Below are 114,008 nucleotides of genomic sequence, written 5' to 3' on the forward strand. Positions count from 1 at the left end.
GTTTGCCGAATCAAGCCAAAAAGCGTGCACCTCGTTCTTCCAAACTTCTGAAAGAATACATTAACCGTCATAGTATTTTCCCGGGAACAAAGCAATAGAAATCCTGTGTGCTTGTGCATGGCCGTAATAAGTTTCGCGTCCTAACGATATAGAAGAAAAAACGCGCGTCGTTGTGAACGGTTTGTGACCGTTGTGTGGCTACGTTTTCCCCGGGGACCAATACCTCGGGCAGAAAAGAAGTGAAAACAGAAGATAAATACATTACCGTGCACGATCACAGGGCAGTTTATCTGCAGTGAAAAGTTGTGCCAGGTTTCCGTGTACGTGCGTACCAAAGTGTTACCAAGCCGCCAGTGATAATACCGCAAAAACGCAGTAGAAAGCTATCACTTCACAGAACAACTCGGACAACACCATCAGCATTGTTCCGCAGGAATCTCTAACAAGAACAAGGTATGCACCGCAATGGTTCTAGGGTCGTCAAAAGGGAATTACATTTTCAACAATTCATTGCAAAAAGCAAACGATCATTCCGCTAGCAGCCCAGTTAAAAACTGCCATAGCAACCGTGCAGTGGGAAAGGGATGGCAATATCGCGTTTTAAATGAAAATGGCGCTTGTGTGGTGCTTATGCGGAGGAGCAACTCGACGCATCGGTTATTTGTAGGAAATCAATTCGTATTTTCAGAATTGAACAACCTTGATCGTAGAGAAGAATCAGACAAAGAAGCATATTTAACCATAACCTTGCCTCCGTTCCATCTCCTGGAAAACGTTAAAAATAAGTCCCGGGAAGCCATAGCATAGAAAAAAGCAATAAAGCAGCATATTTTCTTTGATGGATGGTATACATGTGTGTATGAACGGCACGAGCTGCTCCTTTTCGTGCTGCTGGTTTGTCGGGTAGAATAAGGATGCTTTTATGCTCCCGTCCTTCTCTTTTATGCTGTTTTCTGTTCTCGTCGCGGGTAGAAGATGCGAGTGGACAAAAAACCATGAAAAACAATTAACCATTCGCCCGCCATCAATAATTGGGCTTGCTAGACGAATCTAGGCCTGCTTTGATGCATTTGTTCCAACGGTTGTGTTGTTTCCAAAAGCACCTTTACTCGCAGATATTTTCCTTCCGGTTGTGAAGGGAACTGGAAAGCTAGGCGAAACCGCTTTTGCCACTTGTCGCTGTCGTTGGTGTTTTCGTTTCCCCCGGGGCAATGGACCAACTAACTGGTATCTCTACATCCCGGCGTGGAAACACTGGACCAGATGCCCTTTCCTTTCATGCTCATTCTGGTACATGTTCCCGTTTGAAATGGCCACTTGAAGACGGTACGCTTTTGTCCAAAGCTTCTCCCCGCATGGAGCGGCGTGTATTGGAACAGGTTGTATTTTTATTCCCTTTCTGCTATCCGACTTTCGCATGGTGGGGAGAGTTTATTGCAGTGACCGTTTTGTTTGTAAACAGTTCGCTGGCTGATGCAGCACATAGTTGGCGTTGGATTACTTCCTTTTTGCCATTCCGGTCGTTTGATTACAAATTATGTGCATGAAAAATGTTTCCATTTTTAATGATTTATTTTATCATTTCTTCATAAAATTGTATTTCAGTAGTTAATAAAAAAAATTTGATTATTTGGCCAATCAGTGCGTTTAAATGCAATTTAAACACAAATTATATTTAACATCATAATGTTCGTCTCAAAACCCCCCTGCAAGACGGGGAAAGAAGATAATTTGAAGAGCCCGCCAAAAATGTGTCTCCGTAGCTTCCATGCGACCACGTGATGGCGCTTTAATTCGCACAAAAACTACTACCACCCATCAGAACGGCCAACGCAAATCCAAATTCGGGAATCTCTCGCATACGACAGCGTTTGATTTTATTTATAGTTTTTCCCAAACGACGCGCGACAGTCTCGAATACTAGAAGGGCCTCTCAAGAAAGCCAAAACCCTTACTCGTCGCTTGCCATCGGAGTCCTTTTGGATAGATCTATCGGCACAGGAAGACATACGCACAGCATGTGATGGATGACAAATTTAGAAATGTGAGTTTACTGATCATGCCACTCACGGCGATGCCGTTGTGTTGGGCAACAGTCACAAACGAAACAAAATAAAAAAAATACAAAAAACACCTTCCCGCGGGGGGAGGACAACACCACTATCTCGCCCCCTTTCATCCCCTGGGGCGCGATTGCGGTATTTCTTCTGTGTTGGTGACGATCGCCACACACAACGGCGCGAGGCTTTGGTTGCCTCTTTAAAAATAGTACAGCCGTTTGGGTCAGCGGCCAGCATCCCTAGACCGTAGGCAGGCACCCCACGATCGACATGATAATGCTCTCGAGCGAAACAAAACCCACCGAAGTGCGTCCGACGGAACGTCTCGCGAGGAAATCCAACGGTCGCCGGTTGACGCGAAAAGATGGGGAAGGTTTCTGCAGGGACGGAAGAGACCCGACAGCACAATTGTTTGCACTGCAACGCCGTTTGTATTGACCACCTTCGGCTTGTGTACGGTCATGGTCGACTATTTTGATTGATTCTAGCTTATTTTATTTCTTCTCCTGCACTGAACGAGAAAGAAGAAGCAAAGGAGATACCTCCGTCAACCGGCTTAGCGAACGCCATCAAACGCAACATTAAACAAGCTGCTTAGCACCTTTGCGTAAACATTTACATAAGAATTGCTCCTCTTCTTCTGGGTTTCTCATTGCTTGTCTTGCGCTGTCTGGCGTTGGACATGGTGGGTGTGTTTAAAAAAAAGGTCGTTTTTTTTTCTAAGCATCTGTTAATGATCGAAAACATAATGCGCCAACAAACACCCGGTCGCGTGACTAAAGGTAGGCTGTTTTCATATTTCCGGCAAAGCAAAACGATAACAGAGATGGAGTTTCGATGCCTACAATCACATACCATGGATGGCGGATCTGATAAGAAAGTAATAGAATCTATATTACACAAACTATACATAGCTTTAGCATAGATAAAACAATCTATAATTCCTTACGATTGGATGAAAAATATTAACAAAAATGTGTCTCTTATACTTTTAGCGCCCTACCACTTTAAAAGGTAACCCGAGATTGTTTTGATCCGGCTTTTCTATTGCAACAGGGTGCACATTCCGATGATCCCATGTAGCTCTCTTGTCCCTGCTGCACCGGTCGCATACCAGTTCCGTATGCAAATCAAGCCACATTCGATGAGAAAATCAAGCAAACCAAAGGACGGAAACTGGCACGGGCTAGTAGTTGGCTCCTCCGTGCTGCTGCTCCATTGTAATCTTGTCCGATTTCAATATTTTAGCTCTTAGGCATCGTGCGATGGTGTTGGTCTGAATCTAGGGATGTCCGTCCGTCTTTTCAAGTGTGCGTTGTTTTAATCACTGTTCCGAATTCCACCCGAGAGACCGATGTGGCAAAAGGGTGTATGGGGCGATACAACATGCACAGGGAAAGCCACCCAGCCGGGAGGCCAGATTAAAACGCAACGGTTGATCGCGCTTCGTCGTGGAAGAGGAGGTACTCAGGTCCCCCAAAACCTTCGAAGCATCAATCAATCCCTCCCCCCCCCCGCGCGATGAGGTTGGCGGGAACCGGAGGGTTCGATGACAAAACGAAAAACACCTCACCCACCACCCCCAAAAGCAAGCTCCCTTCCGGAGGGAGGAGAGAGGAAAGCGAATGCCTGACCTGATAATGATCCACTCAAGAGGGTGCGGGGAGGTTGTAATGGGGTGTGGTTATTTTGTCCCTTCGCTTGCTTTTGATTCCAATCGAACAGAGTGCGCATCATCGAGTGCGTTACGATTGTATGCTTTCTGTTGGCAGCGAAACGGAACAACACCAAGCAAGCCGCCACCAGCAGTCGGGGAAGGAATCGCGTTGGTCGTAATTATTATTCTAACGAGGCATTATTCTATCCATCACATAAAATCGCACACAGACACACCTATGTTTCAGCTTGTGCCTGGTGCGACCTTCTACATATGTTTCGCGTTTGTTTTTGGCACGTTGCTCAAGCTTGAAACAAAAACGTCGGCCGCGATATGTATGTAGGAAGAAGGCGCGTATGTTATATATTTTTCGCCAAGTCCGCGATATACATTATATGCGGGTAGGAGATCTCGTTGCCGGTGAGTCGCGACCAAACCACACCACACACACATTTGTTTCCTTTGTGGTGGTAACAAAAATGCTTGGTGTCGAGATCAAAATCCGCGCGATCGACAGAGAGCAGGCGGTGAGATTTTGCTTTCCGCGTGGAATGAAAATAAAAATATGCCCGGGCGATAAGAGTCGCGAAGCGTTACCATCGGTAGGTGCTTCTCGCCGGGTGAAGGGGAGGACCACTCGCTGATTAACGGACACACGGACACTGACCAACAGCATACACACTTTGTCGCGCAAGTGCCTTTCCTTCCCTCGCTGATGCTACCGTACGTTTGTAGATGATTGCTGCTGATGCTCGCATGATGCTACAATTTGATGATTCGAAATAAAGTCCTTTGGGGTAGTATGGACCTGCGGGGCAAAACAAACGAACTGCCGGATAAACATATAAAACAGACAAGACCGTTTACCGTAGAAGCACCATACTTGGCGCGGGTTCAAACTTGGCGCACTTTCTAATATTTTCTTCGATATTAGACTATTTCCAAAACATTTCAGCCTAAAATATGTAGTCAAATATTTGTTTATGTTTGTACAATACTTCCGCATCAAAACATGTGATTGATTTTTGGTTATTGAATGTAAATTTAATTAAATGAAAAATTCCATCCTACAAGTGCGCCACTTTTTACCCGCGTTAGCAACGATGCTAAGGAGTGGGTTCAACTGTTTCCAATAATTTAAAGGCAAAATAAATATTATCAATGTTTTTTTTAACCGAAACTGTTAAAATGTAAGTATTTCCACGTGGTTAGATTCGGTGCTTTTTGAGATATTTATGCTAATTTGAAGCGACAACATTTTGCGCCAAGTTTGGCACACAATGTTCCTAATTATTCTCCGTGGAGAATATGAATGTTTGCGCTGCTAGATATTTTTGAATCATAGAAGGCTTTGATGAATGAAGATAATAAAAGCTAGGGAAGAGATAGTTTCATTTGCGCGAGATAAGCCAAAGTCCGCGGCAAAATAAGCCAATTTGATTTTTTAATTGCTGTTCAAATGTGTTTCTATTGTTTTAAGTTGACTTTTGAATAAAATTGTTGAACGTCATGAACCTACATCCAATTTGTTTTGAGTGCGCCAAGTTAGGAACACATCGCGCCAAATAAGGAACATTGAAAAAATCGTGCACCAAGTTAGGAACATAATGTAGCACACAAAGAGTTTCTGAAACATGAAGAAATATTAATTTAAGAGTTTCTCACTTATTTTTCTTATATTCTATGGTAGTTAGGCCAGCACTGTGCAAAAAATGGTATGATTTGACCGAACATTGCTTTTGTTATTAATTTTTTTATGCAGAATTTCCTTAACTGCGCCAAATATGGTACATCTACGGTACTTCTGTTTTTTTAGTTTATAATAGGGAGTTTGGTGATAGATAAATAATTTCGTTGGAAATCGATTTTATTATATAGGAGCCATATTTATAAGCGATCATCAGACAAAATTAGAAAAATATTTGAAAATAATGTCACTTGTGGAATTGGGTAATATCAATTGGACCCTGACACAAGCTTTAAATTGTGTTAAGATGCCCCAGACCCGGGCGATATGGGCGTGTCTGAGGCAAATGACTTGTGGTGACAAATATTCCAGAAGTCAAATAATGCAAAATAATTTCTCAACATACTTATGTTATCCAAACCATCCTCCTTGGGTTATTCGATTTCATAAAGGACCTTACGAAAAGTATACTAAAAGTACATTTTTTCCCCTTTTCTTGTAGATGTCACTGCAGGTGTCAAACCAAACATCCACCGGGCGTCGAACGCCACAGGTTTACCAAGGCTTCGGTGGTAATGTCCCAACTGGAGCGGCCGCTCCCGGTGGTGGTGGTGGTGGACCCGCTGCAAACGGAGCCGGCGGGAATGTTGCAGGAAGTCAGACTCGCACCACAAAGGGAGGCGCCGGTGGGAAGCAGTCGCAGATTCCGGTAGCCATCGGTGGCACGGCGGGAGGCATCGAAGTGGGCTCACCCTCAGTCCCACCGACGGCCGTGGTACATCCCGGCAGTGGAGGAAACAACGCCCCGGTGGTGGCGGATGTCCCACCGCTGGCATTTGTCGGCAAAAAGCAGCAACAGTTCTCGTCCCAGCAACAGGCACAGCAACGGATGCTCGAACAGTACATGCAACAGCAGCAAGCGGAAGCGGCGGCCAAAGATAATGCCACTGGTGGTCAGAAAGCGACAAACGGAAGCAACGCTAATGGAGGTGGAGTGCAGCAGCAGCAGCCTGCGGTTGTTGAAAAGAATGGTACTGGCACGAAGAAAACCGATTCGGAATCAGCAAAATCTTCGGCAACAACAACAAACACCGAGGGTGCCAAGGTTCGTGATAGTCCACGTTCGAGTGGCCGAACACAGAAGGCTTCGGATGAGTTGCCGAAAGCATCGGACCAGCCAGCACCGAAGGAGAAACAACAGTCCTCCGGGGGCAACAAAACGCCACAGAAGGGAACTCCTGGCGATAGCTCGCTGGTAGCAGAGAAGCCATTGAAGGGTTTCGACGCCGATGGGGAGGAGATGGAATCTCTACTGTTGGAGGATTGGGATCTTGAGGAACTGTCGAAGTCGTCACAGCAGCAGGGAAGCGCCAAATCTAAGCTCCCCAAACCAAGCCCGACTGCGATGGCTCGCGTTGCTCCGAATAAGTCGACCGGTAAACAGACGGGTGATGTCAAGCTTGAAACCGTCGTAGAACAGAAGCCACAACCGACGGTCCAGGAAAAATCCTCACCGAAAGCCACCGAAGCGGCAGCCCCCGGTACGCCGCAGAGTGTCGGTTCGGAGCTGAACATCGGACGCCCGCTCCGTTCCATCTCGGGTCGCCGCTCGACTCGCCCGATCAGCGATATCAAGTTCACCCACCATCGCAAATCGAGTGAGCTGAACGATTCCATTTCCAGCCTGAACGTAACCGTCGGCTCGGACGTGTACATGGACAGTCTGCGCACACCCGGATCGGCCACCCGCAAGCGCAAGGACATGACACCCGAGTCCACCACCGAGGCGGTTGAGAGCCCGAAACGTGCCCGGCTCGATTTCAGCGGCTTCTTAGGCATGGTGGCCACTCCGGTGACGATGCTCAAGAACCGTTTGTCGCGCGTCAAGCTGCAGTCGTCGACACCACGCGCACTCGCCGTCGAGGAGGAGGACGCCTCGAAGGTGGTCACGGCGGAAGCAACCACAACGACTACTACCACCGTCGTGGCAGGGGACGATGCGGCGAAGGCTACGAGCAGCAGTAGTAACACCATGGAGGTCGACGAGAAGGATGTCACCGTTGCCACGACGGAGGCTAAGGAAAACAAACAGGAGGGCGAGGGATCGGGGGGAGAACCTGCGAAGGAGGAGGACGATAGCAACCGGCAGCAATCCACTTCCGCCGTCGCCGACGCCAACGACGAGGTCGAGGTGAAGATCGTCACAGACCAACCGCAGAAGCAGTGGTGCAGCGTGATGTAAACGGAAGAATGTCCAACACTGCACAGCTTGGGCAACATATCATCACCCACCTTCTAATTTGTCCTCCACAAATGTGCTCCCTCGTCCCGGCGCCCAAATTCAGTTCCAACAGTTTTAAACACTTTTTCCCCCCCCCCAAGTGCTGCAATCAACATGATCGAACGATCATCTTACTCTGTTCGGTTAGTGAAAACGCCCGTCGTGTTGGCGTTGATGTGGCTCATTTTTATTTACATGTAGTATGTATGTTCCGTTCCGTAACGCACGCGGATCACTAGACGGTAGATAAGCACACAAACACCCACCGCCGCGTACCTTTGAACGTTTCGAAGGGAGGCGGTATTAGAATGTTTGTTTGTTCTTTTTTTTTTAGTTGCAACCACCATCGTTCAGTAACGATGGTATGGAGGAGGAAGATATGCGCTACTCCTATCTGGCCGGGGAACCCTTCCCTGGCGATAGGAAGGAGCATTTGTTCATACACAGGTGTAGCTCGTTCTGTTTTGGATTAAAGTTTTAGTATCAAAAAATTGAAATAAAATGAATAGAAAAAAAAACATTACACGAGAGAAAAACGCGAAACCGCAAAAAAGAATGAGCATTGAAATTAGAAAAAAAACTGTAGGAAGATGAACCAAACAGAACAAAGAAGAAACCACTGCTCAAACGAAACAAGATTTACAGGGGTTGAGAATTTTTTTAGAATTTTAGAAATGTATCACCCACATTAGTTCATTTGTCGTACCCAGCAACTTGAGGAAGAGATAGAAATAGTAGAAGCACGTACACTGAAAACTGCAATAAAAATCCTGAACAACCGATAGAACATATTTGTCGTCCTAATTGAAACTCGGAAGCTCGAGAAAGGCGAAAGAATCGAAGAAAAATGTCTTGCTGTATTTGTTTTAAGAATGTGAAACGATTGTTCATGGCAGGCAAGGGCAAGGGAAAGCAGAAACGGTTGCATTCTCCACTTCCTCTGAGATGGAGGCAGGAAGGGCAACCGCCTAGAATAGGTTTTTTTAACCGACACAATACTCCCTCATTAGTGTTCGTCGTTTGATTTGGAAGAGAAAAGAAAAAAACAACACACGTGATAGTTATTCACATGCAAAAGGATAAAAATGATGCGCCAAAGGGCTCAAGGGAAACGAACCTTGTTCAAGGCAGGATAAATCTTACAAATTCAAATTAATAATTCCGTCATAAACCTGAAAGTCGAACAAATGCTACGTTAGACAGGTGGAAGCATTTTTTTAAATTCAAACACGAAGGGAAAGATTGGTTGTACTCAAGAACTTGCATGTTTGTCAACGATATGTAATCCTCTGTTTCCCAACACACAAATCAAATGCAAATAAAAACGACGAATAGTCTTTTTTATACCCAAAACGAACGATGACTTTTCATTCTTTTTTTAACTATTGCATCACAAATGTGATAAGTTCTGCACTGAAAATCAGCTGTTGCTTGCGCGAAAGTGTTTATTGGTACCACATTGCGTTATCTAATCGGAAGAGGCCAATAGCGGATTGAGGTTTACGCCGGTTTTACGAACCGCTGAATCAGTCCATCAGCGTGTGTACTTCGCACCCACCACTGGTCGAAAAAGACGTGGTATCGGTAGCACGTTTAGTTGCGAACCAGTGGCAGCGGCGTACGGCGGTTGTGAAATCATCTCCTCATCGCTCAATACGTTACATTCAACCGGTGCTCATAGGTAGAACACGGATAAGTTTTTTAAGTAATTTGATCAAAGGGGGAGTAAACAATTTGCCGGCCGGGTTTTGGTGCGCTTGAATCTGGAATCGAGAATTCAAGGTCAATCGTGCACGTGCTGCTGCGGCTGCGCGGTTCGCGGTTTTACGTCAAGCTGACAGTCTGACAGACGGCCCTTTGAGGAAGATTCTAAACATAAATTAATGCTATCATAGTGACCTGAGCGTTTTCTGAACAAACCAGTTTCTAGGGAGTTTGTATTTTTAACAGGTTTCGAAGGCGGGAATAACCATGTGGTTTTTGGCAGTTTTCGTAGCAATTCTCTACTCGCTGTGCGATGTGAACTATTTCATTAGAACGCTGTTCACCGTGCTCCATGTGACGCTGGTTCCCGGAAAGCCTAAAGTAACAGCCAAGCATACGATCTACGGTGAGTTTTATCGGATTCCCTGTTCCGTACGTTGACTAACTAGATCCACCGTTTTTCGATTCGCACAGGATTCTGCACCACACAGGATGTCGATTTTCTGCTCAACCACATGAACAACGGTCGGTATCTGCGCGAGCTGGACTTCTGCCGGTTCTACTGGTACGGCCGGACTCGCTTCTGGCCGCTCGGTAACGCCAAGAACCTCCTGCAGGGCGGGTGCATGGTGCGGTACCGGCGTATGCTGCCCATCTTCAAGGCGTACAAGGTGGAGACGCAGCTCATCTGGTGGGACGAGCAGTCGATCTACTTCGAGCACAAATTTATTACGCTGCACGACGGTTTCGTCCGAACAGTGGCCTACACGCGCCAGCGCGCCATCGACACCAATATGCTCGAGTACGTCCAGCAGTTCCCTGAGTGTCGCGAGCGACCGGAACAACCGGCGGTGCTGAAGGGCTGGATCGAATCGAACGACGTGAGCAGTCGGGAGCTGCGGAAGTGAGCATGAAAAACTCCCCGATCACACCTTCCGTGATCGCGGACCGGCGGCGATCGTAGGGTTTTTGTTTTGTGTGCTTTCCCTTCTCTTCGAAGTTCGCTTGCGCGTGTGTGTTGTGCACCCCGCGAAACACACACACCACAGACCAATGGAAAGCGACTCGCGATCAAGTTTTCGTGGCAGAAGAGTTTGTGCAGTCGCATAACAAACGATCGCTGGATCTTGCAAGACGTACAACGTATCGCCAGATACAGAAAACAATAGTGTAAAGTGTCGTGATTTCACCTCGCCAAGCATTTCCAGACGTAGATTTAGATCTAGTTCATACGAGGAGCATTTTATTTCCGTAAGTTACTTTTTTTATTTACAACTTTTGTGCTTTACGATGGGGATAAAGTCCATCAGTACAACATGAGACAGCATTAAGCAGCGGAACTAAAATTGAATTTAATTTACAGTTTTTTTTTTGTTTGCGAAGCATTTCCTAGTCAGCTAAACCGTTCTACGTGTTCAAGTGAATTATAAATAAGAAATAGAGCCATGAAATGCAGTTCGAATGTGTAATAACGACCTACCTGCCATCCGTGTTGCTTTCTTTTGCTACCTAAACCCCAAAATTGGGACCGAAAACCGGTACAAAGTTTCTCTTCTTCCCATTTCCATGACGTAAGCGATTGAACCATGACCAAACACTTCAAATTGTAACGTGGAAACACATCTAGTAGGCCTAACAGAAGTTATGTTGTTCGGGATGAGAAATATAACCACGTGCAACTAAACTATAAATAATTTATTCAATCACATTTAATCAGCCTACTTTCTAGTGTTCAAGTACCGCGAAAGTTTCGTACTCATTTCTCACAGTTCATCCCTTGGTTGTCCGTAAAGTTCCCGGACGAAGTCGTCGATGTTTTTCTGAATGTCCCTCCGGTACTCTACCAAGTCACTGTCTTCGTCCAACCGATGGTCCAGGTTGTTTCTCAGCACGAGCAACGTATGCCGGAACAGTGGACACTGGGACCACGCATCGTGGCAAAGTTTGGTGCATGATCTAAGTGCCTGGACGGTTTCATCGGAAAGATTTTCCTCCGGAACCAGCATCGTCCGATGCTGGTGGAAAAATTCTCCGGCATGTTTGCAGAATTCCGTTTTCTCTAAACCCTCTATGAGCTTCGTCGAGCGGTACTGTTCAACCGTCGTTTGATCGAACCCGGCTGCCCCGCCTTCCGTCGCTGCCACATAATCCTCCAGTACGTCCGCGAGTAGCTGTAGCACTTTCACCTTCACCTTTAGTTCGACCTTTTTCGTCCACACACCGTACAGCAGGCTATAGCCGTGCGGGGTCAGAAGCTGCCGCTGGGCAAAGGGAAACTTTCGTACAAGGCTGCCGAACGCGTACAGCGCGGCCGAAATTTCCTCCGTTGTCGATGCTCGCCCAAGCGCTGTGAGCAGGTTCGTGCCGGCGTTCCGCTCGACTAGTGCCACCTTCGCTTTGGGGTTGTTCTGCACGATGACGCCGAGAAGTTTGAGGGCCTGCACTCGTGTCGGTGTGTCGTCGGTGCGGTTCAGGCTGGGCCAGAGTATTTTCTCCACTCCTCCACGGTCGATAAAGTTCAGCGCATTGTCGATCTGGTGTGCTAGATACTGTAAATCTTCGAACAGAGCATCCAGCTCTGGCCGCTGCTCGGCTGTAGTCTTTAGGAGTGTTTCGCTAAACCGATCAAACAGCGCGGACATAATTTCACTATCACTCTTCAGTTCTACGTTAGCATCTTTAAGCTCTTGTTTAATCTGCTCGTAGCTTTTGAACTTGCCACGGATGGTATCGTCCCGGTTCTGGTCTTCTTCTTCGTACACATCGGCCGGTATATCGCGCAAGGCGTCTCTCAGCGCATCCAGTTTCATACCGGCCACCGTATCCGGGGCGGCTCGATCGATGCCATGATCTTTCAGCTCTTCTCCCGGCACCATCGAAAGGGACGAGTCGGAACCGTCGTCGGGGTCTAGTAATTTCGCCTCTTTTTTACCGGTGGAAAGGTTGATTCTCACGTGCAGTCCTTGTGGAATCGATTGGCCTTCTTTGATCTCCTGCCATTCGTTGGTCGCGACAAAGGCGGATTCGTTCGAGCCGGTTCCGTTTCCGCCTACTATGAACGCCACGTGCAGACAAACTACCACGAACTTAAACTTCATCGTTGAGAATATTAAAGCTGTGATTTAACTCATTCGATTTGTTGGAAACTTTTGATTTAACTAACTAGTGGTCTGATGAAACAAACGGTATTTATGTCGCTGAACTATGTCGTGTTGTTTTTAATTCACATAAATAACACGTCAGAAATAGCGTTGAGTGCAGGGTAACTAGAATGAAGCAACACTTGATCGGAGTCAAGTATAGCTTCGCTCTAGTAACCTTGTTTACAGTTGAATGAGAATGTGAAAATTTCAAAAATTTTTTTTTTTTAAATTAATCAGTTTGCCTTCTTTTTCAGAAAATGTTCTCCTGCGCGTTATTGGTCGGCCTTCTGGTGCTCTACATTATTTGGGATGTCAACTACTTTCTCCGGTGTGTGGTGACGCTCGGCTACGGCATGCTGTTCCAGCGCAAGCGGAAAGTAACGGACCAAACGACCATCTACAGCTTCTGCACCACGCAGGACGTGGACATCTTCATCCGCCACATGAACAACGCCCGGTACCTGCGTGAGCTGGACTTTGCGCGGTTCCACTTCTACGGCCTGACCGGCATCTACGGTAAAATCAAAGCCAAACGGGGCGGCGCGGTCCAGGGTGCGTCCAGTGTGCGCTATCGGCGCACGATTCCGATCTTCAACGCGTACAAGATCACCACCAAGCTGGTCTGGTGGGACGAGAAGGCCATCTACCTGGAGCAGCAGTTTGTGACGCTCGGTGATGGGTTCGTGCGTGCCGTGGCCATGTCGAAGCAATGCATTACCAATGTGGACGTTGTGGAGCTGATGAAGGAGTTCCCGGGCGCGGAGCAGAGACCACCGATGCCGGAGGAGCTGAAGCTGTGGCTCGATTCGATCGAAATATCTAGCCAAAAGCTGCGCAAGGATAAATAGGGATCAGCCAAAGTACGAAAGGGTATTAATTAAGCACAATGAGTTAATTTAAACACAGGAAGAGGCATTGGGTTGGGATTACAACTAACTAACAGAAAATGATTTCTAGATGATGTGGTATTTGTCGGGTTATTTACTTTAAGATAACTTAAATGAAAAGTCTCAAGCTCAATAATTCTCAATACTGAATGTATGAAGAATAATTATTTGAAAGATAAAAACTTCTCATAAAATCGCAAAACCTTAGTTTACTTACTTCTTGCGTAACAAAAAAAAATATACGTTTTAACTGTTTATACCACGTTTATTCAGGTAAATTTGGTTTACCATACGGATACGGATTTCTACAAACTAACTATAATTTATATCGCTCAACCTAAGAAACCAATTTTCGAATTTTATTCTACCGACTTAGCTAAATCGATTGCACAAGAAAGGAAAAAAAACGCGGTATCAGTTATACCGAAACAAAGGAACTTCCGTTCAAACTTCGAACGGAGGAAAGGCAATGCTTTCCTCTCCGGTCCGCCCGTCACCTGCCACCGCGATCGGTTGGCTTTCGGACGTGCGCTTTAGCAGGTTCACGTACGTCACGAGGTGGGGAGCTAGGTTTTCGTCCATGAAGATGACCAACTTCCGCTCGCTGTCACCATCTTTCGATGATCGATCATCCATCGAAAACCTCCCGTCGCCATCCTCATCGTCGACCCCTTCGTCGTCATCGTGTTCGTCCGCCTCGTGATGGCCCCCGGTGGAACCGGTATCGTCGTGTGGACTCACCACTGCCATCTCCTCGCCTTCCCCGTTGCTCGATTCGATGTCCAACACCACCGAGCGGTGCGCGTCAATGAGCGGTTCTACACCGCCGGCCATCAGCGACGACGGTACACCGGTTTCATCCTGCTCCGAGTTGAGGGCAGCACGTACCCGGCTTGGCTGTGCGTTCGATGGACTGATTGTTTCATTCATCGGGTGCCGCAGTGAAGCGTTGTTATTGGTCTTGCCGGGTGTTTTCCCACCGTAGTACGGCTGCAGGGAAGCGGCACCAGTGAGGCGAGGAAGTTGCATCGTCGAATCGCGCACAAAATCGTACGTCCGGCTGGAGATCGGATACTGATCGTACCCGATCGGTGGTGGTGGCAGTTTCGGACGGATACGGATGACCAAGCGCGTCGCATCGGCACCATCGTCGGTGTCGAAAAATACCGTTTTTAGGTCGAGTACCTCCAGCAGGGCGCACTCGTGTACGTCGTAGAGGACAAGCGCCTTGCTGTAGATCGCCACCAGAACGAGCCGGTATTCACCATGGAGGGCGTGGGTTGCTTGCACGGTGAAGAGCAGCGATCCCTCGCAAACGGCCTGCGGTTCCCAAAGTGCTTTGTGCGGGATCGGTTCGAGTCGTTGCAAAGGCTTACGGGAGAGTTTCGGCGTGGGGAGTGTATTGTAGCCGACACTCTGGAGCATTCCTTGCCCGGTTAGGGCGACCAGTTCCGCGGCACCACTGATTGGTTTGGTGAATGCTCCCACGATGCCCTTTCCCATGCCGGTTACCACACCGATGGGGTTTGTCGCTTGTAGTGGATGGTGCGCCAGACCACCGACGGCTCCAAGCAAACTGATGCCCAATCCCGTCAGTCCTTGCGTGAAACCATCCGTCATTCCCTGTGGACGGCGGCGTCGTAGTGCGTCCGTTCTTTGCACATGCTCCGAGTCCAGTGTCAACCGGTCCAGATTGCGCGACACCGATTGGGCTAACTTCGTCACCGAGTTGACCGTTCCGGCAGTAATGTTCCGTATCAACGAGGCTGACCCTTGCGTAACGCCCACCAGGAATCCCCATGGACCGCGGAAAAGCCCCTGCACCGGGAGGGACACGAAGTCACGCAAACCACTCGTTACCGACCGTGCCAACCCACTCGGACTGCCGAGAATTTCCAGCGACCCGATGACCCACCCTCCACCGAAGATTGCCCCGGAAAGGTAGTGCATACCGACGGCATTACCGAACTTAATCGGAAGGGAACGAACCGAGCGCCGTTCGAAGGCTGCAAACTCGAGCGGACTGTGATCGAGCGCGATGTAAAGGCGCATGCAGGCATGCACCGACAGCAGCACAGCCAGTGGTTCGATACGGATACACCGATACTTGAGTGGTTCCGCAAGGTAGGACGCTTGCTGCACCACCATCCGGGGAATTAAAGCTTCACCTGGTTCACAGCGCACCCGAACCGGTGCCCTCTGTTCGTCCGCCTCGTTGTACAGCATGCCCGTTGGCAGACACTCCATCAGGTAGTCGAGCAGCACGTTAATGTACGTGTCCTCGATGTACGCACGGATGGGATTGATGCGCACTCGAACCGCATCGACGCTCGTCCACTGCTCGTCGGACAGATCGCACTCGAACGTACACAAGGCGCTACGGGCCAGCTGATCGAGATGATCCTCCAACCGGTAGTGGTTCGGTAGGGTTGCGAAAAGTTTCCGTTGCTTCGCCTCGTGATCTTCGCTGCAAAGAACGACCGGAAAGTCGTACTCTCCGCTCGAGTGCAACTCGTTATCGACCTGCACGTTGACGCAGTGCAGCGTTGTCTTGCTGGCGTGCTCAGGGTTCCGCTCCAACCGCACGCCGATGCGTTCGAAATTGAACGAAATTATGTCCCGCTTGAGACAACCTTGCTTTGGCTGGTCGTTGAATAGTGTCACCATGAGCGACCGGAAGAAGCTTTGCACGTGGAGTCTTTTCACCGGTTCCGACGGGTGAGCTCCGGACCATCCCGATGGTACGGTCTGTCCATCGGAAACGTTCCCGCCGTGCTGCCCTCTGGTACCGGTCGTTTCCGGATCCGCACGAACCGGATTTGATAGACGCGTACGTATGTCTTTTGCGGAAAACTCCTGATCCTGACTAATGTAATCGATGACCAGTTCGGTCGTGCGGTTTCGTACTCGCACCGCCAGCTTCAAATCACCATACAGTGGAATGTTCAAGAAAATGCTCTTATTCTCATCCACCTTCACCGGATGCGACCATCGGATGGCACTTCCGCTGACGCACGCAAATATAAGCGCCAGTTCCGTTTCCTGCGGTTCGGGAAACTGTTCGTCCAGCCCGGGTGGTGTGTAGAGCACGGTTTGACGCGACCCGACCGTCTGATACCAGACAAAGTTTGCCTCCACCGTTTCCGGAACGGCCGTAGCTGCCTTGTGCGGCTGCACCGTGTCCGATTGGGCAACGTACATACTGAAATCGGTCCGGTTCTCGATGGCATACGATGGGCAGGGGTCGTCGAAGAGGGACACGTGCAGCTGACTCTGGTGCGCTACGATCGAGAGCGACAGTGGCACGTGCCGGTCGCCGTACGGGACGCTGAACGATTTCCGCGAGATCGGCCGGTTCAGGTAGATGGGGGCGGAAAAATCGCTGCCCTGTTCGCGCCGCCGATACACGGTGAGGTAGTGGTTGAAGTTGGCGCTCGGTTTCAGCTTCCCCTTTCGCTGCGACACATTGTTCAGCATAGTTATCACGCTTCCCTTCGGGCTATAATGTAAAAAAACCGAAAAAGAAGGATTCCTGTCAGACAAAGACGATCTTTTGGGACGACAAAAACGATGATACCTACTTTTCACACTTTACATCATTCTTTGGAAGACTGTAGCAGCAGCTGTGAGGGCCGGAGTTGCTTAGCTTGAACTGGTCGAGGCGCTCGTTGGCCGGCAGCGCGAAGGACCAACAGTGCAGATCGATACACGAGTAATTGGTGACGACAAATTGCGATGCCAGGATGAACACCCGAACCTTATTCTCCGTTAGGGACGTTAGGGTCAGATTCATGATCTACAAAATTAAATTAAAACAAACGAAGGGTGAACACTTGTATAAATGAATTTGACAATTTTCAATAGTTGATTTTAATTTTTAAATGGTGTTTTTTAAATCCGATCCAAGCATAAATTCTAGTGGTGGGAATAATAATTGATGGCCAAAAACATTGTAGGTTTAAATAAGAATTTCAAGAAGGGATTCGAATTCATGTTTGGAATGCAATACACATTAGAGTGTTGTTGTTGATTCGTTCAAGTCATTAGTAAGATTCTATTCACCAAATTTTAAACTTTGGTGATTAGTATTTAAAAAAAATATATTAGAAAAACTGAAATTGAAACAGCACGCCTAGAGAACGTTCAACTTCAGGTCACGCAGGACAGAACAGTCAACATGGTCATTATATTGTGGACATTTGAGGCTCTTGAGAAATAGGGAACCAAGATAACAACAACGGGCCCATTTCAACTTTTTCTTTTTGCAGTCACGCAGTTCCAATTTCTTACACCACAAACGGGGTCGATGGATGGATGGAAACCGCAGAAACCACCATCTCGATCTACTCTGCAGATTCAATGACCTTTTTCTTGACCTGACCTAATGCGCCCACGGCATGGGGATTCAAATCGTGAAAAGTGCTTCATTCCTTCACGAAAAACGGGAAATTATATATTTTATGTTAGAGCGCCGGGGTTGTGCTTGGCACAGTTGTAACGGTACACCCGGCGAACAACTTGTTGTCGTGTACGCATCGTAAAATCCATGATGTTGCTTTCAAATAGTTTGTTTCCTTTGCATCCAACCATATGGAACTGCGCCACGCGACTTGTAGCGTTTGAAACAAAACAAACACCGCGAATAACTTCACCGTTTTAATCCTCCCATCTGTTTTTTAGGCTGCAAGCTTCTCTTCCTCTCTCTCTCTCTGTTGTATTTTTTTTACTCCCTGGTCCATCATCTGTGACAACAAGTGCCTCATCATTCACGAGAGATACGCCAACGACGATATACTATGGCTGTATCAGCTGATAACGAAGCCACACTAACACAATCGACGCTGTCTGCGGTTTGCGTTCCGGCGATCCATCGCGACGCAGCACGAGTGTGTCCACGAATGCCAGTCTCATAAAACCGGTCCACGAGGCATCGAATAGGTTTAGTCGTTCGTTTGATACCGTAACAGCCATTACTCGATCGAGGGGGGGCTCGAAAATTGTGGAAAAGTTTTACCTTTCAAAAGTGAAAGTGATTAAGTTCCCGTCACGCCATGGAGTACAGGGTGCAAGCTCCGGCTTCCCTCCGGGAGCCACTGCAGGTGCCGGACAAGCTGCTGATGGGACCGGGCCCTTCGAATGCACACCCGCGCGTCCTGGAGGCAATGAGCCGCCCGATTCTGGGCCATCTGCATCCCGAGACGCTGAAGATTATGGACGACATTAAGGACGGCGTGCGGTACCTGTTCCAGACGAACAACGCGGCCACCTTCTGCCTGAGCGCGTCCGGGCACGGCGGAATGGAGGCTACCCTGTGCAATCTGCTGGAGGACGGTGACGTGGTGCTGATCGGGCACACGGGTCACTGGGGTGACCGGGCGGCCGATATGGCCTCGAGGTACGGTGCCGACGTGCACATGGTTCGGGCGGCGGCAGGTGCCTCGCTAACGCTGACCGAACTGCGCAAGGCCATCGAATCGTACCGGCCGTCGGTGCTGTTCTTAACGCAGGGTGATTCGTCCACGGGCGTGCTGCAGGGTTTGGAAGGCGTTGGAGCCCTCTGCCGGGCCAACGATTGTCTGCTCATCGTGGACACCGTGGCCTCGCTCGGGGGGGTACCGTTCTTCATGGACCGCTGGGAAATCGATGCCGTGTACACCGGTTCGCAGAAGGTGCTCGGAGCGCCACCGGGAATTACGCCGATTAGCTTCAACCATCGGGCCGTGTAGGTGACGTCGCGTAGCGCCTCCGATGCTTATCAAGCGCGCACCAAGGAAAACATAGCTTTCTAATGATGAGATTTTTGTTTGTTTTTCATTGGCCCTTATTACGTTCCCTCCGGTGCGGTGCTACGCATTATTTTGCCAACACTTCCGCGGGGCCTTACAGAGAGCGGTACAAGCGTCGCCAATCGAAGGTGAAGGTGTACTACTGGGATATGTTCCTCGTTGGTGACTACTGGGGATGCTTCGGTCGTCCGCGCATGTAAGTAGAGTATCTTATCTCTTTTATTGTCCTGGTATCGGCAGAATTCACAGGGAACACTAGACGACCTAAAAGAAGCAATTGAACGTTCCTAGTAAGAGCTAGATTCATTCATATGAATCTTTCATCCGAGAATCGGCAACACAATCGGATTGATGGATCTCGAAACATGAATCAAAGCTTCACGCATCTTCGCACTATCAACATCAACCAGACACCGACCCAATTTTATCTATGTCGCATCTTAGAGATGCATGAAATTCCCTTTCCGAGTCATTTTGATCTTCTAAGCAAACAGTTTAAATGATACCTTTAATTCAATTCCTCATTTTCGACAACTAATCCTGAACTTTGCTGCTAACATATGCATCTAGGTACGTAAAGAAAAATGTTTCATCAAAATTCCTCTTTTAAAGCTACCACCATACCATTTCCTCCACCCTACTGTACGGTCTCCGGGAAGCCGTGGCCCTCGCATGTGAGGAATCCATCCCATCGCTCATCGCACGCCATCAGGACTGTGCCCGCCGGCTGCACGATGGACTGACCACGATGGGCTTCGAGCTGTACGCCCAAGAACGTGACCGATTGCCAACCGTAACCACGATACGCGTGCCGAAGGATGTCGACTGGCTGAAGGTGGCTCAGTACGCGATGAAAACGTACCTGGTGGAAATCAGTGGCGGACTGGGCCCGACGGCCGGTCAGGTGTTCCGCATTGGGCTGATGGGACAGAATGCCACCAGCGAGCGGGTCGACCGGGTGCTGCAAGTGTTCCGTGATTCGATAAAGGCGGTTAAACCGGACTTTGCCTTCCGGAAGAACGCATCGAAAATGTGAATAATCTGTGTTGTTTCTAGACGTTCCAAAACATTCTCAAGAAGATGATTTAAAATGGCTTCAATGGCGACGCATCGTGAGAATTAAACAAACAAAACTAATCTTTCGGAAATAAGTGATGAGGTAAAAATAAACTAAAAAGATTTTACGAAGACAAATATTTGACAAGTACAAATTGAATAGAAGAAAGAACCACTTACCCCACTTTCCGTCCTTATACTGATATCGATCGAGCCTTCCAGTGGCAGTACGGCACCACCACCCGGCGACTGCCTTCTCGTGTCCGCCCCATTGATGTAGATCATCTCCGTCTGCATCGACTGCCCAAGTCCAACGTTCATTTCCAGTGTGAAACCCACCTCGACGTGGAACGGCATTACGATACTGTTCGGTGCGATAATGTTGCTGTCGTTGGTGGAACCATTTTTCAACCGCACCTCACAGCCTAACTGGTTGATGAAAAGCGCCCACGGGGCAATGTTTAGCATCAGGCAGCAGGACATTTCGTATGCCGCCGAACAGTGGTACAACGGGAAGGTGGCCTCTTGGATGGAGTTTTCCCGTCGGCAGCGTAGCTCTTCTTCACGCGCGCACGGCCAGCTCGTGGGCCGCTGGCTGGCTCGAAGCGCCGCGAGGACGTTTTCGATGCTTCGGAAGCGGGCCGGAACCTGGAAAAACGTTTTCCCATCGATCAACCGATAGGAGAGGAGCGCTTTCCGTTTGTCCTCGCCGTGCGGGGAGTTAAAGTCCATGCGGAAAGAAAGTTCGTGATCGTCCGAGTAGGTGCCGGCGACGTTCAGCTGCCGCCGTTGGCCTTGCCCGAAGATGGAGAACGATTGGTCAATCTTTTCTTCGTACGCCTGGGAAACAAAATTGGTGATCAATGACAAAATAGATGGAACTAAAACTTCCTTTCAACTCACCGTTGTGTTAACGGTCAACAACGATTCGACCATAAACAATGGCCACACGATGACTAGCACACGTTCCAACACTTCCCCACCGGCTCCTCCGACCGCATTCGACCGACTGTCGGCCAGCTTCTCGCGCACGATCCTCACCCAATAGCTGAGGTAGCCCTCGCGATTGATCGATGTGGTTGGAATCTTCACCAGATACGGCATGCTACCACCGTTCATGATTTCCCGCAGTGGCACATCACCGGACCAACCGGCCCGGCCACCTTCCTCCCCCTCGATAGCGATGTTTATGCTCTGCTGGGATTTGTTGTTCGCCGGCGAGAACAGGTTCGCACTTTCTCCGGCCGGAACTAGAAAGCCGGTGGTCGTGTAGTTCCGCTCTCCGGACGGGGCAGGTTTGTAGTGGCGATACTGAAACTTTAGCCGCTGCAAGGTCATGTTGAAGAAGCTGATCTGTCCCTCGATCGTGATGGCACGCTGTGTGTTGCTGCCGGCCGTGGACAAGCATTCCACACGCACTAGCAGGAGTTTTTCTTCCTCCATGTCTTCCTCGTAGATCGATTGCACGAGCACCTGCTGTAGGCCTTCGGTCGACACGTCGAATGGTTCCGTTGCCACTTGTGCCCTTCCCTCGGTGAGATACAACTGCAGCTGTTGCCGTTGCCGACAACTCCGGAAAGCGTAGAGACAAAGTTCGTTCGGTCCGAGGAAGATCATCTCGGACGTGTCCGTTTGGCCAAACTTCAGTCCAACCTGCGTGCGATTGCATACAATATACTTGCTGTAAAGCACGACGGTCGCATCCTCCTCCTGGCTTTGGTTCCATATTCTCTCCGCCACCGAAAGATTGTACCCTATCGAGGGACCATACCGCACGGCAATGTCGTCCGAGATGGTTTTCAACTCGAGCGATCGTTCCCCGATCCAGCCGTACGCCTTTATGTTGCTCACATCCAGCGCCGTTTCGAACGTGAAGTGATTGTAATCGAGCAACTCACACTGCAGGTTCAACTCAGCACCCACGAACATGTCCAAGCTGTCGAAGATTGAACACTGCGCCCGCAACCGGTGAGCGTTCAGCGTGAGGAACTTGTGCGTCCCAAAGTCGGCCGTCTCCCGGCAAAGTCGATAGCGCTCGAAGGGTTTCGGAAGCTGCAGCGCCATCGCTTTCTTCTGCCTGGCACTCGTATTGAAGAGGTTCACCTGGACCGGCTTGAGTTCGATGGTAGCATCGATATTCGGTACAAGGGCAGCGCTAAACATCGAATCGACGCGCATGCAGGCAACGAAAATCTTCGGATGCAACCGGTACGGTAAACTCACGACACGTTGCCCGGGCAGGTAGGAACTGTCCGTTAGCACATCGGCGATGCTGGTCAGCAACGTTCGACCACGTCTTCCTGCTCCTCCGCGTGCATCGTCATCGTAATCGGATCCTTCCCTGCTATCATGGTCGTCCTCGTCGGGCTCGTTGTCACCGTTGTTCGGGCGAGATCGGGCCGTACCCTCCTCGTACACAACATTCTGCGTCATTACTATCCGCCAGATGGGCGAAGCGATCCGACGCTGCGGTAAACGGAGGAACGTTTTCTCGTTCTCGGAAAGCGTAAACTGACACACCTCCACGAACGAACCATTGATTTCCGAATAGTGTTCTAGCTTGCACTGAATGTTGACCGATTTGGTTGTCTACGGCAGGAGGAAGGGAAAGGGTACAATTATGTTTTAATTATTGCTTTCGTAAACTGGTACAATGTTCTTACGTTCATTGGGACCGGATAAACGATCACTTGGTGCAGTGCCCTCGGTTGTGGGTATCGCCAGCAGATCACACCAACTTCGCGGTTAATTATTTTGATCTGATACGGCAGTGGAAGCTCGTTGATTTTCATGGATTCGATGAACTGGAATGCGCCCGCCCTACAAATCATAAAAATACGACAGTAAGAAACATGCCCTCATTATTATTGTGGCGGATCGCTTTGCGGATAGAAGCAATCCAATCTAGTAGCCATAGATCAAATAAAGAGTTCTGTTTTCAGTCAGCTTATCATCTTTTCATACGCTCCCACATTGATGAACCCGAATCGAATTTCGCAAAAAATGGACAAAACGTTTCTACCGATTCCTGACTTTCGAAAGACGATTCCTGACAAATGACGATGATGGGCTGGCTGAAAACTTAACTTTCAGCTATGGCAACTAGATTGGATCCCTTCTATGCAAAGCAATCCTCCATACAATTTACCTCAAATCATCCTGATAGTATTCTTCCTGCATTTCCTTCGTTCGCTTTCGTTCGAAACGGGGCGGTACGATCGGTATTAAAAGTTCCCGGCTCGGTGTCATATGGTGCTCACCGCTGCGTAGCGTTTCCAGGGAGTTCCGGCTGCGCCGACCACCGTCCCCTTCCAACGCCACCAACATCTCCTTCCGTACGAGCGCCAGTTGTGCGAATAGATGTGGACTTAAATCGAGCTGGAGATAAGACGATTGCAGTTTTATCTGCACCAGAGGATCCCGCTTCCAGTACTCCTGGGCAAGGGTTAGCTGTAGCTTGCAGGAGAACGGATGCAGTATGACAAACGTTCCACTGCTGAGCACCAGCTCGGCCAGATCCAGCCCGAACAAGATCCGCTCCGGACGCTCCTGTATCCGTATCGAGGACTGGACGGAGGCAAGTGATAGTTTCAAAGAGTACCGAGGTGCGCCATTCACGCTGTCCTCGTCCAGCAGGTGTACCATCACCTGAGAAAGTCCAATCTGTATCTTTTCCACATCAAACAGGTGTGACTTGATCAGCTTGAACTTATTCCTACTGAGAACGGGCTTCGGGGGAGGGTTTGGAGGAACTTTGGGCAGGGCGGAACCACCCGGAGAGGGTGTGAAAACATCTCCCAGCACTCCCATCAGTTCGATCAGTTGGCGCGTTTTCGCAGGAGAGATGGTAAACTTGATCGGTCGTTTAAAGTCAACGCGAAGATCTCGGCTTTTCTTCGTGAGACTGTTGACGAAGCGTGTCTTTACGATCGGTTGAGGGATGCCTAGTTCGTCCGGTTCGCCGGTGAGTGTTTTAACAAGCGGAAGACCGCTCACCTCCACGGTGAGGTCGAAAAGGGACACCTGGAGTACGCGCTCAAGCAAATTCAACGATACGAGCGCATTCGGTTGTGCAAGAACAACCCTCACCGATGGACCGCTGTGACGATTCCGTTGGTAGAGGTTCAGCTTGAAGTAGCCTCCGAGGAAGCACACTTCGTACGGGACGATTGGGTTCGGTTGTCCCAGGGATGAGGATGCCGTGCCCCTTCCCTGCAGCCGGATGTTGCTCTCTGACGATCGGGAAGATATTTTCCTCTGTCGGGTGCCACTCCGACGGCTACTGCTCGACACGGGTCGTCTCCCATCGGACGTGCGGAATGATTCGAGGCCAGAGTCTTCTTCAAACTTGGACAACTTGGAATTACTTCGTCGGATGCGGGTTGAGGGTACGGATTCGCGGTACGAAGACTTTACCGATTCGCGTCCCGTGTCTTCGGCGATCGGCGGAGGATTGGAGGATATTAGTTGCGAACTGTTCGCTTCGACCATGCTGTTGCTTCTCGTCATGGTTAGGACACTCGTTGTGCGGGATGCGACAGGAGCGGGGAACAAAAATTCCCCAATTTCGTTACCTTTCCGTAAAAGACGTTCCGCCAGCCGTAGCTGCCCTAGATCCACGTCTATCAGCAAGTCCGACATGCAGTTCAGTTCCGCCGCCCGACTACAGATCAGCACGTTCTTGTAGATGATGCAAGGTGCGTAAATTACGGAGAAGTTGAACTCCTTAAAGATCGTTTCGACCTCAAAGTGTGACGATCGCTGCGCACCCTGTTGGAGGTTGTTCCACTCGAACGCTGGATTGTCGTGGTGCGTGTTGGATGTTTGCTGCTCCCGCAAGAAACTGGCCACATCAGGCCAGCTGGCCGTGCACAGGGAGACCTCTTTAAGCAGCAACTCATACTGACGATCCTCAACCTTCGAACCGGGAACGTTCAGGATGCGCATCTGAGCCGCCTTGGTGTACACGTCCGGCCGGAGGGGCACCCGGCAAATCGGATTCTCCACGTTATGGTGCACAGTGATCGAGTTCACCTTGAGGATGTAAACCGAACAAATGTCATCGTTCGATCCTTCCGAGCCGTTCGATCGGAGTGGCAAGAACACGGTAATGCCCTTGCAGGCGAACAGGATCAACGGTAGGTCTTTCACACCCAACACCGGTTCGCTGGGGTTTGCCAATTCTGACGATTCTGGAACATCCATCGGTTCGACGCGAGGAGTTTGGAAAGCGTGCAACATTTTCAAACATTCTCCAAGCAGATCGAGATCCGCCCGTAGATCGACCTGTTCCATCTTGATCAGCACCTCCACCAGGGTGTCGTTGTGTTCGCGCGACTTCCTCACCGTGTCCCACTTCGAGTGAACATTCTGCGTTTCCGCCCGGGTGATGGTCATGCTGAAGAACGTATCCGTTCCCGTCGCTTTACTCGATTCACTCGCTTCCCCCGTCTGTACGGCGATCGCAAGGGCTTCATTACGTGTCCAACCACCCGTCGCCGGCTTCCATTCGTAACAGGTCCCACTCATGCCGCCCACCTTAGCCTTCACCTGCGAATACACCTCCTGTTGATCGAGCGAATAAATTATGTCCTCGAACTCAACCGTCAGCTTGGTGCGCTCCTGGCGGCTCTCGTCCCGCGTGATACAGCTAACGGTTAACTTCGAAAACGTCCACTGCAACCAGAGGGAAGGCAATGCACGCTTCGTTCCACCACCACCCGCCCGCACCGTACTACCCTTAAGCGTTTCCTCCGAGCCACCGCTAGAGTTGTGCCCCAGGTCAAGGAACTCTTTCAAGTCCGTCGCGGCCAGCGAGCTCCCACCGGACAGTTGCGATATTTCCAAGAATTGATTGCCAGCGGAATCGGATTTGCCACTCGCCGCGCTCCTCTGGCGCGACTGGAAGGCCGGTAGTTGCGCGAGCCGTTCCAGTGTGGCCCGCATCAGCACGAGCTGCTCCTTTACCATCGTCACCCGGAACGGGGACGTGTCGACGTGGAAGCACACCGACGAGGGCACGGTCGTCGAGGGAGTGGAATCCGGATTGAAGTTTAGCACCATCGAAATGTTGGTCGTCGTTTCGTCGAGCAGTTTGTTCATCTCGCCGTGCTGGTACGTCCAGCTGGACGCGTTGGCAAGGGAGATGGTCCACGGGAAGCTTTCTTTCTCCGCCGGCCAGATGGATTTGGCGATGCTGATCGGAAAGCGACTGATCGCACCGGTCAGTGTTTGGCATTTGAAGGAGGAATTCACCGTTATCAAAGGAAGTCTATCGAAAGGAACAAGAAAAATAGAAATTTATTCCCTGTTGATCCGTTTACCAGCCAGACTTTACTTACTTGAGCATAAATATTTCATTTTCACCAAATTCATCCTCCAACGAATCGCTCGAGTGAAAAATGATGTTCCGGACCGGCAAACACACAGTAAAATGGCTCACCTCCAGGTGGAATATGATCCGCTTGGCAAGCGTTTCCCAAAACTGCGTGTCGATCGGTCGCGTACTCCGATGGACTCCCGGTGTCAACAGCGAATTTTCCTTTGCGTCCGCTTCATCCACACCGAGCGTAGATGGAGGCCCTCGTACAACCTGCCCGCCTAATTTTCCCGCCGCCTTATCCGAACTCGAGTGGACGGATGTTGCGACGAGGGAATGCTTCTTGCCGGCACTTCGTGACGAAGCCAGCAAACTCGCCTGCATCGCTCGATCGGAATATTTCGTGGAAAAGCCACCCGCAGGATGATGGCGGGATGCGTTTCGTTCCCTAGCTTCCGCGGCCAGCTGCGCGAGATGCAGAAATGCGAGGAAGTTCGGGTCAACGTTGAGGCTGAGATCGAGCAGTTTGGCGTAGAGCAGTGGAGGGTGTTCGATGGTGGCGTTAAAATCTTTTGGCAGCTGGAATATCACCGTCAGAAAGTCTTCCTCGGTCGAATGGTCGGGCCAGAGGGCGGTGAGTGATTTCTCGTCGGCCGCCGCTTCATGGTAGGTGAGCAGTTTGAAGCTGCGAGCGATCAGTTTGTAACATTCCGTTCGCTCCGCTTCGACCTTCCGAAGGTGGACGTAGGAGAGTAGCATGTCGATCGTCGGAGGAGACGACTGTGGCAATGAATCGAAGTCATTGGAAGGCACATCCTGTTGCGTAACCAACGACTGCACAACCGAACCGAAGGCGAACCCTTGAAGAGGATTGGAAACAACTTTCAGATCCGTTACGGTTACATTCTGTTCCATCTTGTTCAGCTCCGGGTTGGGCCACAGTTCGGGATGTATTAGAAGCCGTTGCTGGAAGTTCATACTAACTGCGGTGGCGAAGGGAACGGCATCCGTATCGCTCCGGGAGCGATGCAGTTTTACCTGAAGTCTTTCCAAGTTTCCCGATATCGATTGGTAGCAGGCATCGAAAAGTTTCGCCGGTGGTTCCGGGAGCTGGCAGGTCGTATACACAAGTCTATTTGGGTACAGTGGAGCAAGAATGTTGCACTCCGCTCTGTTTAGCTGGACGGTAAGTGACGGCTTCGGAGGACCGATGCTCCCGGTGCTATGCTTTCGGTGGAAAAGATCGACCGGAGCATGATCGAAGGAATGTAACTCAATGGTAGGATTTTGCAGCGTGATATGGATCTGACGAAGCGGTATTTCGTGCATGAGCGCCTCATAGTCCTCGGCCGATGGCGGCGGAAGTTGGGCAAGCGTTGGCAACGGTTTCTCCTCATAGTACGATGGATACTCGTACACGTCCTTGTACGACGCGAGCGTTCTGAAACGATGGATGGTATCCGCGCACAGCTTCGCACGAAACTTGCCTACAAACATTCGTATCATATACTTTTCCGCCAGGTTGCTAAACTCCAAATCACTTCCGAACTCCGACGTTCTCCGGTCGTCCGGTAGCTGCACCTCGTGTATGATATCGATCGCGACGGCGGGTGACTTTTGGAGTAAATACTCCTGGCTGTAGCTGCTCAGATGGTGGTTCCAGTTGACGTTATACTTTCGGTTCCCGCCGGCATTTTCGCTGAAGAACGATGTTTCTAGATGAGTACATTCGCTCTGTGGTTCGTTTTCGGTTGAGTCGAATATTTCCTTCACAGTTACGCGCTGTCCACAGGGACAGTCATCCAGCGATTGTATCTGTACCCGCGAGATGCCGAGCGTAACGTTGAACCACTTCAAACCACATGCGACCATTTCGCCGTAAAAGTTGTGAAAATCAAAGCGCAATATTGGACGGTACTTGATTTTCTTTGTCGAACCCACAATGGCATCGCCGATCAGTTCCTGCGTTTTGAAGATCACCCGAAGCTGATCGATGTAAACACCTGCATGCAGCACCCGGAAGTCGTGTTCCTCAGAATGGTCGCTTTCGTTTTCCTCCGGAAAGAAGGACGGTAGAAGATTCCAGGCCCAGGATAGGAGCGATTCCTGCCCGCTCTCATCCTCCATATCCTGCCCACCGTCGGCGGTGGGTTGTGCTGGGCCTGTTGTTATTTTCCCTTGCTTCAACGCTAGCGCCAAATCGAACAAACGCATCAGCATGGGGAACTGCTGTGAAGATACGTTGAAGTCGAGGAACTTGGAATGTACGTCAATGCGCGTCAGGGATGATCGGTCCTGCGACGATACGCTGTACTTTACAAGCATTCGAATCTGTAGCGTACTACGATACAAGACCGGTTCTTGGCATACTTCGATTTTTCCCGCCGAGTTACGCTTGTCTAGGCAGATCGTCAGATCCACTACGTTGATAAGCTTCCGCAGCGACACCTTCGTTGGGGACAAATCGATGAACGCCGGATTCCAGCTTCCATCGGCCGACTCCATCGAAAGCTGCTGAATGTTCATCGACACCACGATATCCTCCTCGACGTACTTCAGTATTACATTGTGGCACCGGATCGAGATATTGTTGGCAATTTTGCTTATCAACGATGCCATGTAGCCGGGCGGCGGAGCTTCATCCGCACTTTTCCCCCGCCGGGGCGGCTCTCTCTTTGGCACGTTCCGATCATTGCTGTCACGTAGCTTCAGAACGAACTCTATCGTATTGATCGTGATCACTATGGGTTCCGATGCAATCTTCGTCCATGGAACCCGGATCGACAGCTCGTGGATATGACCGGACAGGAAGTTGAACGGCAACTGCAGTTCCTCCTCCAGCACGTCCAGCTTGAGGTCCAGATTTTGAAACACCACCTCGCCGCCCCATAGCGACACCTGGGAATCCTCGGGACGGATGTTTTTCACATACTTCTCGACGTAACTGAGGATGATGGGTGTGATGTACGATTCAATTTTAAACATTCTGCTCCGCCGCGTAAGCAGGATTTCGTCAATTTAGCGCTACTTCTTTGCTCCTACTGCTTCTTTGGTTTCGAACTGCAAATCATCTCTCTAGCGGTATCATAAAATGAACGTAGACTTATCGGTATATCGTTGAACGCACAAAAAGGAAACGATATCACTTCACGAGGATTTACCAACAAGCGATAAGCGGAACCGGGACTACACGTATGCGGGTGTGAGAAATGTAAATCTACGTGAATTTTGCAATAAAATGAAGAAAAAACAACCACAACAAGATACAAGTTGTCAGTTTTGGCATCAAAACAAATCCAAGGTACAGAATACGAAAGAATGTTACACGCTCCATGAACCTTGTTCGTCAAGGTGGAGAGAACAATTTTACAATATTTGAAAGTATGAACACGTGTATCGCAACAAACCGTTAGAATGCGATGTTTATTTATAAAATATTGTTGTGAATGTTAAATTTAGTTTATCTTGATTTGCTCTTTGTTTCATCAGTATCAAATTCCTTTTATTTCCAAAACTTAAAAAAAATGTAATTTATCGTAATTTCTTTCCTTGATTAGACGATATGGAAACATTGAATCTTGTCAATAAAATATGTCTCAAAAAACCATGTGGCCAAAAGTCAAAAAGACAAATTTTTGGCAAAGTATTGAATGATTTTTACAATTAAAATTGCGGTAATTACAACAGGGTTGTTTAAGCTTAACTATTTTGATAAAAGGCTTTTAAAAGCAACGTTTTTTATAGGATCAAGTGGGTATTTTTACGACTATTGTGTTTTGATTTGTAAGTATTATGTATTTCTGGGCAAACGATATCACACAACTCACAACGATATCACACAACTCCAACAATACTAAAATTTTTGCCAGTTCTAGTACAACTACGTTTTATTTAGGTGGCTTAATCTTTTCATTATTCACTCAATCGCCCACATACCGCGTTCGTACTCCGGTTTGTTAAACAAGTCTAACTAGTTACCGGCCAAGTAGATAAGCATGCTGAAGAACACGAATAAAATGAGAGAATACCACGGAACCGCGAGAAGGGCCAAGAATCATGATCAAGATCGCCGACACAGCTGAGCGTGTGATGTGAATTTATTTCAGTTATTTTTTACACTCTTCCACAGCCAACGAGTGGGAAGGTAGCACGGTTCGTATTTATTCACATGTTGGTATGCATTTGTCTACACGTTGGCATCCCGGCTTCACTTCGTGTCGATCCCGGCCGTAGTGTTCTTTTTCTTTAATCTTTCTTGGGGGCTCGTTTCGACCAACACCAACAACAGCCGTTTTTCTGAGCGACAACATCGTAACGGACTTGGTCGTCTTGTGCCACGAACGTTTGTTTTATTTATACAGCCAGACGGAGTAAGTGGTCTGGTTCATGGAATAGCGAATTAGAAGGAGGCAGAAACAAGGAAGGAAGTGCCTGGCGACGTGGTTCTGGCCATCCCGTACATTAGTCGCTTCCTTTCATTTACGTTACGTTGGTGCGCTGAAGAATTTCAACCCCTTTCTCAAGTGCCGGCGACTGGCGGCGCGTTTTCGTGCTTCGGAAAATGGAACAAAACCTCCCGGTATTGCGCCTTTGTTGATTCGGATGTCGTCATTCTTTGCTAACCTCCAGGCCTGTTATTTTATGTATGTACAACTAACAACACTCGCACACAAATGGCGTCTATGAAGGGCCCACGGAGGGGAAATTTATACCCATCTCACCCCGCATTTTCCCGTTGCCATAGGGGTCATTTTCCGGCTGGTTTCTCTCCATCAAAACGTCGACAATTTCGTCAGATGTGTTTCAGGTGGCTTGGCGTTGGGAAGTACCTATCAGGAAGGACATTTGGAGGTTACAGTGTCTTGCAGGGATAGAGCCATTGCGTCATCCGATGATAGGCGGGAAAATCCTAGAAGTTCAGCTACATGAAATTACTCGAAGGTCAAAAGGAGAACTTCAACCAAACTAAATGAAATACGTCACAGCAGAAAATACATAGAGAACATGAGGGAAGAATTGTTTAAATTATCGTGAGTTGGATATCACCCAATGTTTACTCTTGAATATGCGTACTCACAGAAAGCCATATGGAGAAACTTCGCTGTACAAATGATCGAATTAGTCACAAACCGAATTCGAAATCCATCACCACACGCAGATGTGTACACTCCAAGGTTATTTGGTTATTTCTTTAAATAGCTTCAAGTTACTATGGAGTACTAGAATGAGAATTCATTTAACGGATCACGTAGGTGCATTCAAGCAACTCCATCGGCTCGCGGATTGATTTTAACACATCCCCAATGAATGCAGATATCTCTCATTTAGCAATTTAAGCTTAAATTGGATGTTATTATTCAGTTAACGGATGTTGTTATTCAGTAAGCGATTAAATTGTCCCACCATGAATCATTTCGCTAGTGAACGATTAAATATACCGCTGTTATAAGGGGATGTCGTTATAATTCGATTTCCGGATTGCAAACCCGCTCCCCTTGCAAAGTATGGATGACGAAACAACCTTTCATTCAAACGAAATGGTACAATTATACTCGAATAGCCGTTATTGTCATTTGCATTATTTCCGTTTTTCCCGCCTTCGTCTGTACCAAATTCGGTACACCGTCAAGCCTTTAAAGGCCCCCCGGTAGCATATAGAACCGGAAACATGCGTACATTATGTTGGATAGCGTTAAAAAACGGCATGCGGGACGGCAACACGAACGTCCCTTAATTTCAATGCCTACTTTACTGGAACCGATTCTTTCCCATTTTCTAAAGCTTACTCAAAACCACAATAATAAAAAAAATAAACGAAACACGTGACCACGTGAGATTCATTCTAAACAAATCTCAAACGCATGCTTCCCGGTCTTTACATACGCTTTTCTGCGCTTCCCCTTTTGTGGGGAACTGATGTTTGCAGCGAAAACGCCGGGGAAATCGTACGCAAACGCGATGCCAAAGAGAGCGGCCGCCTGACGTCACGCGATGTGCGAGCATAAAACGCGAGGGTTCGAGGGGAAACGTCTTTCTATGTAAGAGATGGACGCCGGTTCGCGCGTGGGAGCACCACGGCCAGGACTATGTCAACTACGGACAGAAGCGAAGGGCATATCGTAGTGCAGTCTTATGTAAAACCTGTCATTCTACAGGGCGTGAAAATCGATCAAAGGCGGCGCAAGGGAGTGGGAGCGACTCCGATTCCGAATTCACCGTGGTATCTATTTCCGAGCGGCAGATCACCGTGTTAGTCCTTGGCTAGTAGCAGTCCCGAACGGACGCTTTGCACGTGGTGTCCTCAGGCAGAGATCGTTCAGATCGATATAGATCGTTCTCAAGTTTTGCGTCGTGTTGAGTGAACTCGAAAATAACTAACTGTGTTTTAAATACCCCAACTCGTGAAGAATACCTGTATTCGAACGAAATCGATCGGTTCGTTGTGAGAATTAGGTTGGTATTATGCAACTCCGCCGCGATAGATTGTTGATGTGCTTGTTGTGCTCCATGTCTTAGTTTTGCTATGAACTCGAACAACCGTTCCAAAAGTTACCGGAGACACCGGTACAAAACACAATTTGTGCAGCCAAGTGATAGGGCAGCTGACCGTGTTTGCATTGGACCTCACTGATAACAGATTGACGACAGATCAAATAACAACATATAGCTAGCAATGAGGTGGACGCGTTCGTGAAGAATCCGATCAAGAACACTACCGACTAGAAAACCCTCGGCAAACAACGTCATTCCAGGTTACACTGCGTGGCTGTCGAAAAGTGTTTTCCGATTGATTACGGGAGAGGATGCTTTCCTTCCTTTCTTTTCGTCGTGGTTCTGGGTGAAAATTCCGCTGACCCCGACGCGCTGCAACGGGAGCAATAACAAGTGAAAGTCATTCAACTGACAGGGAAGGAATGCCGGGAGCAGAACTGTGTGAGGAAAAACTAAATCCCGAATAGGTGGGAAAGTGCAAACTGGAGAGTACGGCATTCAGGGGAAACACCGGTTCAAGCGCGCATGTGCGCCACGAATCGTACCATTTGCGTGTCCTGGGAGGTGGTTGGGCGTGGGTGGATTGTTGTACGCAAGAAGGATACTGGGAAAGAACGACGTGACCTTTCTGATGATGGTGGTAACCTGTAGGAATGCATAGGGCGCGTATCACTTGAAACATTTTGATTAAATAATTGTGTTATTCAAGACGCCCTTTCAAGTTTGCTTGAAAAACAAACTGTCACTTCCAATCCGTTGTTACATGCTTTTAGTCAATTGAAGAAAAATGTTAAACCGATGGCTTAAAAAATGTTAAAGGTACAAATACAGCATCGTAAGCCGTATCGGGCAGAATGTAGTTCTAAAATCGAGTGAACTACTTTACTGTTCAATTAAACTTAAATTACCAATAGCATATCCACTCCAATACGCTTTTAAAATGAAAGATAATTTTGATTATAAAAACATTTTATTTCAAACAACTAGAAAATGTTAAAATGCGTTAATTCTTTTAAAGATTTATCAACTACATAAAAGTAAAACATGATGCTGCTTAAAAACGAGAGGGATAACAGTTATGTGATACATAAAAATAGCGGACCTATAATCATTATCCTGTTTTATTAATTTATTACAATAAACCAGTGAACCGCCAAACAAACCACATCAACAAAATCCCACTTTCATATCCAGTTACGATGGCTTGAAAATTTATCTTCGACCCAATCTGGTCCGTTCACCCCCGTTCATTCTACCCCCGCGCGTGCAGCCAGATCGAACTGGATCCGTTTGTCACGTAGATGAAGATTGTTTTTCTTTACTTTTCTTCCCGTGCTCGTGTCCCCAAATCTTGCGCTTTTACTTTCGTTCTCGGTTTGCTTTAAAAATGTTTGAAAACAAAAAAAAAAAGAGCAGTACCCGTAAAAGAGCCAAAACTGTCGGTACCATTGACGAGCCGACCGAACCAGTTCACGCCAACACGGAACGGATGGGTGGAAGGAGGTCTGGTCTTTCTTCTTTTTCTTCTTCTTCGTCTTTCAACCGAAAAGATCGTGTCTGCGTTGAATATTTCCGCGTGAGCGTGCGCGATCGTTTGGAGGCTGGATCCGCGTGTCGTGTGGTTTCGGTTCGAGTATTACGAACAACGGAACGGTAAACCCGGCTTAGTCGCCGGCGTCGTACCGTGCCGATGTGGCCCACTCCTAGTGGATATTTACTGCTACGTCTCAACCGGATGGCGGATCGAGCTTACGACGCAATGGTAGGGTAAGGTTTCGGTAGGTTCCGGCTCACAAGAAAGAGCGAGCAAGAGGTCGCCCTGCTTGAGATGGTGATAACAGATGTTTGTATTCGGGAGCAGAAGCGGGATGAAAAAGCGGAACGATAAGCATGGCTAGGGGGATGCTGGGACGTAAGTGTACCGGCGCAGGGGCAGAGAAATACTAAACGCTGATGTGATTATCATATTTCGGCTACAACATTCGCCGATCCTTCGTTTACTTGGTGGCCCTTTGGGGGGAGGACGGCTCGATCGTATTGGAGGTGATAGAGGATGCGATGGCGCACGCTTGAGAGAGCGAAAGGCGAATGCACAGGCTGCCCTGCTCTCGCACGGTACATAAGCAAACACACACACACAACATTTCGAATGGCCACACGCGTCCCGTGGAGGCCCGCGCGCGCGATTTAGTACATCTTGAACACGCGCTCGGATCGGATCGAACCGTTCAGAGGTTCAGCGGTTGTCGTCGTCTATAAGTGTCCGTTTGTCAGTGGGCCGTTGCAGTGGAATCCTTGTCGGTCAGTCACATCCGACTGATCTGCTTGTTCGTTTTTTTCTGCCGTGATAGTTAAGTGAACTTTCGTGCGTGAAATCGGCGTCCATTTGTTCCGGACCACTACCAATCGTCGTGTAAAAGGTACTACATTCGGTACGAAAACCGATTCCTCTTTGCATGCACCCCAACCGGGGCAAGTGCAAATGTCAAATGTGCCATTAGGAATGCCGGTGTGAATGCCCTCGCGGTGCTTGGATTATGCAAAAAGCGGTTGTACGTGGTGTCTTCGGATGGCTCGGAACGAGCGTCGAACGGTGCATGCCCTCTACCGGCATGAACTCTGCAAGGAAGTGCATTTTTGTCTTTGTTTTCTGGTTTCCGTTACAGTGCCACGAGGATCTTACGACTGTCCTTACGTGACCTAGAGCCACTTTGGTGGTGGTTCGATTGATCAACAGCTGGCGATTATAAAAATATCGACCACGATCGACCAGATAAACAGCCACCAATACCAGCAGAATATTTATTTATTTTTTTGATATGGAAATTTGTGGCAACGCTCGTTTCCCATGTGGCCGCGACATGGCGAAACGTGCGGTCGATTTTTTTGGTATACTATTTACTTTCGTCGTATATTCAGCACCCGTACCGAACGCATACACATCATCCTCCGTCCCAGTGGGCATCAGGGACAAACACTGGTGTACCAGCAAATAGATAATGAAAATTGTTATCATGATACAAATGAAGGTCTTTATGTCATGATATTCGAAAAAAAAACAAGAAACTAGCCAAAAATGATAAACCCGCCATTAGAATACACGCAAGTGACACGGAGGCACCTGATGAGCCACATCAAAAAAGAGTGCCATACGGGAACGAGAGTGTATGACAAAAAAGGGAAACCGACCCCGAAGTCAATGTGAGCCGTACGAAATACAAGTTTGTGGAGCCGCCACTCTATCGTCAATTTTATCACGTTTTACTTACAAATAAAATTGTATATCATCACACACCATACACATACCACACCAGCAATCGCTACGTACAGTACGCTAATGCAAACAGTGTGCCGGGGAAACCCGTCAATTGGCACAAGGACCCGGATCGGTTCGACGATCGAGCCGGTTCTGTTTGTCGATCGAGACCGAAGCCGAAGACGCTACATCGCGGGGCGGTTTAACGATGAGCCCATAACGCCCATCCGCATCCCATTTTGGCAAACATCTGCCGAGCATATCGGGCAGCTTAAAGTGATCGTATTTTGTTTTGTTTTAAGAATGAGATCAAAAGTTCGAAGGGAAAATTTTCATGCTTTTCCACAACAGATTATTATGTCGATATGTCGCTGTGTATAAGCCAATTGTCCAAGCAGAGAAGGGCACTGAGATAATACCAACCTCCATACGGTCTAGCCAATGTTGACCTTGGCCGAGGAGTAGCCAAACGCGGGAACAAACAATGAGTACAATGAAGATGCGGAAACTGACGGAATTAAGTAATCAACACCCCCCTGCCAGGATCTTCTGCATACAAGTAATTGATCGGCCCGGCGTTGTCTTATCAAGAGCACGGCCCGATAACATTGTAACCCGTGTCAAGAGGGCACCCCGAGGGCACGTTGTATCTCGGAAGCCCGCGTAGATTTGTCCGGCTTGAAACGGTTTGGGAATCACAAGGCACGCTATCTGCAAAGGGAAAATTTCCAATTCTTTGGTTTATTTTCGGAATGTTCCACAAGAAGTTGTAACACTCAAGGTCATGTAAATGATAAAAGGAAAAAATAAAAAGGGGAATTATGCAATAGCACTCTGAAAGTGATCCCGCACCACTCTGGAGATATATCGTACACCACGTATCTTGGCGTCATGATCTTACCATGTGCTCAATTATCTTATCAAACAAGAAGAAAGAAAAAAAAGAGACCCCCAGTGTTAAATTTCGGTTAATCGAGATGAGCGTGCGGTGCACGCATTTCCCACATGATTGCCGCCGCAAAAAAAAAACCATTTCCGCCGGTTGCATTCGATAAGATTCCGGCATTAAATCAATTGCAGCTGATCGGTTGAATAGAGATCTTCGACGGAGATAGTTTCCCCCATTCCTACTGTACAGGGTTGAGGATTAACCTGTTTTTACCGGTTCTTACCATCCATTTCGTCCGTACAGCTAATTGGCTACTAATGCATTTGACGTGCGTTTCGGGTTAATATGGTGTGATTTGATATTTCCATATCAACGACTCGTCTGATAAGCCGGCGACGATGTTTTGACGGCTCAGTTTCTCGACGAGCAAATTGGTAGCCTCGATGCATGTTTCTCGAAGGAATTGCATCGGTTTGTAATGTAAATGTTTGTGGAGGCGCTGAAGTGCATCTGAAGATCTGTTCCTTCTCGGAGACTTTGCCCCTTCGATTTGACGCATCTAGCATGAGATTGGACGAGTATGTTCATGGTTGCCTTGGTTGTTGCCTTTGGTTGGAATATTTGTGAATTTTATTGAACTAGATACTAACATGTTGTCTCATAAAGTCCTTGAAATGATGGCAAATGAACCCACGAAGAATTCCCTAACCGAAGATAAAGCTAACTTAAATCTCGATAGGTCATAGTTTGGCTATCGAACAAATACCAACAAGTTGTTGGCAGTTGTTTAGAAAATTGAACAGATTGTATAGGATCTTTTTCTAATATTTGACATAACTAATACACTTCCCATAAGCTCTTCCTGATTGAAAGATCATGTTTTCACGCGGCAGTTATCAGTTTTGTAAACTTGTCTCGCCCTTTAATATAAATCCCCGTTACTTTCCCAGTGGCGCCATACCGTTACGTGATGCTACTGCGTTGACCTTTGAGGTCTATTAATCTTTCGAACACACGTGCATTATAAAATTAGTAATAAGTGCAACAAACATTGCTTAGTAAGCTGGATGAGAAATTAAAACAACATGGACATTCGATGCAGTAGCGATTCAAAACATTCAGCGCACTTCGTATCACTACTTGCCTATCGCTCTCCCTTTCCTACTTTCCCTTTTTTCTCTCTCTGTTTCCTTTTCCTCATTCGAATGCAATCCTGTTGCTATATTTACGAGTTCGCCATATAAGTTTTTCCCTATTGCCTGTGAAAACCGGCGGTGCATTTGTGTGCGTATGTAAACAAACGAAAATCCACTCACCAACAGGTCTAGGAGGGGGTACGGCTAAGGGAGCAAGTTTTCCGCGGGACGTGAAAATTGTGTGCTACACGGCATCACAGGCGGAGGTTATTTGGAGGACAAACCGTTAACGCGATCGGTTTACGTTACGGTGCGTCTTTAGCGTCGGCGTGTCGTTGAGAAGGAAGCAATTTTCTTCGCTTTTCCGAACCCTACGTCAAGGCGGTCATGGTGGACCTGGGGCAGGGGTGGATCTAAGGAATTCGAGTTTCAAATTTCTACTCCCCCGGTCAAATAACGTTCATTCGGTAGCCGACGTATCGTAGTGGGTTTTGACCAAAATTTCTGGTAAATTGCGACTTCTGCTTAGACACACCCTCGGATTTGGGATATTTTTAACAGCCGAGGGAGAAGGTCTCGTTTTTCTCGTTATGATATTCGATAGGACCATCAGGAATGATTGGATGCAGTCAGGGATCATCTGACAGAGAAGGAGAAAGGATGAAAAATTATCATTTGGGGCTTGAACATTTTAGTATCAAACTGACTCATTATGACTTATGACCCGATATTGAACGTTAGTTGAAACACATTAATTATAATATAAATTATAATAAAATATATAAGAAAAATAATTTTAAATTACTTTATGCACTAGAAATTGAAGAAATGGGTTTTAGTATCCCTGAAAGCGGATAAGGGGTTCCTTAGAGCTGTTTCTTTTTATTAGCGTTCGCTTCGAGAACCCTATCTAATGTGTTCGTTGAATCTTCTCCGTACGATGAAATTGACCGATTGACGAATAGACGGCCGAAACCTAACTGCCGGAAGTAATAGTTGGCTCATCCACTCAAGCATTCTTAACCATTTAGTCGTCGTTCCGGCGTTGGCAGTGTGTACTTCTCCGTACGGTGGACTTACGGTGCTTTTATTTACATTTCGCCGACTCCCAGGAGAGGCCACTTTGGTCCACACCCTTAGCCGTGGGCAGGGTGTGTGCCGTGCCGTGAATTAATAGGCCAGTCGGTCAATACTGCACTTTACGTGCCAATGTGCATCGTGCAGCACGTTTTTGCACCGTTTGCCCAGGCGTAGAGAATATCGGAAACGGTGTTTGTGTAGAATGAGTGGTTAAATATTGAATTTTCACTTCACACCGACCGCCTCCCGCTGCGGGACTTTGTTGAAATAGTTGAAAATAGAAGACACTCATAGCGTAGTCAACGACGGGCGCCTTGAAAATTCGATGCAACTGACCGAATCTACCACTTCTTCTCCTCCCTGCAGGACTATAGTTGAACGGCAACCTTCAACATGAGCAACAATGCACCCGGGGCCACAAACCCCATGCTCTACGACCCAATCCCGGAGGGGCAAGGTTCGACGACGAAGCGCAACCAGTTCATCGCCGCCCTCGGAAGTAAGTGTCATAATTGAAGTTGACAATCTTCCGTCCAGAAATATCGTTTTCCACGCACAACGCGCGCAGCCTCTCAATTGTGTGAATGAGGTAATAAGCATATAGATTAACGACGCGTGCTCTTCGTCGTCTTCTTCGCAGTTTGCATGGCGGCCGTAAGTGGCGGTACGGCGCTGGCATGGACCTCCCCGGTGCTGGCTCAGCTCGTCCCGGAAAACCAGACCAGCACGGTCGTTCAGGAACGCGACGGATTTCAACTGACGCAGGACGAAGGTAGGCTACCACCACGAGTACCAGGTAGGTACTCGTAACCCTCACTGACTTAATCCTGAACCACCTATGAAGACACTGATTGCGGCCTTATCGGAAGCTCGCCCTTATCGCTAACGACCGATGGATGACGTTTTCGCGCCATCGATTGGGTCGTAAAAAAGGCTCCCACGGAGGTAGTCGTGGTGAAGTTTTCGTTGCTACAACAATGGCTATCTATTGGCCACTTGACAACCGTGGCTGTTTCGACACTCGAGTAGTAGTGCGGCTTTCCTGCTGAATGCGATCATGAAGATTGATTGTATTTACCTCCGGAGCACTGATAAATGCAACCTCAGCCACTTGTCGGCGCCTTCAAAGAAGTTAGGATCGAGTGTTATTCTTATGTATTTATGTGACCCAAGGTCAGAGGCGGATCATAGAGTAAGCAAACTAAGCAGTTGCTTGGGGCCCCGGGATTTTGGCGCATTTTTTTTAATTTAATATTGAAATTAGGTTTATCATTTTACAACAAAGTTGATTGTTTATCAAATGCGTAATGAGGTTATGAATTTACTATTGAATGAAAATAAATAAAAAATATGAAAATGTCAGAATGATGCAGCTTATCTGAATTGTATTTTGATCCAAAACAGGTGCCGTATTTTTTAGGTTAAAATATGAGAATGATGTACAGACGAAAATGAAAGAGATCAGTGTAGAAATTTGATTAAAGAAGAGGAAAATGCTCACAATAGCTTAAGGACCTGGATTAGCAAAAGTAATGTGCTGCACATTTTCAAATAAAGTAAATTTGATTAACATTCGTGCCTTTTCTTTTTGAAACATTTCAAAATTGTCAATTTTAAATCGCAAAAAGAAATTAATTAAAAAAATAAAAATAAATTAGTTCTCTAATTGGTGAAATTTTATAAATTTTGGAATATAGAATTGAGTGCTGAAAGTATTGCATGTTTTTGGGGCCTCCAACTTATAGCTGCTTGGGGCCCCTAGAATGCTTAATCCGCCTCTGCCCAAGGTTAATTATGTATCGTACAAATGAACAGACTTACATTTCTAAGAGTAAAGAAAACCAACCAACTTTTACCAATGTTAAAAGGAATAATGTTTTAGTTAATTTTATAACCGGCTTAAAAAAGAAAATGAACCTATTTGATTGTTGTTGTGGATTATTTTAAATCACATGCACAACATTCCCAAAAACTTTACATAATTCGTTGCTCGACAAAAATCACCTCCATGAAGTTCCCCTGAAATGCATCTCGAGTGCTTTCCATGTCTCGTGCTGTAACCGGTTCGTACGGAACTTTTGAGCATCGAAGAGAAACTTGTTTTCCCCCCACTCAGTATTCCCCCCGTAGGGGATGTACCTTCCGCAGAGGGAAGCGGGAATGTCACAACGAGGTACGTTTAGTATAAATTAAACACTCATTCACCACAAACGGTACAGGCGTGGAACGCATCCCTACACACCGTCTGGAGCTGGTGCGTGCTGGAAGCAATAACTGGCTGATGCATTTTTAATGCATCGCAAATTACGCTCATTCCTCAATACACTCTGATGTCGATAATGTAAGCACAAGTGCCTGGATCGATTGTGTAATCGATCGTAAGGCGAGGAGTGAAAGAGGAGGAGCGAGTCGATTGGATGTGCAAATATTATTATTATTACTTTATTAGTCTGGTGGCATATAAGCTGTCGACTTTCAGGTGGAGTGGGATGCTCTTGAAAAGGTAATTAAGATAGAAGACGCTGTGTTGGGTGATTTTATTTTGCTATTTATGAAAGGCCATGCTCGGGCTATCTGCGGTAGTCCATTAATCACGTATGAGTTTTGTTTGCTTGAAGTTTATGCGATGCATATGGGAAGATCAATTCAAATTGTTCAGCCATTAGATTTTACAGGGGTTCTTATATTCAGATCAAGCTTATCAAACGTGTTCTGAAATATTTATTCACCATGTTTTGCTTTTCAGGCTCCTGGGTTGGTGCGATCCTGGCTATCGGGGCCTTCCTCGGTGCCCTGCCAGCGGGCTATTTGGCGGAGAAAATCGGCCGCAAGTACACGACGATGGCTCTGGCGCTACCGTACCTCATTAGCTGGACTTTGATTATCTTCGCAAACGGCGCTGGAATGCTGTACGCCGGTCGGTTAATTATTGGTGAGTACGGAAATATGTGCTCGTCTTCAGCTTCCCCCACACATTCATTGCTATTTCTTATTTCTCTAGGTATTGCAACGGGCGCGTCGTGTGTCGTGGCACCAATGTTCGTGTCGGAAGTGGCAGAAACGTCAATCCGTGGCGCCCTGGGAGCATTCTTCCAACTGCATCTGACCGTGGGCATTCTGTTCGTGTACGCCGTCGGTTCGTACACGCATTGGGTGACGTTGAGCATCCTGTGCGCCATTTTCCCGGTCCTGCTGATCGTAGCGATGTTTATCGTGCCCGAGAGCCCGGTCTTTTTGGTGAAAAAGGTATGCTGGACCCCGAAGGCGAAAGTAGGTGCAATCTGGAACGGGAGTTAACCTCGTCTTTTTTGTTTCTCTCTAGGGACGCCGTATCGACGCTGGTGTGGCACTGAAATGGTTCTGGGGCCCAAATGCCGACACCCAGTCGGCGCTCCAAACCATCCAGTCCGATCTCGACGCAGCGTCGGGCGAGGCGAAGGTGTCGGACCTTTTCACCAACGCCACCAACCGGTCGGCTCTCTTCATTTCGCTGCTGCTGATGTTCTTCCAGCAGTTCTCCGGCATTAACGCGGTGATCTTCTACACGGCTCCGATCTTCCAGTCGGCCGGAAGTACCATGGACCCGGCCGTATGCTCGATTGTGGTCGGTGTTGTGCAAGTGGTCATGACGTTCGCCTCCTCCGTGCTGATCGATAAGGCCGGCCGTCGGATACTGCTGCTGCAAAGCTGCGTCATCATGGGCTCCTGCTTGATCGCACTCGGCGTCTACTTTAAGCTGCAGAACGATAAGGTGGACGTGTCGAACCTCGGCTGGATGCCGCTCGCTTCCGTCGTACTGTTTATCGTCAGCTTCTCGCTTGGCTTCGGTCCGATTCCGTGGATGATGATGGGTGAGCTGTGTGCCCCGGACATCAAGGGACTCGCTTCCGCGCTGGCTGTAATGTTCAACTGGACGCTGGTGTTCCTGGTGACGAAGAGCTTCGGTACGATGCAGGAGGTGCTCGGTTCGGACTGGACGTTCTGGTTCTTCGGCGCGTGGATGATCGTCTGTACGGTGTACGTGTTCTTCAAGGTGCCGGAAACGAAGGGCAAGACCAACGCGCAAATACAGGCCATTCTCGCTGGCAAGAAGTAGAAGCGGAAGACTATTCGCGATAGCAGTTCGACAAAGCCAGCAACCACCCACTAGTGCGTCTCAGTTTTTATCTCGTAAAAGCTCCCTGTTTTTTTTCTAGCCAGTGGTTGATTTTTACTTTTGTTTAGGTCGTCTTTGTTTTAATTGGCTTATTTTAACGTGTTGTAAATATGTTACTATATGTAGCTGCCCGGGCCCACTATATATAAAGTAACGGTTTAGTGCTAAAAAGTCTGAAGATATTCTCGGTTCGTTAACGTTACGTGGGTAGTATAGGAGTTTTATTAGTTTGTTGTTCCTTTGTGCCGGCCGCTTTCAGTGTCAAGCAATTTAGCAAAAAAGAAGGCGAAGCATTGCCATTAGTCACGGGTTTAAACCTCGCCGTGCGTCAAGGAACGAAGTTTAGCAAAACGTAGTGCAATTTGAGAGGAACACACGAGGGTTGTGCACATGAACGAGGCTTGCATTTTACTGTTTGCCACTTAGAGGACGGTCCAAGATGAGATTGGTAATTAAAACTGAGCATATGTTGATACGTTTTAAAAGTGTTAGGTTAGATTGCGTTAAATTTGTTGCGATCGAACGAGAAAGTGCGTGCAAACCCATAAGAGAAGTACGCTATAGAGCGTGTTTATAAGCAACCGACTGAGCTACCGAGTGATGGTTTAGGCCTAGCACCACAAGAATTGCTAACCAATGCAGCTATGCATTAGTCAATGAATGTTTATCAATTTGGAGTTCAAAACGAACCATCGTTAGATGTTCCTTGTACACACAATCTTTTCTGGCAGAAATCACTTGTAACTTGGGAGGGGAAGCCTAACAAGTTCCTACTTTTAAAATTTACAATCTCACTATATTCCTATCATATCAGGCAAAACAACTGGTACAATATTTTTCGAAGATTTTCCTACCAACCAAGGTACTGGAATTCCTAGGCGAATCTTTCCCCGAAAATACCTCCGATGAACATTTTCCTCTCTTACGTGCTAATACCTTCACATAGAATAACCGTTAACACCTCAAGATTGTGTTGAAACATTGTTCCGTAAAAACAAAAAATTCATATTTGTCAAATTTCCGTTCAACGTACAGGTTTCGAGTAGTGTTTAAAATAACATTTCGTTCGCGGTGCCATATCAGAGGAATAAGAGAATGCAGAAAATAAAATAATAACTGTCCCTAGAGGACCCGAAACGCTAACATTTTAGCGAATGGTGAACGCTTTAGTCGGATCTTGCGCTTCCATATTCGGGTGTCGTTGGTTAAATTGGGATGCTTGGTGGAGCGGTATGATGTCAGGTAACTAAAGCAAAACACACACGCACTCCTTCCCCTGACCGTAGATCGGTTCCCACCGGAGATGGACCAGCGCACCGGATGTTATTTTTGAAGCAGACATACAAAATCACAATGCAAATCGATCGCAGTTGCGTACACTGAGCGCTTTGCGAATTTTACTATAGATAAGAATAATAAATGTTTAATGAGGAAACAAGAATATGTAAAACGTGTCCAACCCGCTACCTGTATACAATATGGCAGTTGGCCACAGTATGTAGTAGTCATTTGAGCGATCATACTGCTGTAATATAAGTGTGCGATATAGCCTATTCATCACGTTTCGTGTGCTGGTTACATGAAAGAATCATCAAGTAGCGTAAATAACGGTCATAACTTCTTGTGTTTCATTCGGTGGAATTGGATTTAGCCGGTGATAAACGAGAGACAGTCACCAGCGTGACCAAGCAGCGATGATTAATTTACTTCGAGCTTACGCCATTGTGTTTTAAATTACGTGCAGAATGGAATTATCATATGTCACGTTTTTAAGCTCAAAAGTGCTGAGGTATGATGAGACCGATGGTAAGTATAATATCATCATTTTTCTTCACTTCCAATGGCTTGATTGATATACTCCAGAACTAGGGAAGTACCTTTAATTGCTTTTTTATCTTTTATGCAGGAAAAATACCACTGCATTTGTTTTGTGACAATATACAACATTAATTGTTATTACGCAAACCGATTCTTCAGGTGGTACAGAAAACTGAATATAACCGATGCTGTGAAGTAATTATAACTGAAAGCTGGTAAAATGTTTTAATTTCTAGTAGCAGTAAGTCCTTTCATTAACAACACTTTGCGTAAGGAATTAAATTTTTGGAACACACGTTTTTACCGTCTACTCCCAAGTAACATTTTCAAGACCTATTAGACTTTAACAAGTTTTATCAATGTTTTAACATGGGTGTACCAAGTCCAATTGGTTTTATAGAGGTTTCTCAGCAGGCAAAATAGTTTTAATAATTTTGACATCCTTAAAACCTTTTGAGGATAGCTATAAAACCGCTCATTAAATCTAAAATCTTAGCAGATTTGAAGAGTCTGTCAATTCGCTGTTAAATCCTTCTTAAAACCTTCTCTTAAAACCAATCAGTGATTTTTGGTCTAGAAAAGGTTTTAAGGGATGGTTTTGACAACGTTCTGTAGAGTGGGCCCTCTTACACTTAAAACGGGTTTATGAAGGTTTTATCACAGCCTTTAAGATATTTTACTCTTAAGATGAGACTTAATGATGAGCATGAACAACATCGTTAGAACCATGATAAAACTTAAAATGTTACATGGGCTCTAAATACATATAATTTGTTAAATTGATATTGTACATTTCGACACTGAAATTATCTTTTCAAAGTATATTCCAACTTGTAAATCAACGAAATACACTTTTATTTTCTCTTCTATTGCCGGTCAGAAAACTTGTAAAGCATGCCGATGTCGTAAACTTGTATCTACCAATATCCTGTGATAAAGACTATGCTCGAAATTCGTCTTGATTTAATTAAACATTTTGTAAATTTAAATTCCGCAATCATTTTAGAACTGTTCAACGGACACATTAAACGGAGGCCTGTGATTGGTCGGCCCGAACCGGTCGAAATAACTGGTTCATAACCGGTTCTACGAAACGGTTCTTCAAGGTCATAAATCGGTTTCGGAGAACCGGTTTTGACCGGTTCGGGGCGACCAATCACGACTCTCCGTTTAAAAAGGTCGTTGAACAGTTCTATGCTTGCGGAATTAAAATTTGTAAATGTTTAAATGAAATCAAGACGAATTTCGAGCATTTTGCGAATTTTGCGAATTTGCGAATTTTGTGTCAAAGATGAAACATAAATGTTTAAATAGGAGGATCTTATTGGTTTTTCGAAAAATAACCTCTGATCGTTGACACTGGTATTCCGTGATTCGAAATAGTATCATTGGACTCTAAACCATATTTCATTTCTACTATTTCATTTTCTTTAGTTAAGAACCACTTATTTTTGCTATCATTTTTCAAACAATAATCCTCAAACTCGACGCATACATATTTGGCGATATTAATATCAGTTGAATTGCTAGCGATATTACTTTTTTTCACAATTGGCTGTTTCAATTGTGGATTTGAAGATTGTGTAGGGAATTTTTGTTCACCGAATTCATAGATTTCGTTGATGCGTTTAGCTATTTGTGCCAACGGTTTATATCCAGATCGAATAATTTTTTTAATCTGATACAATTTACTTTCGAAAGGATATGCACTAAAATTAGACAATATGCCAAAGCGTTTTACACGTCGTCTACCAAATGACTTAAATTGTGAACATTACTTCCTATGAACTAATTTCCATATGTATGTCCGTAACAGTCAACGAAGTGCAAAAGAAGCGAATTTGCCAAATCGAGAAAATGTGCAAAAAAGCTGCAAAAAAGATGCTTTAAAAAGCATGTACTGATTTACAGTTCATCCTATATTATTCAACTCTTTCGTGTTCAAGGCTTTGCTGGAAAGTGTGGTAAAATTCCTGCCATGCAAAAATAAATCAGAGATTTACTCAGGTGGTACAAATTTTCCTCTATTCTAGGACCATATCTCAACGTCGACCTTGTATCATCTAAAAGCTAATGTACCTTTTTATAGAATAGTATCAAGTACGAATCAGCCGATCGCAATGTGGCCCTGTGTGTTCAGCAGAATAGCATTTCCAGTTCTCGAATAGGTCAGCTCGTTGACAATCACAAACTCTAAGAGCTGGTAGATCAGCTACGATAATTACTTCTTTGTTAATTACGACCGCAATATCACCGGCTACCGTGGGCACGGAAATTATGTCGAGAGCTACACTTCGTTCCTGAATGCCACGTTTGTCCTTTTAACTTGTCGTGGCGCAGGCATCGTCGGAGAAAGGCTAACGGATGTTCTGCCCCGTTAGCAAAATTATCAGCTGATAATGTGTGGCAACAATTAATCGAACAATATATGCATGGCTGCGAGAAGCTTAAAAACTTGTTCTGAATATAACAAGAAAAGTTCATGATATGAGACGGTAGATGGAAGAAAACATATGCGTTGCGAAACGGCTCGGGTACAGAAACGGTACGATGAGCAGATGAAACCAGATCAATCTGGCAAAGAAAGGATGTACCCAAGTTTGGAAGGAGAAATTTGGAAAATATACACAAAACAGGTTTTAAGTTAAATGTGTTACCTGAAACGGCTTAATAAAAAAGATATCTTCATGAAGCAGAACATATGAGTAAAACAAACAAAGTAAAATTATATGTGTTTTGCTTATGTTACCTTTCAAATGTCTATTGAAGGATAAAGAAATCCTTTTAAATACTTATCAGGGTAGAATGTTTTTCATCTACGGTTGGGCCGCTGCCGTTTTTGAAATTGAAAACATGTCTTAAGGTTCACATATGAACACCTTTTATTTCGAGGTGATATGCAATATCAAGAGTTGTCTCGTACCCTATGGAGTTGAAACAAAATGATGGCAGGATGGATCATCCATTCCCGGTGTCCAGACCCGCAGTAGGAAAACCGGTATTTCTAAAGTGAACAAAAAGTGAGTAGCTTTGCATGTGCAGTTGCGGGGGATAATCTGGAGATTCTTGCACGGCGGACGGGGGAATATGGAGCTTATACCAAAGGATACTACGATAATGATCATATGATCATAATGATCTCCATGGCGATACCCGTTCTTCTGAAGAGAAACATTGAGCGAAGAAGAGCCGGAGAGCAAAAGAGAGAGAGAGAGAAAGTTTAAGCGAAACAAAATGGGGGGCTGGTAAGTCGGTACACTGGGAGCATCAAAGAGCATCGGGCACAAAAGGCCCGACAAGCGCCCGTTGACTCCATCTCCGCACGCTGAGAGTTGGAGAGAAATCCCATCAGAAATAAACAAACTCCCCATTTCCTTAGCGCCATAAATGCGCGTGCCGTTGCGTTGTAGCGCGAACTTCATCCGATGCTATAAATGCAGGAAACTGGTAGTGGCACTGTTTAGTTCTTTGGCAGCCGACCACGCGAGCGGTCGAGCTTTGGCATCTTTGGCGTGTTGTGCAATCGACCACACCGTAGGACGACAACGGTGGACGTTGGCGTTTGGTGCTCTTACCTGTCGTCGCTGCTACTACGGCCAACGTTGACGTGCGTGTGGCCAAGGAAGGGCTGCTTGGTGCTAGTTTTGTGCGAGTTTTTGTGTGTCAAAATTAAAAGAAAAAAAAAAAACTACTTCTACCACCGTATCAAGACCATAGACATTGACACCAAACCGTTATCTCAGCTTGTGTGTGCCGTGTCGGGGACCTCGCAACCCTTCGGTGTCACGATCGTCTAATGCCCAGCGGGCGGTAGTCGTATCTCCTGTCCACGGAGCTCCCACATAGCGCGAAAGGAAAGTGGTTGTGGTGCACACGGTCCTTCGTCGCCATCTACATCCTGCCATTGTGGTGGAGAAATTTCGTTAGCCTCCCGTGGGGACGTTATCGAGCCAAGGTGACACACGCACATACACACAGTGAAGAGAGGTTTATAAGACGATCGTTCGTTGATCGAACACGGTTTTTGGAGCAACCTGTCCTGGTGCGTTTCCTGTCGGTCTGTTCCAGTTGATTCGGTGAAGTGCTGCGACGATTCGTGACCGGGTGGTAACCAACCGTACACCTTATTCCGGAGGACAGTAAAACCCCTCGAGCTCCAAATGACTAGCAACACGATGCAGACGGTGATCAAGTATGTATCCCTTCATCCATCCATCCATTCAAATTTCTCTTTATTGTACTTTTAATATTGTCTGACGACTCGTAATCGATCATGTGAAAAATGGTTGTACGATGAACCATCGCTTGGTGGCGTCAAAAGTATGCTAATCAAATGCAAACCGGTCACTCGGCAACCCCGACGACTACGGCATCCGTCAGCGGTCAACGGGAAGGCTTTCCGTGGGCCCGTCCGGCCGCGGGTATGGGTGTGTGTGTGTGTGTGTGTGTGTGTTTGTTGGCAAATGCATGTGCCTCAAACGCAACGAAGCGAATTATAATTCTGTGCACGGCAGCACCACGCGATGCACCTTCCCCGGAAGGGACGGTACACACAATCACTCCCTTTGCCGGCCTAACCCCTTCGTCAGGGTTCCGAAACTTCCGATCGTTTGTTCGAGCAGTTTGTTAGTGAAAGTAAACTAGGAGTTAGTTGAAGGAAAGTAGATGAAAGAGGCAAAACTAAAAGTACACGCACATCCTAACCTACCCTTCGGAAGTGGCAATGGCATGTGAGTGGAATGATAAAAACGCACTTTAAAGCGATCAATTCGACCGATGGTTTCGAGCGTCGATTTTGCCGATGCCCGAAACGATTATTACGAAACGGTCGGCGGGAAAGGCTTTCACTGCACGCGAGTATTACACTGGCCAACCGTCGGTTGCCATTTTCCGCAAACCCAACCCCGCGCTAGTGTGCTTTGACACGACTTTATTGTACCGTTCAATTTTTCCTCCCAACGGGCCAACATCTCCAGGATTGTTAAGTGGTTTGTTGTAGTTATAAACTTCCCCCTAGCCATTGCCCCCACTGTGTCGATGGCTAGCGGATTTGTTTGGCCATTTATGAACAGAAGAAATGTTTTATGGTGCGTAATGAAATAGAAAACGACGGCAGCAATCCAAGACATATCGATGTAGATCTTGAAATAATTACCAGTAAATGGATGGATCATTTTTAAGTGTTTTAGCGAATTTATGCGAATCAAGTTGAATGTTTTTAAAATGTTTACTGAGGAACAAATATATCCGAACGCATGGATTTTGTTTAAAAACAGATCAATTCTTGTACGTCGTACCTTGCTCGAGAAAATTATAACCAGTGTTGTTGTGTAGTAATAACAAAGTATAAGATTACTTGTTCGCAAGTATTATAGATAAAGCTTTTTTTGTTTGCATACTTCATACGTAACGTCATTTCGGAGATGGTTTTTGGTACGCATGACCGCTGTTTTGTAATACCAATGGTCACTGCTCGGTCATTAACCGGTTTTTAACCTTTTTCGGAGGTACGAGATCGTTTATCCGCGCATCTCCAATGGGACGTGAGTGGCATTCGTCATTCCGTGCTGCATGATCGGATACAGAGTCGGCGTATTCTCCGTATTTCATTTCAAATAAATTCCTAATAAATCAAAGCCACAATTATTCACTCCGGTAGAATATATTTGCGACCGATGTCTACCGCGTTTGATTATGGCGAGATGTTGATGTCAAGTAATTAGCTCCTTTAAACGGTACGCTTGAGAAATCCCGGTGTAAATGCCTTGTAGGGCAATCGGAAATCCATAACCGGTTCCAAGCGTCCGTCCACCTCTGGCACTGATTTGCTCGCGGTCTTGCTTTCTGTCTAGAAAAATCACAAGTTGTTGAGCTCAACAACAACAACAACAAAGACATTTGACATTCTCCGGGTGAGCTGATATAATTATTGAGACACTTGATGATCAATTCCACTACGAGGTTTTGCTCCACGAAGGTTCGACCTCCTTCGCCAAGTCCAACATGGGCGCATCCCCAACACTGTACGATCCCCTCTGCGTTTTATCATATCCATGTGGAAACTATGGGTTGGGTGAGTGTTTTGGATAAATAAAAAAGCCGGCATATAACCGGTATCATTGACCATCTTGACTGGTTTGGATGGGACTGTTAAGGGAAACCCACTATCAGTCCATGATGCTGGCGGAGTGCAGATCGAAGAGATTTTATAAACTTCAGAAAAAAGGCCAGAATGCTAACCGGTTCCCATTGGGTGTTCGCAGTTTAGGATTGCATTTTGGGAGAAAAATCCCATTGGTCAAATATAGCTACGGACCGGTTCCTAACCCGTAACCGTCGAGAAAACGGAGGATCTGAGAAGAAGCGATCGTAGATTTTGCTGTGGGGTCAGGCGACGTTCCGCTAACGGCAGTATAGGACGAGGTTGGGACGAACTTCAAATGCCGCAAACCTGTTTCTGTGGAATATTTTACACCTGTTTGGAGTACTGTCGAAATCGAACCGATCACCGATGAAGCAACAACTGTGGCCTCGCATCCTCGAGGATGCTGCCATTCGAAAGCTTCCTATGGAAAGTAGGATTCGCTAGAAGTCCGCAGACCAGTTGTCTGTCATTCGAGTACAGTTGCAGCCAAATTTGTTCAATCAAGTTTACCGATCTGTAATGAACGTTAGTTAATGTATTTAATTTCTAAATCAACCCATAATTTACTTTTTACGGAAATTCACCACCTTCACAGTATGGTGATGCTACGCTAAAGGGTGTTTCTGTTGGTTGTTGTGTAAGTTACCACATACTTTATGCCCGCTGAACCCTATAATAAACCGTCTTAAGGCAATCTGCTTCAAGCTTAATTTACGGTTTCCCATAGCTCGTTCGCTGCTTGGAGCGGATTTTCGGTTCCGTTTTGCCCTTTCCGATGCAGCAAAAATGCGTCCGGAAGCGAGCAGAAATATTCGTCATCAAACATTACACAAACGTCCGGAAAATCGTGAAAACACCTACGATTCATGCTCCCTACAAAGCGAAGCCACCCGTCCGCCCAGGAATGTGCATTTGTTTGGTATGGTCTACGCAAACAATGGCAGCAAAGCCGCGAGGAAGAAAGTGTGAACTACCATTACCTAGCGATGGTGCGTTTGCCACGGCGTTTGCCGAATGATTCAAGCATCAGGCCCGTAACTGCAAATGAAGCATTATCTAGTCCGCCACCCGTACACCTTCCTTCCGTTGCACAATCCAACCGCGATAAGCGCCGGTAGCTACTTCCGTTCGGTGCGAACTGTTCAGCGGTCATGTGAAAAATTCCTCCCAACAACCGATTACACGGTTTGCTGAAGGCTGCTCCAAGCTTGCGCATCAAAGTACGATCGTTGGCTGGTGGAAGACTCTAGTCGTGGTGAGTTTTTCCCCGTTGCGTTGGCATTGTGGGCGTGCGGTGGGATCACACCTCTTCCGACGGGGAAAACACCGGGACTTGGGACGATCGATGCGGTTGTTGGCTGGCTGGGAAGAGATGGTAAAACATCCCGCACTGTCGGGGCAACAAACAATCGTCGGAATTTCGAACGACCCGCAGTTCATTGTCACCTTTCGCCAGCGTCTTGTTTATCGTCCGTTGAACTGCAGCACACCACTCTGTTGTAGGCTCACTATCTTTCTGGCCGTTTCTTTACCAGCACAAGTAAACGGCTGCCCCGTTTCCAAAGACATCGCATGGCGCGCAGGAGCGTTTGCGGAAGTGCACACAGAGATCGTGACGATCACGTAACAACCGCGATCTACTTCTTGCAGTCGGTGCATGGCATTGCATCTGCTTCTCTCTTTTCATTGCTTCATCTATTACTGCACCGTTGAGCGACACAAACAAGACCATATCGCGGTGGCTGATAATTACCATAAATTAAATCATGAGTTTGCTGTCATTTCGTTCTCCGCGTGCCATAATAGTGGCCGAAGTGTTACACCGCAAAAGCCACTTCGATGTGACTGTTTCGCGGTCAGCATGTAAAGGGGAACGGGGCAATACGCTGCGTCGGGCTACTAACTCGAAGTTTTCAATAGATTTTCAATGGTTAAAATACTATACACTTAACACACAGCTTCTAATATACGAATGAGAAGCTAAAACCACATTTTTCTTCAATTAAAAAAAAATGTTTGAACCAGGTCTCATCCCACCCATCCAGTATGCTGTCAAAATATCAATGAAAACACTCTTTAAAAATGGTTTGAACTAAGTGGTTTTTTTTAAATAAAATATAATTCAAACAAAAAAATTAAATATGAGAAACTAATTTGAAAATGCTAAAAAAAAGTAAAACAAAACTTTGTTACTCAAGAAAATGGGAATTTGAATGTTTGATTCGTAATTTGAACTGAGTATCGCAAATGTATTTCTCTAGGAGAAGATATTGCCCCCCGTTCCCCTACGAACCATAACCTGACCATAACCGTGGAGGTCAATCCGGAGAATCGCTTTCGACCAAAACCACTCTCGTGGCGATGATCACCGAAAAAGATCATTTATTCGCGGGTTGGAAGGTTTTTCCAAAGACCTGCCGCAATGATGAGGCAAACGTTCAATCAATTTCGGCCGCACAGCGCGGTTCGTTGTATTGCAAGGTTCGCGATGGAATCAAGGCTTTGTGGCTGATGAGCACGCTGGTTCTTTAGGGAGTGCGTCTTTTTTTGTATTTTTAATTTTTCGTTCTCCTCCATTCAGTAACTTCGCCATAATCGTCTTCAGCCTCAGAGAGTGGCGGCTGCTGGTCGCCAGTCGGTATGGCGAACTTTAATTAGCGTGGCGTCCATTACAGTCGCTAATCGGAATGGCCATAAAATCTCTTCTGCTATTACGCGATGAGTTGCGGAATTCAGGCACCGAGACAACTTTGACTCAACTCGGAGCGCCTGGACCAGAAAGTCCCTTCCAAAAGCCGGATAACCAATTTTCCTCCAAGGTCAAAGGACCGATCGCTAAGACGAACGACAAGCAGGTGAAAATATGGGGAAGGTGCTTCACACGGATTGAAGCACATCTTTTATCTTATCAACATGGATAAAGAAAGCAAACGGTGTGTGTTTGTGGGGGCGGCACGGAGATAGATCGGACGGAAACGGAACCCGGTGGCAGCCTCCTGCGCCATACACGACTTTAAGCCATTCCCTTATGCCGATGATGGATGGCGGAAATAATAAATATTGAATTTAACTATTACGTCGAAGTGTTTCGCCGTGAGTTTTCCACGCAGCAGAGCGTGTTCTGGATGTTCCATTTTCGAAAAGTTTCCTCTACCGGAACGGTAACAGGCTAAACAGTAGCCATTGGGTGGACTGAGCAAATTTAGAGAAGCAAATCGCCAATAGTCAAACAACCTCGATCGCACCACCAGGATCGCTGTGGCAAGCATGGGCGCTTCAGCGCACTCCCGAAGCCAAGTAAACGGCGGAAACGGAATACCTTCTCCTATTTTCTTTTGAACCTTCCCGGTACATCACCATTCGACCTGCGGGGCGAACCACAAGCCGAACCGTCGATGATTGATTGAGGAAATGATTAATCTATCGGATTCGACGGTGGGAGAAAAATGTCGCCCGTTTGCTGTGTGTGTGTGTGTGTGTGTGTAAAAGCACATCCTTTTTCCACCTTGTGAAAGTGTTGTGACTCCGGCAAATATTGTCGCAGCCGAGATGTGAGATGGTTTAAAGTCATGAGAAATGGTCACATTCGCATACAGTACAGTTCCAACAAGCGAGCGATAGACGAGTTGGTTCAGTTGCACGTAAACCTAGAAATTTGCGATCCCAACGATTAATGAAAATACATTTTTATTTACCGACGAAAAGAACCTGCTCTCTTTGTTTGTTTGAGGCAAACCAGGTATCAGCTATCGATTAATGCTTCGTTTCATTCTTAAAACGAAAAATGCAAGGGAGGACCGGTGATGTCTTACTTGTCGGCAGGAGTGGCAGTTACTTGCCAATCCTCACAAACTACTACAATGTGTACGTTACACACCCAGTGCTGTGCAGAGCGAGGCAGGCAACACTTCCTTGGTGCGGACTTTGAAACACGCAGTAACATTAGGAACTACCTATTTTGTTCAGCTCTTTATGTTCTCGAGCGCTAAATTTGGTTGCCTCTCGGAAAATCTAAAGCTACCTAACATTATCATGGCGCTACTGAACAACTCCCCCAGTGAACAGCGTGAGCCACTTCGTGACAAGGTCCACTTTTCGGCGGTTGCATTCCGGTGCGCTGTAAATTGCAACACGCCTCGGCACTAGGGAGGTTTCCCAAATGGACCGCTCGCATGACGCTCGCTCATAACAGCAATCGTTATTGGGATGGCACTACGGGAGAAAATGGCAAGAACTGCCGGAACTAACCATCAACATCCTCGAGTGGTCGATTCCATCCGGAATACTGTGCTAGTTGCTGAGAAGTCTGGCCCAAAAGTTGTGGGTCCCCTTTGTGGAACACCGGGGACCGGTGGGGAATACATCCTTTTTTTTTGTTTTTGGAAGGAGTAGACGGCACGCGACGTTATGGCAAAAACCCCGAAGCGGATTAGTAGCGTCAACTTTGTCGGTACGGGCAAGAAGTCCGTTGAAAGATGAAAAAGGTGAAACAAAACAAAAATACCATTAAACCTCCAGGTGACCACTCCTTGACACACTCTGGCGGCACGGCACGAGCCGACCAACAACGGCGAGGATATCGGGTGCGAGTGTTCACGCGATGGGTTCTTGAATTACAACAAGTTAACCCGGCGGCGCGCCCTTCCACATCAGGTCCACCAAATGATGGTGGACGGAGCGTGGAAACGTCCTCCCTGGAATGCATAATAAACCGCTGCACAATGTTCGATGCAGACGGTGTACCAAAGGGAATGAATTAACGTGTCGTGAACCGTTTGCCTATTGTTTATTGTTTGCGCAGTTGACATATAGACAGTTTTTGATCCTTCATATTTGCATTTTTACTTCATCAGGAATGAATCGCAAGCCTTCGGATTCAAATCATTAGGCGACAAGGGAAAGACAATTTATAAATTATTATCGATGCATTTAATTCAAGAACTCATTGCTATGGGAAAGATGAGCACAATAATTGTCTGTCATTTTTATCGCACGATCGTTTCTCGCAGGTAACAGAAGTACTAGGCTTGCGAATTACTCTCTAGTTAAAATGCAATAATTAAGCGTAAGTTTTCGCACCCAACTTGACCTCCAGTAAATGGGGTCAGTTGGGAATCGAAACCCGCGGTGGGTGCTTGCTTGCATTGTTGTACCTGCTGTTATTGTACGGAAAAATCGCCTAAAGACACGGGGGCTTGCCAAGAAATTGTTTCTGATGACAATTATGGTAACGACACAAAATCGAGAGAGAAAAAAACCCCGAGTGTCAAGGCATGTCTACCCTGGGCGCTGACGTAGGTCGGCGTGGCGTCGTAAGACGTACACGCACAGAAAATGAGATTATCCCCGAATGAGGTAATACGTTGCTGTCTGCTTATCACGTGTCTTTTCAATATTTTTTTTGCAAGAATATTTTTAAACTCCGTTTAACCAATCCTATGACACCGTCAAGGGTGGGTGCTGTCTAGCTAGCTAGCACCACGAGCGTCACCAGTTTGAGGTTCATGTGTCGATACTTGACCTTTGCAGAGTTCCTCGATTACCTCATTTGCCAAAGGATATTCGTCGTGACACCGTCATACCGTAGTCACCTCGAGTTTCCTATGTATGGTTGCTTCATTGCATGCAAATTAATTGATGTACCCATCCTTCCGGTTTGATTGACGTTTCGTTTCGCCCAAGGTCCTCTTAAGTATCTGGTTGCACCTTGGCCTAGGGCTCACGTGGAAGTGGAGTCGATGCACCGGCACCGCTGCAGAGATTGGTAGGTGGAGATAAGAAAATATAATCCACGCGCTTTCGAAGCCTATCAACTGACTGGAGAAACAATTTGTATGTTATCCAGCCTGGACCAACGGGATGGAGCGTTGGTTTAGCAAAACAGTTGTTGTAACATCGTAGCTATAACGCTAACCGCAATGGGCCGACGCTAACTAGTTTCTAACTCGGAGGTTCCGAGCCGGTCGGTGTAAAGCCTTTAGTAGTAACCGTTTCCTTGGACGCACATATGCGCGGCATTGCCCTCGGATGCACATCAAGTTCAAGGCGAGTGTGCAGTGTACTACTATCGCACACAACAGCAACGCTCACCGGCGAGTTCCCTCTAGAAATCGTCTGATTATTTCTGACGCCACCGTGTGACGTCCGCCGGTCGAGAGCAATCCAAAAGAAGATGGCGGTCAAGTGCGGCAATGGTGGGAGTTGGAGTTGGGCACGGTGTGGAGTTTGCTTGCACGGGCACAAGTGCGCGCGATACAAATTCTTATCTGAGAGCCTGTCGAATGTGCGCCGCCAGCGTTCGGAGCCCATCTCGTACAACTTACGGATGTTACAGTGTGAAATCTGATGCGCCACTGAGTAGTCGTTGCTGGAATTGCGCCGAGAATTGAAAAAAAAGACAGTTTTCTTGTTGGCTGTGTTCTAAGATAAATTGTTTGGCACGCCCGTGCCCAGTGTATTTGCGTGAGAATTCTTCAATTTACTTCTGCGACCCGCGAACATCCTCGTTAGTACGGACGGGGTCAACGCGTCCGTGTCCGAGTTGACACCGAGAGACCGACTGTGTGTACGTTGTTTGCATTGCAAACTGATCGATTTATGTCGCTTGCCGACCTGACTCGTTTGCCCCTGTAACTAGTGGAAAGTGAACCCCGTGTGCTGTGGTGGTGGTTTGATGTACTAATGATTTACTCAATCACCGAAGGTCAGTCGAGGCCGTTGTCGAGCTCGTTGGGCTCGGTAACTGTGACCAAAGCCCCCGCTGGCGCGCAGTAGTACGCGCCCGGACTGTCAAACGGTACAAATTGGCACAGATAACCTCCGCTCGTGACCTCCGCACGAGCCATACGGTGTGACCAACCGCCCGGCGATGGCTGCAAGGCGGCCCTTGACCAAGAAGTAACCCGTGACGGTTTCGCATTGAAATGCCCGCTCGACTTCAACAGACCTGCGATGACGTGCAGAACAGCGCGCACGTACAATGTGTTGTGCAAACCGCAACGGCGTAAGCTCTCTTGCCAGCAAATGCAAAATGTGCGCGACGAAAAAGTCACTCGAGAAAGCGTCCCCGTGCAGTGGTTGGGCCCCGCGGTGTGCGGAACGAAGCGGTTTCAATTAGTGAACCACATTATGAACGATAATAAATCTCCACCATTACAGCCGAGATCGATGCGACGGTTTTACGGTGATGCAAAGCGAACGAACGCCGATGGCCCTGGTGGGCGTCACGCTGCATCTCACAAGAAGTCGACTGAGGGACAATAAGCCGCGAGTTGGTGCAATTTTCATCAATAATCGTAAAAGGACGCACGCTATTGGGGTGTCCTTCGATACGGAGCGTAGGAGTTTAGGGAAAATCTCTACACAGTTGTGCCGGGTATCTTTGCCCTTTACCGGAATTAGAATCCCCATCATGTCATGGCGATAGGATAGCCATTATAGTTTGGTGAAGATATTTCTGGAATCGGGAAAAACCATCTATATAGAGGCGTGGACGAAATGACCCTTCAAGAATAGATTTCGAACGTTGTTTATTTTGTCCCAAGAAGAGTGAATCTGGGAGGGTTGTTTTTTATTTGTTGACTTACAGATCACGAAGCTAAATATTTCCAATCTCAAACCCGATGATAAAAGCCTGACCTCCTCCTCTCACCATCGGTTGCTAGCCAAAACAAAACATGCCACCTTTCGAACAGGTAATGGTGGAAAGATTTGTGTTTTTTTTTTCTCCCTGTTTCATTGTGTTATGCGAGAAACGATCACCAAAGATGGCGTTACCTGACCCCGCCTAAAGGTCTAACCCTCGCCAGCTGTTACATGCGTTCCTAGTAGGGACGTTTGAAAAATGGGGAGGGAATCGTAATCGTCGCTGGCATTTCTATGGAAATCGATTTTCGCCAAGATCTCTTTCTCTCTCCATGGCTTCCTCCTTCCTATTTACCTCCTCATCATTCTCCCCGGATCAGTCGATCGATGGTCCAGGATAGGTTAAGGTGGTCTACTACCACGGCTCGCGCATACCTCGCTGACTATGTTGCCGTAACCGGTTCAAAAGCCAACAACACGATCGGAAGAGTAAAGTAAACAACGAGCGAAGGTTTGCCGCAGGAAATGTGTGAAGCCGTTGCGTAACCTGCTTTGCGGAACTAGCCGACCGAGATATGAACGTCCGGGACAGCTGACGTGTCCGTTTGATTGCTGTACGGTGGGGCGTCCCATGGAAGGACCGAGCTGTCCGAGCCATAGCCGTTCAATTTGGATACGAACAATCGCCTTTGGCTGGGCAACGATTGTGGATTTTCCTACCCGTTCCCCGGCGGGGGATTTTCTTTGTCTCGCGTGTGAAGTGGAAGTAGAAAGGAAGGGGGTGGGTACTTGTGTGAAAATTATTAAATGGTCCGTTTTCCCCTCTGCACAATAAATGAGCAATCGGACAAACCACTCTATTTGAACGGCGGAGGGCATGCTCTACATGGCACACTAAATGGCAATTTCACGGCTGGACGGTGGCCCGAGTGGAGTACAGCATGAAGCAAATGACCACCGGGTCCATCGGTGATTCGGTTACACAACCAAATTATTTTTAATAGTGGCTTTTGAACTTTTGGCGATTCAAGCATGTTTACGGTGTTGATCTCATTGGAAATTAAAGGTTTCTGCGGATAGAAAATTGTAGGTAAAATTGGTAGGAACATCGCTATACAAATAGCCATTCGCTCTGTGACATTTTACTCACTAAATAACGTGAATATATGACAGTATTGTGTCATAATAAGAAGCGAAGGGCTGTTCACTGGAATGGAGTTTGCCTTCGCCGCACCGTAGTATGAAATCAAAGCCGCTGTGAGATGCAAACGTTTCGAATTCCTGTGCCATCCACTTGAACGAGTGCACATGCGACGAACTCGGTAGCGCAATACGCAACCGTGCATAAAGTCTAACACGCGGCTTCTAAACCAGCAGTTTTGTTCCCCTTTCGGCGGAGGTTGTCGAGCGTTCGTCACATGTTATGACACATCGGCTCAGGTTTGTTTACCCGGTCACATGAAACGATTTGTTTCTATGGCAAACAAGCCCGCAAACAGCTTCCTGGTGGCACAGCCACCTAATAACACTTGGCCGATCGGTGTAGTTATTTGCTGATTTCCTTCATGTAAGCACCCCGTTCGGCATGACGTTCGTTCGCCTCAGAGACACATGACCGTTGAAGGGAACGAGTCAGGCCGTGGTCATTACAAAAAATGGCACATAAGGAATAGTCGCGTCCAAAGGATGGTGGGGGATGGGGGGGAAATGGCTAATAACATCCTCCCGGCGAGTGCAGTCAAACCCAAGCATGTTGGACTCCTGCCACATCGCTTGGCCACAAGTTGACAGTTTCCTGCGAGCGACCGGTCCCCGGCGGCCAGGTAACGGTTTTGTGCCGATCGGTTTTTACGAGCGGCCACAGCGATGACGGCCATTTTGGAGCTGTCATTAATGATCGAGTCCCATGCGTGGCTCGGGTTGGTGCGCTGTGTGCCACATAATAACAAATACTTTCCCATTTTTGCCCCGGCAATCATTACCATCTATCAACCGGGGAGGGAATTCAAAACCCTCAGGTCACTACCCACCCTTACCTAGCACCCTTCTCCATCGGCCCCCATGGGGAGCCGAAATTCGGGATGCAATCAAGCGGCGACAGTAGAATCAAGAAACATCGACTGAGAATATCGATGCAGGTCATTAACCCTTTAAGGCGCGCAATGTTAAAATTCGCGAGTCTACAATCTATTTGATGAAACAGTTGAGATTTAAGAATACAATATGAATTGGAAAACTCCGACATGTTGTATTTAGTGCAATTTGTCGTAACGCAATATCATTTTTTTAATGACCCTAGCCAATCTTTATTTCAAAAATTTTCGAACAATATTTTTTACAATATTAACTCGTACGATATTCATACAGCACGGGATGTTTTATAAAGTAATAGTTTTATTTCACTTAAAACCGTTGGGCTTATTGCCTAAGCAACCTTTTGATCAAGTTGGTCTTTGGACAATCAAGTTGGTTGGACACAATATTACAAAGCAAAACATACCTGATTCAAAACCCTAAAATCTGGGGATTTAATTCCTTGAAACACTGTTTTAACCCGCAAATATCCCGAAATAAGAATATGAAAGAAATTTAAAGTGGTAAATAGTACTAGTTTTTTCAGCTTTTGAGCAAATATTTCTTGCAATTACAGTCTATTAAGTTACTATATTTCTTTCAAAACAATCGATGTGCTCTTTTTTCAATATAAATATACAAAATTAACTAGGAGCGCTAGAATGAAGTATGGTTTAAAATACAATCTTGTGCCTTTAAGGGTTAACAGAAACCGAATCAGAGATTTGTTAACGCTGGCAATCATTTGGATCTTTTTGGGGTCAACCACTTCCTTTATGCGCGGTTTTTGTGCGTCTTCCGAACCGTTATACTGCGGTGGTGGAGTTTCTTGAATTTTATTTCCACCACAATTCTACCCGATTAATGCAAAAACCTGTTCTTGAGATGGAGATACCCTCGCCATATGGTAATTTGTAACGTTTGGATATACACTTTGCATTACCCCACTGCAGTGGGTCTGTCCACTTGTGTGTAAGTTGTCGTTTGGAAATTAATGAGATGGTTGGATTAAATGAATTTAACTAATTATACCCTTAAACATCAGTGAAAAAGAGTTTCGGGTGACCCGTTGAAACATTTCAAAATTGTACCTCATTTTACCATTCCATTCATGCATGCAATTCAAAGTAGAAAACTTTTGACGCTTGGTTAGGAATAGCGTAGCTACCGATATTCGTGATAACCGACACTAGTGGCCCACGCTTCCGGCGTTCGGCGATCGCTCTACGTGCGCACCAGATGCGTATGATGGTCATTGACGAACTGCGCCGTGCGCGCAACTCTATTTTCGACCAAGACGATGTCCCGATCGTCTACGAACGGTTCAGCAGCAATAAGTAAGTTGACAGTCAAAACACCCATAAACTATTAGGCTAAGCGTCTGTTCCAGCATGACGACGTACGTGTGTCTGATGCTATAATACTCTATAATAAAACTTGACCACGAAACAGGTGACCGGCGGCTATACATATCGTAATCTTCGTGGCGAAGAATCCGCCGGCGGTCTTGAATGATCAGCGACGATCGTTCAACTGTGTTGGCAGACTGGCTGGATCCTGGTAGCCGCATGGGCGTGTTTACTTTTCCGGTTGTCAAACAAATAATACCAACATACACACTTTTACCCTTCGCTGCTGCGATGAGGAAAATACCAAAAAAAAGCACCAACGCAAGTGGTCACTGCCGTCAGAGACGTACTCGGCCAAATATGTTTTTCCGCTCGAAAATAATGCTGAAATATGGATTCCAATTAAAAACCCCACAAATTCCTCCCCCGTGTACTGACATTTTTTTGTATTTTTACCTTCAAAAATGCTGACCGTTCGTGCGTGGGTTTAAAATTGTTTTATTTAAATATAATTCTTGACCTCGTGGTGCTAACAGTTTCACTAGCTGACAAAAAGTAAAAACGTGTTTGGCTCTGACCACGAAACTTTCACTCTCTCTCCCACCAAAGCGGTGAAAACAGTAAACTGAAGCAAACAACGGTGAGCGTTAGGCACCGTCAGCACCCGGCAGTTGCTTTGCCATTCCCGGCCACTGCTAGACCTTGTAGTCCAGAGGTCAGCAAAGTGTATCATAATTACCGACTGATCTAATTGTGCTGGCAGATCGCCTGCACTGTACACTCCACACCTCATCAGCTTCCATCCTGTTGCCGGTCTAAAAATGGTTTTTACTAGCTGACATAAGCACAGCGTCATTGATTGCTATAATTGGTGTAATCTTTTGCTTTTTTTTATTTTTTTTTTTATTTTAATGTTTTCCGATTTTGAGTTCCACTAATGTGTGTTATCTCCTCTCTTCCACAGAAATCCCAGCTGGTGGCGTCGCCGAACCGCGCTAGAAAAGGTTCTTACGCTTATCAGCGTCGTGTGCGGAGTAGCCGTAGTGGCGTTAATCATATCGCTGCTCACGGTCGTCTTGACGGACAGAATACAGGGTGAGTAAACATCACGCATGAAATTACGTATTTTTAGTTTTTAATACACCGTTTCCAATAGAACCTCATACTCTTCATGCACGTTCTACAAATTTTTGAAATAATAAACTGCACTTAAACAAGTAATTGATTTGATTACTTTGGTTCGATGCTTATCTTTAAGCAGGGATGCAAATATAATGGAGTTGAGATGTAAGCACCCATACGTTTAGTTAAAAAAATTTAAAATCAAAGAATTGGGAGCGGTATTTTGTATGAAATAATTACAGGATACAGTATAATTTACTTATCGATGAAATCTATTTGTATTGTAGTAGTCCTAGACTGTTCAAAATAGGAGATTGTGATCCTACAGGGAGATGGAACAATCAATAGAAACACAATGGTTATTTACAAGATGTCATAACGCTATGCATTGAACAAATATACGGCTAGGATTATGCTAGACAACGATCAATAGGCCGCTTTGTCCCTACACTACGACGTCGATTATTAGAATCGCGTTCAACTTATTAAACGAATTCTAGATCGATAAAACTGTTTTTAGAGCAACTTTAAATCTGAATAACCTTAATTAACAAATTCCAACATTTTAGAAACCAAATATAAAATTATTAATTTACAAATGTTGGGAAAAAACATAGTTTTGAGTAGTTTTTCCTCCACTACTGATTTCTAGCACTATTGTATAACGGATGTGAATTTTATTATCCTCGAACCTCCCGGACTCGAAAATCCTAGATAAATCCTGTTCTACTGTATCTTGGACGAACTCATTTTAAAACGATAACTGTCTAGAAATGGCCATTAACCAGTGTCCAGCCAACTCATTAAGGCACCTAAAACTGAGTGAAATTTCTTAAAGCTTTGTTTGCTTAAATTTATGACTCTGAATAATTTTCCTTCACGTATGATTCAGAACCTTTGCAAATCAAAAGATTGTTACAAAGGCAAGGTACACAAGAAACCAGTAAACAACCCATCCCAATATGTCAGCAATACCGGAACAATCCACTACGGGGCGGAGAACGTAGTCCTCGGAAACCGGTAAATTTAGGTTTTGAGGTTAATCGTTCCATTCGCAAATCCTACTCCGTTTACTTACTCTCTGCCGACAGGCGGTACGTGATCGGTCTGCACGTTGCTCTTAACGATCCTACGTTGTTTGGGGAAACATTGTTCGGGCCGTTGACACACTGCCTCCCTGGGGAAATGCTAAGTGAACGGCTCATGAGGAACAACTCGTTAGCACTTCCGCCGAAAAGGGCATATAAATTGTTGTACAAACAACTCCGATCCCATGAAACCCGATGATTGTATTTGCGTGCTGAATAACATTTTCTTTTCTTCATTTAATTCCATCGCAGGTGAAAGTAGTCCATCTCCAGCCCAGCCCCTTACTAGTGGCAGGCGTGGTAAGGCTCTGTCGCAGCATCCCAACGCCTACAATGGAGTTTCGGACAAGAACGCCGAGAACGTTTGCCTCACCCCTGGGTGTATCCATTCGGGTTAGTACTCTGCGCAATGCCAGCAATGCAAACAACGAACAAAGTAGTTCAACTAAATATTTATTTAAATATAACACTCGATATTTCATTGGAAATAAAAAGCTAATCTTTCCAATGCTTACTGGCTATTTCTGCAGCTTCGAAGGCCCTGGAGCAGATGGACCCGGAGGTAGAACCGTGCGATGATTTCTACAACTACGCCTGCGGTCGGTTCCTGAAAGAAACGATCATCCCGGACGAGAAGGTGTCGGTGAACACGTTCTCCGTCATTGGCGATCGTTTACAGCAGCAACTGCGATCGCTAGTTAGCGATGAGATATCCGAGACGGAAGCTACACCGTTCAAGCTTGCCAAGAACTTGTACAAGCTGTGCATGAACAAAAGTATGTTAATGTGCAAGGGTGTTTTGACGCTTACAGTAAAATTTAATCTTTTTTCTTTGCAGCTCGTATCGAGGAGAAAGGCATTGAACCCCTGCTGTCCATTCTGGATACTCTCGGTGGATGGCCGGTCCTCAAGGGAGATAGCTGGGACCTGGATTCGTCCTGGTCGTGGGTGAAATCTGTTAAAGATTTCCGCAACAACGGATATAGTACGGATTACTTCTTTGATTTCTCGATCGGCAGCGACCTGAAGAACTCAACTCGTCGTATCATTGATGTAAGTGACAAAAAATTAATATTAAAGTAAGTTACAAATCTGATGTGTCCGATAGTTAATTGAAAAATTTTCTTGTTTTCACAGACCGATCAAGCGTCGTTGGGTATTAGCCGCGAGTATTTAGTAAAGGGTATGGAAAATCCTATCGTATCCGCCTACTACGAGTACATGGTCGATATGGCCGTACTGCTGGGTGCAGATGAGGCACGTGCTAAGCGAGAGCTGCTCGATTCCCTGAACTTCGAGATGGCGCTGGCCAACATTTCGCTACCGAATGAGAAGCGACGCAACGCTACCGCCCTTTACAACCCCATGACGGTCAAGGAGTTCCAGCAGCGTTATCCCTACACCGACTGGGTCGAATACTTCAATGAAATACTGAAAGACACCGGTATCGTGATTGACGAGAACGAAGTTATCATTGTTAGCGTTCCGACGTTCATGGAGAAGCTTGGTCCACTGCTCCAGAATACCCCCAAGCGGGTGATGGCCAACTACGTGATGTGGCGCATTAGCGGGTTCTCGTCCTTCTTCCTCACGGAAAAGCTACGCAAACGACAGTTGCAGTACAGCACGGCAATCAGTGGAAAGCAAGAGCAGGAACCACGGTGGAAGGAGTGTGTAGAGATCACAGCCGGCAGTCTTCCAATTTCGGTCGGTGCGTTGTACATCCGCAAGTACTTCCGGGAGGATTCGAAGCGTGCCGCCCTCGATATGGTGAACGACATCAAAAGTGTGTTTGTGGGCATCCTCAAGAAGGTCGACTGGATGGATGAGGTAACGCGCGTATCGGCGCTGGAGAAGGTTTCTACCATGGCTACCCACATTGGTTACCCGGATGAGCTCATGGACGATGGCAAGATCGCTGATTACTACAAGAATCTCGAGTTCCAGCGAAACAGCACCTACCTTAACACCATTCTCTATATGAACAAATTCGGCACGACAAAGGCATTTAAGAAGCTGCGCTTGCCGGTCAACAAGACTGACTGGATCACCCATTCCAGACCAGCCATTGTCAATGCTTTCTACTCTTCGATCGAAAACAGCATCCGTAAGTCAAGGAAAACGAAATCCGTATGCTAAGGGTAGCGTTTGGAGTGAACGAATAATATTAATAGTTTTATTTTTCATGTTTTCGCATTGTAGAGTTCCCGGCCGGTATTCTCCAGGGTCAGTTCTTCTCGTATGATCGTCCGAAGTACTTGAACTACGGTGCGATCGGATTCGTGATCGGACACGAGATCACACACGGCTTCGACGACCAGGGTAGACAGTTTGACAAGAACGGTAACCTCGTCGATTGGTGGCAGGCGGATACTAAGAAGGCGTACCTGGAGAAGGCCCGATGCATCATCGAGCAGTACGGTAACTTCACCGAGCCGAACGTGAAGCTGAACCTGAACGGTATCAACACGCAGGGTGAGAATATTGCCGACAACGGTGGCATAAAGGAAGCGTACTATGCGTACCGTCAGTGGGCCGACAAGAATGGACCGGAAGCGCGCCTACCCGGGTTAGACCTTAGCCCGGAGCAACTATTCTGGCTATCGGCAGCGCAAACCTGGTGTTCCGTGTACCGCCCGGAAACGATGAAGATGCGCATCACCACTGGCGTACATTCGCCTGGCCAGTTCCGAGTGCTCGGTCCGATGAGCAACATGGAGGAGTTCGCCAAGGATTTCAATTGCCCGGTCGGCTCCCCGATGAACCCGGTGCACAAGTGTGAGGTGTGGTAGAGTTGGATGGAATGTGCACAAAACGGTTCTCCTGTGAAAACCGCCACCGGTTCCAAGGTGCAGCAGCCGTTAGCAAACAGAGCGAACAACAAGCCCGGAAACCCCTACCGGGTTCCTTTCGATATTTAATTTATTGAAAACATCGGATACATTTTACGCAGGGTACTACATCCCAATTCTTCAGGGGTGATACATGTTTTTTTAAGAGGGATGAAAAAGAAACTGTTTTAAGCGGTTTTGTTTCGATTTTTTGTTTTTATAGAGTGAGACGGAGCAGTATCTTTCATAGTGTTTAGGGTTTTCCTAAACCCAGGAAAAAGCGTACGTTTGCATTCGACAAAACGAAAGGAGATGTTTACACATTTGCGCAACTTTTTTCTTACCCTGTTTTTAAACGAAACTAACGGGAACAGCAAGGTTTTTTTCGTTATTGTTATGAACAAGCTTTTTGTGTTAGAAGCAGGGAACTAGGAAACTGCTGTAATGTAGGCTTTCATTGAAAGGCGAAAAGTCGTAGGCGGTCGTGTCCTTAATTTTGTTCTCTTCGTTAATTGTAAGTAGTTATAAATACACACATATATAAACATTTTATAAGCCCTTGCGGGGATAATCATTGGATTCTTTCATTTTAACAACAAAACTGTTTTCATCCTACCGATGTAGGAAAAGGTATAAAATATAAACACTATACACGAGGAGAACTACACATCAATGAGTCCTGTGTCTTCTGAAGCAATCTCTAATCTTGCGGGTGAGCTGGGCATACAAAACGCTGAGTGCCTTTGCGATACCGCAAAGCTCCATCCGAAATCGTTCAAAAACGCTCGCCATAACGTATTCATTTTGTACATTTTGTACGAAACATTCGCCAGGCTATTCTTTTATCTTAACACTAAACATGGCTCATGGCTTTGGGACCATGCCCTTTTGAGTGCTGAATTTAAGCGATCATCGGTATGTTGGTAGCTTTGTTGGATATCTTTTGGTTTACGATCATGGACCTCCAGTGTGTTCCGCATTTGGAAATGCCATAATTTTGAATGTATTTTGACGAAGAAAACTTCGTCACCTGTAACCGTAAATTCTTCTTAATGGGTAAAGACAATGAGCAAAGCTAAAAGTTGAGCTCCCAAGTTCAAAGTGATACATTTTGAAATTACCGCAGGTTGTTCGAAATTTGTTTCAATTGCGGAGTTATTATCGCAATATGTAATATCAGACTCCGTTGATTCCGAGAGTTAAGATCCAAGTAGGCTCCTAGGAAAAGTTGTGATTCATTACAGCCTCATCAAGCTGGTCATCAGTAGTGACATGGTAAAGTCACTGAACTATCAAACGAGAGCAACGTCCGAGTGAAAGAAAGTCCGTAAACAAGCTCATTTCACCAAGGTCCACAGTCCAGTGACTTCGCCATTTCGCCATTAGTGACGAGTGTGATAACCCTATTACACGTATAACAAATTATGTCTGTTTGCGTTACAATTGATATAAAATATTCTCAAGCATGTTTTTCCTATTTATCGATCCACTAAACATGCATGCGACATTTAAAAACACAAACAAAAAAAATCACAATAGAACCTTAACGATCGACGAATATGAGTTGATGCACCGAGCGGCACAAAATTCAAGATCACTCAAAAAGTTCAATAGTATAGATACTTCGTTCTGACTCTCGTGAAGTGACTCATGCAGTGAAACTCAAGGTTCTGTTTGCAAATTGTAAGTTCAGGGTTTTTCGGATCTAGACGAAAACGATCGCTGTATCAGTGTGCGTTTACCTCTAGCCTAAACCAGTTACGAAAAAATGTTGTTGACTCGGTCCATCAAAACCGATCAGCGAGTAGAAGTTGTGCTGATCGGTTGTGAGAAGCGGTTGGTCAGTTTCGGTTGACACGCGGAAGTGGTGACTACTGTGTCGATCGTGTTCGGAAGGTGTCAACACTTATCTCAATATTTGGAGAACAGCGAAACAACAAACTCCAAATGTCCAGCACCGCTTTACAGATCAAGTATGTAGCCTGAATTGAGCCGAAAGATTTTTCTCTATAATAATTGATGTTATTAATCTCGTTATCTGCCGTGTGTAACAAATTTCAAAAGAAACTTCTGAAATTAACGAACGCCTTCGATTAGTCGGGAAGGTCTTTGTGCAGTGATTATATTCGTAGACCGTCAATCATTTGGAAGAACGAGTTTTTTAAGTCAAACCAATTTAGAAAAAATTATCAGTTCTAAATTAACATCAGACGCTTTCATAATTTCCGACCGCAATTAATTTGTGTGTATGTTGGTGTAACGGTGTATGAATTCTACTTTGACGTAACTACGTACTATAACTATAGTTAATTTGAATTTCCGGTAGTTATAGTTAATCTGAGAGTGATTTTCAACAACCATTCCCATTTGCACAGTAGAACAAAAACTATGAGTAAAAAGTTATACCAAAATGATACCCAAATGATTTGCTCACCAAATCCCTGTTAGAAAAATCTATTTCTAACATGAAATGTTAAGTACTTCTGCGATTGACAATAAAAACAAATTATGTTACAAAAAAGTCAAAGATGATCAATGCCCTTTATGGTCGCAGAATTACTCGACACTGGCCGAAAAATTATTCCTATACCAATGGGTTTTTGTTGAAAAGCCAGAAACGATCATTCTACCTACTTCATATCCGATCTTCTCTAGCTCAGGCTCAGGCATTTGTTTATCACATTAATCACAAAGGAGTCGTATTGGGATGTTGCTTGCTGAATAGCATATATAATGTATGAATTAAACATAAGGAATCAAATCCGGTTACATGCTATTAGGGACTTTATTTCCCGGTGAAATTCATTTCCCACTACATAATTGCTATCTCTATCTGACACAGTGGATGGCAGTTCTTTAAAAATGAAAAAAAAAACTATTTTTAAACTTAAGAATAAAAGTAAGATTATTAGCAGTTTTCTTTTGACTGTTTGCTTTGAGGACTCCATTTTGGTAAAAAATCCCGCTCACTTAGAAAAGTAGATCTTTTTCAAAACAGCGAAGACTTAGGAAGTACGATAGTAAGTTTTTTTTTATTTTATATTTTCTATCAAATCCGGCATGCTCGTGAAAAAACTCACGTTATACATTAAAAAAAGAGGATTCATGAAAATGGCTTTTAGAAAATGTATTATCATTTTCAAATAAGAAACAATGCAATGATGCGATTTTTGAGTGGATTACATAAATTTATCTTTGTGCTGCAAAAACAGTACTTATTTTTAATTAACACATTGACTGCCGTGATACCAAAAAAGCGGATGGCAGCAGCAATGCTCATCAGCCCTTTACACTAATATAGTATTGGACTTAGATAGTAGTAGGCTATAATAATTAGTAAAATCCTCCCTTCGGCAGCCTACTTTTTGCTTCGTTTTCGTAACCTGTTGGTTGAATCAATTTTATAACCAAATATGATTGTTCAAACAAACGGTACTAAAACAGCGTGACAGTCAACGTGTTCAAACGCAATTACCAAAAGGCTGGTTTCGTAAAATGCGGCCCGTTATTATCCAAAAAGACTTTATATTTCTACTGATAGGTAAGCGAAGAACCTTTATTATTGCCTCCTCCCACTTTTCTCTCCAGAAACATCGGCTGGTGGCATCCGCGGGCCGCACTAGCGACAGTGGCGTTAGTGCTGCTCATGGTCGTTTGGCCGCAGACAATACAATGTAAGTAAACATCAGTTAAGTCTAGTGTAACGGATTCGAAAATGAGCTCTTAAATTTTATGCTGATAGCATGTAACCAATTTCGTCAAACATGAACTTCTACCCAATCTGCGAGTAGTAAAAGCAGCTCGTTACTTTTTTCCTCGTTTACGTTCAAAGGACATCATAAGCACCAATTGTTAGGGTTAGAAGCCAAATTATCTTGTAAAGGCAAAACATACAGAAGTAATAACTATGGTTCATTCCCTCCCAGTCGAAGTCCTATATTTGGTACAATGTAATATGCATCAGACACTTGCCTAATCTCCTTTCAACATGCAAGCAGACAATTCAGTAAAAACCATCCACACCAACCAATTGTTGGGTTTAAAACTTTAAAGTATCTCTGTTGATACGAAAATATTAAATAAAGTGAAAAAATTTGATCCGACAAAAATGGTACGACTTCCATACAAAATCATATTTGAGTTTGTTTCATTTTATGTTAAACCTAGGTGCAAGCATTTTGTCGTCAGACCCTCCTCTTACCAGGGTAAAACGGAGTGAAAGTCCATTGAAGCATCCTAAAGCCTACACTGGAGTCATGGATAAGAACGTCGATAATGTATGCCTCACCCCTGGGTGCATTCATTCTGGTTAGTATGCAAGTAGGATAACAACTGAACAACAATCTGTTGTAGTTAAAATAACAGCAAAATGAATATGATTAAAAGGAAAGAAGGTGAAAGAAACCCATGTTAATGAATATCGTTCTTATTTTCACAGCTTCGAAAGCCCTGGAGCAGATGGATCAGACTGTGGAACCCTGCGAGGACATGTACACCTACGCCTGCGGACGATACGTCAAGGAAACGATCGTCCCGGATGAAAAGGTATCTGTAACCACGTTTTCTGTCACTAACGATCGCTTGCAACAGCAGCTACGAGCGCTGGTTAGCGATGAGATCTTCGAGTCGGATGCTACACCGTTCAAGCTTGCCAAGAACTTGTACAAGCTGTGCATGAACAAAAGTATGTTGATGGTTTGTGACGGTTTATGGCACGAAAAACTTGATCATATCATTCTGTTCTCTCAGCGAGTATCGAGGAGAATGGCAATGGACCCTTGCTTTCCATTCTGGACACACTTGGTGGATGGCCAGTTCTCAAGGGAGATAGCTGGGACTCCGAACGGTCCTGGTCATGGGAGAAATCGGTTAAAGATTTCAACAATAACGGATATAGTACGGATTACTTCTTCGATTTCTCTATCACAGAGGATCTGAAGAACGCGACGCGCCGAATGATTGATGTAAGTGGAAACAGTCAGGTAGAGAGAAACAAGAAACCAAACAAGTCAGGTATATGACGAATGTACCTTTTTCATTCCACAGGTTGATCAAACTTCGTTGGGCCTTGCCCGAGAATACCTGGTGAAAGGTTTGGAGAATCCTATCGTATCCGCCTACTACGACTACATGGTCGATATGGCTGTTATACTTGGCGCAGATCAGGCACGTGCTAAGCAAGAGCTACTCGAATCACTGAACTTCGAAATGGCGCTGGCCAACATTTCCCTACCGAGAGAGGAGCGACGTAATATCACTGCTCTATACAACCCCATAACGGTCAAGGAGTTCCAGCAGCGTTATCCCCACACCGAGTGGATAGAATACATCAATGCACTTCTAAAGGGCACTGGAACCGTGATTGACGAGAACGAAGTGATTAATTTGGCCGTGCCAAAGTTCATGGAGAAGCTTGGTCCGCTGCTCCAGAATACCCCCAAGCGGGTGATGGCCAACTACGTGATGTGGCGCATTAGCGGGTTCTCGTCCTTCTTTCTCACGGAAAAGCTACGCAAACGACAGTTGCAGTACAGCACGGCAATCAGTGGAAAGCAAGAGCAGGAACCACGGTGGAAAGAGTGTGTAGATATCATCTCCGGGAGACTACCGATCGCAGTCGGTGCGTTGTACATCCGCAAGCATTTCCGGGAAGACTCGAAGCGCGCTGCCCTGGACATGGTGAACGACATCAAGAGTGAGTTTGTGAACATTCTCAAGAAGATCAATTGGATGGATGAGGTAACGCGCGTATCGGCGCTGGAGAAGGTTTCTACCATGGTCAACCACATTGGCTACCCGGATGAGCTCATGGACGATGGCAAGATAGCCGATTACTACAAAGACCTTGAACTCAAGCCCGGCAGCACCTATCTTAACTCAATTCTCAACATTGCCAAGTTTGATACAACGATGGAAAACAAGAGATTGCGCTTGCCGATCAACAAGACCGACTGGATTGACCACTCCAAACCAGCCATTGTCAATGCTTTCTATAACTCAGTTGAAAACAGCATCCGTAAGTAATGGAGGCACGAGATCCTTACGCTAAGGGGAACCATTGGAGTGAGCAACTAATATTAAAAGAATTATTTTTCATGGTTTTGCATTGTAGAGTTCCCGGCCGGTATTCTCCAGGGTCAGTTCTTCTCGTATGATCGTCCGAAGTACTTGAACTACGGTGCGATCGGATACGTGATCGGACACGAGATCACGCATGGCTTCGACGACCAGGGTAGACAATTTGACAAAGACGGTAACCTTGTCGACTGGTGGCAGGCGGATACTAAGAAGGCGTACCTGGAGAAGGCCCGATGCATCATCGAGCAGTACGGTAACTTCACCGAGCCGAACGTGAAGCTGAACCTGAACGGTATCAACACGCAGGGCGAGAACATTGCCGACAACGGTGGCATCAAGGAAGCGTACTATGCGTACCGTCAGTGGGCCGACAAGAATGGACCGGAAGCGCGCCTACCCGGGTTAGACCTTAGCCCGGAGCAGCTTTTCTGGCTATCGGCAGCGCAAACCTGGTGTTCCGTGTACCGCCCGGAATCAGTAAAAATGCAGATAACCACTGGCGCGCATTCGCCTGGCCAGTTCCGAGTGCTCGGTCCAATGAGTAACATGGAGGAGTTCGCCAAGGATTTCAATTGTCCGGTTGGCTCCAAGATGAACCCGGTGCACAAGTGTGAGGTGTGGTAAAACTATTGTTTCCTCGCTAGATCCTTTTTTAAATGGATACATTAGGGGCTTCAGGACTTAAAATTTCTACACATGTTACAGGGTTGGTAAAGAAATACTTTCAGGTGGCTTTGTTTTAATTTTTTTTTTTTTTGCATGACGAGGATATATTTACACATTTGTGCAACTTTTTTCTTCACTATGTCTGAATAAACCAATTGAAATATTAATAAGCGAATATCTTCCGAAGCAAGCAAATACATAGTGTTCATGGAAAACGAAGCTGACGAACTTCCCGAGGCTTCCAAATGAAAATGCAGATGCTCAGCAGTCAATTGGCTGTAGTAATTATGCACTTTTAATTATCTTAACTTTCTACCAAAAAGCACAATAGTGTTGAATTGGAAAATATGTTTAAATTAGCTTTTCGTCAGAATTTGGAAATCACCACCATTGCTCACCGTTTCCAACGAATAAAACTGTTTTCTAAAAAAAATCTTAAGAAGAATGACATAAGCTGGTGAAAGTGCATTCTATAAAAAACTTTTGGGAAATAGGTTTTCATTCTGAGCATTGTTTTTACAAATGAATCAAAACACGTGTTGTGGAACAATGATGAGTATAACTTTCTTAAAGATTTTTTTTTAAACTGATAGTGATTCAGTCCTCTTGCTCGTATGAAATACACAATACATGGAACCACGTTCACAACAAATTTTTACCATTCAAACGAAAGCCAATACTCAAGGATTAAAACTCCCCATGGTTCGAAGCGGTCACGGGTCGCATCCAACGTTCTCGCGTTTTTGACATCTCTGGCCGGGATGCGGAAATGGACCAATTTGGCGAGCGACAGTGACCGGTTTCGGATGGAGCTTCGTTAGACCAAGGCCGCTCAGCGGCTACAACCGCTTAAAATAAAAAACAAAATGATGCATTCGAAAATATTGTACTAATTTTTTCATCACGAAAAGGACCGCATTGGGCCAGAGACTTGCCAGAAGGCAAGTGATACCTTTTTTATATTTAGATGAGATGAAAGTTATATCATCAATTTGCCACTTCCATTAATACATAATAGCCAATTCCATTAAAACATTCTACAATAGCGAGCGGAAAATGGTTGATTTTTAATCTTCTGAGTATAAAATGTTAATTCGATGTATCCCGGCTCAAACCCAAGATGTTTGATATGAGTGGGTGCTTACGTCACGTCTAAACCAGTTTCGAAACACCATTTTTGACTACATCCATCGAAAGCTACCATCGAGAAGTGGTGTTGATGTACGTGCGAAATAGTATCCGATGGTCAGTATCGGAAGACTCACTGAAGTGGTGGGTGCTCTCACGATCGTATTCGGCAGATGCCCTCACTTATCTTAACCTGCGAGGAATAGCACAACTTCAACATCCAAATGACCAATACCGTTTCACAGATTAAGTATGTAGTGCTCCAGCTCAGTAGATAGATTATGATCACATTACCTGTCGAGTGTGAAAGGTGTTTTAAAGAAACCAAATGAAATTCTCCAACGTTTTCGATCACTCTGTACAATTTAAGTGTTGTGGTTTGATGAGATTAGAGAACTCATTTTCATTGTGATTTCGGCCAAATTTAAGAAAAGTGAAATTTGTTGTAGCTTGTGATGTACTTTGAGTGCTTCGTTCACTCATGCCAAACATGAGTATATATCCTTGTTTGCAGGACATGATCTGAAAATCCCAGCCACATGAAAGTAGTATCTTAATCCTGAGAGTAAAGCTCCACAGTTAATCTTAAATCATTAGACGAACTTAGAAAAGTTTATGAAAGATAGTTTATGAAACACATTATAACTGTTGACTGTTGGCTGATTCCGAATGTTCCTGATTTTCATATGACAAACTTCAACTATTGAAATGCCGTATAACGCACTGCGGCGATTAACGATACAAATAGCTTACACCACGTCTAACTCGTGAAGAGGCCCCTCGGTCCTTGACAAATTTGTCCAACTTTGGTGAAACTCATGCTATAGTGAACCGGTTTTTATGGGTCCGGAATTAAAAATCCCATCTTCCTCGTTGGGTATTCTTTGCCTACGGTGTTTTGAATAAGTTGGGTTTTTTAACAAAATCTTTTTCGCGCACGGACATTGCTAGGTGGATGGAAAAAATAATCTATGCATGTATGCATCAAACAACAGAAATAAAACTAACCGGCTATGTTCCTGTTTGCAATTCTTTTTTTTTCGATAAAAACGTTTGATAAGGAATAGGAATCTTGGTCTAACGTAGCGTATATACAAGAATAAGGTTACCACCGGTTTGCCACTTAAGAAGTTGTATATCATCAAAAACCTGTTTATGTCGAATAGCTGACCTTTCTGTAATGAAACTAAACATGAGCGAGCTATTTGCATACGATCTCGGTTCAATTGACCAACGATCGTCAGTGGCAATGTTCGACAAAATTAGTATGAAACTTAAATTCCAGAAACCCATGTACCCTATTGTTTGGTGTTTATTCCGTCGTTATTCGTTATTTATATACATCTATCGTTATGATACAATCTTACCTCCCCTACAGAATAACGTGATACAAAACATTTAAGGTTGCACTGATAATTTAGCAGCCTTTCAGGGGGATTCTATTTTCCAAACTCATTTTTCAACAATTTCTAGGTACCAGCGGATGTGCAACGTCTAAAATGAACAAAAACAGGATAGGTTGGCGCAGGAATAAATAAATGGATTTAAAGGAAACCCTTGAATGTTAAGTCCAGAGAAGAATAGAATTCCTTTTATCTTCAAATTATCCATTTGTTCGCCAACATCGAAATCATTTAAGAAAATTCAACTTTTAAACCTTTCAAAGTTACTAGTTACTATTAAATTTTATCATTTAAATTTCAAAGAAAGTGGTTATGGTTTACACTTTCATTTAGCGTGGAAATTTAATTGAAGGCAAGGCTTTTGAAAAGGCATGAAGCAATTAAAATTAAATAGGATATCGTTACATAAATCGTTTACTGCCTTTTACTGAGCGGGAACCAAACATAATCATCGCTGACTCCTCGACTTCCCCCCTAGGGATCTCGGCTGGTGGGATCGCCGAAGCGCGGTAGAACAGATTCTGATGTTTATCAGTGCCGTGAGCGTATTAGCCGTAGTGGCGCTAATGGTATCACTGCTCACGGTTGCCTTCACACTGGGAAATCCGGGTAAGTGTACACCAGTTTAGTTAGTATAACGATTATATGTATATGGTTCAATTCATACCAAATACCTCTCAAGCGGTATACTCAATTATGAGTTTAAATTAAGTTTAAATTGAAGAGTTCTGATGTAATGGCGGGGGCGGCCCATGAGCGCCGATTTCCACCTCGACGGCGTGGGTTCGAATCCCAACCGAGACCGGACCCTCCCCTTTACGAGGGGACAGACTATCCACGTACACATAGCGTAAAAGTCTCGTAAGCCCATAAAGGGCAGGCATGACCAACAAGGCCGTTTACCCGAAGAAGGAAAAGAATGTAACGGCTATTTTCTCCTATATGATAAATTCGGTATGGCTGGAGCCAAAACCGTCCGGCAAAGGTTACTAACGGATTTGGGTTGTGCGGCTTAAACCATTGTGCAAATAATAAAATTTGATCGAATTGAGTCTGGGTTCCTACTAAACAACCATCTTTTTCTCTTCATTTCATCTTACCAATACCAACATTCGAGTTGCAGTTAAGGATGCCAATGACGTCTGTGACACCCCTGGGTGTATCTATTCAGGTTAGTATTCAACTGATTTCCTTTTAAACCCACGTTGGTAATTTAAAGAAAAAGAAAATACAAATTAATTCTTTGTGGCAATAATGCTTTCCAATTTATATCGTGACCACACATAGCTTCCAAAGCAGTGCAGTTAATGGACCTGAATGTGGAACCCTGCGACGATTTTTATAGGTACGCATGCGGACGGTACATCAATGAAACGATCATTCCGGATGAAAAAGTGTCAGTTGACACGTTCACCGCCACTAACGATCGCTTGCAACAACAGCTAAGATCGTTGATTAGCGAAGAGATCTCCGAGTCGGATGCTGCACCGTTCAAGCTTGCCAAGAACTTGTACAAGCTGTGCATGAACAAAAGTATGTTGATGACCTGTGATGGTTTAGGACACTTAAAACTTGATTCTACCGATCTGTTCTCTCAGCGCGTATCGAGGAAAAGGGCATTGAACCCCTGCTTTCCATTCTGGACACTCTTGGTGGATGGCCAGTTCTCAAGGAAGATAGCTGGGACTCGGAACCGTCCTGGTCATGGGAGAAATCGGCTAAAGATTTCAACGATAATGGATTCAGCACAGATTACATAATCGATTTTTCCATCGCTGGTGATTTGAAGGACACGACTCGTCGTATGATTGATGTAAGTGAGCAAGGGCAACAGTCAGCAAAGGGAATTCAAACAGCGAACTTCATGCGATCAAATCGATAATGTAGTTGTGCATTCTACCTTTCACAGATCGATCAATCTGTGCTGGGCCTTCCCCGAGAGTATCTAGTAAAGGGTATAAATGACCCTATCGTATCCGCCTACTACGACTACATGGTCGATTTAGCCGTTCTGCTCGGTGCAGATAAGGCGCGAGCCAAGCTAGAGCTACTCGAATCACTGAACTTCGAAATGACGCTGGCCAACATTTCCCTACCAAGAGAGGAGCGGCGTAATGCCACCGCCTTATACAACCCCATGACGGTCAAGGAGTTCCAACAACGTTATCCGCACACCGAGTGGGTGGATTACTTCAATGCACTTCTTATAAGCTCCGGGATCGTAATTGACGAAAACGAAGTGATTAATTTGTGTGTGCCGACGTTCATGGAACAGCTTGGTCCGCTGCTCCGGAATACCCCCAAGCGGGTGATGGCCAACTACGTGATGTGGCGCATCAGCTGGTTATCGTCCTACTTCCTCACCGAAAATCTGCGCAAACGCGACCTGGAATTTACCAAGGTAGTAAATGGAAAGCAAGAAGAACAACCGCGATGGAAGGAGTGTATAGATGTTACCTCCGGCAGACTGCCGATCGCGGTTAGCGCATTGTACATTCGCAAGTACTTCCGGGAGGAATCGAAGCGCGCCGCCCTGGACATGGTGAATGACATCAAGAGTGAGTTTGTGAACATTCTCAAGAAGGTCGACTGGATGGATGATGTGACGCGCGAATCGGCGCTGGAGAAAGTCTCCACCATGGTCAACCACATTGGCTACCCGGATGAGCTCATGGACGATGGCAAGATCGCTGAATACTACAAAAATCTCGAGTTCCAGCCTAGCAGCACCTACCTTAACGCCATCCTTCTTACTTTCAAATTCGACACAACGACGGAAAACAAGAGGCTGCGCTTGCCGGTCAACAAGACCGACTGGGTCGACCATTCAAAGTCAGCTGTTGTAAACGCTTACTACAACTCGATCGAAAACAGCATCCGTAAGTAAAGAAAACAGGGAGTGCTCGACTTCTTAATAATTTACACACTGGTTTCGCTCTGTAGAGTTCCCGGCCGGTATTCTCCAGGGTCAGTTCTTCTCCCACGATCGCCCGAAGTACTTGAACTACGGTGCGATCGGATATATTATAGGACACGAAATCACGCACGGCTTCGACGACCAGGGTAGACAATTTGACAAGGACGGTAACCTTGTCGACTGGTGGCAGGCGGATACTATGAAGGCGTACCTGGAGAAGGCCCGATGCATCATCGAGCAGTATGGTAACTACACCGAGCCGAACGTGAAGCTGAACCTGAACGGTATCAACACGCAGGGCGAGAACATTGCCGACAACGGTGGCATCAAGGAAGCGTACTATGCGTACCGTCAGTGGGCCGCCAAGAATGAACCGGAAAAGCCCTTACCGTTTTTAAAACTCAGCCCGGAGCAGCTATTCTGGCTATCGGCAGCACAGACCTGGTGCAATCTGTACCGCCCGGAGACGATGAAGAACCACATCACTACGAGCTCCCATTCGCCTGGCCAGTTCCGAGTGCTTGGCCCGATGAGGAACATGAAGGAGTTTGCGAAGGATTTCAATTGCGTGAGCGGCTCCAAGATGAACCCGGTAGAAAAGTGTGAAGTTTGGTAGAACGATAAGATCAAAAGTAATCAACCTCCGCACGGCTTTCGATCAAATGATCATTCGGTTAGGCCGCCTTGATTGACAGCTCGATTCGATCGAAGTCTGTGCTGAGGCTGATTGCCTCTGAATCTAGATTCCATAAGGATAACCCGAAATATTAAATCGTTCTACATACCTGATTATGACCGATGGCAAAGCGAGCGGTTTGAGTTACTAAATTCTCTTGTAAACATCGAACGTGTCCGATAACAAATGATCTGGAAAAAAGAATCATTATCAATTAGATCAGTGACAAAAAATAAACTGCGAGTATTGAAGGTTATCGATTGGCAGTTGGGTATCGAGTTGTATTTTCTTTCTGTAAAAAAGTGGACCGCTCGATTGATGTTTAATGTCCCACTTTAACATTATTTTGTATTTATACAATCTAAAAATATGTAAAGAAAACATAAGAACAAAGAGAAAACAAAAAAGGCTCCGTAACAGTTAACATCCGCAATTTTACGGCACTTCGTAACTCTAGGGGCATGCATTGCCGAGAAACAGGGAGAAGTAATGGGCAGGTTCATCTAAAAGCTATCGATTCTGAACACATGTGGGTCGCATTAGTAACACTGATCGTAGTCGCACACTATTCCCAAGCTAACTGGACAATAATGGGGAGCAAACTAGTCCATCATGATTTTAAATGCGTTTCCCAACGACCATCGTGTGCATGGGAGGTTCCGTTTCAAGGAAGTTTAATATAAATTTCCTATAATCGAACGACGACGTTTCCCGTTCCGCCAAGCTTATGATGGGGTTCCTCGGGACACTGGAGTTTTGATGATGGCCTTCATTGTTCTGTGCTGTACACTATCATCAGGGACGGGTCCGATTTGCTTGCAAACAACTAACGATTGCATGGATGCGCAGTCGATGTAGTATCCCTGGTATGATAATTTCATCTAACTAAGGTAGGAGGATATTGCTCACATAAATCTCCGGGGTCGCGAAGAACCGAAAAACGGAAGCACTAACCAGACTGCCGCTTCCTCCGGTGCGCACGTAGGGAATGAGACAGCCACCTGTCGGTTAGTTACCACTCTACTGAGGCAGAAAGCCCTTGCCTCCGGTGATGGATTTGTGATCCAGCTTTTCCTGCTCCGACAGCCAAGCCATCTTTTGCCGGTGCTGCCTCGCGGCGGCTTCGCACCGGTCGAGCACCATCTTTTCCGTCAAAACACCCTCCTCCGAGGCGTAGCAGGCCGCTTGCCAGGATACACCGAGCTTCGATATTTCACGCCCAGACATACCTTCGCACATTTTGGCCATTTTGCTGCAGACGGAACTGTAGTCCCACTGTTCCACCTTGAAGCGTCTGCAAGGTTGAAAGAAACGAAATGAACAGTTAAAAGTCATTGTAACAAAACCGTATCTACGTGTGAAAAAAAATGGCTCTTTACTTACTTTTTACCCTCGGCAGCCGGTTCCAGGACAAACTTGTCGAAATACAAGCGCACCAACCGTTCCCGTTCCTCCAATCCCGGCAGGGTAAACTCCACCATCTCATCCAACCGATCGTTGATGGCATAATCGAACTGTTCCGGCGTATTCGAAGCCAACACCAGCATAAACCGGGGATTCTGTTCGCCGGTGCGATACAGGAACGCATTTAGTGCCGAGCGCATGTCTTCGGAGATTTGCTCGGACGAACGTTTGCGCAGGAACGCGTCGGCTTCGTCGATGAACAGCAGTAGCCCCCGACGGCTAGTGCTGGCCCAGTCGAACACCTTGTGGATGGCGGTCACAGCATCGCGTCCCATCGGACCCACATCACCACCGGTCATGATGGCATAGTCCATGCCGGAGTGTGAGGCGAGCCGCTTGGCAAACATCGTCTTACCGGTACCGGGTGGTCCATGCATCAGTATGTTCCGATAGAGGCCCTTGTTGTTTTTTGTGTTTTTCGTCGCAATGGCGATATCTCGAAGGCGCTCTTCGAGCTTCGGTTGCAGAACCACCCCCTGAAGTGCATCGGTCGGTCTGTTCTTTAAACGCTTCGCTGTGTCGATCGGATGCTTTAGCGCTTCAAGAATCGAAAAGCGGGACGTTTCGTTCACCAGCGACGGTTTACCTATCCGTGCCTCCACATACCGAGCCGTTACACCCGTTGCACCCTTCGCCGTGTAGACTCCGAGTGCCAACAGTGACAGACCTCCGACCGTGGTAACCACCTTATTCCAGTCGGTCAGCAGCGCGGTAGCACCCTGCCCGAGCACGGAACCGGCCGTTTTGATTCCCTCCATTACGGTAATACGGTTCTCTTCCGCCTTTAGGCGAATCTGTTCCAGCGTGAGATCGCGATTCTCTCGGTCCACTTTTGCCTTTGCTCGCAGCTCCGCCTCCAATAGTTTCATCTTATTCTTTTCCCTCAGCTCCATCTCGTGCTCGATGGTTTTACGGCGCATTGCTTCTTGCTTCGCCACGCTCTCCTCCTGCTTGCGAAGGTTTTCCTCCTGTACGCGCTGCTGCTGGGCAAGCTGCTCTTCGTAGCGCTTCCTGGCCAGCTGGTCCTGGTACTGGGCGCGCTGCTGCTGCTGCTTCGTTTCCTCGGCCAGCGTTTTCCGGCGCTCCTCATGGTCCACGCGCTTCTGCTCCACCTTCGACGTTTCGATGTGCGCCTCGTACTCTTTCACCTTCACCAGGTACTCCTGCTGGCGGGTGTTTTCCTGCATCTTGGACAATTCCAGCGCTTCCCGGGCATGCTCTGTGGCGGCGGGAAAGAACAAGTGGTGTCGGTAACATCAAAATAACCGTGCGTAACCGTTTGATTACGCAACATTGGCGAAAACTTACTAGAGCGTTCCAGCGTGCGGGCAGCTTCGGCCGCCCTTTCGAGGGCCGACGAATCGAAACGGTACGCTTCCATGGCTTTCCGTTCTGCCTTGGTGAGGTTTACGTCCCCAGCTGCCTGGCCGGCACCGGCGGCCGACGGTGGAGGCCCCGGCGGCTCGGGGGCACCGTCGGCACCTTGCGGGGGAACTTTACTTTTGTAACCGAACAACCACGACATTTCGGTGGATTGGTTTTTATTCCACAGTCGGAAAACAATCTACACTTACAATCTAGGCTAACACTGGGATAGATTACTAACGGCAATATGTCTTACAAGTCGCGGTCATCTGCCACACCGGGTAGGCAGGGAAAATAAAATGTGCTACACGAGCTCGGTCACTAGAAACTGCAGGTTTACTCTGAGCAATATTTTGACAGCCACGCTAGTTTGACAGTCACGCGCTGTCACGCGAATCGGAATCGTTCATCTTGCTTTTGCCTGATAATGAAAACAACGCATCGAAATAGAATTGAGAATCGTTGTGTTGTTCGGTATACTGAAGTGATTTTTGGATCGAGTTTGGATTAATTAGGTTTTTGTGGTTTGTTTCATGCGCTTGTTGTTCGGTTTAACGGTTCGCATATGTGGCTAAGTTTGTTCTATTTATTCAAATTTAACTAAAACACAAACAATGAGACACAGCCCTAAGCGCAGCCTCTGGTCTTACGATGAAACGTTGGAAATGCTGAACATAATGATGGACCAGGAAAGCTTGAAAGCAATGAATGGAAGACCGTTTCGAAAGGAAAAGGCATTCCGCTTGATCCAGGAAGAGATGGCTCAGCGCGGTTTCCAACAGAAAGATGCGAAACAAATAGAATATCGGTGGAAGAACCTGAAAAAGCGATACATAGATATCCAGAAGAATCCCGATAGCGGGGATACACCTTCGTTTCAGTACTACGATGAGATTGATCTCCTGATGAACGGAAGAACGGAAGCTGGTGGTACACGCGTGACCAAACCGAGCAGATCCGCTGGGGAGATCACGAAAGAACGTGCGGTGACTTCAACTTCCCCAAAAGCGACAACAAAACCGGAACCGATGGGTTTGTAATCCTCGATCATCACCCTTGAAATTTAAATTAGCATTTTATTTGCAAACTTTAACTTATTCACAGACGACTCAGTTGTATCTCCCGCGAAAAACGATCAGCACGATACGTCCATCGATGAATCGTTTTGTGACGATGTGGCCATGGAGGAGGAAGTGGTGGAGGAACCGGCGGAGACTTCCGATGCCAGTCAGAGACGATCGCAGCGGAGCACGAAGGGGCAAAATCCCCGTTACAACGCGGACAACTTTAGGGCAGCCCCGTCATCGTCGTTATCTACGCCAAGGGTAACCGAAGACGAACAGTATCGGAGCCAGAAAAGGTTGATCGACTACCAGTTTGGGCTCTACAGCCGTCTGCAACAAGAGTCGGATGAAAAGTTTCTGCAAATGAGCCGCGAAATGTTGATACAATGTAACGTGCGATTCGAAACATTCGTTTCGGAAGTGCTGGCAGAGAGTGATATAGGATAGGATGATGCAAATAATTTATCCAGGAAATGACAAAAGAATCAACAGAGTATCCGCTTCCGAAACGAAGGTTTATTTTGAGTAGCTTCAGCTTCCGGTTTCTATTTGCTTAACAACATTGCGCATAAATCGTTAAAAGTACAATTGAGTGACAAAATTCATAATACAGCTAATAAAATAAGAAAACTAATGGCACTCGTTTACTTTTTGTCCACGTGCAGCTGTATCCACGGATGAATAGCTACATTTTCCAAAGGCATACGGTTGGCCGGTTCTCTAACGAGCAGCTTGGATATAAGGTGACCAGCCGCCTTCGACACATCATTCGGTACGGTGTACTGCACTCGCATAATCTTCCGATAGGTTTCTTCGTAGGTACTGGCCAGAAATGGGGCCTTTCCACACAACAATTCGTATGCTAGCACGCCCAAACTCCACAGGTCGACCGTTTTCGAATGCGGCTGTCCCTGAACCATCTCCGGCGATAGGTAGTCCAGTGTTCCGCATAGGGTGGTCCGCGACGATGCCGGCTCATGCACCGACCAACCAAAGTCGGCTATTTTCAGCTCACCTCCGTGGCCGAGCAGTAGATTTTCCGGTTTTATATCGCGATGAATGACATTTCGCTCATGTAGATAAATCAAAGCGGAAACCAGAGAGTTTACATAGATGGCACACTGCTTCTCCGGGAAACGTTTGCCGGGCTGCTGTTGCTGCGCTTTGAAAAGTGTACCACCCTGGGCGTACTCCAGGATGAGGTAGATACGGCTTTCATCGTGAAAATAGCCATACATGCGTAGAATATTTGGGTGTCGTAAGTGGGACTGGATTTCTATCTCTCGCCGAACCTGGTGTTCAATGCCTTGCGACTTCACCTAGGGGAGGGAAATGGTCGAAATGATAGTGTCAGAGGCAACAGCAAACTGTAAACCTAGTTTTCAATTTACCTGTTTCTTGAAAAGCACTTTTAGTGCTATGACAAACTTGGTTTCTTTTTCCCGAGCGAGATATACATTTCCAAACTTCCCTCTACCCAGCGGTCGGCCAATGTCGAAGTTGCTCAACGTCCATCCCTTTTTTGCCGATCCAGATTTCTGCCCGGATCCGGATGCTCCTGTGTCTGCCGTCTGAGATACTGTGTTGCCCGTTGCGCTGGGCACCGTAACCTGGGGACCTTCTGGGCGTTTCTCTTCAGTCTTTGTCTCAGTCTTTACTTTGCTTGCGCCAGTGGCCGACACAACGGCAGGAGGAGGTTGGAGCTGCGGCGCTTTAAATACGCCAGCCGTTTGAGGCACCGTAGCATTTTTCTGACTGTTTGTTTTCAACAATTGGTTAGGGACGGAACTAGGCACCATTCCGCCCACTGTTGTTACCGGTGCCGGCATAGCAAAGATCTTGCGATTTTCTTTATTTCCACTGCTCGCCATGTCTCCTCGTTCCCCGATCTTCTAATGACGGCTTGCAGTAATCACAAAAGCCCCAGATCACACCAATTTTGGATGATTCACGCAACTAAATATTATACCCTGCAGCCTGTTAAAACTTTGAATACCTCAGTAGAATTTCTTTGTCTCTTTGTGATCTCTTTAATCAAACGGAAAAATAACTACAAAACGTTTTGAGTTGCACAGCCGAAGTGGCTTCGAAAGATCAAACCGGGAAGAGGATTCCTTCGATCGTTGCACTGCAACTGACAAATCTTGTTTGACAGTTGGCGCCCGTTTGAGGTTAAAATAGTTTTGAATTAGATCTAAGTAGAGTTGTGTAATTCAGATTCAGATCCATGAATCTGAATGATTCGCTATGTTTTACAGATTCATCAATCTTTGGATGAGAGGTTCATGAATCCCAAAGGTACATCAACTGATGAAAAATGATGGGTCATAAAATGGGAAGGGAGACCTCCTTTTTTGGTCACATGATCCACGCCAAATTCGTGGCAGATCCATGAAAATGTCTTTAAGGTTTGAAGATTCGAATTCCTAAAGATTCATGAATCCATCAGAATGAATCTTAGGTGAAAGATTCATATGAATGAATTTCGCCTAAAGATTAATTAAGCACAACACATCTAAGCAGCCCGGTGTAAAACGTGTACCATTCGTAGGCCGACGATCGATAAGACGCTAAGGCAAGGTTTCCACAGTTGATTTTATTTAAATCCCGCAACGGTTATTTTAATTTTCGTTAATGTAAATATTCTCCTAGATCAATTTAAAAGTGACTTGAAAACTCCTTCCAGCACACTGCAAACATAATTTTAAAGATAATACTGGGACTCAGATCCATTCGAAGTATAGAAATGTTAACAATTTTATGACCGAATATGGAATCTTGCACCGAATATGCAATGCAATAATGTATTGCATCTCAGTTTCGGACATTTTTTTACCATTTTTTTATGCCTAACTTCCAATTCTTTTCAGTCAATTTTAGTGAGTGTATTACGGCAGCTTAAAGGTACAATTTACACAAATTTCTTAAAGTGGACTGTACACAGTATAAATTATGGTTTAAAGCTGTTTTGTGTGTTTCTTATACAAATGCTAAGAGATCTTCTAGAAATCAGAGGCATCGAACATGATACGAAGCTTGTTTTTTTCGACTTGTTTTCCTGCGAATTGAATTTTCCTTCCACTGAAATCACCCATTCCCATACCCATCCTTTCTCGTAGATTTGTCATCATACATTAGCACCACTAGACATTCGCAATGTATTTTGAAATAGTTTTTATTGCATCTGTTTCCAATCAAAATCCATTTTGTTTGTTGCCAGTTCAAACTGCTTCTAGTTGCTACTTGTTTACGATTTGCCAAAGTTTAGAAGAATTACAAACTATTACGGGGCCTATAGCTTTTAAAGAACATGATCTGCTAACTAGGGACACCAAGTAAAACCATATAAAAATAAAGTACTGCTTAAAATCTATTAAAAAAAAACAAGACTTTCTTTTACCTTAAACAGGCTGCTTATCTTTTCACAATAACATCAGTGGATTTTGTTTGAGTAGTTAAGAAAAGCAAAATATTAAAAATGTATGAATTTAAAGTCAGCATTAGATTACTGTGAAGAAAACCGCGGTTGCGATACTGTAGAGCCTTAAACTAACATACGAATCCTCTCGACGCGGTGCCATTAAACACAATAGACTGAACCATTATGCACTGCATTCCGCACTTTTTCTACTTTTCTTGGGGATGATTAGACCCATGTTATAGATCATCATCTTCGTCCCATTCACCGATAAGTGAACTTACTTCTTTTGACTTGGAGGAGGTTTTATCTTTCTCATCGTCATCGTCCTCATCCTCGGGATCATCTGCCACGGCGGCGTCGTCTTCGGGATCACTAGATGGCATTTTAACTGGGGCATCGCTGGTAGTAGTTGTTCCATTTTTCTTCGTCTTCTGCGAACTACTTCCACCATCTACAACTTTCGCAGGCTTTTCCGTTTCCAGCTTCTTACCGGCGGATGCGTTCTTGTCCTCTGCCTTATCTTTAGACTCGACGGCAGCTTTTACCTCCTTTTGTTCGTTATTTTTCTCCTTCTTCAAGGCGGATTCATTCAGGCTACCGCTACTCTTATCGAGCGCGGAATCCGCCGGTGGAGTTCCAATTACCTTTTCCATCTTTTTCTCCAAATCTCCCTCGTCGGCCGAATCCGAATCTCCCAGTTTTACCTCATTGTTCCAATCGTCCAGCAACTTGTCAATGTCTTTTCCTTCCGCGTTCGGGGATTCCTTCTTTTTGTTTGCATGTTCCGGTGATTTCTTCGATGCAGCGACAACGGCAGCGGCTGACTTTCTACTGTCTCCGTCAACCTTTTTACCAGACTCGCCGGTGGTTTCAGCGCCGGCGACCACCTTAGCCGGTGGTGTGGCCTGCTCCTCGGCCGTGTCCTCAGACCAGTCCCCCTCCAGCTCGGATATAAGTTTCAGCTTGTCTGACTTTTGCCGTTCCTCCGATTGTTCGTCGGCATTTTTTCCATCGGTCGACTTGGAATCGTCCTCCTCAATGCCAGCATCTTTGGCGGCCTGTTGCAGGGAATTCTCGTTCGTTTCCGAAGTCAATTCAGCCGACATGTCCGCATCGTCGTCCTCCTGTTCCTCACCGTGCTGCTGCTGCTCCTGTTGCTCCTGTCGATGCTCGTCCTTATCGGTGGCGTCCGTTTTGCGTGATTCCTGGCTTTCGTCACCTTCCTCCATCGGTGTATCACCGTCCATCGATCGCTTGCCATCGGCCGTTCCCGGCCTGTCCTCTGACAATGTCATCGATACCTGCGAATTATCGTCCTCCGACGCCATCGTCACGTCGGCTTTCGTTTCCGACTTTTGGCTGTCGTTATTCTCCGAAGCGCTCTCCTGGCTGTACATTAGCATGAGGTTCTGGTTGTCGGTGGAAGCAGTATTTACGATCTGAACTCCTTCACCAAGCTGGAGGGTTGATCCGTCGGCAAAGTTATCCTCGTTCAGCACCATAACTACATTGTTCGCTATAGAAGAGACGATCGGAGAAAATATAAGATAACATAATCTGAACAGCACATCAATAGCCGCTTACAAAAAAATTATGTCGGGGTTACGGTTTTAATTGAATTAATGACTGAATTCATTCAAAATGGCTGACCTTCATTTAATTTAAAATCATACACACATTTGGGAGTAAATGATCACGTAGCTTCATCATTCATCATCATGGTGCTCAACATGACAGTTCAACAATGTTGAAATTCGGTAACACACCACGGAAAATTGTTGGTTTTTACTTACTTTTGGTATCTAACAACAAGTTCTAACCTTAGTCAGCTGTGCGTTTACCATACGACATTTGCTCAAAAATCCAAAGAATCTGCTATTCCTTAACCTTCAGCTAGAATGGCGTAACAATCGAGAAGTTTGTATTTATCTCCACAAATGTTGGTGCTAATGCAACAGCAAGAAAACAGTTGACAAATCCCATTTATTTTTGGTTCTCCTGTTTGGTCTGCTTTGTACCGGTAAATTCGATAAGCTGCGACAGAAGAATAATTGCAATGAAATTTTATTATAAATAAAAAAAACAAAACCTCAAAAAAATCGGGAGTTCGATCGAGATGATCGAGCTCAGCTTACATGCAATTCATAAAGGATTGAACAATATGGACAATATATCCATACGAAGAAATGAAAATGGTCAGGTAAAAAAAAAATAATCATGCGCCTCAATCAAATTCATCATCGTTGTCCTTCAAAAATACTCCAAGTTTGGTGCCTTTTCGCTGAAAACGTACCATTTCAATCGAAAACATGTGCAAAATCAATTTGCATCAAACTGCTGCGTTATGTTTTCCAAGAGTAAACTAAACATATTCCGTTTAGTTGGCCCTGGATTTTGTTCTTAAATGCTTTTAAAGGCACTCTCGCCAACAGGAGAGTTGCGCAAATAAATAAGTTCAATTAAACCTTCTACCAACTAATTGCTACGAGGAATACATGGACGACGTGCTCTACTGGACATACCGCTTGGATTTTGTAGCTGCGAAATAATCTCATCCTTTTGCGACTGCGTCAGCTGCAGCTCGGTGCCATCTTCGGTGACCAGTTTTGTGATGATGTTTTCTCCCCCGACCGTGCTGCTGCTGCCGGCGAGTGTCACGGCGCTCTCCCCATGCACACTGGCCAACTCCGCCTCGATGAATTGGTTCTGGTAGTTCGCATCGTCCAACACTACACCGTTGTCCCCGACCAGCCCCAAACTGGTGGCTATTCCGGTGGCGACGTTGCTTAGCGCTTCCGCCTCGGACGATGGTTCCAGCGAGATACCCTTCGCCGGCGGCAGCGTTATGTTGGAGAGTATTTTGATTTTCGCATCAGCGGCGGACACCTTCGATCCCGGCGAGAACCCTAGCACCTCCTGCTGCTGCTCCTCCTGATACTCGTCGTCGTCGGTAAAGTCGAGTACACCGTCCGTTAGAGCGCGCTGCTTGTGCTGTTCCTTCATGTGGTAGTACAGTTCCATCTCCTTCGCGAACACCTTGTTGCAGTAGATGCAGTGTTGCATTTCCCCGCTGGTGTGATGCTCTTCCTCGTGCTTCTGAAGAGCCGACGCGTTCATCGCCACGTAGTCGCACTCGTCGCACTCGGGGAACTTCAATGCCGACTTGATCTTGTGCTCGGTGTACCAGTGGTACAGCAGGTTCGGATTGCGATGTTCCGCCTTAAAACCGCAGTGCTCGCAGATGCGCGGATCGATGCGCTCCTTGTGCTTCACGATCAGGTGGTTGCGGAAGGCCTTGTAGTTGGGGATGCTTATTGGGCGCCCGTTGATACCACAGCGAAGGCAGAGCCACGGACCGGTCATGTTTTCAGCGCCCTTCGCAATCAGCGCGTGCATCGTCTTTGCGTCGATCGTTTTCGGTGCACCCGGTTTTGCGCCCGCCACCGAACTTCCGCTTCCCGTGGCCGCGGGTTTTGCCTGCTCGCTGCGTATGTTGGCCGACGCTTTGCGCACCATCGACATGTCCTGCTTTAGAGGCGTCGCAGTTCGTATTTCCATCTTGGTCGGGGCGCCACCCTTGGTGCTGGCGCTACTGGTACTTCCACCGACAGCCTGGCTAATGGAGGTCGTGGCCGCAGGCACCCCTTTCTGCATGATCTTTAGCTTGATGTTTTTGTTCTTCTTTACCAGATGCGGATACTTTTTGAGTACTTCCGAGATGATTTTTGCGTGATCCACATTGCCCGTACTGTCGTTGACGGTGATCTGCTTCATGGTGTTGCCGGGCGATTTAACTTCCTGCTTGATCACGATCTGCTTACCGCCGCCGGCCTGTTGATTGGCGGCCTTGGCTAAAGCCGCCCTCAACGAGGCTGGAGGCTGATAATCTTCATCGTCATCGTCGTTGAAGTGCGTATCGTCATCGACGTAGTCGGGCGAATCATCGTCATCGGTCGTCAGCTGACTGCGCAAACGGGCCGCTTCGGTAAACTCCTTCACCTCATCCAAGTTGGGTTTCTTGGCGGGTGGCGAAGTGACGGAACCGCTCGACGTACGCTTCACCACGTTAACATTGGTGTAGCCTTTGCGAAGTTTTTCGAAGGGGGACGCTTCCTCCTCCTTTTTCACCTGGTCCGCCGTTAGCAGCGGTTTGCTTTCGTACGAAATCGTATCGAACGACCCCTCGAACCCTTCCGTTAGGTCCGTGTCGTCGAAACGCGATGGCCCTGGCTTTACGTCCTTCGTGTGGGAATACTTTGAAACAATCGAAGACGGATGTGACATGTTAATACTTCTGTTCGTCGGATGTGATACCGTCGGTTGACGCATTACCTGCTGTCGTGGTCGGCCCCGGTTAGCCTGAGCTTGATTCCGCTGGGCTGCGGAGGGAAACATGTTCACCGGCATCGACCGGCCGACGGGCCGTGGTGCCTGTTTGTTCAGCAGCACCGGTTGCTTCGCAATCCGTGACGTTTGCCGGTGGGCCTCGAGCAGCTTCAGCAGCACGGTCATGTTCATATCCGTGGCCGTCTTCAGCAATCGATCGTACATGTTGTACTGGAACTCGAGCGTACCGGTGTACATAAAGTTAACGATCGGTACAATCACGTCCGCCTGCAGATCCATCGGCATGATCAACACGTCGTCGTACATCTCGCACACGTTCTCCAAATGGTTAAAGTAGTCGGTGCACGCGGACAACACCAGCCGGTGCACCTTTAGCTGGGAGTTGTCATTGAACTGGAGCGTCAGATCGCAGTGGTCCGTTTTGTTGAAAAAGTTCTGCAGCTTCTGCAGAAAGAAAACACCCCAGTTGTCCACCTTCACCGATTTGGCCTCCGCGTATCTCGTCATCTTGCTCATTTGTACTGTGGGTTGGTGTATTCTATGACATCAGCGATACCTACAAGAAGAAAACTAGCATAAATGACTGAGGCGAACTCTGCTTCTGGGGGTGCCGAGTGCATCGTTTCCGTCAGATAACTTTCTAAATGATTTTAAGCGTCAGAAAAAATGAAATCCATGATATCCGCACTGATTTGTGTTTGTTTACGTTTGGAGTGCCTCATAACGGTGAAAACTGTTCAGCTGCTGTCACAGCATCTGTGGCTTGGGTTTGATGACGAACAAGTAAGCAAATGACTCTGAACGATTGTTTCATGTTGTTCCTTGAATATGGCACTTTGGCTTACAACAAGCAATTAACATTAAACGCGACATGATGCCTATCTCTCAAGCGATTGATAAACGAGTTGCTATTCACTGTCTTCATGTGCACCATCGAAAACATCCTATTTTATGCACTTACAATTGCCACGGATTGAACGCAGTCGCGAGAAGTCGGGCGCGGAATGCACGGCTTCTCTTTCGAACAGTTACGATGTTTGAAACAAAATTTTGATAGTTCTGTAAACTACAACCACTTAGCGTTCTTTTAAACGGTTTTTTCCTGCTGCCTCGACACCTCACCGACGCGAAATTGTGCTTTGTTTCGAGAACTCGCACAAAAGTTTCCCAGTTTGTAGCAAAACAATATGGCGGCGCATCGTGTCGCGACGTTTCGAAAACAAGCCAAGGTGGCTTAAAGCTTAACGCGAAGCTTCGGTTTTCGAAGCTTGTTAAGTAAGATTGGTACATGTGATCCCTCAAATGAAAAGTCTTTTCAGGACACACAACTTGTGATACAAAAAATCTTTCTGTCTTTTCTAGTTTTTGAGAAAACAAATTGTGTGAAAAAGAGACAGCACTCTACCGGGAACAAGGTTGATAAACCTCGATTACTGAAACGCAAACATTTGCCAATTTGTTAATAACTATTGATTCTTTCAACCGATTTTCACGATTGACCCCTCAAATGAAAGGTCTTTTCAAGACGCGCAACTGCGTTGAAGGTAGATTTTAGCGTAGTTTCTTGTTTTTGATAAAAAACCACAGGTGGGAACGTGTTCGCCCGAGGGGGCGAAAAGGTTAATCAGGTTGATATTCAATTTAGGTTACAAAAGCCAATCCTCGCATAACTTTTTAGTTCCTACACCGATTTTTACAAATGACTCCTCAAACGAAAGGTCTTTTCAAGACGCGTAATTTTGTTTCAAGTAGCATATTATATTTTGACCATCTTTTCTAGTTTTTCTACTGCTTACGACGCGATCACATCCGGAAAAGAGCATATTTCGCCCGGATTTTGGGAGAGAATTCGCCAAAAACGAGCGGCGAAAAGGGTGAGCTAGTGGCGGGTCATTCAAACCCGAACCTGTGAATAACACAGCTCTTTTGGGGTCATGCCTCATTGGCCTAAGCAGTTGAATGTCTCAAATACGTTAGATGTATTGTAATATCCTTCAAAATGGAGCCCAAGTACTAGTTTCCTTACCTGTCGCTGCAATCTTGCTTCAAATACATTACATTAGCCATCATAGCCCAAGGGGTGCGAAAAAAACATCAAAAGGACTTGCTTCACACGGGGTCCACACTACAGCGCGACGTCGCCTGACAGGCACTGAACTCCATACAAAAAACCTTGCGCGATGTCGCGCAAATCGCGCTAGGTTTTTTTTTGCATGGAGTTCAGCTCCTGTCAGGTGACGTCGCGTTACGCGACGGTGCAGTCTAGAAAGCGTGTCACTGTTTCAATGACCCACGACGGATTGAATTTGAATGATAAAGCTGTCATATTTGATCTTGAAACAAAATAAATACCTTATTCCGATTTTTTCTCAAAAAGTGCTGGAGTGTTTGTGTTGTTTGAATATACAGTCGGACGTCGATTATCCGGGGCCGGATTAACCGGGGGGGCGGATTATCCGGGTGTCTGGCAACTGACAACTGCACAACCGGGTTGAATTGTTTCCATGAATATCAGGTTGGTTCGCAACATTTTTTTAGGAAAAGTGTCAAATAAAATTTGTCTGATCGAAATTAGCATTCAAAATTACCATAAAACAATAATTCAAACATGTTTTATGTGTAACCAACTAACTGGAACTGGTCAAAAGTGAACTAGCCAAGACTCAAACCAGGTATTATAAACGTATTTTAGTATATGTTCGATTATCCGTGGAATTCGATTATCCGGGGACCTCCCGGTCCCGACACCCCCGGATAATCGACGTTCACCTGTAATTAGAAGAAAAATGACAAATATGCTTACATTCTTACTCGGGGTCCACACTACAGCGCGACGTCGCCTGACAGGTGCTGAACTCCATATAAAAAAAACCTTGCGCGATGTCGCGCGAATCGCGCTAGTTTTTTTTTGCATGGAGTTCTGCGCATGTCAGGCGAAGTCGCGTTACGCGACGGTGCAGTCTGGAACTCTGGTTACGTAAATCATTCAATGAGTTAGTTAGATGAGCATGTATGATATGACGGATTGGGATTTGGACTCGGAGATCCGAATCTCCAAATGGATTTGAATCGAAAGATTGAGTCCCAACCGGTAATCGATTTTCCCAACACTATTATAGTGCTAAAGCATAATGCAAAGCTTCGCTTTCACGTTTCGTAAATAAATTTGGTGCAACCAAGGTTAGTGAGGGGAGCTAAGATAAGCAATTATCGTTTATTTCAAATTGACGCTGACAAACGAGTGTCGATTCGGGAAAACATATTCGAACATCACGTATTTGTTCAAAGCAGGGCTGTATCCCAAAAAGAAGCTTGCGAATCGGAGCTTGCACGAAATGTGGATCGTTCGAAGATTCCTTTTATTTTTATCCTGGAAAATTTTTATCATGCTATGCACTGTTTTATTCACTTTTGTTAATCCGTTGGCATGTGCATAAACCCCTGAATGTTTACAACTAATATTAAAGATGGATTTATTACCACCATAATCTAACATTTCAAAACTCTGACGACAATGTATCGTCGTTTAGATAGTCCGTGCTTTCTAGATTGAAGCCCGCATCATCTTCGTCTAGATATTCAACATTTTCGTGATCATCAATTTCTTGTTCAACATACATTTGCGTTGCATTGGATTCGTCGGCTTGATCCTCCGGATTCGCTGCATTGGCTTGACTAATGGCTTCGCTTTGATCATTTGCATGATCTTGGTTAGTTGCATCTGCTTGTTTAGTTACAACCTCTTGATTGGTTGAATCTTCTTGATTAGTTGCACCTTCCTTGCTAGATGCACCTTCATTATTGGACGTGGGACCTTTTTTACTGACCGCAGGACCTTCTTTGCTGGCCGCAGGACTTTCTTTACTGGCCGCAGGACTTTCGTTTTTCTTTTTTTCAGCATTAACCTTTTTCTTGTGAAGATTCTTTATATGGCCCATCAGAAAGTTACCAACACATATCATGGTCACTTTATTATAAGGCGTGGAACCTGCGTGTTTAAACAACTCAACGACGTAGGTGTAGCTGTTTAACGGTATTTTTGATGTGTACTTCCATGAACATTGCAGCAAAAACTCACTGTCGAAAATTAAATTCACTGCATCGAGCATCCTCCAGTGGGAGTCGTTTCCGTTAATTCTCGTATCGAGCCAGCTTTTCACCTTATGCAAATGCTGTGGACTTGAGCCCAAATCGTAGTTGAACCGTTCTAGTTCGTCGAGGGTCTTTATGGGCTCGAGATCGAACTCATTTTGCGGTTGAATGAGATCGATCAGATCATTCATGTACGATTCCATCTGTCTAGTTCGTTGGTCCAACAACCTCAGACGTTTTGCGATTTCCACTCTACAGTCGCAATTTTTCCTAGGTCGATTATTCATCGCCGGAGTTTTAGCGGCTGGCGCCTGTCGAACCACCCGTACCGTTGGCTGATTCACTTTCGGTGGAACTGGTTTCCCAGATGTACCTGGTGTTCCATTTTGTTGGGCAATTTTTGTTACCGTGAGATTAGCGTTCTTCAGCAGAACTACGCCTGGCACAGAGGGAGAAGCCGAGGTACCAGCTTTAGCCGTACTTTGTGGTTGAACAGGGACAGTTTTAGCCACGATCGGAGTTGTGCTATACGAACGAGCAGTACTCGGTGCACCCGAATATGTGGCCAGCGGATCCCCTTCCATTTCCGGTTGGGTATTCTGTGTCCCAACTACATTTGTGTTGTTGCTGGTCGCGTTCGGCTGCTGAGCAGCGACAATCCTTGTCACCGTTATGGTGCTGGTATTCAACAGCTTGGCAACGGACGCTTGCTCAACAGCCGTTGCAAGTGGATCTGCCGGTACCACAGGTAGCCAAGGAGCCATTGCACCAGTAGTACTGGTCTGTAGCACAATGTTAGGCTTCGCAGAAAGCGTTCCAAGGGAATTCACCACCGGTATCATAGGCGGATTATTGCCCATATCCAACACACCTACTGCAGTGTAGGTAGGACCCACGGCAAGCGGATCCGGTGTTGGCGCAGAACGATCTGCATCGGACAGCATGGAATTGTTGATCTGGACAACGCCAGGTTTCATAGCTAGTGGATCCGGTGTAGGAGCAGAACGCGCCATCTCTGTAGCTAGCGGATCTGGGGTAGGTGCAGAACGGGCTAGCTCTGTAGCCAGTGGATCGGGAATAGGCGCAGAATGAGCATCTTCGAAAGAATTCATCGGCTTTGGTTGAATGGTACTTGGAGTACGCGAATACGTTACCAGATTTGGCTTCTGATGGTTTAATACGGCAACATTTGTCGGTTGGACAACACTAGCTGCTGCCGGTGGCATAGTACCGATTTTGGTAACCTGAACAGTTGGTCCCGGGGTTTGAATTATTTGTGCTTCGTTAAGCATATTCAATGGGACAACTCTGATAGGCGTTTGATTTGGTCCCAAATGTTTTACCGGTATTGGTTGCATGTTGTTGGCGAGCTGTTTCACCTGGATAACCGTACTGCCGCCGGTGCCGGATCCAACTGGTGCGTACTTTACTATGATCGGTTTGTCCGACTGAATTCCGGTGGGTTTCACTTGTACAGTAACCGTGTTACCCTTTGTTGTAGTAGCACTGTTTGAGGTACTCGGGGCCATACGGAGCCGTTCCGTTGGGACTACTCTGACTTGTAGGGATGGTTTCGCCAATGAACCAGAGGAAGTAGCTGTTTGTGTGTTTCCTTGGGTGGACGATTTCGGTACCACATTAACAACTTGTGGCTTGGCAGCGTTCGTTGCAATTGGAGGATTACGTACCACCACTGTGTTAACAACTTTGCCCGTTGTTTGTGTGGATGGCAATATATTGCGTGCGATAACTATGGGTTGCTTCGCGGTCGAAGATGTGCTAGGGACCGCTTCGTCATTAAAACGTGCTTTTTTTGGTGGGTGTAATGGATCTGAAATGAAAATGATGATCATAAATAAGAGGTTGCAAACTGCCCCAGCTCATCTTCTGCTACCTGTGTTTCCATTCGATTCTAACACGACGTATTCGCCAAACTCGCATTCTTCTTCCTTGAATTCTTCCATCTCGATGGCTTCCATAGCTATTTTTATGTCCTCATCAAACGATTCGTCAGGATCCCCCAACGGGTCAGCATTGCAAGCGGGGAGAGAAGTTCGATGTTCTGGAAACCATAAAATTAACCGATAGTTAACTAACAACAATAACAATTTGTATCCAATGCATCATACTTTGCGCCTGAAATGCAGTTTTGCTCGGACCCGGCTGGCTGTTGTCAACAGCATCCTGCCCTGCTAAACGCTTTTCTAGTTTGTCACGCATTCTGTATAAATGTCCAGTTTGAGCTATTTTTCTTGTGAACGACATTGGATAATACTATAGGAATGTACGGCGAACAAATTGTTATAAATGTGACACAAGTAATAACACAAGTTTTCCTCTGTAATTGCAAATTCTTGAACGCTGCGTAAAAGATGCTGCTTTTCATAAACAATCCCAAACATCTGTCATTTAGGCAAGAATGGAGCTTTTTCACTTTTTCGAAAACGCAGGGTTGTGTTGTTGACCATTCAATTATATTCGATCTATGCGACTTTTGAAATAAATAATGACTTGAAAAATAGGTAAAAATTTAATTTTATCGATTGCAAGATACTTTATGTAATGTATTCAACATGAAAATAAGTTTATATAAATCTCGTCGAATCTAAACGTCTGATAGCGATTTTCGAAGATGAAGCTTATTTTCGAAACGTCTTACGTTCTAGTGATGGGAAAACCAAATCCCTGCAGGGACTCGAATATTTCGATCAAATCGTTCTGTGGAATCGAACCTTTGGCATGATATAAGGTTCCCAGCGGGCAAAATCATCATGCTTTCTCGTTCTGTTGGTATCAATTGTCAATTAGACAGAACGAGAAAGCATGATAATTTTGCCGGCCGGGTTTACACATGACGCAAATTCAAAGAACTTTACATAATAATCCATAGTATCGAATACCACCAGATAGAGACCAGGGCATGAACATGGAAACATTACATTACGATAGACAACAAAACGCAAAAACAAATCTTCCGAATGATGCATATCCCCCGGACTTTCCATGCACGACTCCACCAATCCAGATTGCTGTGTACAGACACGGGAAGTTACATTTATATCAACCGAGTTGGATTATAGAAGGCGTTGATTACATAGAAGACAGACGGGCACGAGGTATCAATTAATTCGATCGAAGTCCGCGCAGAAGCTGATTAACAAATTAGCTATTTCAGTAATTATTTCAAGTTGTGACATTGACAACAATGACTCAACATCGACTTTTGACTCATTAAACTCAGCTCGTGTCTGAATCGAGTCTCATCAAATTCTGAATCACATTAATTCAGAAACGAATCAAAGCGAGTCTCAAATAAATCAAATCTAATTCAAATCCCAAGCGAATCAAATCTGATCCGAATCCTTCGCAATGGGATCCAATCTTTTTGAGCATTCTTCGAGGAATCGATCTTCGTATCCGAATCCCCAAAACATACACAACACTATTACGTTCGGTAAAGCATCATATTTCGTCGTTCCGCGAAGCGTTCGCAAACATTTTCATTTTCGTGTGTAAACATTAAGTAAAAATTTCACAACTGGATAAAACAGCGAACAACGGTGACGAGAAAATGCCTCCAAAGTTAAAATTCACCGAGGGTAAGGCAATCGATGTGTGCGATCGTTTACAATTAATTTCAAATCCTGCATTTTTCTGCTACAGGTGAAAAAGTTCTTTGCTTCCACGGTCCACTTCTGTACGAAGCAAAGATGCTAAAGAGTGCCATCATGAAGGATAAACAAGTGAAATACTTTATCCACTATGCCGGCTGGAACAAAAAGTAAGCGATCGACGATAGGGGTTAGCTGTTCAGCAGACATACTTAGGCATACACATTTATTCCACAGCTGGGACGAGTGGGTTCCCGAGAATCGTGTGCTGAAGTATAACGAAGCCAACTGTCAGCGGCAGCGCGAGGTCACGAAGCTACATTCGCCACTGGTCAAAAACAAGAAAAGCAACACAAAGGCTAAAAAGACGGACGCTCAAGGAACCGGCAGCAGCCAGAGTAAAGACAATGATTCCCGGGCATCGACGCCTTCAAAGGAAGTGGCAAAGGAAAAGGATGCGACAGCCCCGGCCGTAACCAGCACCGTAACGACACCGACTACTGCCTCTGCTGCCACTAGTGGAAGCGCGGCTGCAAACGCATCATCCACGGGCAGGAACCGATCTGCTCAAAAAACCACAGCCCCTAGCGTTTCTGCCTCGTCGTCCTCCAGCTCGTCATCTTCATCGACCTCCTCTTCCTCCGTAGCGGCGACGGCAGGAGGAAAGGATGGAAAACCATCGGAAGGAAAAGATGTGACGGAAAAATCGAAGGAAGAACCGAGCAGTGAGATCAACAATTCTAGAACGAAGAAGCGCGGTCGCAGTGATACAACCTCATCCAATGTTGAATCAGAGGATCAGTTTATGTCGAAGGTTGAGGTAAAAATTAAAATACCAGACGAGTTAAAACCATGGTTGGTTGACGATTGGGACGCCATTTCGCGGCAGAACAAGCTGCTGGAGCTACCGGCTAAAGTGACCGTCCAAGAGATTGTAGACAACTACGTGCAGTACAAAAAGCAAAGCAAGGTAAATACGGCCACGAAGGAAACGGCTGTTACAGACATTGGGAACGGAATCATTGAATATTTCAATGTGATGTTGGGTTCTCAGCTGCTGTACAAGTTCGAACGACCGCAGTATGCAGAAATCATTCAATCGCATCCAGGAGTTCCGATGGCTAAAATTTATGGATCGTTCCATTTGCTCAGACTTTTCGTGAAGCTTGGCTCAATGCTGGCATTCACGTCCCTTGACGAAAAATCCATACAAACATTAATCGGACATGTGCAAGACTTTCTCAAGTATTTAGTCAAAAATAGCAGCACACTATTCAACATGCAGCATTATGTGAACACCAGCCCAGAATATCATCGCAAAGCACAGTGAATGTGCTCAATTGCTCGATTCTACTTCGTTTCCCTGATGAATATTACTATTCAATGTAAAACAAATTGAATATTGATATTCAATGCGAATTGATGACGAATAATAAATCCCATATTTTATCACTTATCAATGATACCATTATTTTTCTGATTCTACATAACGTAAACGGAAAGAGTAGCGTAAAGGTAAGGGAACAAACATTAATTTACATCCTCACGGAATGAACGTACTTTACAATGACATGCCAGAGTGTGATTTTCTTGGTGTATGAATCGTCTTGGGCATGCTTGCTTGGACGATTAGCTGATATAATCAGATTTTTCAGTCCTAACAAAAGTGCTTAAGCTAGCTTCTAAATGTTATCAACAAATTTGCTTCCAGAATTTATATTACCTGGCACATCCGCATCGTCATCAGATAGCTCATCAATTAAATCATCTGAAACAATAAAAACGGAAAGAAAGACTTATTTGTTGTGTAAAGAACTTAGTTACGTGGTGGCAGCTTTTTACTAGCATTTTATGGAAGCTTTCACTACTTCATGAATCGCGATTGATTCTCCGTGTGTTAGCGAAAAAATGTTATGGTAATTATGTCGTACAAACCAAACGGCCACCGGAATGTTGATATACCCTCAGGGAAGAGAAGCTGTTCGGCAAATTTTCCGGCGGATTCGTATTCGACTAACGTTTCCTCGTCTAATTTATTCAGTAACTCGTTGATTTGCTTCTTAATTTCATGGCGAAGGTGTCTCTCCATTTTATCTTAGAATCTGCAAAAAAAAAACGTAACAATGTCAATATAATGGGCAGGCATTTATCTGCAATGTGAAAATTTGTTTTAATTTGAACAAATTCTAGACATACTCACCAAAGTAATAATCTAATCAATGAGCAATTGGAATTGTTTTAGTTCGAATGCAAGTAGCAATAAGAAATTCCGTAGAATTATTTTGAAGTTAATTCAATCCGCGGAACGGATCACTGACGTGCTTTATACGGTTTATAACGAAAAAAGCGAGTTATCAGATGTAATTTGATGGGGACTCAGATTAGGATAAACGATTTCCAGACCGGCATTGATTGAACCATCGGTTGGTCTCACGACTGTTTGATGAATTGGGATTCGGATTTGCGGAATCGATTTATCCACTGGCATCAACAAGCTTCAAAAACCTTGGTCAAAACGTGCAATAATAATGGCTGAAATAGCTAATTTGTTAATAACTTTGCAGTGTCTCGACCAATTTTAACAACAGACCTCTTTAATGAAAGGTCTTTTGAAAACCAACAACTTTGTGCAAACGAAGATTAACCCATCTTTTCTAGTTTTTGAGGAAATTATTTACCGATTCAGTGACTTTATCATCATCATCATCAACATCAATTCCATAATTGACGCACCAGCGAACGGGCGAAAATCAACTGTGGCAATCGAATGAAACGTAAACACACTTTGACACAAAGTTGTTGTGGGATGTTGTTTATTTTGCTGAGTAAAAAAACTTGTTCACTCCAGCAAAAGCCGGCAAATAAACATATTTTAATAGGAGTTAACAGAAATGGCTGCGACGAAATTAGTTCAGTACGTTATTGTGAATGGAGAAATCGCTAAAAGTTGGCCCAAGGGAGCTATTATTGCTCAGTGTTGCCATGCGGTGGCTGCTGTAGGCCATTTGTATGCATCAGACCCGGACACGCAAGAATATTTCCAGGATTTGGATAATATGCACAAAGTCGTGCTTGAGGTAAGGCGTGGGAAAATAAAATAGTAGAAAGTGGTCAGAATTTACGAATTTAGGGTTTCCCATATGTTACGATTAGACAAGTTTAAATCTGATTTTATATGTACCAGTGGCAAATCGTTGCATATTGTAGTGAACATCAAATCACTCGATTGCAGAGATATTATTTCGCATTACATTTAGTTTATCGGACCAAACAATAGGGCAATGTTAAAAAATCATCGAACATCGTACGAAGTATTCTAGCTGAATCTTCAAAACCGCCGTGTAAGCAACATTCGGCTACATTGGATCATGAGCGTGCGCTATTTTGGGATTCGGTGAGAAAATTCCCAACACCTACACAGAAAGTTTTCAAAACCAAAGAAATGTGAGCGCAGGCGTAAAACTATGCGATTCATTCCTTAGAAGCCCGAGTTTATTTTCGGAATATCTGAATTGAAGCGAGTCGGTGTGCACAGACGTTGAATGGATGGTAAACGGTTGTTGAAGAAATGTTTAAAGCTTCTGAAATATTCTCTTGTTTTCTTCCCTTTCATAATTCAGGCACCGGACGCGGCTAAACTCGTTGGCCTGGGCGAGGTATTGCGACAGAACGATGTTAAGCATAAGGTTTGGATAGAGCAGCCGGAAAATCTGCCAACGTGCATTGCTCTAAAGCCGTACCCGAAGGAGACGGTACAGAAATATATGAAGAAATTTAAATTGTTAAGTTAATCGAAAGCACCGTTAAGCTGTTAAGTCAATCAAAAGCAGAATCGACAATTAAAAGGTACGCCGCATGGCCTGGTAACTAATTGAGAAAAAAGATTATCTTTTTCAAATATTTAAATCTTAATGGTCGTTAAGCGAACTCCAATCGTTTCTTTTTCCAAACTTTCCTCTACATCGACCCACTTTTTTCCATCGCAGGGACGAAAGAAATAATTTTATTTATGGAACAGACTCGTGCCGGCTGCTGGGTGTTGTTTTCCACCGACACAGGGCGTGGGTGGTAAAATTTGATCCCATTCTGCGATTCCGTCCTTACGTCGGTTTAGATCGACTGGTTGCTGTGGACGATCGCTTGTCGAGACAGTGACAAGTAGAAAGATCGTTGGAACCGAGCAACACTTATTTATGTTTTTGGAAGGAGGACGATCGCCGGCATGTACCAAATGGTGCTCGATTCGGCGGTGGCTGTAAGCCGAACGGCCATCCATGCAGAAGGTGGTTGTTTACAACTGATGATCTGCGTAGGGGTGGTCGGTATTTTTTACAACAATTTGTTGATTTTAGTGGGGTTTTTTCATAGCCAATGTCATTATCTATACACGCTCTCTTTGTGAACAATTTTTGAATTGTGATATGATTAAACTAATTGTATTTCCATGTTCGAGCAATTTATAGGCAAAACAAACTGTCGGTTTTTGTCATGTAAGTTTTTTTTGCACTTGAACATGTGCACTAAAATCGCCGCAGATGTAAGATTGAATTGCTAAAGTAATATAACTAGGTCCAATCAGATCGAAGGATAGAGTCACACATCATAGGTGTGCAATCACGACAAAATATGGTGCGCCTTTGCCGCCGTAACGCATGGCCATGGCGTTCATTCCGGGTGCTACCCGTAGATACGTGCCTATAAGTCGGGCAAATAGTTTTGGTCGTCGGTAGCACATGACAGCGTTTGCTTTTTTGTGGCTGTGTATGCATGCTCACTTGTGCTCGGTATTCCTAGGGGGGGCCAGCACACTCGGTCGAATGACATAATCGGACAAGACGACCTTTCCGAGGTTACCATCGATGTGGAATCGGTGTGCGAAGGGAATCGATAATAATTGAACTCAGGTCTCGGTGCAAAATCATCTGCCATAAGCGTGGAAACTAGCGGTGGTATGACCGACATCCGTCCGCCCCGTGATATGCGGTTGTGTCGCTGCAAACAGCTCGGGCTCCGGCTTTGGGCAGATAGCTACGAAAATTAATAACTAGCAGTTCGATCTTCGAAAACTCGTTCTTTATGGACATCGCCAGCATGTACAGGTCGTCCTTGTCTGCGCTGTTTTCCCGCCGCCACCTTTTGCATGGTGTCCGTCTGGCTGCGACCATGGGGTGGCTCCAATTTGGCGAAGACATAGTAAAAGCACAATCCTTTCGGTATCGCGCGCGCACACGGAATTGTGACGCGTCGCGGAGGATTTATCTCAGCGACCCGATTGAAGTTACACTGCCCCGCCGGAGAAGCCAATTGCCAGTAATGCACACCGGGTGGTGTTGGGGCGATACGAAGCCATCCCAAAAACATCGCGTGCTTCCCATTGTGCGCAAACATGTGGAGCTGTTGACCATTTTGGGCGTGTGTGCTACAGTGCGGTTTGCATTTACATTCCTGGTGCATGAATCACCGATCTGCCCGTGGTTGTGAAAGTATTTCTGGATCGGTACGGATATGGTTTAAGATTTGTTTGTATTTATTGAGCAGGTTTTTCTCATGTCTTTAATTACATCTGAAATTAGTATGTCCGATGTATATATATTATTATTTCTTAAAAATAGAATACTTAAGAATTCTCTCAAAATATGTGTCTATAAAAGGCTGATATTTTTCACTTAGATCTTCCTTCTGTGTTTTTTAATACAGTTACTCGAAGAATATGTACAATATCTAAGCCGCGGGTTTGTTGTAATATGCTTTGTCTTAATTAAAAACAACATTTTAAACCCTTTAAGGACTCACTCAAGGATCAAGATTGGCTTACATTATTATATCATCATAACGGTGTGTGAAATGTGGGACCGAAGATTGTGTGCATTTCTTCACCGAAGATCGTGTTATTGTTGCACAAAAATCGGTGCATATGGCGAGGCGCACCGTACAAGAACAAACGGAAAACGGTCGTGCAATTCTATTTAAAGCACGAAAGTAATAAATCTGGGCCTTGCAAGATTTATAGGCTGAATCGAAGTACCGGCCCGCAGAATGGTTGAGAATGAGAAAATTGTCATATTGTGCAAGCTGCCCAAGGATAAAGGTATATATTTTTGTTTTACAAATTTCTTCTGGCATCTTAAAAGAATTAAAAAATATCACACGACATGCTGAAAACTTTTGTCATATTAAACAAATACATTTGCTTGACTATAAAACAATATTTAAAAAATAGTTAAAACTAAATAAAGTAGAATTTGTGTTCATATGAACATGAAATTGTTTTATCTTTCGGGTAGAAGCTAGTTATTGACATTCCTGTTTTTTTATGTTACTTGTTTTTGTTGAGCATTTTGAACGTCTGCTAAATAAGTTGGCCCTAAACTATTGGGTTTTTATCAGGATATTCAGTAAAACTCACAATAATGTGTAGTTTTTGAATGAATCTTGATGAATCTTAATATTGCTGACAAATTAAAATAAAAAAACTCGTCTCAACTGTAGCGAGGACTGTTCGCTGAACTAGTCAGTCTAGTTCTATGTACGAATTTAATCACAAACGCCATACCGGTACACCAGGAGGCGAACCGAGCAGAACCAAAAGGAATTGCATTCCGACAGGCTCCAGCAAGCTGCCATTTTAAGCTGCTGCTGCAGAAGCGCTAATGTCTTAAGCCGATCGCCGATGAATAATTGATTAATTGCCGTAATTACTAGCACCGATCGGCCACTCGCACCACTCGGAAGGTGATGCCACCGTGAGCCCTCGAGAGTGCAAGAAGATGGGGTCTGGTCGGGTGGGTCTGGTCGTTAAGCATAGCTCAATAGATGCAACCGTTTTAGCACCTTATCACCGGCAATGGATCGTTGGCGGGCCCTTCGATGGCATAAGGTGGGAACATGGGTAATTAGAGCCGTTTGGGGCATCGAGCAAACGGGTAACACTTCCCATGGTGAAGCGAGTGTGGTTAAGCCAACCCTAGTTAGTGGTATTTCTAATTGATCGTTAGTGGTGTTCAACGGTCATCACTATCCTCAGGCGGCCGAAGGACGAAGGAGCAGGAGGTTCCGACTGGACCCGTTTTGGGGGGTGCCTAGTCGAGCACTGCTGGGCGATTTATTGCACCCGAAAGCGCACCATATGTTGATGCTGTGCCCGGCAGTTGCAATTGGCGCACGAGGAGACACACTGAGCACACTGGAGCCACGCCGGTGACCTTGTGTGGGCCTTCTGGCGGGGCAGCTTTTAAGGCAGCTTATAAAATCTCCCTTCCGCCGACCGCTTCTGCCAGTTCCCAGCGAGCTGTGATGTAATTAAACGCCAGACATGGAAGAACTGACCGACCGTAGGCCGTGTGCAATGGGGATAAAATACGCCGGAGTCTCTGGAACTGAAACGGGGGACGGAAAAATAAATAGAACGGATTTACGTAGCCTTTTTTCCCTTATATGGTCACAATTGGTCTGTGGAGAATCTGTGCACTGCTGCGACCCTTATGTTCCTCCCTGCCATGGGCTGCCACATGAATGCGTCGTCGGATTCGACTTCCAATGGCCGCACGTGCACTATGGTGGGACACGACGACGTGGTGGTACACCTTCCCAATCCACTAAATCGTCTTGACAGCTGGTGGGGCAAAAGATGTGCCAGTACAGTGGTTGTACTTTGTTCGGGGTGGTAGTAATCGGATGGCGCCATCTTTTTTTCCTACCTTCCTCCCAAAGCGACGTATGACAGAGACTTATGCAATAAATATTTATCACGTTTCTGCGCTACATTGTTGTTGTTTCAGGACTGCACATTAATTTTTTGTTGTATTTCCGATGCTATTTTTAAGCTTCTCCAGTTGCATTAATGAGGCAGGAGGATAACAGATGTGTCTTACAATTCAAAGTGAATATTTTTGAGCAGCTGAGAAGTGATGATGATTGTTTTTTTTTAAAACTCCTGTTTATGCTACAGAAAAATTATCAATTTTCAACAATATCACAAGTAAGATGGAGGACAATACATTCTTGTTCAGCTTTTGGATGTATGCCTAATAAATAAATTGGTTAAAATTCAGTTGATTATTCAATTAGTTTAAATTCTACTTTTCTCGCAGGTGATCAAATTGGTAGCCCAAGAACAGATACGTGAATGCTGTAGAACAACATGTAATGTACAACAAGGTTGTACATTCTTTATCGATTTTTATCGCGTTATAAAAATATCTAAATTTTTGTACAATATTATCATTTAATTTTCTTGGTTTACTTCAGTTTTTACAAAGTGTATACGTATTTTCCGTACTTGAAAATACGTTCAGTATTATTTCTCAATATACTAGGTGTTTGCATCTAACACATAATTTATTTATTATATTGAAGTAGACTTATACCATTCTAATTAAAGAAGAAAATAATTTAATCTAAAATATTTAATAATCTAGATAAAATAATAGAAATGTAGTGCATAATTTCAAAAGAAGTCTTAATTTTCCAAGTTGAGGACCTCTTCAATGTAACGTGCATAGCATTTTGATTTATTCAGACCCAACCAAAACGAGTGGTCAGTTTATTGGATAAGAATTATTTTTAAACGATCTTTCTTTCGAGAGTCATGTTGCTTTCGAGAATATCAAATTATTATATTGATTAAAATTATGAAAATTCACTTTTGAAATATTGTTTGTACATATTGTTAAAATTAAAATAAAGTTTCCATTTTAAGCAGGATCATAAACTGTCTTAATCATCATTGAATTAACGTCGGATAGGACTCAAGGAGCCTCGATCTCAGCGCAACAGGTCGACGTTGGAAGTGATTCATTGAGTTTAAATTTCAGTGCCACCGAGGTGAGAAAATCCGTCCTACCGGTGGTTGCCCAAAATCGATGACGTCAGAGCGGTCGAAGACGTTTGGCTAAAATTAGACGCGCGAGTGTCCTCCATGGTTCCCAGCGAGCATGCCAGCTCGGTGCGATCGCCACACTCTCTGATGATCGTGCAAGCTGAACCAGGTTCGGAAAAGCCTGCACGAAAATCCTTGCCTCCCCTACGCAACCGGGAAAAGCCCGTTGGTGGTGGGGGAAGTTTTCCACCGGCCGGCCGGTGGTGGGGACTAGGGCGCCCGGACGGCCATGGAGCAAAAGGCCCGTGGTGGGGATGCACTTGCCGGTGGTGTGGGAAAATGTTCCGCTTGCGCAGAGACCGATGCCGTTCGCCAATTTGCGTGTGCAACAACGGCCTGCTCCGGCGAGAAATGAGCCGAATCACCCCGACGCGAGCCCAGCATAGGCAAACCCGGGGCGGTGTGGTCCGCGAAGATGCCATGCTACGTGCGACCAACAACTCACACCACCGTGAGGCAGCGTGTACGTACACACGATGGCGCCTTGCGGCGAACCGTGGCCAAACCGCGGCACGGGAGGACCCTCGGTCGGAGCACACAACACGAAGCGGCCACGATCGGCCGCCGCGCCGGTATGGGTGTGCGTGCGCACGCGTTTGGCATGGTGTGCGCAACTCCACCGTCCGGGCGCGCACCGTGCTCACGCCACGGTCGGGACGGTTTTTCGACGTTTTTCAGTTCGCCTTTAAACTGTTTAACTCGCGGATTCAAGTGTAAGTAAAGTCCTCCGGGTTTGTCGCTCTGCCAGCGATCGTTTGAATCTGCTTGAAAGGTGGATTTTAAGGGAACGCTCAATTTTTAGGAGTTTAATCGGGGTTTGCGTCTGTTATTCACGGGGGCCAGTTCGAAAAGTTTGCTTCTCCAAAGTGTACCATTTGGTAAAAGTTTTAAATTGAAAAAAGAAACATTTTACAGCAACCAGTGTACTTTAAGGAACGATCATCCCGCACTGGCCACCGTGTGTGTATTCCGATTTGGCGGAAGGAACCACGTTGTGAAAAGTTGCAGAAAAGTGCCATTTTTCTTGAGTTCTCCAGTGGCTTTAGACATTCCAGATCGCTTTGGAGTGTAATGAAAGGATGTTAATGCGTGCATGTGCATGTGAGAGAGGGTGTATGTGTGCATGTGAAAGGGTGTGTGCTTCAAATTTGTACGTGTGTGTAGATGTGCTTCCCAGTTCCAGTGATACCTGGATACTCCTCCCAGGGGACTTCTGTAGCCCTTTAAATATGGATCAGCTGATCGAGTTGATAAGTTGATCTTTTAATAAAGTGATCCAGTTTTAAGTTGTACGGTTTCGTGACTTAAAGGATACTGTGAACATTAACATTTGCAATGAGAAACAATTTGCGTTGAGGAACATGAACACCTTTCACAGGGGTGTAAGAAACGTGAGGTTAATCGAGGTGCTATAGCCGGTTGTAGCATCGGGAATGCTGTGTGTCATTCGACTGCCACCGATTGAAATGGTCCGAACCGATTGTGCCGTTGTGTAATGTCCTGCGGAAATTGTTTGTTGTCGGCCGAGTGAGTGAGATATTTTTAGTCCCAGCTCGACACTTTATTCGTGAGTCTTCTGGGGACGACCAAAACCAGTATGTGCGCCGTGCCACGCATTCCACAACACCACCGCCGGTGTTATGGCGCACGTCTGCCAAATTGCTCTGCTGGCCCCTTATGGCGGTAGTGTACGGTGGTAGTGGATGGTATTTTTAGCCCGCAACCCGGTCGCTACTCCCTCGCAAAGAGACGAATTTCCACCCGCCGTGTCCGCGGCGTCGTGTGCAACCGGCTCGGAATCGATCTACACTGCTCCCGGTCCGCCTCGATCGTCCACTAAAGCGTGTACCGGCTCCCCGCGTCGTCCATCTGACCTGCTTTGGCGTACCTGGGTTAGGTTGGGTGTGGACGACAGGAGAGTTGAAAATTCTCTAACCCGTGGGGTTGCGCATGCGCCAAACGACCGCACGAATTCTATTTTCAGAACCTCCGGCTCACCGGTGGTAAACTGTTTTTGTTTTCCCGCTCGCCAATGTACGTTTATGGCAATCGGATGCGTATACGCCGGGTGCTGCGTGCGAGTTTCGAAACACTAAAGGCTCCCGAGACGGACGAATTTTTATTTTTAAATTTCAACGTTCACCAGCTGCCGGATGTGTGCCGATTTGGCGCCCGAAGACCTTTCGGAAAGGGAAGTCCACCAACGGGGTACCGAAAGGAGGATGGAATGGAAACGAGGGCCGCGGGTATTCTGGGACGAAAAAGGGCTGCTACGTACGAACTCGAGCTTGACTCGGACTCTGGAATCCATTGAAGGTTACTGGATGTGGCCAAGTGATTAAGTACTTTCAGCGTGGACACGCCGAATACTTGAGAAGTGTACAGAAAAGCCACCGAACGCCTGATTTATTCACTCTTTTTAAGCACTTATTCCTGTTGACCTACTTTTGTCAACCGACAGATAATTACACCAGCGCGCCGAAGGTAGGCCACGTTGTCAGGCTTGGGGTTTTGATAAGCCTTCCTTTTTTGCTTCCCAGCGACGACGCAGATTGCATTCCATCGGGCGACCGAATGTTGCACCTTGAGAGGAATGCGCATCCGACACGGCCATCTTGGCTCGGCTGGTGCAAATTCTAGGATAAACAGAAGGGTGGGCGCCCGTTTTATCTCAGCCACCTGCCGCTCGCATGGCGGGTCAAGTACGACGCACCTTGGAGCCGTCTAGTTGGAGGTGCCACCCTGGTGAGCGACGGCGATGAATCAACATGGCGAAAACCCCGATCTACCGCCCAAGTCCCGGGGCCTACCCTGCGCTCATAATAATGGAACTTTATCGGCACTACAAAAAAAAAGCCAACAGCCACGCGGGGACCACCTCGCAAACCTTATCGGTTGACACGACAGACGATTAAATAATTAACATCCAGCCCAACCGGCCGGACGACCGGTCGGTGCTTGGCCTTGATGGTTGGCGATTCGGCCGTTTGTTGTGTCCGAAATTTCCCGCCACCTTCCCTGCCCTTCGCCGTGGGTTTCTGGGTGTACTCGAGAAAGTTGTACGTCAAGAACAGGTTTTCTCGTTCCTATTTCACTTTCTGCAACCGTGTCCCCGTCTTGGCGGAAGAGCTGACCGCACCACACACAATCGGAATGGAATGTGCCGAGTGCATCATGAGCTCGTGTTGTTGTCGGGGAACTTTCGCTTTCCTTGCGATGACGATAACGATCACTACGGTACCTTGGAGCCACCGGTCCAGTTCCGGTCTTTGCGATGAAGAGACTTTTCTTTGTCATCTGCAGAGTAAATCATCACGCTACCGGGACTGTTAGTCATTAACACGTCGGTTGAAACCGGGAGAGAAACATACGGAGGAAAGGGATCTACCTCTCGTGGTTAAAAAGTGGTTTAATGAGGCTGTTAGCAATCATCTGGAAGGATGATGCATGGTCATTATCATACCTTTGCCAGTGTAATATGACACTCGACCATGCGGGTGCTGAAAGCAAGTTCAACCAGCTTAGGATGGATTGCAGCGGCACGATCGTTGTGCATCGATATCTTTATGAACCCTTCAGAGTATGCGACAGATCAAAATGCAATGAAATGCATACATTTAAATTTAAACACACTATTTTTGATAATATTTTTGATATCTGGATATAAAAATTAAAAGTTCCATCTTTTTATTTACTACGAGATGGGTATTTGTTTTTTCTACACCTTTTTTTTACATTACATAAACAAAAATTATCTACAATTTGTAAATTATTCAATTTGATTTCATAGTTTTTTTTCAAAAATCAATTAATAAATATACTACTGTTCTGTTTGTTCTTTGCTGGAAAGTTCAAATTATTAAACCGTTTTAGTTTTTTTTTTGTTTTGTGAAATCATACTTTTGCCTGGTGAGATCATATTCAAAGGTCGTTGATTATTAGATATTGTTTGTATTAGTATTTCAAACTGTTACAATGAATTGTAAAGAAAAAAATAATTTAATAAAATCTAGCGTTATTGTGTGATTGCTGGAATATTTTGTTATTTTAACAAGTTTAAACTGGCTCTTATGAAAAAATATGAAAGTACCATGTTTTGAAATCAAACGATATTGTGCATTTAAGAGTCCACTATATGTACATCTGCCTAGGAGATCAAACCCGTGTAATTCTAGTATTCGAAATCGAAGCCAGTTTCATGGTTGGCGACAAAAAAAAATAGTTAAACGGTGTGGATGCAGCACCATACGGTCGGATTATAATGAATCGGCATCATCTGCGTTAAGCCCCAGCTAAAGCTGGCAATCTGGTGACAGTATCGGATGACGGTGACCTCTCGCCGGATGCCAGCCTCAAAGACACCCGATTGACAATAAACATTGCCAAATGGCTGGGTCTGCGTGAGGCTTGCTCAGTAAAATCAGGCAGCCCCCTGGAAATCATAATGAAATGTTGTCCTATTCCATATATGTCTGCTGACCCGAAATGTGGAGAAACCACCAGTCACTGCTGCGTGCCCTCGCCGACGCGACTGGCAAGGTCGAGTGTAGCTTCTTTCTTGGTAGCCATAGGCAGCAGAAAGTGGTTCTCCATAAAATCTGTACAAGTATTTATGAAGATGACAGCTGAAACCTGATCCGCTTCGTACGGTACGGTATCTATCGAGTCCCAAGGAAGACGGGAAGTGGCGAAGAATTGAGTCGTGCAAATGCCACCGACACGTCGCACGTGGTGCTGTGCTTTTTGGGATACATGTTTGCTGCCGTACAAATTGTTTTTATTTTCTCTCAACCCCTTGCAAACATTACCAGTTCTAATAGCTAACGTCCGTCCCTGGCAAAAAAAAACAACTCTCAATCAGACCAAAGAGTACGCGTGCCGTGCAAATCGCAAACACTTACGAACATCGACACAAAAGTGGCAGCTCGTAAGGGCTGGTAGTATTGCGTTTGTTTATCGGTCGATCATCTAAGCGACGGCTGGCGATGTTGGGGTCGGCCCAGTTCCGCCGGTAGCCTCCAAGAGGCTGGCAGCTCGCTGATATAATAACGCGATTAAATTGAAATTCACGTTTCTCTGATTTTCTTCCCAAAAAGGAAAACGGAAGGCCAAGCATGGGGTGTCAAGTTGTTCAATGGTCGGGGGACCATTAGCGGACGACACACGTCGGCTGGTATAGTGTGGCGGTAGCGCAATATCGAGGCTGGCTAGGTCGCGAACCGATCCCCAGTAGTGGCACTACATTTGCGTGCCTGCGCACCGGGTCTATGATTATGCTCAATGAAGCTGTGATCTTTTC

The 114,008-nt window shown here is 45.7% G+C and overlaps 16 protein-coding genes across 18 annotated transcripts; 11 read left to right on the forward strand and 5 right to left on the reverse strand.

Moving 5' to 3' along the window:
- Nucleotides 1–5,906: 5,906 nt before the first annotated feature.
- LOC131284939 (proteoglycan 4-like) lies at nt 5,907–8,181 on the forward strand. Its single transcript, XM_058313797.1, has one exon. It carries the CDS (start codon nt 5,907–5,909, stop codon nt 7,644–7,646), a length of 1,740 nt encoding a protein of 579 aa, XP_058169780.1. The 3' UTR covers nt 7,647–8,181.
- A 1,475-nt stretch (nt 8,182–9,656) lies between these two features.
- Nucleotides 9,657–10,297, forward strand: LOC131288718 (protein THEM6-like). The gene is made up of 2 exons (XM_058317890.1): nt 9,657–9,795; nt 9,864–10,297. Exons 1-2 carry the CDS (start codon nt 9,657–9,659, stop codon nt 10,295–10,297), a joined length of 573 nt encoding a protein of 190 aa, XP_058173873.1.
- Nucleotides 10,298–11,072: 775 nt separating this feature from the next.
- On the reverse strand, nt 11,073–12,580 carry LOC131287304 (nucleotide exchange factor Sil1). The gene has a single exon (XM_058316338.1). The coding sequence runs from the start codon at nt 12,485–12,487 to the stop codon at nt 11,153–11,155; it is 1,335 nt and encodes a 444-aa protein (XP_058172321.1). The 5' UTR covers nt 12,488–12,580; the 3' UTR covers nt 11,073–11,152.
- A 209-nt stretch (nt 12,581–12,789) lies between these two features.
- On the forward strand, nt 12,790–13,380 carry LOC131288529 (protein THEM6). Its single transcript, XM_058317669.1, has one exon. It carries the CDS (start codon nt 12,790–12,792, stop codon nt 13,378–13,380), a length of 591 nt encoding a protein of 196 aa, XP_058173652.1.
- Nucleotides 13,381–13,755: 375 nt separating this feature from the next.
- On the reverse strand, nt 13,756–29,565 carry LOC131286219 (intermembrane lipid transfer protein VPS13B). The gene is made up of 7 exons (XM_058315146.1): nt 26,603–29,565; nt 23,410–26,532; nt 22,925–23,081; nt 21,165–22,850; nt 20,442–21,101; nt 17,001–17,215; nt 13,756–16,918 (listed from the first exon to the last, which is right to left on the reverse strand). Exons 1-7 carry the CDS (start codon nt 29,563–29,565, stop codon nt 13,864–13,866), a joined length of 11,859 nt encoding a protein of 3,952 aa, XP_058171129.1. The 3' UTR covers nt 13,756–13,863.
- Nucleotides 18,471–20,241, forward strand: LOC131286218 (alanine--glyoxylate aminotransferase). The gene is made up of 3 exons (XM_058315145.1): nt 18,471–19,141; nt 19,306–19,401; nt 19,818–20,241. Exons 1-3 carry the CDS (start codon nt 18,471–18,473, stop codon nt 20,239–20,241), a joined length of 1,191 nt encoding a protein of 396 aa, XP_058171128.1.
- Nucleotides 29,566–35,409: 5,844 nt separating the features above from the next.
- On the forward strand, nt 35,410–43,780 carry LOC131289184 (facilitated trehalose transporter Tret1). Its single transcript, XM_058318393.1, has 6 exons — nt 35,410–35,492; nt 39,800–39,932; nt 40,074–40,205; nt 42,180–42,365; nt 42,435–42,679; nt 42,756–43,780. The coding sequence occupies exons 2-6, from the start codon at nt 39,827–39,829 to the stop codon at nt 43,527–43,529; spliced, it is 1,443 nt and encodes a 480-aa protein (XP_058174376.1). The 5' UTR covers nt 35,410–35,492; nt 39,800–39,826; the 3' UTR covers nt 43,530–43,780.
- Nucleotides 43,781–48,885: 5,105 nt separating this feature from the next.
- LOC131286994 (neprilysin-2-like) lies at nt 48,886–68,170 on the forward strand. Of its 2 annotated transcripts, none has more exons than XM_058316008.1 (7): nt 48,886–49,599; nt 63,523–63,653; nt 65,021–65,161; nt 65,299–65,544; nt 65,607–65,821; nt 65,906–66,875; nt 66,971–68,170. In XM_058316008.1, the coding sequence occupies exons 1-7, from the start codon at nt 49,568–49,570 to the stop codon at nt 67,558–67,560; spliced, it is 2,325 nt and encodes a 774-aa protein (XP_058171991.1). In that variant the 5' UTR covers nt 48,886–49,567; the 3' UTR covers nt 67,561–68,170. The 2 variants fall into 2 exon arrangements, with proteins under 2 accessions (XP_058171991.1, XP_058171990.1); XM_058316007.1 differs by lacking the exon at nt 48,886–49,599 and adding an exon at nt 62,455–62,546.
- A 3,670-nt stretch (nt 68,171–71,840) lies between these two features.
- On the forward strand, nt 71,841–74,301 carry LOC131286995 (neprilysin-2-like). Its single transcript, XM_058316009.1, has 5 exons — nt 71,841–71,907; nt 72,038–72,283; nt 72,349–72,563; nt 72,646–73,615; nt 73,712–74,301. The coding sequence occupies exons 1-5, from the start codon at nt 71,856–71,858 to the stop codon at nt 74,299–74,301; spliced, it is 2,073 nt and encodes a 690-aa protein (XP_058171992.1). The 5' UTR covers nt 71,841–71,855.
- Nucleotides 74,302–78,014: 3,713 nt separating this feature from the next.
- LOC131287874 (neprilysin-2-like) lies at nt 78,015–80,407 on the forward strand. Its single transcript, XM_058316963.1, has 5 exons — nt 78,015–78,045; nt 78,162–78,407; nt 78,473–78,687; nt 78,784–79,753; nt 79,818–80,407. Exons 2-5 carry the CDS (start codon nt 78,182–78,184, stop codon nt 80,405–80,407), a joined length of 2,001 nt encoding a protein of 666 aa, XP_058172946.1. The 5' UTR covers nt 78,015–78,045; nt 78,162–78,181.
- A 381-nt stretch (nt 80,408–80,788) lies between these two features.
- LOC131289916 (ATPase family AAA domain-containing protein 3A homolog) lies at nt 80,789–83,572 on the reverse strand. The gene is made up of 3 exons (XM_058319259.1): nt 83,240–83,572; nt 81,851–83,150; nt 80,789–81,761 (listed from the first exon to the last, which is right to left on the reverse strand). Exons 1-3 carry the CDS (start codon nt 83,454–83,456, stop codon nt 81,488–81,490), a joined length of 1,791 nt encoding a protein of 596 aa, XP_058175242.1. The 5' UTR covers nt 83,457–83,572; the 3' UTR covers nt 80,789–81,487.
- A 176-nt stretch (nt 83,573–83,748) lies between these two features.
- LOC131284940 (uncharacterized) lies at nt 83,749–84,992 on the forward strand. The gene is made up of 2 exons (XM_058313798.1): nt 83,749–84,328; nt 84,401–84,992. Exons 1-2 carry the CDS (start codon nt 83,911–83,913, stop codon nt 84,805–84,807), a joined length of 825 nt encoding a protein of 274 aa, XP_058169781.1. The 5' UTR covers nt 83,749–83,910; the 3' UTR covers nt 84,808–84,992.
- LOC131289884 (aurora kinase C-like) lies at nt 84,857–86,345 on the reverse strand. The gene is made up of 2 exons (XM_058319223.1): nt 85,752–86,345; nt 84,857–85,679 (listed from the first exon to the last, which is right to left on the reverse strand). The coding sequence occupies exons 1-2, from the start codon at nt 86,229–86,231 to the stop codon at nt 85,005–85,007; spliced, it is 1,155 nt and encodes a 384-aa protein (XP_058175206.1). The 5' UTR covers nt 86,232–86,345; the 3' UTR covers nt 84,857–85,004.
- A 1,650-nt stretch (nt 86,346–87,995) lies between these two features.
- On the reverse strand, nt 87,996–93,303 carry LOC131289347 (centrosome-associated zinc finger protein CP190). Of its 2 annotated transcripts, XM_058318583.1 has the most exons (4): nt 93,090–93,303; nt 92,114–92,684; nt 90,304–92,035; nt 87,996–89,297 (listed from the first exon to the last, which is right to left on the reverse strand). In XM_058318583.1, exons 2-4 carry the CDS (start codon nt 92,642–92,644, stop codon nt 88,018–88,020), a joined length of 3,543 nt encoding a protein of 1,180 aa, XP_058174566.1. In that variant the 5' UTR covers nt 92,645–92,684; nt 93,090–93,303; the 3' UTR covers nt 87,996–88,017. The 2 variants fall into 2 exon arrangements, with proteins under 2 accessions (XP_058174566.1, XP_058174565.1); XM_058318582.1 differs by having other exon boundaries at nt 90,304–92,684.
- A 6,488-nt stretch (nt 93,304–99,791) lies between these two features.
- On the forward strand, nt 99,792–101,191 carry LOC131287047 (mortality factor 4-like protein 1). Its single transcript, XM_058316062.1, has 3 exons — nt 99,792–99,819; nt 99,884–100,001; nt 100,069–101,191. Exons 1-3 carry the CDS (start codon nt 99,792–99,794, stop codon nt 101,159–101,161), a joined length of 1,239 nt encoding a protein of 412 aa, XP_058172045.1. The 3' UTR covers nt 101,162–101,191.
- A 1,487-nt stretch (nt 101,192–102,678) lies between these two features.
- Nucleotides 102,679–103,693, forward strand: LOC131288039 (putative peptidyl-tRNA hydrolase PTRHD1). The gene is made up of 2 exons (XM_058317136.1): nt 102,679–102,908; nt 103,452–103,693. The coding sequence occupies exons 1-2, from the start codon at nt 102,723–102,725 to the stop codon at nt 103,620–103,622; spliced, it is 357 nt and encodes a 118-aa protein (XP_058173119.1). The 5' UTR covers nt 102,679–102,722; the 3' UTR covers nt 103,623–103,693.
- Nucleotides 103,694–114,008: the final 10,315 nt, after the last annotated feature.

Source organism: Anopheles ziemanni, chromosome 3 (genome assembly GCF_943734765.1).
Source record: "Anopheles ziemanni chromosome 3, idAnoZiCoDA_A2_x.2, whole genome shotgun sequence".
NCBI classification, from domain to species: domain Eukaryota; kingdom Metazoa; phylum Arthropoda; class Insecta; order Diptera; family Culicidae; genus Anopheles; species Anopheles ziemanni.

Excerpts from the sequence above, each read along its gene's own strand:
- LOC131287874 (XM_058316963.1), top strand. The coding sequence starts at position 78,182 with ATGGACCTGAATGTGGAACCCTGCGACGATTTTTATAGGTACGCATGC. Across the intron at positions 78,408-78,472 it reads CAAGCTGTGCATGAACAAAA|CGCGTATCGAGGAAAAGGGC; the intron begins GTATGTTGATGA and ends CTGTTCTCTCAG. Across the intron at positions 79,754-79,817 it reads CTCGATCGAAAACAGCATCC|AGTTCCCGGCCGGTATTCTC; the intron begins GTAAGTAAAGAA and ends TTCGCTCTGTAG.
- LOC131286218 (XM_058315145.1), top strand. The coding sequence starts at position 18,471 with ATGGAGTACAGGGTGCAAGCTCCGGCTTCCCTCCGGGAGCCACTGCAG. Across the intron at positions 19,142-19,305 it reads AGCTTCAACCATCGGGCCGT|AGAGCGGTACAAGCGTCGCC; the intron begins GTAGGTGACGTC and ends GGGGCCTTACAG. Across the intron at positions 19,402-19,817 it reads TGCTTCGGTCGTCCGCGCAT|CTACCACCATACCATTTCCT; the intron begins GTAAGTAGAGTA and ends CCTCTTTTAAAG.
- LOC131284939 (XM_058313797.1), top strand. The coding sequence starts at position 5,907 with ATGTCACTGCAGGTGTCAAACCAAACATCCACCGGGCGTCGAACGCCA.
- LOC131284940 (XM_058313798.1), top strand. The coding sequence starts at position 83,911 with ATGAGACACAGCCCTAAGCGCAGCCTCTGGTCTTACGATGAAACGTTG. Across the intron at positions 84,329-84,400 it reads AACAAAACCGGAACCGATGG|ACGACTCAGTTGTATCTCCC; the intron begins GTTTGTAATCCT and ends ACTTATTCACAG.
- LOC131286994 (XM_058316007.1), top strand. The coding sequence starts at position 62,455 with ATGATGGTCATTGACGAACTGCGCCGTGCGCGCAACTCTATTTTCGAC. Across the intron at positions 62,547-63,522 it reads GAACGGTTCAGCAGCAATAA|AAATCCCAGCTGGTGGCGTC; the intron begins GTAAGTTGACAG and ends TCTCTTCCACAG. Across the intron at positions 66,876-66,970 it reads TTCGATCGAAAACAGCATCC|AGTTCCCGGCCGGTATTCTC; the intron begins GTAAGTCAAGGA and ends TTCGCATTGTAG.
- LOC131289347 (XM_058318582.1), bottom strand. The coding sequence starts at position 92,644 with ATGAGCAAGATGACGAGATACGCGGAGGCCAAATCGGTGAAGGTGGAC. Across the intron at positions 89,298-90,303 it reads GCAGCTACAAAATCCAAGCG|CGAACAATGTAGTTATGGTG; the intron begins GTATGTCCAGTA and ends TCTCTTCTATAG.
- LOC131287304 (XM_058316338.1), bottom strand. The coding sequence starts at position 12,487 with ATGAAGTTTAAGTTCGTGGTAGTTTGTCTGCACGTGGCGTTCATAGTA.
- LOC131286219 (XM_058315146.1), bottom strand. The coding sequence starts at position 29,565 with ATGTTTAAAATTGAATCGTACATCACACCCATCATCCTCAGTTACGTC. Across the intron at positions 17,216-20,441 it reads GTATAAGGACGGAAAGTGGG|ATCATGAATCTGACCCTAAC; the intron begins GTAAGTGGTTCT and ends TTAATTTTGTAG. Across the intron at positions 16,919-17,000 it reads AATGATGTAAAGTGTGAAAA|CCCGAAGGGAAGCGTGATAA; the intron begins GTAGGTATCATC and ends TTTACATTATAG.
- LOC131288039 (XM_058317136.1), top strand. The coding sequence starts at position 102,723 with ATGGCTGCGACGAAATTAGTTCAGTACGTTATTGTGAATGGAGAAATC. Across the intron at positions 102,909-103,451 it reads TGCACAAAGTCGTGCTTGAG|GCACCGGACGCGGCTAAACT; the intron begins GTAAGGCGTGGG and ends TTCATAATTCAG.
- LOC131289184 (XM_058318393.1), top strand. The coding sequence starts at position 39,827 with ATGAGCAACAATGCACCCGGGGCCACAAACCCCATGCTCTACGACCCA. Across the intron at positions 39,933-40,073 it reads GTTCATCGCCGCCCTCGGAA|TTTGCATGGCGGCCGTAAGT; the intron begins GTAAGTGTCATA and ends TCTTCTTCGCAG. Across the intron at positions 40,206-42,179 it reads TCAACTGACGCAGGACGAAG|GCTCCTGGGTTGGTGCGATC; the intron begins GTAGGCTACCAC and ends TTTGCTTTTCAG.
- LOC131288529 (XM_058317669.1), top strand. The coding sequence starts at position 12,790 with ATGTTCTCCTGCGCGTTATTGGTCGGCCTTCTGGTGCTCTACATTATT.
- LOC131288718 (XM_058317890.1), top strand. The coding sequence starts at position 9,657 with ATGTGGTTTTTGGCAGTTTTCGTAGCAATTCTCTACTCGCTGTGCGAT. Across the intron at positions 9,796-9,863 it reads AGCCAAGCATACGATCTACG|GATTCTGCACCACACAGGAT; the intron begins GTGAGTTTTATC and ends CGATTCGCACAG.
- LOC131289884 (XM_058319223.1), bottom strand. The coding sequence starts at position 86,231 with ATGGCGAGCAGTGGAAATAAAGAAAATCGCAAGATCTTTGCTATGCCG. Across the intron at positions 85,680-85,751 it reads AAGTGCTTTTCAAGAAACAG|GTGAAGTCGCAAGGCATTGA; the intron begins GTAAATTGAAAA and ends TCCCTCCCCTAG.
- LOC131287047 (XM_058316062.1), top strand. The coding sequence starts at position 99,792 with ATGCCTCCAAAGTTAAAATTCACCGAGG. Across the intron at positions 99,820-99,883 it reads AAAGTTAAAATTCACCGAGG|GTGAAAAAGTTCTTTGCTTC; the intron begins GTAAGGCAATCG and ends TTTCTGCTACAG. Across the intron at positions 100,002-100,068 it reads TATGCCGGCTGGAACAAAAA|CTGGGACGAGTGGGTTCCCG; the intron begins GTAAGCGATCGA and ends TTTATTCCACAG.
- LOC131286995 (XM_058316009.1), top strand. The coding sequence starts at position 71,856 with ATGGATAAGAACGTCGATAATGTATGCCTCACCCCTGGGTGCATTCAT. Across the intron at positions 71,908-72,037 it reads CCCTGGGTGCATTCATTCTG|CTTCGAAAGCCCTGGAGCAG; the intron begins GTTAGTATGCAA and ends TTATTTTCACAG. Across the intron at positions 73,616-73,711 it reads CTCAGTTGAAAACAGCATCC|AGTTCCCGGCCGGTATTCTC; the intron begins GTAAGTAATGGA and ends TTTGCATTGTAG.
- LOC131289916 (XM_058319259.1), bottom strand. The coding sequence starts at position 83,456 with ATGTCGTGGTTGTTCGGTTACAAAAGTAAAGTTCCCCCGCAAGGTGCC. Across the intron at positions 83,151-83,239 it reads CCGCACGCTGGAACGCTCTA|AGCATGCCCGGGAAGCGCTG; the intron begins GTAAGTTTTCGC and ends CCGCCGCCACAG. Across the intron at positions 81,762-81,850 it reads CCGGCTGCCGAGGGTAAAAA|ACGCTTCAAGGTGGAACAGT; the intron begins GTAAGTAAAGAG and ends TCAACCTTGCAG.